Source organism: Podarcis liolepis (assembly GCF_965112155.1).
Source record: "Podarcis liolepis genome assembly, chromosome: 3".
Lineage (NCBI taxonomy): Eukaryota > Metazoa > Chordata > Lepidosauria > Squamata > Lacertidae > Podarcis > Podarcis liolepis.
This window is the reverse complement of record NC_139557.1, coordinates 85,136,521-85,280,699: the sequence shown is the minus strand read 5'-3', so window position 1 is coordinate 85,280,699 and position 144,179 is coordinate 85,136,521. Positions and strand designations below refer to the sequence as shown.

General features: G+C 43.1%; 1 protein-coding gene across 5 annotated transcripts; it reads right to left on the bottom strand.

Moving 5' to 3' along the window:
• Window positions 1-92,761: 92,761 nt before the first annotated feature.
• On the bottom strand, window positions 92,762-123,406 carry VEGFA (vascular endothelial growth factor A). Of its 5 annotated transcripts, none has more exons than XM_083495989.1 (8): window positions 122,284-123,406; window positions 115,101-115,152; window positions 107,297-107,493; window positions 104,492-104,568; window positions 103,192-103,230; window positions 100,046-100,117; window positions 98,725-98,856; window positions 92,762-96,624 (listed from the first exon to the last, which is right to left on the bottom strand). In XM_083495989.1, exons 1-8 carry the CDS (start codon window positions 122,347-122,349, stop codon window positions 96,603-96,605), a joined length of 657 nt encoding a protein of 218 aa, XP_083352115.1. In that variant the 5' UTR covers window positions 122,350-123,406; the 3' UTR covers window positions 92,762-96,602. The 5 variants fall into 5 exon arrangements, with proteins under 5 accessions (XP_083352115.1, XP_083352116.1, XP_083352117.1 ...); XM_083495990.1 differs by having other exon boundaries at window positions 100,064-100,117; XM_083495991.1 differs by having other exon boundaries at window positions 100,068-100,117.
• Between the last annotated feature and the right edge of the window lie 20,773 nt (window positions 123,407-144,179).

Here is a 144,179-nt window from a genome sequence, read left to right as displayed (position 1 = left end):
CATGCAGAAGGTCCCAAATTCAACCCCTGGTATCTCCATGTACTAAGCTAGATGAACCAATGTCCCAACGGTATAAGGCAGATTCCTATGTTCCTATGTTCCTAACAGGTCTGGACTCCAAATGGAGCCACTAAAAACAAGTTCACTTTCCGTTTTCTCCCTCTGTGCATCCACCATAGTCTATGTAAGCAAAGATCAGTGAGATTGCTAATCATAGAGCAATGCAAGTTCAAATACTACCTACAATAAACACAGAAATTATTTGGCCATCTGAGAATGATTGCTGCTTATGGTCCAAGTCTAGTGCATTGTCGCCATTTACTCCAAAAATCACAGTACTCGTATATGAAGCAGCAGATTCACAAGCCATCAAAATAAATGCTGTATTTATTTAGAGCTGAAATTAATCCACCTTTCATTTTTCCTAAGTGCATTTTGATAGCAGTCATTCTCTAGATGTAAGAAGGTTTTTTTGCAAATGTCATATTTATTTAAACTAAATAAACTCACAGTTAACAACAACAAACTCAGAACAATATAACGGTCTTCCCACTCATTAGTAGACGTTGGAATGCCATTACACGCCGCGCAAAGCCTTAACCCTTAGCATGCTGCAGGAACACCCCATGTATTATTTTAACAAATTATTCCCCCAATTTTTCTTGAGACCCTGGGAACTTGGGGTTGGCAGTTCCTTTTGCTTACAAAGGTGGAAAATGGATATGAGGTTTCTGTGACCCTATCAGATTTGGTCACATCCTAGATAAGCCTGCTCTGGTTTCAAAAGGAAGATTTATGGAGAAAAAGGCTACTAACCATTATAGATATGTTCTACCTCCACAGCTGGAGGAAGTATGCTTCTGAAAACCAGCTGCTGGAAACTACAGGAGGCAAGAGTGCTGTTGCACTCAGATTCTGCTAGCCAGCTTGGCCACTGTGAGAACAAGATACTGGGCTAGGCAGATCACTGTTGGGGTCTTCTTATCTGAGTTACCCTTTCTGATAGCACTGGGTTGGGAAGGCTAATATTTGACATTGGCATATAATAGTTTTGCAGCAGCAACCAATGTCTGCGCAGTATCTGATATGCAGCTGTCAACATTTGACAGTATCTGCTTGCTGGCATGCGGCAACCATCAACATTCGCTAATATCTTCCAGGTAGCAGACAACATTTGACAGACCTTGGCATGCTTGCCTTTGCTGCCCAGGAATATCAGAGAGCAAAGGAAGAGCCAAGGTCAAATAGGCAGGCAAAGAACCAATGGACAGAGGGTGCCAGTGACAGCCCAAGGATAGTTGTGAAGCCTGGAACAGCCATCAAATCTCACTGAGAGACATGGAGAGGGAAGAGATAAGTCAGAGATAGCAGGACCATTAAAACTTTATTGCTAAAGTTCAAAAAAATAATTTTTTTAAAAGTTATGTCCTAGTCTCACCCTGCTCATACTGACTGTGTTCTAGAGAAGGCAGTTAGCATATTTTATGAACATAAGCTAGTCTCTCATTCACTTGGCTCAACATGGCAACAACCCATGGATTAAAATAGAACTCCGATTCAGCAATTTAGGACTGGACTGGGAAGCAGTTTCTTAGGTGCACAAGTCTGCAGCAACAAACAAGTAAAAATAATAATACCCAGTGTTGTATTTATTTTGAGAAACTATTATATTTTCTTTGTGACAGGCTCAAATAAGGTCAAGCAGTGCCTGCTTTAAGGAGAGGAGTGCTTAAGAACTATACCTGGCAGAACATGTTTCCAAATGTTTTCATCTGACTTTCTGAAATAGGAACTACTGCCATAATGGAAACAGCTCCTTATTTTATAACTAGGAGCCTTATATAGCAGCAGCTAGTAACTATGATGAATCATTATTGAGGATCTTGTTGGGAATCTGAGGTGAAATACCCACGTAGCCGAAGTTGTCCCCAGCTCTCAGTCACCACACAGAGGCAACTTAAGATCCAAAATAGTTCACTGCTGTCGAAGATCAGGCTCCAGTAATGCTGTTCTGGATGTTGATCTATACATACAGTTTGTAGGCTTTGCAGATACAGATACAGATATATACAAGTGGGAAGTATTTCTGTTACTCCAGCAATTCAAAATGTAACACACACTCCAACTCACAGACAGACTCACCTTCCTCCATGCCCAGTTCCTCCTATAGATCTGTCAATTGGTGTCATGCTAAGAGTTGGAGAGAAGCTTGTTGCAAGTGAAAATACACACACATGCACAAGGCTACCCATTTGTAATGGTCCTGTTTGTGTGTGCTACAGGACGGGGGTGTTGGAGAGAGCAGATAACCTTAAACATGTACAAGAATCTCTGCACACACTGCCATTAGATCAAATTTTAAACTAATACATAGAATGCTAAAAACTTCCCTGTGGACACCCTTTTATATAATTTCTCTTGAAGATAGCTAAGAAGTAAGCAAATTTATTCACTTTCAGATTTTAACAGTTTCTCATTTATACAAACTTTATTTCATTTCTCTCATTTTCACATCAGTGTTCAATTTTTGTAAGTCCTCATGAAAATTCACCATTTTGTGTGAATTTTTCTTAATTTCTCCATGTTTCTGTGTATATTTGCCTTATAAACAATTTTTTGCAAAGCAATGTCCTCCAGTATAATGCATTTTTATATATTACGTTCACTAGTATATGCACTTTTATTCACACTACAGCCTAGTATATGCATTTTTGTGCACAATACTTGTCTGGAGAAATGAACTGGAGGGAAGGGGGGTTATTGGCTTGTGGTTTTTTGCTCTTGTTTTTATTATGCATTTTGTGTTTTTACATTGCATTTTTATGTTGTGAATCACCCTGAGATATGGCTATGTTTTGCTTCTCATATTCTTTCAGAAAATAGGAATTAGGCAGGTTCACCTTGAAATGTGAACAGAACCAAATTTCTCCCCCATCGCTATGTGGGAAGATAGACTCACTGGCTGCCTTATGGGGGCATAAGTTTTATTACTGCCTCTGCTTCTGTGCCTTTAAAAACAGTCTGGAATACAGAAATTAACTAGAAAAGCGTTTCTGTCCCCCCACGCCATAAAGTTATCTTAATGTCAGGAAAACGTCACTGTTAAAAAGCTGGCAACTCCTTTGTAGTGCAGAGCATTATATGACAAAACGGTGAGAAGAATGGAACAAATGGCGATGTTTTCTTCTTAGAAGGTACATGTCTGAGCATATGCACAAATGTAGGCGCCACTAAGGACTTGTTAAGAGTTGACTGTCGTTTCCTAGCTCTGTTTTAATCAATCCACCTCCTGATTAGTCTACAAAAGGGATGAAAAATCCATGTGTCTACATGGGCACTACAAAAAAAGAAGACTGCAACTGGGGAAATGTGTGGACCTTCAGATATGGAAACTCAAGACCTTGTGGTACTGTCAGGTTTACCTTGGTGCTCTGGAGCAGGAAGTGCCTGAATCACCATGGCTTGATGCTCCACCAGCATGGTTTGATCATTCCACTTGTTCACATTTCATCTCCTTGCACTTTGGAGAGAGGAAACACAGGTTCCCCCTTTGCCCTTTCCTGAATAAATGTGTCATGTTACTATGGATACCTCCCACCAGGGGCATGCTCTTTTGCATCCTGCTAATGTCTGCATTGATTGACAAAGAGGCCCTAAATAAACCTTGTTGAATGGGTTTTGAAAGGCAAAGGTCAGGGTTGAAAACCTGTCAATGGGCAGCGCTTAATGTACATTGATCTGGTCTCCCATGTTTTTTGGTGCGGTACCGGAAACTCCCAACCACTTGCCTGTCTCTGGTTTTACTTTTAACCACTTAATGATGCAGTATTAACCATGGCCACTCAGAAGATGCAAGTCCTATTGAATTCAGTGAACTTCACTCCAGGGAATTTCTCCCCGTGATTCTGTACAGTGGTACTTAATTTGTTCCAGAGGTCCATTCTTAACCTGAAACGTCTGCACACAGCTGTGACCATGAGGTTTACAATTAGGGTTCACCTATTAAATGTGTGGGACATAAATGTCACATGTTGAGTTAGGGATATGAGCAAAATGTTGGGGAGATAGGTAGGGTAAGTGGAGGAGACATTTGGCTGCCAACTTCATTCCAGTCTCGAATCTTCAGCAGCAGCCTAATATTGGGTGGGGGGATTAGCAGGTAATTTCTGCATATAATTATTAATTATATGTTAATTATATGTTAAATTAATTTCTGCATATAATCCTACCTTTAAAGGCACAGGAGCAAAGCTAACATAGACTAGTTGGCATCCCTGGAACCATAGAGGCACAGCATTGTGATTGCACTATAAATGCACATGTATTTCTCATATGTTGCATGATGATATGTCAAAAACTGAGCATCCTCAGTTAAAGACGAGTTTGCTCCATTGTTTTGAAAAGACTAAATATTAGTCTGACATGCAGGGGTCCTGAAGCAGAACCCCCATGAAATATCTGCCACAACCAGCTCCAGGTTGTTGTGGGCCCTTCTGCAAGAAGACAGTCCTCTTTCATCTCTGGGTGAATGAAAAATAGACCATCCCTTCAAATGTGCAAACTGATCTCCCTTATGGTACACAACCATAAGCATCTGAAAATAGGGGAAATATCTGTTACTTTCTCCAGGGGACCACATTTTAACTAGTGCTGCCACCTATACATTGCCTCAAAAGAGAAAATGCATCAACCAGAATGAGGGCACAGATTTGCATAAAACCTGCATGTGTCAGTTTGCATGTATAGATGCCAACTTAGAAATAATTACTATAAATTAAATAGAAATACAACAAATCTCACAGTTCTTTATACAGTGGTACCTCGGGTTAAGTACTTAATTCGTTCCATAGGTCCGTTCGTAACCTGAAACTGTTCTTAACCTGAAGCACCACTTTAGCTAATGGGGCCTCCCGCTGCCGCCGCGCCACCAGAGCACAATTTCTGTTCTCATCCTGAAGCAAAGTTCTTAACCTGAAGCACTATTTCTGTGTTAGTGGAGTCTGTAACCTGAAGCGTATGTAACCCGAGGTACCACTGTATTGAAATGAAACTTGGACTGGGAAGCCTTTCAAACAGAGGGCTCCTTCAACTACAGGACTGTCCTTTTCAAAGTAGTACATGTTGCCATCCAAATATTCCTGTTTCTGGTATGAATTAGTACATTACAGCAGATGTGCCCCTCTGGCCCTGCCAAATGCCTGATCCTGCCTCCAGCCATAAAGCCTGTGGTGGCAGAATCCACAGAACCCAGAAGCTCAGAAACAACTTCAATAGTTGACCCATTTGTTTTGCAGCAGATAGTGGCATTTAAGAATCTGATACATTTACATCAAAGGGAACTGTTGGCACCTGTAGGTACCTGCATTGTGCTTTTTGAGAGTTTTAGTTGTTGTTGTTTTTAAAATCGCTTTGGCATAAGCATGACCTCCAACTTCTTGAATCTTTTTGCATATAGTTTTTTTCCTCTCCCAAGTTTCCTTAGACTGTGGTTTTCCTGCTTTCAGGAGCTTGTAGAAAAGTTTCTCAGGCCTCTGCTCCCGCCACTGGCTTTGTGAAAAGATTTTCTTTTCAGTGGCTGGATCTGTAGATCCTGCAATAATCCTCCTGGACCTGAGAGAACTTGCTTGTTTTCTATTACAAACTGTATTATTTGTCAAGCCCCTTTGCTTTTGTTACACTCAGAATTGCTTGACTTCTGCTGCTTGTTTTATAGCTGAGTACCAACATTACAGTCTATGGGGCACTGCCTTCTCTCTCCCTGCACTGCAGATAACCCAATGCACTTTGCTACCTACCATAACCATCTCTTGTACAACTGGATTTCGTTCTGTTTATTCTCTGCAAAGTCCATTAATGTCAGGCTGTTCACTTGAACTCCTGCATCTATTCTTAAATGCCACACCTTGCCAAACTCTGACGTCCTGAATTTTGCAAATGAAAAAGGGAGGACATAAATGTTGTGCTTGTAGGGATGTGAAAGGGGTGTGCCAGGTGTGTCCAGGTCCCCCTCTCCCCAATGTTGTACAGAGCGGCAACCTGCCTCCCACAACTTTCCGCATCATCTCATTGAACTTGGGTACTAGTTGTGTGGTCAACTCAATACAAGACATGGGAGTAGTATCACAGCTGCTGCCCCGTCTTGTAAGTGTATTTGGCAGACCTGCATACAAATGATACCCAACCTGTAGGTTCTTCATGTGATGGGGAACAATTGCATTGGTAAGGTCCCTGATTGCATAGGTGCAAGCTATGCACAGCTTGTATGTGTGTAGGCTCCTTTTCACACGCCAAATGCACATATGGGACCAGGGTAGAGGCAAAGACTGACAGCAGGCATGATCCCACTTAATCCCACCTCTCCAAATAGCATCCTATGACCTGACCCAAAATATTCTGGAGGACCCCCTGAGCCTCTAAATATGGGGTTGGGAGGAGGGAATACAGGTGATCGGAGAGGGGAACAGACAGGAAGCTCTTGTGAACTTCCCTAAATTCACTTATCTTAATCCAAGCAAAGGTGTGGTGTGTTGCCCTTTGCAACTTTCATTTTCATTGCATCATTAACAGAATTTTCCTTTGCAGCCAGTTTCTATTGGGCTGGTGAAGTGGTCTTTTCATGGAGAGAGGCACTGTTCTCTCCTGTACTCTGGAGCAGTACAAAGAGACTACTTGTACTGTGCTGGCACGTGTCAAGTTTGAAGACGATCCTTCCTTGCAGAGGAAATTATCCACACTTTTTCAAGGCCAGTGTATGTGACCGTCTTGATCATGGCTGCTGCTCTATCTGTGAGCTCATGTTGATAGCTTCTTGCTGACAGTAGCAAGGTCATCTCACTTACTCACCATGAATAGAACTGGCAATTTTGCTCACTTCTGTGGACAAAACTAGACATGGCATGTTATCAGCAATTGTGTGTATGTTTTTTGAGAGTAAGAAGTTGATGGCCTGATGCAGATCAGGACCCTGGCAGAGATAGGGGTCTTTAATGCATCCCCACCCCCTGGCTGCAATCCCAATCCAGATCAGGAGGCTAGTGCCTGCTATTTGCATTGGGAGGAAGACTTCCATAGGCAAAACTTTCCTCCTGATGGGAGAACTTTCCTCCTGATGCAAATAGCCAGCACAGGCAGACTGCTAATTGCATGGATAGTGTCACATCCCATTTGGCCCCAGGCAAATGGCATGAAGAAGTTTTACAGCAATGTGCAAAACGACAGGGTCTGTTTGTAGTGGTAGAGGACGACAGTCCACTTGCCAGAAGCAGAGAGAAGCTGTCATTCACAAAAAGGAAGCAGCTGAGTCAGACAAAGGGAGGAGAAGAGACTGCCTTTCCTACTTACCTGCTGGTGCTGCTACTGGAGCAGTTATGGAGGCGGATAGGTGGTAGGGTTGAGAAAGTAGTGGGTGAGAAAGTAGGAGCGGGTTGGGGACTGAGTACGAGGAGGAGGAAGCAGTTGAATTCTTCTCCAGCAAAGATTGAAATATGAGCTGCAGAAGAATTCAAAGGCTCTAATGTTCACCTTGTATTTTAGAAGGGGACTGTGAGCCTGGTACAGTGGTGCCTCACAAGACGAAATTAATTCGTTCCGCGAGTTTTTTCGCCTAGCGAATTTTTCGTCTTGCGAAGCACGGTTTCCCATAGGAATGCATTGAAAGTCAATTAATGTGTTCCTATGGTCAAAAAAAGTCCAAACAAAGCCAAATTTGGTACAACAAGAGTTTATTGAGTGCTCTTTAAAGTCACACATACTGTAAAGAGCATTTCAAAAATTGAAGGAACGATAAATTTAGTTTCTAAACATGACAGAAAAACATTTAAAAATCAACAAAGTGTACAGTACATTTTCTAAGACACTGGGGGACAACTCGAAGAAGGTTCCTCTTCCACTCTTTGCTTCTTGCTGAAGAACCCCCTCCTCAACTGTTCCCCCAGCCACCCGCCACACAGAAATTCAAATCAAAAAAACACACAAGCTTCCAGATTCTTGCAAACCCCTCCCCAACACCAAGTCCTTGAATTCCAAACACCCCAACCCAAAATCCAAAAAACCCCCAAAAAGTTTTAAAAGTTTAACTTACCAAATGGCTGCAAAAGAAGTTTTGGAAAAGCTTCAAAAATCACCAAAGTCTTCAAAAACCTCAAAAAAGGCTACCACACCGCATTCTATGAGTTGCTCCTCGAAGTCAAGTCGCAACTGTATTAACGGTGTTAAGAAAAAGGAAACAAACTTGCAAGACGTTTTCGTTTTTCGTCTTGCGAAGCAAGCCCACATGGAAATTCGTCTTGCGAAGCAGCTCAAAAAACGCAAAACCCTTCCGTCTAGTGAGTTTTTCGTCTTGCGAGGCATTCGTCTTGCGGGGCACCACTGTATTCATATTAAGTATTAGCAGCATCACTGCTGACTCCCAAAGCTTTGATTTGCATTCATGATGTGTAATTGTGCCAGCTGGGCAGGTAAAAAGTAAACACCAAACAATATGCAAAGTGTGAAAGCATAGAATGCCAGCCATGTTTTCCCAATGTCCCAAATTATTTCAGGCTTCTCTGGAACACTGTAAAAATGTATAACAGGGTTGAGGAACCTGTAGCCTCTGGATGTTGTTGGACTGCAGCTCCCATAATCTCTGATCATTGGCCATACTGGCTGAGGTACTGATGGAGCCCAGTAACATCTGGTGGGTCATAGGTTCTCCATCTCCATTTAGAAAAGATGCTTAGTTGCAACTTAGCAGTACAAGGTTTTGAATATTGTTCTGCAAGAAGGTTCTGATTCACACATATATGTAGTTCTGCCTACAAGAAGCATTTATTTCCCCACAAAGACTTTTTTAAAAAACAGAAACAAAGTCTTTCCTTTAAAATATCTATAAATATTTGCAAATGCCTATTGGCAGAGATTTGATTAAAATTTGATTAAGAAACATATAGCCCACTTTTAAAGGGAAACTCTACCCCAAGCTGTTTACAAATAAATATATGCCACCACCACCCACCCCCCAAACCCCCACTCCCAAGGTACTATAATATACGAAACAGTTAAAAGGAACATTTCATTTTCTGGCACGAAACTCACAATAGCCCAGTATAATCAAAACAGAGCACTACTTCAACACAGATTGCCCACTAAAAGCCAATGTAGAAAGATAGGTCTTTAAGGTCTTTCAGGTCTTTAAGGTCATCTTAAAAGTACCAAGGGATGGTAAAACTCTATGAAAGAATTGTTATGTTTTTTTTGTTTTGCTTATTCTTCAGTTGCTTAGTTTTGAGTTCTCTTGACTTCCCACTGTAGTATACATTCGCCCCCAGTTTATGTCGGGGTGTGTGGGTGGAAGTAAGATGAGGGCATTTGACAAAGAGGGAAATATGTAAATTTCAAATTATTATGCAAATCAGGCGCAGCTGCCCCTGCATCCTTATTAAAGGCATGTGGTAATTGCACCAAGACTGCCAATTTCAGCAAAGCAACTAGCCAGCAATTCCGGAGAAGAACAGAGCACAGGCCGTTTTCTCATTCCTCCACACAAACACAGTTGTAAGAAAAGGAGCAAATCACGTTTAGGGCAGACCACTAGCAGCATTTGCTATGGATCTACAGCCAAAAGGCTTTCTGCATGCCAAACAATGGAGAGATTCAAGAGATATTGTTTTGAGGCAGACCTATCTTTTGCCTCGGAAAGGCCCCTATGAACACCCCAGACTCCCTTTAGTTGGATTCTTTCCTAATTCCTAGGCCCACAGATTAAGACCTGGCGTGGCAACCGAAGCCTAGAGGAAATGCGCTGCATATTAAGCATCATGTGGGCATGTGAGCCCCGAGACCCTGGCATTGCCCCAGCAGAATCATATTCTCATTGCATTCCTTGGATTTCTCCCAGCCTCTGGTCTGAGAAAGTTGTGAGCCTTTGCACACTTCATTGTTCTGGTTTGGGTGTCGTCCCATGATCTGAGTGACCAGTGCATGTGCTTGTTGTATGTGCTCTCCCGAAAGGACAGCTGGGGAGGCTGAGGCGATCCTTATGGAATGTCCTTGTCCTCAGTGAACTGCCTTGAGAGCGGGCTAGCAACCTGGGTAAGGACTTGGGAGAAGGAAGCTCTCCAGGTGTGGTGTATAATCCTCCAGCCAACGTCTTTCATAGAGAAAGAACTGGGCTGTTGCAGCTGAAAAGGATCCAAAAGCTGGAGGAATGAGAGTGTGCCAGATCCTCAAAGACCAACGAAGCATGCTTGGAGGCAAGTGGCACCCCCTAGAGGCCCCTGTCATTACCGAACATGTTGCATTTACGGGACGTTTGAACACAAGCATCTATTACTATTTATCTTTGCTTCTGTTCAGTTGGCTGAACTTTCATCATGCACATGAATGGCATATATCCAATATCAAATTTAAAAGGCAGGGGAGTGAATTATGAGTGGACTACCCTCATATAGAATCCCAAGAACTGATGCTGCACTTGAAAATACCCCTTTACAAAACAGGTAATTCGCACATGGGCAGTGGGCATAGAACAAATAATCTGCTTAATTTTCTCCTAGCAAAATGCCAACCCAATGGTGGAAAGGTATGTGGTTGTATATATGGATACCTGAAATACTATCTCTCCCCTTATATAGCAATCAAACCCTACTCTCTGCTGGTGATAGCATCCCGCAGATACCATCTCAAAAGGAGGTCCATTCTGCAGAAGATAGGAATTAGACCTTAAGTTTTAAGGAACCCACCCTCTGGAATTTCCTGCTGTTAAATACTAGACAGGCACTGTCTGGATTGTATTTTCAGTTCCTACTGAATGCCTTCTTCTTCCAACAAGTGTTTTAAGTAGATATCATTCCCTGTATGCACCTGCATTGGATCTTTAAAAATATGTTTTAATTGTTCTATCATTTGTTCATTTGCTGCCCTAGACTCCTTTGGGAAGAAGGGTGGGGTATAAATTTATGTGTTTTATCCACATAGCCCCCTAATACAGACTTTTTTTGTTAAAGAACTTCATTACCAAATTCCAGAGATGTGCAGATTTCAAAACTTTGAAGCTGCGTTTTGGTTCATGTATTGTTTTAGGAACTCAGAATTAGCCAGATGTAAATGCAAATACAAATTCTTCCCCACCATGGTGACAACAGAGCTCTCTGTCCTGTTTCAGTCCATTATGAAAACAATTTGGTCTTCAAACTGTCATCACATTCTGGCCCTGAATTTTCTAATTACACTTAAAAAACAACCCAGATGTAGTCAAATAATTTGTGGTCATTGTTTTGGCATAGGACTGTAGAAAATGTACATTGCCTACCCACTCATACACATGCCTTTCATTAGAAGCATTGTTAGCAAAACTGATGGCATTCATGCCCCGATAACTTGTTCTTGTGAGTGAACCATAGCAGACAAAAGTGGGTATGTTACAAGATTGTTTTGAATATGGTAGTCAACAAAAAAGCAACAGCAAATAAAGTTTTATAAGGCAACAGTAAAAAAAACACCTCTTATGTAACATTTATGATGTTTCCTAATAGAGAATTGCAAACTTAAACAAGGGACATTTTACTGTGCACGTTTCTCCCTTGGTAAACCAAAGGGTGGCAAACGTACATTTTGCTAGTGATCTGGAGATATTGATCATTGACAGGTGGAGCAAGACACTCATTCAATGACTGGATCACTTTGCTGCTTCACTAACATTAATAGATGGGCCTTTCGAGCATGCTGACAGAAACCCAGGTGGCTGAAAGCCTCTGCACCCTTGCAAATGGATGCAGTGTTAGAAATAATGTCACCAGAACAGTGATTGACACCATCATTAGCATTTGTGACCCTCTATATGCATGCATGCCAATTTTTAGATATTGCTGCTTTTATTTCAAGATGATCATTTGCTCTTCCATGGGCTTTTCAGTGACTCCATCAGATTGTACCACTAAAAGCTGATTTTTTTTCTCCCGGAGTACAAACGATGAATACTCTGCAATCACTCCTGCACAATATAGCCTGTACCGGCTATGCTTATCCATCCCTACTCCTTTATCTGTATTGCAGCAGCAAACTGCAAGCTGCAACCAGGCTCAGGCACAGTATAAAGAGTGAGGACTGGATACACACACTGGATACACACTGAAAAGCAGGCTGCCTTTATACTTCAAGGCACCACTGTACCTCAACATCAGTGAACAAAACCCTTCTCTCTCCTTCAAATCACATTCTCCCATTAGCTTGGTGAGGAATGTGTTTGGCATGAACACGGACCTGTAAGGTCCTTGAAGATGTACATTGTGATCTGAGGGTTCTCAGCAGTCAGGAGCCATTGCCTTACTTGCTGCTTCAACAGAGCGAGCATGCCAACTCGGCTGCAGTACCAGCCTGCCTCAGGAATAGTCAACTGACCTCACTAGCCAATCCTGGGTCACCACAGTCTATAAAGCCCTGGCCTCAGAATTTGTTCCTCATTCTCACCAATGAAAAAGCAGCAATACAGACTCAGTGTGCCTGGGCCAGACTGGCCCTGATTTGAGTAGAAGCAGCCATTTGTGGGGGTTCTGTTCATCCTTAGTATAAACTGCCCATCCTTAGTCAATAATAATGTGGTCAAATGTTCAACAAATCAACAAGCCTAGGACTTGAGCGTTAAGTGAATAAATCACACAACTTCTCCATTGCATACTAAAACTCAGTGAACATTTTCTTAGTCCATTTACCCTTCTGTTGCAGTTGAGAGTATCTGGACACCACGTTGGGCTTTAGTTCTCCCTTCTCCTCGCCAGCACACTTAGAAGCCCTTTATACAGCTAATGCTACATCCTCCTTTCTGAGGGGTAACTACTCAACACACTAACTGCAACAAATAAAATTAAACAAGAATATACTATTATGATGAATACTGCAAAATCCTCTGAAGGCCAGGGTAGACTATATATCAGGGAATACTCTACTCTGATGACTTGCAACCACTTTTGTTGTTTAGTTGTTTAGTCATATCCAACTCTTTGTGACCCCATGGACCAGAGCATGCCAGGCACTCCTGTCTTCCACTGTCTCCCGCAGTTTGGTCAAATCCATGCTGGTAGCTTTGATTGCAACCACTATTTCTAACCATTCTGTGGGCTTCCAAAAGGGAACAGAGGAAGCTGACTTGGGTCAAACCTCTGGTCCCTGTACCCTAGTATTATCTACACTGACTGGGAGTAGCTCTCCAGATTTCAGGCAGGGGTTTCTTTCCCAACCCTACCTGGAGATGCTGGGGATTGGGACATTCTCTGTGCAAAGCATCATCTCTCAGGAATGCGAGTGGTTGTTGCTTCCTGCCTGGGCATATTCTCTGAGAGGGAGGAGCTGGAACATCTCTAGGGGTGTAACTTGGATAGTGTTTTCTGCAGCCTGCATTGTGGTGGTTCCTTAGGAGAGCACTGGAGCATCTCCCACAAGAACAAGTTGTGTCCGATTGTGACAGATAATTCCTGTTAGAACTGCAATCAAATAGGAGCAAGGAGTCTCTGCATTCTCCTGTACTGGCACATTTTCATAGGACTCCTTTGTGCAGAGCAGGTCTTCTGGTTTCATGAGTTTAGCATTATGCTATTTGCCACAGACGTTCTTCCGGCAAGCTTTATAATAGGCATCCTGTTCTGCAAAGCTGTGGAAATAAGACCAAGATGGAGTTAGTTAGGTGGCAAATGCTGGAATCTTGGAATGGAACTTCCATCCTAGGAACAACTGGGCTGAAGCCTTTTGCCAAAGGTGTTGGCTGCTATGTCAATAGGACAAGGTAGAGGATGGATGATTTCAACCACAGGTGTTTTTTAGTCAGGACAACATGTTCTATTTCACTGTCGCTCTGGAGAAACAACAGACTTGGAGGTAAGAAGGGTTGAAATCTATAAGCCTCTGCAAATTTCCATATTAGGGATGGGGAGAAATTTGATTCAATTTGCACTTACAAGTCAAGCTTTCGAAATTCTCAGTTTCCTAAACAATATGAGAATCCAAACACACCCATCTTTTGAAAATCAGTTTTCTGAATTTTACGACACAGTTCTCCAACCAAACAATATTCATGAAAGTGTTTATATTAGGAAGCAGTTTGCATAAAAAGGAATATATGTGTAAAATATATTAGGGGAAATAACTTTTGCAAAAATGTGTTCATTAGTCAAAACTGTATATAAGAATGTTTTTATGAGGAGAAATTTGCCTTAAACACTGAGCAATTTTCATGAGGAATTCTTGTTTTAATTGAAATTGCTGCAGAAATGTGGAGAACTGAATTTAAGACTGGAAACATGAGGAAACAGAGAGAACCAAACTGACAGATTCTTTCATTGCTAAATCAGATGAAAACTGCAGCCTATTATTAGAGATTATTTTCTCAGGAATCCCAAAGTGGGGGGAGATGGGCTTCATTTTATTGACAATTGATCCTGATACAGTATTGGTTACCTGAGCAACTTGGACACGGGTGGCGCTGTGGTCTAAACCACTGAGCCTCTTGGGCTTGCCAATCAGAAGGCTGATGGTTCAAATCCCGGCAATGGAGTGAGCTCCCGTTGCTAGGTCCAAGCTCCTGCCAACCTACCAGTTCGAAAGCACCCCAAAAAGTGCAAGTAGATAAATAGGTACCGCTCCAGTGGAAAGATAAACGGCCTTTCCATGCACTGCTCTGGTTTCGGTGTTCCGTTGCGCCAGAAGTGGCTTAGTCATGCTGGCCACATGACCCGGAAAAACTGTCTGTGGAGCGGACAAATGCCGGCTCCCTCGGCCAGTAAAGCGAGATGAGCGGTGCAACCCCACAGTCATCTGCGACTGGACTTAACTGTCAGGGGTCCTTTACCTTTACCTCAGCAACTTGGAGGTGCTTCCCATATAAAAGAGATCAGTCCCAAGTTTTTGCTAATGATGACTTGGGAGCCTTAAGTGCTTCTGGTGGGCTGGTTTGCATGCTGGCATATATATCACACCTGAACAGGGAGCTGTGCACCTGTGTGTGTGTCCTCTATGTGTATGCATGTGACATTACATGTGAGTGGGACTGCTCTCAGTCTTTCTCTTTACAGAGGGCTTTCTCAGTCTCTTTCCCCATCACGCCACCTGAAAAAACTGCCCAGTTTAGCACCCATCAGGCACAGAGGTTGCTGCCAGAAAGAGATATTGTTCCTCCCTCTGTATGGGGAAGGGCAGTAGTTCAGTGGTACAGCATCTGCTTTGCATGCAGAAGGTCCCTGGTTCAATCCCTGACATCTCGGGGGGGGGGGAGTTTATGCTTTATTGAGATTAAAAAGAAATAACAAACATAAGGATTATCCAGAAGAAAGAAAAGAAAATGGCAATATTTGTTATTGCACATCACAATAAGTTCTTCTTGAGTTTCTAAAGGCTTTCCACCACCCCATCATGCATATACCACTTAGTCTATCTAGTCTTTTGTTAATTTTCATCAATATTATATTCTCTTATAATTATCCATCATACCACAGAAGTCATTCAAGGCCTGCCACTGACATCATATTGTTACAGTAGTCCTTAAGATATTTTTTGTACATGTCCCATTTCCTAATAAAAGTTTGATCAGTATGACCTCTCAGTTTTTCTGTCATTTTTGCCAACTTGGCGTATTCCAACAGATTACTTTGCCACTCCACCTTTGTCGGAATTCTCTCCCCTTTCCGGTTCATAGCGATTAATATTCATGCAGCTACCGTGGCATACAATAATATTTCACTCGCACTTTTTGGTATGTCTGGACCTAATACTGTATCCCCATGAGGAAAGCCTCCGGTTTTTTTATGAAGGATACTTTGATCATTCTTTTGAGCTCATTATAAATTACATCCCAAAATTCCTTTATTTTCTTACAGATCCACCACATAATGTAAAATTGAGCCTTCCGCTTCCTTGACATCTCTGGATAGGGCTGGGAATATCCTTTGTCTGAAGCCCTGGAGAGTCCTTGCCAGTCAGTGTATACCGACTGGAAATGGAGTAATGGTATGATTTAGGATGTGTCAGCTTCATGTGTTCCTATGGAAGGAGAAACAGCTCTCCTCCTACTGGGAAAATGTCTGAAGCTTTTCTATTTTATATGCACACAGGAAGCCATAGAATCATAGAATCATAGAATCATAGAATCATAGAGTTGGAAGAGACCACAAGGGCCATCGAGTCCAACCCCCTGCCAAGCAGGAAACACCATCAGAGCACTCCTGACATATGGTTGTCAAGCCTCTGCTTAAAGACCTCCAAAGTAGGAGACTCCACCACACTCCTTGGCAGCAAATTCCACTGTCGAACAGCTCTTACTGTTGTCATGTTTTAATCATGTTACCATGATTAAAGTGTTTATAAAGTTTGCACTTTCTGTTCTCTCATTGCTGCCAGTAGTTCAGCAAAGATGCCACACAAACCCCTTAATTAATATCTGGGTATCTTTTTCCTGATGGTGTCAGTGCAAGTAATTCCCACGGTCCCACGCTGACACTTGAACGACAAATGGTCCAAACTCACAGCAATGTTAACATACAACAATTCCAGCTTCTGGGAAGGAAAAGTTTCCCATTTCAAGTGTGGCAAAATCCATTTGTCTCTAATTAGAAAAAGCAGAACCCACATGGCAGTAACCAATGTGCCAAGACAACTCATGAAAAATGGAGAAACATCAAAAAGGCAACAGAGTTGCATTTAAACTGATTTTTCTGGGGGAAAGCTGAGAAGAACTGGGGCGAAGCCAGTCTGGAGCAGCCAAAACAGTCTTGGGAACAGTCGCATATGAAAATGACATTTGGAGAGGTGTGTCTATGCTTATGCAAGAAGCCTCCAAGCCAAGATAAGCTCTGAAAGCAAAGCAAAGGCAACAAGGCACAGTCTTCAGATCCCTGGAGGAAAGGTAAATTCAATGAGCACAAATTCATGCACATCGGGGCAGAGGGAAACCTTTACACAGATGCAGTCTGAATTGGCAAAGACTAACCAGGAAAGAGATCTTGGTGTTTATGGTGGATAGCCTCTTTTTATTTATTTTTTATTTTGTAGAAGTGCATTATAAGATTGAACTGAATACCACAGAACAAATGTACATAGTAACCAAAAGAATCAAGTAGGAAAAGATAGCTGGTGGATAGCTGAATGAAAGCATCAACTCAGTATGCAACACTGAGGGTTGGGGGCAGGAATTTCTGTGCTATAGATTATTTCAGAAAAGGACTAAATACAGAATAGGCATTATCATAATGCCTGTATGTCTGAAATTGAAACTGAGTTTCCCATAGGCGTCCAGTTGGCTGCTGTGAGAACAGGATGCTGGACCAGCGGCGTAGCGTGAGTTGTCAGCACCCGGGGCAACGCAAGTAATTTGTGCCCCCTAACCCGGGGCAAGGCAAGTAATTTGCGCCCCCCCAACCCCTAACCTGCGAGTTGCCGCGCAAACAACGCTGCTTGCCCGGAGGAGGATGGAGGCAGAAGCAGCCGCCGCCTGTGGCTGGGCCGAGGGGATGGCGGCGGCGGCAGGGTGCAGAGGCTGCCCGTGCCCGGCCAGGCGTCGGTGGCGGCGTCGGCGCTGCTGCAGCGGCTGCTCCTCCTGCGAGCAGTGAGCGGAGCGCAGCCACAGCGACGGTGGGGGGCGCGCGCGCTAGGGCGCAAGGCTGGCGGTGGCGGCGGGGAGCCCGGCGGAGGAAGGAACTTGTCCCTTCCCTCTGGACTCGCGCCCCCCCCCCCCAGATGTTGCGCCCGGTGCGGTCGGCACCCCTGGCACCCCCCACGCTACGCCACTGTGCTGGACTAGATCGGCCATTGGCCTGATCCAGCAGTCTCTTCTTCTTAAGAAATGCCGTGTACTGTTCCACTTATCCCACTTTGAAAAGGATGTCAGAGCTGTAAATTGTGAAGAGAAGGGGAACCACAATGGTGCAGCAGTTTGGACACTTTCCCCAGGTCATAAGGCTGAAATGTTTAGTGTTAGGTGACTCAGGAAAAAGAAAGACAATGCATGGAGAGAATTCTCTCTTTCTTTGATAATACTTGAGGCCCTCTAATAAACCTTACTGGCAATAGTTTGAGGACAGATCCGCCTTCTCAAGTATTCTATCACGAAACTCATAATTAACCTGTGGAATGCTTGGTCTTTAGATGTGGTGGCGGCCTCTGATTAAAATGGCTTTTGATAGGGATTAAATCAGGGATGGTGAACTTTATGGACTATAATTCCCATCACCTCTGACTGTCGGCCATGTTTGCTGGGATGGAGAGGAGTTGGGAGTCAAATCGCACGTGGAAGGCCATGGTTTCCCCTCCCCTGTGTTAGGCAAACCCATGGAGGTTAGATTTATTAGTGGCTATTAGCCACAATACCTAACTGGAACCTCTGTGTTCAGATGCAACGTATCACCAAATAGTTGTTGATGGGGGAGGGGTTTTTGCCGTGCTATTGTTCTTGTGAGCTTTCAGGAAGCCACTGAGGGAAAGAGTGATCCATAAAGGCATTCATCCTAGTATTCCTAAATGAACTTCATAAGAGACTTTGCAGGGCTTTTTTTCAGCTAGAAATCACATCAGAACTCAGTTCCAGCACCTCTCAGGTGGGCACCATTGCCATTATAAGAGAAGAAGGGAAGCGTTCGTGGTGAGTTCCAGCACCTCTTTTTCTGGAAACATAACACTGGTCAAAAGTAATAAAATAACCACACGACGAGCTACAAATTAATGTGTGAGGCATCCCTTATAAACCTCCTTTTTCATACACCTTGGCTTGAGGTGACAAAAAAGGAAGTGCTGCTTTTAAAGAGAAACAGACAGAAAAGAGAGAGAGAAATGAAACAAAAGAAAAAGGAGGAAGGTTTAAGCTTTTGTTTTTTGAAAAATGGAGGTAGCTCATAATGCATCACCATGTTTACAGACTGGAACATTACTGCAAGCAGAGGGGCTGTGGCTGCCAGATTTGATGCCAACAAGACTTCTGGAGATAATGAATCTAGTTCCACTGCAGTACAGGCTCTTTTGTGAAGACCCTTCGGGGGGCATGAAATTTGTGTCTAGAATAGAGGAGGTCATAAAGCAGATTTAGTATATATAGCAGGCTGCCTATGGGAGGTCTGAATAAAATAGGTTAAACCGTATTCATTTTCTTTGATTAATGCTCACATTCAAATTTGCACCTCTTTGAAAACTTGGACAAGTTTTTGACATAGATTAATTTCTTCGGTTTGCATTTTAATTAAAGTTAAACATCCGTTTCTTTTTTTTTTTTTATAATAATTTTTATTGCGTCTTTTTCCAGATTACAAATATAACAGTAGCAAAAAATAAAAAAAAGCATGAAAAAGAAAATAGAGAAAAAAAGAAATAAAAAGAAACAAGCACAACAAAACCAGACCATTTCATCAACTTATTTCAGATTTCTATCGGACTTCCCCACATCTCCCCGTAATGCATTCTTGGCAATAAAATTATCAGCAAGTTATAACCTTGTTTCACGTGTTTTTTGTACTTTCAATTGCTATTTAAGTTTAAGTTTAAATCTCTTATATTCCAATTAATTTAAAAATCTTACAATATTTCTTTTTACCCATTTAAACTTTGACTCTTTCATAGATAATTCAACTTTCATAAATGATCCACTTATATTGCTGAGGCTGACATTTCAAATCATGCGACATCTTAAGATTCATATAGTTTATAATACTTTTGCAAATAGTCCTTAAACTTTTTCCAGTCCTCCTCCATCGCTTCTTCTCCCAGATCTCGGATCCTTGCAGTCATCTCGGCTAGTTCCATGTAGTTCATCAATTGCGTCTGCCACTCCTCCAGTGTGGGCAAATCTTGAGTCTTCCAATGCTTAGCGATAAGAATTCTTGCTGCTGTTGTAGCATACATAAAAAAAGTTCTATCCTTCTTTGACACCTTCTGGCCGACAATGCCCAGAAGGAATGCCTCTGGTTTCTTAGGAAAGGTGTATCTAAACACCTTTTTTAACTCATTATAGATCATTTCCCAGTAGGCCTTCAATCTTGGGCAGGTCCACCAGAGGTGAAAGAATGTCCCCTCAGCTTCCTTACACTTCCAACATTTGTTATCGGACAAATGGTATATCTTAGCCAGCTTGACCGGGGTCATGTACCACCTGTATACCATTTTCATAATGTTTTCTTTCAAAGCATTACATGCAGTGAACTTCATACCGGTGGTCCATAACCTCTCCCAGTCTTCTGACATGATATTGTAACCGATGTCCTGAGCCCATTTTATCATAGCTGATTTAACTGTCTCATCCTGAGTGTTCCATTTAAGCAGCAAGTTATACATTCTCGATAGTAATTTGGTCTTTGGTTCTAGCAACTCTGTCTCAAGTTTCGATTTTTCCACCTGGAATCCTATTTTTTTATCTAACTTAAAAACCTCATTGATTTGGGCATAATGTAACCAACCTTGCACCATACTTTGTAATTTTTCAAGGCTCTGCAGCCTCCATTTACCTCCAACATTTTCTATTATTTCCCAATATTTCGGCCAGTAGGCCTCCATATTGGGTTTTTTCCGAGCCTTGGCCTCTATTGGTGATAACCACCTCGGAGTTTTACTCTCCAATAAGTCTTTGTATTTTTCCCAGACCATAAATATTGCTTTTCTGACAATATGGTTTTTGAACATTCCAAATGTTTTTGCCTTGTCGTACCACAGGTACGCATGCCACCCTAACGAATTGTTGAAGCCTTCCAGATCTAAGACATCAGTGTTTTCTAACAAAAACCAGTCTTTCATCCAACAGAAAGCCGCAGCTTCGTAATATAACCTTAAGTCCGGCAGGGCAAACCCCCCTCTCTCCTTTGCATCAGTTAGTATTTTAAACTTTATTCGGGGCTTTTTGCCCTGCCAGACAAACTTAGAAATATCCTTCTGCCACTTTCCAAAACAATCCACTCTGTCCACAACCTGCAAGGCCTGAAACAAAAACAACATCTTTGGCAATACGTTCATTTTTATAGCTGCAATTCGACCTAACAAGGATAATTTCAATCGTGACCAAATTTCTAAGTCTTTTTTCACTTCTGTCCAACATTTCTCATAATTATCTTTAAATAAATTCAAGTTCTTGGAAGAAAGATTGACCCCCAGGTATTTTACTTTTTTAACAATGTTTAGTTCTGTTTCCTTCTGAAACCCTTCTGTTTCGTCAACTGTCAAGTTTTTCCCTAACACCTTGGTTTTTTGTTTATTCAACTTGAAGCCCGCCACCCGACCAAATTTCTGAATCAATTCCAAAACTCTTTTTGTGCTAGATTCTGGCTCCTGTAATGTTAGAACCAAGTCATCTGCAAATGCTTTCAGTTTATATTGTTTCACTCCGACCCGAATTCCTTGTACCTGCTGATCCCTCCTTATCATGTTCAGCAGCACCTCCAGGACCGAAATAAACAACAAAGGGGAAAGGGGGCACCCTTGACGTGTCCCTTTTTCAATATGAAGTTCTTCTGTCACCACATTGTTCACTATCAACTTAGCTTTTTGTTCTGAATAGATTGCCTCTATTCCATTCTCAAACCCCTTTCCCACTCCCATCCCTTCCAAATTTTTCTTCATAAATTTCCAAGAAATATTGTCAAAGGCCTTTTCCGCGTCGATAAAAATTAACACAGCTTTAGTGTTAATATTTGTTTGTAAAAGTTCCAGAATGTCAATAATATTCCTAGTATTATCAAACAAATGTCTACCTGGGAGAAAGCCCGCTTGGTCCTTATGAATTACTTCGTTTAATACTTTTTTAAATCTATTGGCCAAAATGTCTGCAAATATTTTGTAATCCACGTTTAGGAGTGAGATGGGACGATAGTTCTTAAGTTGAGTCTTTTCAGTTTCCACTTTGGGTATCAGTGTGATGAATGCTTCTTTCCACGTATCAGGTGCTCTCCCTCCCTCCATAACCTGGTTACAAACCTCCAGTAATGGTTGTAACAAGCAGTCTTTTAATGTCCTGTAATATTTGGAGGTAAGTCCATCCGGGCCTGGAGATTTGCCTAACTGCATATTTTGAATGGCATCCTCGATTTCCTGTTGTGTTATTTTACAATTCAAGATTGACCTCTTCTCTTGAGACAATTCTGGTAGGCCATTGTCTTTCAAGAATTGTTCAATCTCGTTTGCTTCCTCTGGTTCTTGTGTATACAGTTTTTTAAAATATTTCTGGAAGCACTTCCTAATTTCCCCCGGTTTCTGGATGCTTTTCCCTTCAACTTCTAGATTGGTAACATAATTTAATTTTTGTCTCTTTTTCAACTGCCAAGCTAGCAGTTTCCCACATTTGTTCGCAGATTCAAAGGATCTTTGTTTCATTTGTTTGATTTTCCATTCCACTTCTTGGTTTATCAATTTCGTATATTGCGATTGGTGGAATTTGATTTCTCTTAAAATCTCTTTTGATTTTGGATTCGATCTTAATTTTTTCTCTCCTTCTCTTATCTTCTCTAATATCTTATCCTTTTTCCCGTTCCAGAGTTTTTTCTTAATCGTGTTCTGTTGTATCAGAAACCCTCTCATAACCGCTTTGCTTGCATCCCAGATTATTCTTTTTTCCACCGAGGTATTCAAATTAATTTCAAAGTAGTCCTTTATAGCTTTTTGGGCCTTCTTTACAATCTCTTGATCTCTTAGCAGGTTGTCATTCATTTTCCATCTGAAGGAATCCGCAGTAGTAAATCTCATTTCCATTTTCAAAGCATTATGGTCGGAGCAAGTCTTTGGGCAGATTTCTACTCTTGTAGTCTTAGGTGCCAGCCCTCTAGATGTCCAGATTTGGTCGATTCTTGTCCATGACAGGTGGGCCTCAGAAAAGAAAGTTCCTTCTTTACCTAAGGGGTTTCTTGTCCTCCATAGATCAATCAAATCCATATTGTCAGTCAGTTCAAAAAAGGTTTTTGGTAGTCTTCCATCTTTAGTCAAGTTCTGGTTCTGTGACTTATCCATAAGAGTAGAGACAACCCCATTCATATCTCCCATCATAATGATATTAGAGTAGTCCAGATAGTCCAGTAATGTCTCATGTAGCTTCTTGTAAAATTCTGATTTCCCCTCATTCGGTGCATAAATTCCTAAAATCAAAACTTTTTCTCCTTGGGTTTGTATTTCAATTGCCAGGATTCTTCCTTGTTCATCTTTAAACAAAAATTTTGGTGATAAATTCTCCTTTACATAGATCACCACGCCTCTCTTTTTGACTCTGTCTGATGAAACAAATTCTTGGCCTAGTCTTTTATTTATTAACACCTTCCTGTGAAGCCTGGTCACATGTGTTTCTTGCAAGCATATTATGTCCAAATTTTCTTTCTTTAAAATATGAAATATCCTTTTGCGTTTTTCCGGGGAATTTGCGCCATTAATGTTCCAACTATACAGCTGCAGAGACATCCTGTATCAATCTGTTGTTGCTCTTATGGGGCGTCTTCTTTTTTATCCAAATCCGAGGGTGCTGGTTCTTTTCCAGACTCTGGTGGAGGCCAAAGAGTTGCTGTTCCTTTCTGCAGGTCTTCTCCGTGATCGTGTAGAAACTTCTGGCTGTCCTCTTTCGTTTTGATTTTAATCTTCTTTCCTTTGTAGTTGAATGATATTCCTTGTGGAAACTCCCACCTGTACGGTATTCCGTTGCCTCTCAAAGATCCAGCTAGATCAGAATAGTTAGATCTGAGATCCAATAATTGTTTAGGAATATCTTTGTAAATTTGTGCTCTTCTGTCCTGGATCTCAAGTGCTTTGTTAAAATGTAAGTCCAATAGCTTGTCTCTCTCCTGCTTGGCCCTTAAAATGATCAAACAGTCTCTGGGCCTGTCTTTCCTGGTAACTCTTCCCAATCTAAATGCGGTTGTTATCTTGAAGTCTGTATCTTCCTTTATACCCCAGAATTTAGAAAATTCTGCTGTCAAGAAGCCAATCAGGTCCTCTTTCTCAATCTCTGGGATAGAACGTAATCTTAAATTATTTTCCCTGTTTCTCAGTTCCGCTAAAGCCAGGTAGGCCTGCTGGTCACTAATCTGTTTGTGCAACGGCCTTACCTCTCCTTTCAATTCCTCCACTTTCTGAATTGCTTCACCTGCTTTTTCATTCGCAGCCTCGGCCAATTTCCGATTTTCAGATGTAGCGTCCTTTAAATTTCCAATATCTTGTGAATGCTTGGCCACCTGTTCAGAAAGTTTAGTAATTGAGGATATGGCTAAGTCAACTTTTGCCGATTGGTCATCAACCTTTTTATTCAAAATTGCAAATTGTTGTAGCATTTCCTCTAGAAGGGTATTAGAACTCCCTGCTGCCATATCCTCCGCTGTTGGCTGTTCAGCTTCCTTGGAAGGGGCTGCTGTTGTTAGTGCAGTTCCCTGTAAAACAGCAGGGACTGAAGATCTGCGAGCCTGAGAAATCAAAGTTGTTTGTACCAGTTGTCCTTTCCCTGCTTTCGATGCAGCTCTTGTTTTTGGTGGGCCACTCATTCCACACCTGTCTTTAGATTCAAGGTCAAGCTGTCAAAAGTTCCATGGGAAAGACAAGCTTCAAAGTAAACAGCCAAGCCACAGAGAGTCAAAACAAAGTTGGTTCCCAGCAAATTGTAAATCCCAAAGCCCACTAGAGGGAGTATTGTTGTAATTCAGGAAAGAAGGAACAAAGTTTCAGTCGCCATTAAAGTTCCTGCAGTTAAATAAGTAAACAATATTCCTTAGAGAAGACTTTCTCCCCTCTGGCAGAGCCCTCTCAATATTGCCACAAAGTTTATCTTGAGGTGCAAGATACAGTTATTAATTTGTATCCACCAGTGCTGCCTCTATGTATCCAAATTCAATTTTGTATTTGTATCCGCAAAGAAGCCTTTTTCCCCCTGCAAGTCCGAGACTGGGGTTCTCGACGTTTAAGAAGTCCAATAAAGAGGATAGTCCCCACATAGAATAAACACAATGACAGAAAGAGTAAAAGTCACTTGCCTTTCCCTTCAATTGCTAACTTCAGCAGACGCATGTATATCCCAATTTAAAGCCTTTTTCTATTGCTTCCAGCTTGACAGTTCCTTTGCCTTTGATCACTAAGCACCACCGGGAGACGGACTTCCTTTTTCTCGTCTCCCGCTTTCAGCCAAATTCATAAATTTGTAATCCAATTTCGAGTAAATCTTACTCACGAGTAGTCGATTTGTAATCCAATGTTAAGGAAGAAAGGTCGGCGCTCATCAGTAACAGCCGCGCGGCTTCACTCCCGCAGAAAGAGCGATGAATCCACAGCACCGCTTCCCCTCCGCGCTTCCGGAGCCCCTTACGGGGTCCCTTCTTCGGTTTGGGGGTCGCTCTTGGTGCCCGCCGGATCCCACGGCCACGAGCTCGCTCTGCTCGTGGTTTTTCTTAGTGGGTCGTCGCTTTGCCGCAGCGAACGACCCTTTCCTGCGGAGCCCCTCTTCGCAGCGCAAAGAGGACCGCCATTACTTGTTTCGCGCCGCCTCCGGAAGTCTAAACATCCGTTTCAATGGGCTTAATTAGTTTGACTAATTTGCTTAGAACAGAGTCAAGCCAAGCTGAAGCTCGGCTTGGATCAGAAAGCAATGTGACACCTCTGCCTTATTTGGTAGTCCATTCCATTGCTTTCGGTGAGACTTCCACTGTTTTCAGTGAGATTTACTTGCAAGGAAGTAAATGTATTTGGATTGCGGTGCCACTCTGTGCAGTCAAAGAATCACTCCCATTGGCTTCACTAAACTCACGGTCAATTCACAGAGCTGTCAGGCCACTTAAAAATAGATTTATGTGTGCCGGTGCATGCTGGCTGACTGCAAGCACCACCCCTCACAACATTACAATTTTTAGGTGCCCTGGCCTGGCAGTTGCATTAAAATGATGTCTGCCAGCACATGTAAGCATTGCTGTCAACCACAAATTGAAATATCTTCTTGGGCAAGCCCTCTTCATTTCTTTTATAAGCTTTTGTGGTAGCCCCACTGAGGCCACTGTCCCTTAGGGAAAGAAACACAAAAACTCCAGCCACATGTTGAATTTCTGTCTCACAGGCAGCTATTAAAGGTGCAGGTACCTTTCAACAAATGAGTTTTTAAATGGAGTCAGGGGAAATCTAAGAGAGAGAGAAATCTAGGAGAATGACTGCAGAACAAGCAGGATAATTGTCAGCCCTGGGCATAGTACCTCTGAGCATGTGCAGAGTGTGTTGTTTTCCATGAATAACAGCAGGAAACAGAAACTCTGGGACTGCGGGCAATGGCTAACTTGTGTATGAGCTGTTGTTTCCTGAATATTCCTAATAGGATGCATGTTAACAGCTCGTATCTGTATATCCACTGTTTGCAGTTTATTTGTGGGGGGGATTACCTTATGGCCAGTCACAATCATTTGACCTGCGGGTATGACTGTTTGAAAGCCTTTCACTAGCCAGGCCAAAAGGCGCTGTAGTTTAAAGAAGAATTATTTGGAACAAGACTGGATTTCCTCATATCACAGACAGAGGCATCATCACATGGCCTTTGAATGTCTATCTTTCACACAGATTTTGTTGGGTGGAGAAATAGTCAAAGGCTTCAAAATAACCAACATTCGGCATAAATTTGGTGAATGGTTGGAGGAAAGTACACCATGTGAATGGGCCGTGCCAAAGTGATAGGGCCTGCTCCTCTACTCTGCACCCTTCCCTCCACTTTTGGAGACATTACCTCACTAAGCTTCATCAGAAGCCCAGACGTACACCTGACAGAAACATAAATTGTTCTTTTTGAGGAAAAAGGGCCCTTTATTTCACCGAAAACGACTTGACTGTTAAATGGTGACGTCTGCTGATTTTCCACACATCACTCTGGTTTCTCAACACTGCCTCTTTACTCTAAGGTCTGTCCCGAAGTATCCCATTCCCCCACCCACATTTTATTTTCTCTACCCTACTGCTTCTTGAAGCATTCTCATGTTTTTCCCAACACAGTTATTTTTCTCTGTGTTACTGTCTGTCTAAGCATTCCCATGATTTCTCCAAATGGTCACTTTTCTGCAGGCATTCTGTCTCACACTTTCCCAAATTTCGCAATGCAGTTCTCCAGCCCCTTAATGTGTACAAAAACGAAGTAAAGTGTGCATAAGTTTTCATGTATCAGTTAAGACAACATACAAAAATGCAACGTATTAGGGGAAATCACTTTGCCAAAATACGTATCTTGGGCAAACCTGCATATAAATGTATGTATATTAGGAGGAATTTAAGTAAAGAAAGAGGTAATTAAAGCTACAGTCCAACACACTAGGAATAGACAATGTGGTGCGAGCCACATATTTTTGGCCTACAAGTCTCATCATCCTTGACCATTGCTTATGCTAGCGAGGGCTGATGGGAGTTGTAGCACAACATCTGGCAGGCAATACATTGGCTATCCTGGCTAAACACCTTTATCTTAGAGGAAACCCCATTGAACTCAATGGAGCTTACATTTGAGTGAACAGAAGTCGGGCAGTTAAGGTCCCCAGTCCTATGCTTTGGAATAGTCTTCCAGGAGAGATTGGGCAGAGCATCCTTGCTTTTGACTTTCAGGCATCTCTGAGAAAACATCCCCCCCCCCCATTAACAGGCCTTTGCAGCTGTTTAATCTTTTATTTTTAATTAGACTTCTTAACAATTATTTGTACTTTTATTTTGAAAATGGTGGGGTTTTTTGTATTCATTTTGTATGCTGCCATGATATTATATATGGCGACATAGAAAAACTTGTACAAATAAAAAATTTATATGGCTCTTTCCTAGGCAGTTTTGAATTTTCACAGGCATTCTGCTCTCATTTACAGTATAGACTAACAGTTGGTACATTCATACATTACATTCATACATTCGAAAGCTTCACATGAAGAAGGAACTGGGTGATCCAGAACCTTAGGGAATACTGCCACAGTTACCCGGAAGTAACTTCCATGATCATAGCGGCCATCAAAATGGAAATAGCTGCTAGGAAGTTGTGGTTGTGTCCATGGATAGCTCAGGACACAATATTACCTTCTTCAAAGAAAATGCAGGGTAAATTGTGTCAGTAAGGCTGCAATCCTGTTCCCACTGACCTGGGAGTAATCTCCACTCAACTCAGTAGGACTTCTGTCTGAAATGCCATGCATAAGAATGTTCTCTAAACCTTTTATGGGTCTGAGCCAACCTACCAGATATGCTCAGATCTTACCTGGGCAGTTTTCCATTTGAAAATTGCCCATGCACACATTCTTGAAGCTTTGTGATAGCTTGGGGTACAGAAGAAAAAACTAAATTTAACTGGGCTGGATATTCCAGTTACTTTTTTCTAAATGTAGAAGTTATTTAAACCATGAAGGCGTGCTGGCTGGAATGCAGTTTACAATGGTACTGAGGCTTTGATAGATTGTAAATACCTATCATATTGTGCTGCTTTGTTTAAGTGTTTGGGATAGCAAATAAACCAGGCGGCTTTATGTATAGAATAGCCTCGTGAATTTCCTCAGGGAAATTAACTAGGCTGCTTTTTTATGGGAAGATTCTCAGTTATCTATTTGGGCATACCTGAAAGAAGGCTTGAAGATATATGGACCTGTGTTACATCTGTACTTCAAAGAAGAGCATCAGGATGGGATTCTCTTTGTAGCCTAAGCATATATTTACTCTCGCTTCAGTTGGTCCAATGCATGCTATAGTTGTGATTCAGAAGAAGAGAATGAGCAAAAAGAAAAATGGCCACGATAGCAAGCGACAAGGGCCTTGCTCTTATTTAGCCTCCCGCCACCAACAACACTGTCATTTTAGTGAGACAATATATAACATACATGTTTTATATATGCTGTAAGCTGCCCAGAGTGGCTGGGGAAACCCAGCCAGATGGGTGGGGTATAAATAAAAAAGTTGTTGGTTGTGGATCCTGAGAGCTCCATCAAATTCCTCGTGAAATCAGGTGGGGAAAAGTGAAGACCAATTCTTGTTAGATGTACTGATGTTCTTATTAACCCGAGTAGAAAGACATTCTCTTCCAGACACAAAGTATGAGATTAGAAGAAAGGAATGTGAAGAGAACAAGTAAGCCCAGGGACTTAACATGTCTAGGTCACCTTTTGTGGATGTAGGGACCCACTGGCCTGACGTATTATTCTGACTGACTATCTCTTCATGAAACAAGGATTTCCTGTCATTGCTATGCAATGTAACTGTGGAGAGTTTTGGATTTGTCTCCACAGCAAGCATATATAATATATATATATATAAATTTCAGTAGCAGTTGGTAGGGTGGCACAGGTAGGGTGGCATTGCTCACTTGCCTTCTAAACACCAAGCATCGCTGCCAGTTCCTGAGAGGGGCAGGAAGCTCAGCATGGTGTGGTGGTAGTGCCAATCTGACACTGCTGCCATCTCACTCACACAACGGCCACACTCCAGAGTGTGCCTCACCCCTCCCTCTCAAGAAGCAGCAGGACCATTTGTGAGCAACACCACCCTACCTGTGCCACCCCACCAACTGCTATTAGACAGCCTACAAAGTACTTCTTCACACATAACATGGAAAACTATGGAATTCTCTACCACAAGAGGTAGTTGAGGCTTTAAAATGGGTTTAGGAAATTTTATGGAAGATATCAATGGCTACTGGGCACAAAGGTTACTTTTGAATCTACTGTTATGGGGGGGACCTGTTATGGGGGGGGAGTCCTTTCAACTTCCAAGAGCCCATATAGAATCCTTAAGTGGGTTCCCTATTGGTAGGAGAAAATAACAGAGGCCAACCAGAGTATACTGAGAAGCAAAGCAGCTAATAAGCCTGAACTTTATTAACTGTTGCAACAAGGTCCCCACTCACCACACGCAGGAGGGAAGAGAGAAACCAGAACAACGGTGCGCAAGCCCTTATATATACTTTTGAAACTGCCCACCCTGTAGCTCAAGACCACCCCCCAAAACATCATACATACATCACAGAAGGAGAAATCCTGTCTGCCAGGATATGCTGATAATGGTCACTGATTGCTTTACCTGGGCAGCCTAGCCATTCTTTTGTGATGGTAAATAGTTTGGTTCCTGAATCCAGGTCAGACATGTGGTTTATATAGTTATGTATGTGTTTGCCTTGTACATTTATGAACATTTAATTCTTATAACACCACTATTGGAGGAAGTATGCTTCTGAATACCAGTTGCTGGAAATCACAACTGAGAAGTGCACTGTTATATTCAGGTTCTGCTGGCTGGATTCCAGAAGAGGACACAGGACCAGATGGGCTTTTCTTGCATTCTTATAGTCATGCCCCATCAGGTAGTTCAGGGAAACATCTTCAGAATAAACTTCCTTTGAAGGCAACACTGAAGTTTTGATGGTGCTTTTTTTTTAAATCGCGGGAAGCAAAAGACTTTGCATCAAATCTAGAATCTATGTTTTGGATATACAACTAGATCTAGTGGCAGTACATTCCCTTAAATATCCATTGTGGCTTTAATACATAAAGCCCACAATCCTACAAAAGTTAGGCAAGATTAAGCTAGCTGAAAGCAGTAGGCTTAAGAGCACCTTACTCTGTTGGACTGTGGCCCAAAACTGTGCCATCTGGAAGATTGTTCACCAGAGTGCAGAGCTTGGAATCATCAGACGGCATCTCACCTCTCTTTGATTTTTGAAGTTGTGTTGTGCTTGAAGACTAGTTTTTGTGGTGCTCCTAAATGCTACAGGCCAGTCAGGGACAAGTTGCCATTGGGAAACAATTTCTGGCAACATCGCTGTGATGTGTGAGTTGACCCTGAGTCTTGGGCCAGGCCACAAAACTCTTGTGCCCCTTCTCTTTCAAGCAGCACCATATATTTTTATTTGTCTAGCTCACAAACCTTTGAATCCTGGGCAAACTTGATGTGAGGAAGTGGGGATGTTATACTTAGAAATGACGCCAATTAACCATTGCTATTTATTACTTTCTTCCAGAGTTCAGCCAGGTTAGGCAAAGAACAAGGAATAGGTCACCTAGTGTTTACCTTGGTATTTTGAAGAGCAGGCCAGACACTTATTTTTCACCACTATTTCTTTAATGGATCCAAGTATAAACAACTCTTAAAACTTTGCTTCTTTAAGTCGGGGGTTATTTGAAGACAGGAATGGTCAATGTTGACCCAAGGGAAAGCAAAGAGGTGGTGTCAGGATGCAATGCAAATTCTTCTGTATGGTGGTAGAATCATTATTAGATAATATACTAGCTCATGGAAAAGTTCTGGAATTTTGGGGATACTTTCAAAATGCATGATGTGATTAGAGCCGGACCAAATGACTGCATATGTCCAACTAAGTTGGCAAATTTTCAGCCTGGGGATTTTCAGATCTCCAAGAATGGATTAAGTGTTGTTTTATTTATTTACTGACATCCTTCATCCTCCCTTGAAGGATTTGTCTGCACAACAACGCAGCAGACACACAGCCTTGGCGATGATTATGGTCACCTGAGATGGCACCACAGCTAAATACCAAGAATTTGCAGTGTGTTGCTTCCAGTACAAGAGGTAACAGGATTTCAGCTAAACAAGATCAAAAACCTGAAATTGCCTAGGAGATACCAGACATAAAAGGTGATTAATCTAAAGGTCAGACAATGCGGAACATGCCAAAACTGTAAGCTTAAGAAGTAAAAAGACTGCCAGACATGTTCACATCTGCTGTTAGATTCATAAGCAATTAGCAGTTCAAGCAACATGTTCCTTAAATAGTCAGAATGGGCATGCATACGAATGTGGTGCAGAGAGTTCAAAGATTTGCATCCATGCATTAGACATCAGCTCTAGCAGAGCAGCTCTTTGACCCATCAAAACAATTCACTCTAAAAGCATCACTTCACTGAACAGGTGGTTCTGTCAGGCACAGTAGCAGAAGAGGAAGAAATAAAAGGGAAAGCACAACCATGCTCTTATGTCACTGGAATGCATTGGAATCCCAGCGGATTCTTCCCCGACCATATTCATCAGTTAAATATGTTAGGTTCTGCAGGAAATATAGTGGATTCAGTTATTACTACCTGGGATGCAGTTAGGGATGTCAGAGGAATCAGTTGAGAATGGACCATCATGAGGACTTCCTTCCATCCATATGTTTGACACACACGTCCCGCCCCCATCATGACACAGACCTTCTTTCAGTGAATGACTTTCGCCTTACGTTATTATGTTTAGATACAATCCATGTCTCTGACTGAACTCATATGTGCCCTACAAAGTGCTGTTTTTAATCACTTAGGAATCTCCTCCCACTTCTTACTATACCATTGTCCATACGTTAATGTTTTAAGAAGGCTGATTGCCGAAGAATTGATGCTTTTGAATTATGGTGCTGGAGGAGTCCCATGGACTGCAAGAAGATCAAACCTATGCATTCTGAAGGAAATCAGCCCTAAGTGCTCACTGGAAGGACAGATCGTGAAGCTGAGGCTCCAATACTTTGACCACCTCATGAGAAGAGAAGACTCTCTGGAAAAGACCCTGATGTTGGGAATAATTGAGGGCACAAGGAGAAGGGGACGACAGAGGACGAGATGGTTGGACAGTGTTCTCGAAGCTACCAACATGAGTTTGACCAAACTGCAGGAGGCAGTGGAAGACAGGAGTGCCTAGCGTGCACTGGTCCATGGGGTCACGAAGAGTCAGATACGACTAAACGACTAAACAACTAAACAACAACAGACATAGAGACAGTCCAGTGTGACATGTCAGTGACAATCTGCCAGTGTGGGTGGCTGGGTGGGTACAACCACTTCTCTGTCCTCCCTGGACACTGACAAGGACATAGGAAAGCCATGACAATTTCACTAAAACCTCGTGATTATTGCTTAATTACAGATATTTTGTGCACCAGCATTGGTGGACGCACATGAAGAAGAAAAAATAACATCCTATTGAAATTGATAAGCACACACCCCATCTTATTAATTTCACCAAAGATGTCCCTACCCTCAGAGGGATGTGTATATGAATGTACCAGCCATACCATAGATACTCACAGTCAAGGGTATGAAGGAGGAATCAAGTAAGCAAAAGTGAGTGAGCAAAAAGATACTTGCAGAATCTGAAATATGAGCAACAGCATTAAATAGGTTAAAATGGATATATTGAATAGTATATGAGAAATATGCAGCATTCAAGTGTAAACATGGAAGGGGTGGATGGATGGATAAGTCAGTCAGTCATTTTTATTGCACATAGCCAAAGGCTGCCGCAATGTACACAGAATTATTTGACAATTTAAAGGATGGATGGATGCAGTAATTTACAATTTATGTTAAAATCTGTAAAGTTTTTTGTGTGAAAAATCAATAAATAAGGTTTAAAGATACTGAAAGTGATATGTGGGGGGAAATTGTAACTAGAGAAGTAAAAATGTGATTCAGATAAAACCCCTCTGTTTACAGATGACACACAAGACTCTGGAAGCTGCGACTGTACATCCAGCTCCCTGCACAGGCACCAGCCATTTAAAAAATATAAAGGATACAAGCACATTTCAAGCTGCCTTTCACACATGCATGCCACTCTAAGTGGCATGTGCGGATTCTGTCTCTGACTCGAGAAAAGTATTTTGTGAAAGACAATTGCATGCCAGCCAGGGCATGGTTTTGTAATGGCAGACCTGCTGTCAGGGGCACATGCTCCACTTGTCAGCATTCAGCACAGTCATGTGGAACAAGCAGCAACAGTTCATGCGGACATGATGGAAGCCTTGTGTGCTTCATCTCCCAAGACAGACAGAAACAGTCAAACACAAAAAGGTACACGCTCAGAGACAAGATATGAATTAGTGCCATGCCTGCTCACAGTGCCTCTCTGTTGCAGTTTGTTTCTTTGTGGTTTATTTTGATCTGTCCCCTGGTTGTCTTTCATGTCTTGGGTTCATCTTTGTGCATTTGCGCTGCATATATAGTGATACCTCGGGTTAAGAAGTTAATTCATTCCGGAGGTCCGTTCTTAACCTGAAACTGTTCTTAACCTGAAGCACCACTTTAGCTAATGGGGCCTCCCGCTGCCGCCATGCCGCAATTTCTGTTCTCATCCTGAAGGAAAGTTCTTAACCCAAGGTACTATTTCTGGGTTAGCAGAGTCTGTAACCGGAAGCATCTGTAACCTGAAGCATCTGTAACCCGAGGTACCACTGTTTACAAGAACCCAAAAAGCCTGTTCACTAAGAACAGTGGGTGGCATTATGATCCCCAAACTAGAACCGTATTTGGGAATATGACCAGGGTGAGGTGCAGACCCATGAGCTCATCCTATTTATTCTAGGACCTAACCCAGGAAAGACAGTTGAGTCCTAAAGAAAATTACTAAAATTCACAGCTAGTCTGCACAAATGGAAAGTTGTGTGATAAAACTGATCATAGACTGAACCACTTCAATCTGCGGGTGAGGGATTATCAATAGACAAATATTGATCTATGATCTGTCTGTCTAAGTCCCTGCACATAAAAATAAGGAAGAAGGGCTCTAGCCTAAATTTTCTCCTGGCATATTCATTTTCGACATGTACAGGTGGAAAATTTCCTCCACAGAAGAGCATTAAGGCAAATTATTTCACACCTGCAGTCTGAAGCGGTACCATCCAGAAACAGTTGTACTGCGTGATATGGGTTGCTCCAGCCACTCTGGACAGCTTCCAACAAAAATAAAAGCATAATAAAACACCAAATATTTAAAAAGGCAACAGGGTTTAGTGAGCAGGAGGAGGCTGTGGCAGAGGGCAGTCCAGATTCAGAGGCAGAAGAGGAAGGGAGCCAGGAGACAGAGATGAGGCAGGTTGCTGAAGAATCCAGGGAGTCTCCCCCTCCTGCTGTGACCCTCCCCACTGGTCTCCCAGAACATGCAGAGAAATGAAGATGGAGAAATAAGAGACAAGAGAACAGAGCCTTTGGCTGCTGTGGAAGGAACCAGGGGAGGCACCTTAGAGAGCGGTCCTCACAACTGCTTCATTGTGGCAAGACTTACTGAGAAAGGTTGCTGTGACAACTAGGGCTGAGCTGATTTGCTGCTTTGAATAAAGAGTTAACTTCACTGACATCAGGTGCTTTATTGCTTTATTGTCTGACTTCAGCTCCTGACGGTTGGACAGAGTCACAGCAACAGCTTCTCGGCAGTGGAAGCTCTACCACTTATCAGGAATGGCGAGGGGCAAGGTGGCATTTAGGCTGGGATTTCGTGGGTGCATCAGTGGGAACACCAAGATTAACTTTGCCTGTGCATCCACACGGTCCTGAATTCGGTGTCGCCTCATCCCTCTGCCACCGAAAGCCTGTTGCTGTGAGCCCTGCTGCTCTGGTTACCAGTTGCTGTTCTCATTACTTGCTTAGGGGCTTCCCATAGACAGCTGCTCAGTAGCTCTGGGAACAGAAAGCTGGACTAGAAGGGCCTCTGGTTTTATCTAGCAGAGTTCTTATGTTTTCAAAAAGTTTGTGGAAGGGGCGATGTCCCTACCAGTAATACAACACAATACCAATCAGTCATGAGAAATTGAATAGCGGCTCATGAGCCCCTCCCTTCAAAGGCCGTTGTTGTCACTCTTTTTCTTCCTTTTCTTCTGACCTCATTCCTCCATGCTAATCTTTTTCTGAACTTAGCACAATATCTTGCTTTGTATCCCAGAATGCAAAAGATTATTTATTGCTTCCTTGCTTCATTGTTCGGGTGGGAAGTACCCAGCATTATGGGTGGAAACCCTTGATAAAAAATACAGATATTCCCCCTGTTTTGTTTTGCTGTGTTATTTGATGGAGATAATCATCAAATCAACAGCTTATAATTGTTTCTTCTTCTTCAACACTCCTTTGATAAGTATAGTTCTGTCTTTACTTTTCTCTCTGCCTTAATGATTCACCAGGCGTGTTTAGTGAATTAGTTGTTCCTTAGAGCTATGGATATTGCCTAACAAAAGTAAGTAAATTCTCCTAGGTTGGAAATAGACCTGCACCTTCAATAGATAATCTGGGCATCAAGGAGGTTTCACCCGTCTGTCCTGAGTTATTATTTCCTTTGCCAGTGATCATGGATTTGAGCTGTAGCCAGTTTTCTTTCATTCAGATCTTTATTTCAATCATCTTCGTTGCTGGCTGTTATTCTAAAAAGGATGGGAAAATTATATGTTTATTCTTGCTCAATCTTGCCCTCCTGCTGGGAAGAAGAGGACACAAACTGATCTTTCCCCCTTTTTTGTGCTTCCCTTCCCTTCTCACTGGTGGCAGGGAGTGCTAAAGTCATAAATCAGGTACCTTTATCTATGAACAATTCAAATTGCCCCATTGTATTAAGGTGAGTAGTTTGCATAGATAGTTGCTTCCAGAAGAGCGGGCGAAGAAAAGCAAGCATAGAACACCATGCCCTTTATTTCAGGGAAATACCCTGTTGAAGAAATCAACCCCAGAACAGTGGGTCTCATATTATGGAAGTGGGCGCAGAATTCTTGTTCAGTAGCTCACTGCCAGTGACACAACGCTGAAGGCAAGACTGCACCCCATGATCCGTGATCAGAGGAGACATCTGGATTCAAGGACCCAGCTGGCAGATGCATTTGAAACAAAGGATGGAGACCAACATACATTTGAACTGTGGTAGAAGTGGCTTGGATAGACACTCTCTGCCCTGAAAGCAAATACATTGGGATGCAGTAGGTGGGTGTCCAAACCACTTCTAGCATCCTTTTAACATGTGTATATGTGCCTGTCATCATCCCAAAAGAAAATTCAATTATGGGTTTTCAGTTCTTACTTTATCTATGTAATTGGCTATCTAGGCATACAAAAATACAGTATAAAACGCACACAAGCTGCATCAAATGTGAAGTGCTCATTCATGTTTTGTTGAGAGCATAAGAGCCCTGCTGGATCTTCAGTCAGCAAGAGCCTTCTCCTGCTGCTGTTCCCCAGATGGTCCTTGTCCTTCTCAAATGTAACTGAGCAGCATCTGATCCTTTCCCAATTGTTGTGCATATTTTAAAGTGACAATTGCTGAAAACAGCGCTTGCGTCCATTTCATTTCTCAAATACAGTGCATGTATTTTATACTTGAATGTGTGTTGCTGAATATATATATATTTTTTAAAAATGAAGTGAGAACTGACCCCTTGTGAATCAGATAATTCAGAAGACTTCTTTACTAATAGGCATCAGGTGTAGCTGTAAAGAACTACATTCCATGCTTGTGCCAAAACATCCATTATTTATTCTTAGCAAGCTAAGCTAGAAGGTGCTCAGTCTTTGGTAGCCCCAGTGAAAGTGGCCATGTTTCTCAGGTAGTAATGCGATCCACTAGCTTATAACTCTTCGGTGTTTCATTTTCACTAAAAAAAACCACCCCAGGTAGGTCACCTCTGTCTGATAAAATCCTATCCTATATGCATTGCTTCAAATTAAGGAAGAAAGAAAGAAAACGAAACCTTGGCAAAGTAAATTCTGTACTCGACAAAAGAAATCAAGTTATCCCCTGCACATTGCTGAACTGAAATGACTAAGCCAAGAGCCTTCCAGGTGCCAGCTTAAGTTATATTTCATCATGTTCATATATAATGCGATTAGGGAGATGAGGTTAGTGGATTAGATGCCATGAAAGCCCTCGTTGAGGCTCAGAGTGCCCACACAAGCCTTGAACTGAAGTACGGTTTGCTGAAGTCAGGCGAGGTGTTAGGGCTTCAGTTTCACATGCCCAGAAGAATTGATTACATTTGGGCACCAGCTCTGAGGTATTTTTGGCAGAACACAAACAGTTAGAGCTTGCCCAAAGTGAAATCCACTATTTCTTGTTAGGATGATAAAAAATAATAATCATTCACTGAGGTAAAATCAAAGTCTGTGTTACAGTACTCATATATTAAAGGACTAAAACAATACAATTTTTCCCCAGCTGAAATCCTCCACAACAGTCTTAGTATAAAAATGTAACACACAATATTCCCAACTCTTCACAAGACTCAGAGAGCAGGACCATTACGTAACTGCTCTGGTGTAAGACTGTGACTCCAGACTATCTATCTATCTATCTATCTATCTATCTATCTATCTATCTATCATCTCCTGTCTATTTATCTCAACAGACCTTCAGAAAATTATCTAAGACCAATACTGAGGATGGGGGCTTGCACTTACTTTCATGTAGTCTTGCATTCTTCCTCAAACAGTAAGAAAAACCTATCTGCTTTAGCGTATGTGGCATGCTCTAAGATTTGCTAGTTTACAGTGTTGAGGTTTTATATTACCATTGGACTTTTATTCAAGAAAGATACCACTGCCAGGGTTTTCTTACACACAGCCGTCCTTGAAGACCTCTTGTTGCTACTTTAAGATTTATCCACAAATGCACATCAAAGCTTTCCCTATACTATGAAACTTGCTTTTAGGGTCAATCAACTCCTTACTACTTGTTTAAACATTGGCCTCTAGGGGGGGGTTGTAACAGGTTCTGCCTGTTTGAAGTTTCTGCCAATAGAGCCCTAGAGCCAATGAGGTCCTTAAGTACTACTTCAGTCCAAATCCCAATAATGATCTGATGTTGAAAAGCTTGCATAGGAACATAGGAAGCTGCCTTATACCGAATCCATTGGTCCATGTAGCTCAGTAGGCTGACTGGCAGCAACTGTCCAGGTTTTCAGGTGGAGGACATGCCTAGTCCTACCTGGAAATGCTGAGGACTGAAACTGGGGCTTTCTGTATGCAGGGCAGATGTCCTATTGCTGAGCCATGACCCTTCCACTAAACTTGAGTTGACAGATGGCTTTGCCAGATGGCGGCATCTTAAGATTTCAATTCCATAGGCAGGATTTCCTGTCATTATCATCATCATCATCATCAACATCATCATCGTATCCTGCCTTTCCCCCAGAACTGGGACTCAAGACAGCATACAAAAATTAAAACAAGCATGGATATGACAGAAAAAGCTAAAAACATATAAAATATATTATATGAGAACTATGTTTGCACCGAAGTGTGAGTCTTGTTTAAAACAAAATAATTAGAGGGAGACACTTAAGGTCTTCTTGTGATCATGAGGATAGTGATACAATGGTACCTCAGTTTTTGAACAGCTTAGAACAGCTTCGGAACTCGAACGCTGCAAACCCGGAAGTAGGTGTTCCAGTTTTCAAACTTTGCCTCGGAAGCCGTACGTGCTCCTGTTTTCACTGTTGTGCAGCTAATCTGAGTCCCCTGCAAAGTAATTAAGGCTTCCTTCCTTCCATTTTTACTGTTGCGCAGCTCATCTGAGTCCTCCCAATCATAATTAAGGTTTTTTTCCTCCTGCTTTTACCCGTGCACAACTCATTTGAATCCCCTCCTCATCGTAATTAAAGCCTTCTGTTTCTGATTGCAGTGTTCTGAGGTGATACTTGGTGCTTTTGTTTTTGCTAATTTTTTTGCGGGTTTTTTGTGTGTGGCTTTTTCATTTTTGTGACTGTGGCATGTTTTTCGTTTTATGATTGATTGATTGATTGATTGATTGATTGATTGTGTGACTGTGGAAATGGATAAAAGCCCCCTATCCAAACAGTCTATCATCAGTGCAGGTAAGGTAAAAAAAATATTTTTATTTTTATCGTCTACAATACTGTTTTATTTATTTTATAGAACAGAACATTGATTATTGCTTTCATTTTATGGATCAATTGTATCGTTAGTAAAATTCATGTTAAATTGCTGTTTTAGGGGTTATTTTTAATTGTCTGGAATGGATTAATCCGTTTTGCATTACTTTCTATGGGAAAGTGCACCTTGGTTTTAGAACACTTTGGTTTTGGAACAGACTTCCAGAAAGGATTAAGTATGAGAACCAAGGTACCACTGTATGTATGTATGTACCGTATATATGTAATATATTATCCTCTAGGCAGTCCATTTATTGAGCATTCGTCCTGATTTGCTTGTACAAAGCTTACACAGAGGTTCAACTATTTCCTGTCTTTATTGAGCACTTATTCTGATTTGTTTTGCCAAGCTATATGACAATGTGTAATCATCCTATATCCATCCTGATCTACATACAGGGTGATTATATGTCTTCACTTTACTCATTTGTTCACCCCACAGTCCTCAATGTATTTCCCATTCACTTCCCAACTGCAAAGAGTCTTGTTACTTTTTTAAAAGTGGGGTTTGTTGTAATAGGGCAACAAAGCACTTTAATCCACATTAATTGTGACAAACCTAAATTTACAGTCTGCATTTGACTCACTCCTCCACAATAGTAACAGTATGAATGCAACCACATTGTCCGTTTCTTATTATGATGGTTTGGCGAACTTTTACCCAGAGCCCTGGTTTGGGTATATTTTTCGGTTTGTATTGTTTATTATTAGAAAAGCTGTTATTTCGCAAAACTTTATGGTTGAAAAAATGTGACCTTGGTCAAAGCTATGTCAAATTTGCAAAACTAGGGGAAATGTTGCACAGCACCCATTGCATAGTGACAACCTACCACCTTGTTTTGCTTGGGAGCCTATCAAGAAAAGCAACAAAGAATGTCCATACATTCTTTAAGAGACTGCATCTTCAAAATTTTAGGAAGCCTATTCACAATAGGTGAAATGTCTCTTAGCTACCATTCCTCAGATCATTGAACAGATCCCGAAAGGGCAATCAGGAATAGCTGTGTGTGTGTGTGTGTGTGTGTGTGTGTGTGAGAGAGAGAGAGAGAGAGAGAGAGAGAGAGAGAGAGGTGGAGAGTGAAGGAGGGATTTAATACTGAATGTTTTCGGAAAGTGTGTCTGTGGCTCTTCTGGAACATTTCCCATCATGCATTGCCAGTGACAAACAATGGCTCCAGTCTGTCCCGTACAAGGCCACCCAGAATATCTCCATGGCTCCCCATGCATTGTGCACTTCCCCAAAAATAGTACGACTGGCTATAATCATAGTCAAAATTTGGTGATCAAGGAGCCGCAAAAAGTATGTGAAAGCCACAGAACCACTTGGCCATAGTATCTATTGCTTCCATGCCAGAATTATTTGTGAGATGCCAAAATTGCTCTCTCTGGAGTTCTCATTTCAGTTTTGTTATTTTAAGACAACAAAGTACCTTGGCTAATCAAGCTCAAGCTACTCACAGCCCATTTGCATATCCTATATCTAAACCAATCAAATCAAAGAGCAACATCTAAGCACATTCAACTCTCTCAGTCAACCATACCATTCACTCTAACTGCAAACTTGATGGACCTATGCCAGCAGTAGGGCAATAAAATGTGGCCACCCATAGAGAAGGTAGGGAGTTTTTGCATTGTTGGAGGCCTTCCTGGGTGTGCAGGAAAGTGTCGCTTTTGCAAAAACAGGCTGTGCAGTCCCAAAACCTTCCCATAGGGCGTGGGGGAAAGTTAGAAAGGAGGTGTCAAGAGGCGACATAAGAACATAAGAAAAGCCTTCTGGATCAGGCCAATGGCCCATCTAGTCCAGCATCCTGGTCTCACAGTGGCCAGCCAGATGCCTGTGGACAACCCACAAGCAGGACCCAAGCACAGGAGAACGCTCCCCTTCTGTGGTTTCCACCAACTGTTATTCAAAAGCATTACTGCCTCCAATGATGATAAAGATAATGAGGGGGTCTATAGACCAAGTCCAGTGAGGAAAGATTGAAAGACTTGGATATATTTAGCTTGGAGAAGAGACAAGTGAGAGGGTACTCTGAGAGACTCTGAAAGACTCAGGTGATGGAGCAAATTTGTTTTCTCTTGCTCCAAACTCAGCAGGTTCAAATGATGAGGAAGGGGGTTTCAAGTTCCCTGATGGTATGAGTTGTTCAACAGGAGAACAGTCTGCCCTTGGAAGGTGGTAAACTTTCCTAGATGGTCTAGATGGTCACCTAGCAGGAATGCTGCAGTCAGTGCTAAAAAGAGGTGCTGTATCTCACCAGGAACGCCTCCCTTGTTCTCTTATAATGGCAATGGCACCCACCTGAGAGGTGCCGGAACTGAGTTCCGATGAGTTCCAGCTGAAAAATAGCACTGGCTGCAGTTGTGAGAGAGGACTGGATTAGATTAGGTTCCTTCCAGCCCTGCGGTTGGTTCCATGATTCTCCAGCCAGTGTGGATGGAAGGATTCAGCAGTCTTCCAATCAGCTCTAAACTCTACCCTATCCCATAGTACTGTAACATTATAGTGGTCAGTTTGGGGACTGGCAACACAGCGTGGAGAGGTGGATTTGACCCCCACTGACTCCCTGTGATGTACAATCCAGGTTGGATGTCATCCTCCCTAGCCTCCCTGCCACCACTTCGCTCCCTCAGTAATTGCTTCAGGGGGTGAAAGGAAGGATGAGTTCTCATCATACAGCCTCAGGGGCCTCAGGCTGAATCAGGCTGCACTAGAGATAAGTCCTCTCACCTATTTAGTACACACCTTGTCATTTTTAAAACTTTAGAAGCAAGGCAACCAGAATGAGACCCAATGCATGAGTGAAGGCCCTTTTTTGAACTCTTTGCCCTGTGGCGTGGTCTGATTTAAAAAACAAACAAACAAAAAACCCTCCTCAAAGCTGCTATCTGACACCAAGTCAATAATATAAATACCCACTTGAAATGTCAGCGCCATTTTTCTCCCACCATATGTATATTTTGAATCCTTATGCCCATCAGGATAGTATAAGGGCGTTTATGTACCAGTGGGGTGCAGTTGATAGAGCGTCAGCTTCACCCCATGGAGATATGGGTTCAGTTCCCAACACAACTGTTCAATTCATTGGATGGCCTTGGGGTTAATGATCCCTATCTCTCAGCCTAACCTAAGTCTCAGGCTGGGTCTAACCCTATAACCGAAATGGGGTGGGGGGATGAGTAAGAGAGTAAGAACTTTGGCGTGTAACCTCAGATTACAGTACAAGAGAGAGAAAGCATGTTATAGCAGGCCTTGAAACTTGACACTGCTGGTGTTCTTGTGCAACCAGGAGCCACAGGCAGTGAATATGTAGCACATGACCTCAGGAAGTCAGTAGTAGCAACGTGTGCTTGGAATGGATGAGTCGTATACAACTGCCTGTTCAAGGGTCACTCGTATGACTAAGCTTGCAACTGATCGTTTGTCAGCTTCTGAGAAAAGGAGAGAGAGAGAGAGAGAGAGAGAGAGAGAGAGAGAGCGCAATATATATCTCATATGACACACAGACATACAGATGCACAAGCAGCTTCTCTGGTGAAACATCGTTCAGCAACACCACTTTACTGCTCAGATAATAATAATAATAATAATAATAATAATAATAATAATAATAAACAATTTATTATCTATATCCTGCCCATCTGGCTGGGTTTCTCCAGCTACTCTGGGTGGCTCCCAACAGAATATTAAAAACACGATAAAACATCAAACATTAAAAACTTCCCTAAACAGGACTGCCTTCAGTTGTCTTCTAAAAGTCAGATAGTTGTTTATTTCCTTGACATCTGATGGGAGGGCATTCCACAGGGTGGGCACCACTACCAAGAAGGCCCTCTGTGCCTGGTTCCCTGTAGCTTCACTTCTCACAGTGAGGGAACCGCCAGAAGGTCCTCAGCGCTGGACCTCAGTGTCCAGGATGAACAATGGAGGTGGAGATGCTCCGTCAGGTATGCTCTGGTGATCAGATGCTCTGGTGATTAGTCCAGAGCTCTTCACCTGCCACAGGTAACGTGCTGAGAACTGCTGGTTGTTCAGTCAGACGAGCTGAATAAGCCTTTCAGTTAAAAACCATGGTTAATATAGCATGAGATAGTCACAAGTTATACTTGAAGGTGCTGGTCTACGACCGTAATAAAATGTAGTTGTTGTACTTGAAGGTGCTTTTAATTTGCAGCGACTGCTTTTTTCTTTAAAGGCTTGTCACCCATCCTATATCCTTCGAACAATGTAGGCTAAAATTTAAATCAGTATATATGGTAAACAAAATGAAAGTAAAACAATTTCAAGAGGTTTAAATGAAGAAATCTAAAATGAATTAATGCAGTAGGGAAAGGTGCCATCTCTTCCAGGTTTCTTAATAAATGTGACGGACAGCACCACCTGCTCCAGCACCAACCCTGTAGGATAGCCCGGATAGGTGACTCGTCCTATTTCTTTCTCTCTGCGTGGCACCATTTGTATATGCATCACCTAGGAGAAGGGGCATGGAATCCCCACTACCTTGCGGTGGTCTCCTCAGGAGCAGGGAGACAGTCGGCTGGCATCCAAGTCTCCTACCTGGCAACTTCAGGCCATCTCACTCCTGCCTTTCCAGGCACTTTAATAACCAGTAGTGTAGCACAAACCGTCTAGGCAATGTATTATTAGGACAACCAGCCCTTAAGTATCTCCAATTCAGAAGTTTGTTCAGAGGAATTTATAGCATAGGGAAATGGGAATGAACAGTGTACAGGCAGTTTATGCAGATATAATGAACCTCGGATGGTTGCCACAGAAGTGCAGAAAAAGTCAAACTATGGCATTATATACAGATTTCAGCTTCCCGAAAATGTTAACTCTCATTTAAAAATAAAATTTAAAAGCCCACAAGTTTCTAATCTTTGTGAATGCAAAGAGAATGCTTGAGAAGTTTGTGTATGAAATCTCTGAAGCCAGAAGGGAGGCTAAATTCAATTCTAAGCAGACAAAACATTGAGGTTTCACTGTCAGGCATAGGACCTTGTCTCCCTGCTCCCAGCAGAGCAATGATAAATTATGCAAAATAGGAAAAAAGTAGAATAAATTATGCAGAACAAAAGAAATTATGGAAAGCTACTTAAAGTGTGTAACTCATACAGGCCAACAAATCCGGCTTTTCTTGGTATAGAATTCAGGTTGCCTTAACAGAGAGATTTAATTTATTAATTTTTAGTGCAGCAGAGTACACACAGCCCTGGCAAAAAGTCAACATCTAACTGTTATTTCATTATTAGGTTGGTTTCACGCTATGATTCTTTACAGCTCAACAATGAACCCATTGAGGACAGGTGATGACACTGATGGCAAGTTATATAATCAGATTTGACGTAAGGATTTTGATGATTCACTCATCTGAAAATAAAGGAAGCGAATGGACCTCAGTAGGCAGCCATGCTGGCAAGAAGAGGCAGCTCCTGTGCCAAGCCCAGAGGAACTTCTTACACTAGCAATTCTTCTTGCATTGATCCTTCAAAGCTAGTTAAAGATCTGTGAAATTCAGCACTAGGTGTTCTTAATCATGCAAATAGGGATGGGCTTGTGCTGGCCTCGTGCCTGCTGCTGTGTCACAATAGCACTCAAGCCTGCATACACAGGTGGCCTTGGTAAGGGGCAGGGGATGGGGGCAGAACACTTGTTATCTTATCTTTCCTCTCTCTGCTTTTTCACAGCACCTGTCCTGTTCAGTCAAACAAGGTGGGTTAGCAGCCAGCGTGGTGTAGCGGTTAAGAGTGGTGGACTCGTAATCTGGTGAACTGGTTTCGCTTCCCCGCTCCTCCACATGCAGTTGCTGGGTGACCTTGGGCAATCACACTTCTCTGAAGTCTTTCAGCCTCATTCACCTCACAGAGCGTTTGTTGTGGGGGAGGAAGGGAAAGGAGATTGTTAGCCGCTTTAAGACTCCTTAAGGGGAGTGAAAGGTGGGATATCAAGTCCAAACTCTCCTCCTCCTCCTCCTCTTCCTCCTCCTTCTAGCAAGCTATAGCAGCCCAACAAACTCACATTTGTTCACACATTATCTGCCCAAAACATATGCATGAGTGTTAATGGGGACATAAGTATTAAAGTATAAAAGTCACAAACTCTAATGAATTTCCAAAGAAAGGGGATCAAAAAATGTGAACCAGCCATTAAGAATGTCTCTCTGTATATGGCATCACTTTGGAATGCATCATGAGAAAAAGTTAGTCACACCTAGGCTGAGACCTAATTGAACATATACCCAAAAGATTTCTTTTCAAGATAATAAAAAATGATTTTAAAAGTATTAATTGCAAGTTTTGGATTTTTAAATTTAACTTAGGACACAGCCTTATGGTCCCTGGCAGGCTGTCCCAGGAACCACAGGGCAGAGCAGATCTACCTCTCCATCCATGGTCCTCTCCATTTCTCATTTTTCCCAATTCATTATTTCCAATTCTGTTTTCCCCCTAAATTCAGTTCTCCACTTTTCAACAGTAATTTGCAATTGTTTTAAGATAAAATAAAAACCTCATGAAAATTCACCAGCATTTTAGTGCTAATTTCTCCTAATATACACATTTTTGCAACTATCCTCTGATTTAATACACTTTGCATGTTAGTTCCATTAATATATGCACTCCTATGCACACTTTCTCCTAATACATGATTTTTTTGTACACATTAGTTGGCTGGAAAAGCATAGTGCAAAATTCAACGAAGTGCAAATTTCAAAAGATGGCTTCCAATGATGCTTTTCAGTTTAGTTTGGTACCAAGTATTTGTACAACTGCAGTACTTAATTGTCCACAGTATCTTTTCAAAGGTGGCGGATGAGAAAAAAACCAGGACAACCTGGCCACACCTCCATGACCTCATTGGCCACTCCTCCATGACCTTCTAGCAGCCGCCCCCCCAGGTCCATTGACTCTTCTGCTGCTACTATTTGTAAGTAGTCGCTTTACTCTTAGAACTGTCTCACTTTACTCTTGGAACTGTGTTACAGAAACTACTAACCACCAGTGGGGGGGGGGCACAAGGAGAAAGGAGGGATGGGAGAGGCATTTTACAATTTATCAGGATATGAGTACTGGCCCCCTCATTTTTTTTTACCAAAGAAATAACGACTTCAATGGCTGCCTGGCAATGGGGAAATAACAACAAGTATGAAAGGATGAAGGATATATAACACTGAAGCAGGAGTCAAAACAGCAGGAGAAAGAAGGTAAAAGGAGACAAAGGAAGCTGTCAGAAGATGAGCCAACTTTAAGAGCACAGTATTATGCCGTGGCAGAAGACAGATGTCTCCTCTGAAACACTCAGAGACAATGAGAAGCCTTTTACAGAACAGATTCTAGTCCAAGTGCAATGTTTATTTTTATTTTCTTTTAAGAAACAAAAGACGCCTAGATGGCATTAACTGCAAGATGGGAATGTAACCTCTGATCAGAGGTATCTTTAGATCCTGGCAGGAGAATGGAGACATGCATGGCAAGTAACAAGCCAGGAGAGAGATACATTTGCATCACACACACACAAATACACACACCCCAAACTGCAAAAGGCCAGATTGGTTAAAAACTGACCAAGTGGAAATCCTACATCTACTTACCACTCAGGGGTGCTTCACACATTCCAACACGTTTCCGTCATGGAAAATCTCTTGGGGGTGGTATGAAGGCACGAAAAAGTTGCACACTGTAATTTGGAGTAGTGACTGGAGGTCTTGGGAACTGGTAGTTTCCACAAAGCCATTGTATCCTGTGTATTGATGGTGATGGCCTAAGCCCACCCACATTTTCCATTGCTAGGCATGTGTAACGTTCCAAAAATATTATATTTTATTCTTCTCATTCATTTTTGCTGGCTTTTGTGATGGAGAGTTACAGTTGTTTTATTAGTGCCTTCACCCTGGGTTGGGCTTATTGTCTTTGACAATCCAAGCACCACATCTTCCAATTAATACAGACGACATTCAACAATAACACTATAGACTAGGATCAAGGATGCCAGAAATAATTTACATGTTTTAGCTGTGTGTGTGTCCCACCTGGTTTAACAGGGCATCTACCATGCATTTTTAAGATACCAAGGGGCCTTTGAATGGGATCATTATTGCATGCTCTCCAACATTCAGCAGAGAAAAATAGATGCAATTGTTCTGCATTCAGTTAACAAAGGGTTCGCATTAACTGCATTAATTGGTTTCTGTGTTGCCAAGTTCTTAGGTAATCATTTGTATGCTGCTGCGTCCTTTATGCACTTCAAAATTGTAAACTTACAAGATTTAGGAGACTTAAATGGTTCATTTATTTCTTCTTCAGAGAACAAGGGGTTCAAATGAAACAGGGAACAATCCAAATGAATGAACCACATCCACTGGATCCGGTAGCAAGCACAAAAGAGGTCTGATCCACCAGGAAGTTCTCTTAAGTGATCCCATCTACAAAAGAACAGGAGCAGCTCCTGTTCATTTCAGAGAGGCCCAGGAGATTGCTCTGGTGGACTGTGGCCAAGGTTCTAAACAGTAACTTCAACAAGTATAACCTACTACAAAATATGGGTTTGCATCCACACTGTCTAGCAGGAATGCTCTTATTTAGGGTCATGGCCAGCCAGTCATATCTTCCTCCAGGATATTCCATTCTGTTTCCCCACATTTTTCTTCTTTCTCTCCCCTCTGGTCAGTAACAGTTTGCAGAGTTGCAGCATTCACCTGACTTCCTGTTCCCCAAGTCACTGCTGCTTTCAAGGTAGAGGAGACAACAGTGAGGTTGGTGTGGTGCAAACACATTGGCCAGAGGACAGATTGACTCCACCACTGCATTTGCACTGCACCAACCCTGACACTGCCTCAGTACTCTGCTGCTACCGCTAGGATGTGGGTGATGGGAGATCAGGTGAGTGGCAGCACCCAGCCAACCAACACTGCATCTGCCACTCAAAAATTTGCAACTAGTGTGTTCAGTCCCCATTTGAAAATTGGGTGTGTGCACCCTTAGGGTGTTTAAAAGGGGGTTTTCTATACTTATGCAATCCCTAGGGAAACCCCAGTATACAGGTGCCTCCCTCTTGTTTCCCAGTAGCTGCATTTTGGCTCTTATCCTGTTGACATTTGCCATGTGGTCTGCTTTTATAATGAAGGATGTGTATTTTCTCCTACACTGAAATAAACAATTGTTTCACCTACCAAACTGCCAAAACGCTCTTTTTTAAAAACCAGATCTTTGACATTTTAGAACACTAGCAAAGCTGAGAGATCACAAAAGACCAATAGTATTGAGACAATCCAATTGGTGGACTCCTGGAAATGGAGACAGGCTGTAAATGGAAAGAGAGTTCTGGTTAGGAAGCTGATTGCCATTTGAAGGAGAAGACACTGATTGCAGTGTGTACACTCATCCCACTATTGTGTTTGGTGAAGAGGCTCTGTGGCTTTGCAGTGCTCAGAAAGCATTCAAAATCTTTTTAGCCATAGGCAACAAAAGAAATGTGTGTGCACATCACGGTTAGCGACAGCTCTCTCAAAACCATTTCAACTTCTCCAGTCTAAGCACCAATATAAGGCATAGTTGTTACTGAGGGGCTAACCTCAGGGGGTGGAGAGCTCATGTGCTTGAAAACTAGAATGTCAGTGAGAAGTATTCTAGCCTAATACCTAATACTAACCTGATCCAGACATATTTGTTTCTGGAGTTCAGATTTTTAAAAAAATGTTTAAGACTCATCATTCAGTTCTAAGACTTTCCACATTCCATCTGAAGTGGTCTAATGCACATGCACATTTACCACCTCCAGGAAAACTAGCAGCTTGTCACATTTGAGCCTTATTCAGCTGTTAATCCACTTCCCCTCCTGTTGAATTAGACTGGAGTAATCCACACCAAAGTATACTTGAATTTGTATGAGGAACAACTTTGGTCTCTCCCATTCATATCAGTAGGCGTTCCCTTTTCTGTTTGTCCCTACCTTTTAAGTTGTTAATTCTACTATGCTGATTAAGTGCCAACAGGTACTTTCTTGTTTTTAAAAGAATTCCCCACCCAGAAGGTGCACAGAAGCACACATTCAGGCAACTGTAAATTCTCAGCACGTCTGCATTTTCTGATTTTGAGCAACAACAACAACAATAATAATTTATTATTTATACCCCACCCATTTGGCCGGGCCTCCCCAGCCACTCTGGGCGGCTTCCAACAAAATATTAAAATACAGTAATGCATCAAACATTAAAAGCTTCCCTAAACAGGGCTGCCTTCAGATGTCTTCTAAAAGTCTAATAGTTGTTGTTCTCTTAGACATCTGGTGGGAGGGCGTTCCACAGAGCAAATCTGAGGGATCTATAAATCTATTGCTCCCCCATTCAGAACCACGCCAGAAATAGTGACGAGCATTGCCAGAAAATAAATGAAAACATGAAGGAAGTAGTGGACATGGGAAAGGGAGTCGCCAAAAGTGACAACCAACCCACACAACCCAAAATATCAAACCAAATTATCTGTGGCCTTGAGAAGAGTGGTGTGGAGCCTAATCTTCCCCAGCTTACTGGTTTTTCCCTATATTGGATAAACCTGAATTTACAGAGGGAAAGTATTGAGGCTGGTATTGTTTAAGGGCAATGCCACGTGGACTACCCAAAATAAATGGGAACACAAACAGCTGCAAGCATACAATAAACTCCAGTGTGGAAAAGCCTCCAATCTAAGTAGGCCTTAGGTACCCACCAATATGCTGCAAGCATTCAATATCTATTGATCTATCTTTAAATAAATACAATTTGGAAGTGTCTTTAATTTACTTCTTCCAGAGGCTGACTTTATACAATAGTAGTAAATTGTGCCTCTCATAGATGAGAAACCTCCCTCTAATTCTAAGGATTATATTGTTCGGCCCCTTACTAGGTGTAGGGTACTGGGTGATTTATGACGCCCTAATCAGTTAGTTGCTTGGCCCCACAGTGTGAGTCAAGGTATAAAATTGGATATAATTCTAGCAAGTTCCTTAGAATTCAAAATCAACCCTAGGCAATCAAAGGATTTGCCAACTGACACTGTGAGACCTACTAAGACTGGAGATGCCTTTGCTCAAACCTGCCTCAAAGCCACACCCTCCATTCTAGAAGCCTTTCCCCTCCTGGCCTCCTCACAGGAGATGACATTTCCTTCCATTTTGAGGATTGCATGATAACCTGCACGTAGCTCCTTGGCTGACAAACATTAAGCAGCATGGCCTTAGCAGGACGTCAACTTCAGCCGTCATTTCCTAGGCGTGCATGTGGTCATGGATAAAGAGACATGTGCTTATTGATCAGAGCTGAGGGACAAAGATCCAAGGTTCAATCCTTGACATCTCCAGTCAAAGGGCTATCAGACAACTAGGGCAGGGATTGGGCACCATTTTCAGCCTGAGGGCTGAATGCCAGTAGATTGTGGGGCCAGAGGCAAATAATGGGTGGAGGAAGAGATGTTACCTTTACCTCTGTACAGTAGGTTACATGCCAGCCACGTATAATAATAATAATAATAATAATAATAATAATAATAATAATAATTATACCCCGCCCTCTCCAACCAAGACCGGGCTCAGGGCGGGTAACACCAGATATAAAAACAATTAATTGAAATACAACTTAAAAAACAAGATTAAAATACAACATTAAAACATTAAAATGCAGCCTCATTTCAGTGGAAACTCAAGTAGAAGTCAAAGGGTTCTAAACACACCTCTCTCCAGCCAGACAAGCAAGCAGCAGCAGCACATTTCAAAGATCATAGAATCATAGAATCATAGAGTTGGAAGAGACCACAAGGGCCATCGAGTCCAACCCCCTGCCAAGCAGGAAACACCATCAGAGCACTCCTGACATATGGTTGTCAAGCCTCTGCTTAAAGACCTCCAAAAGAGGAGACTCCACCACACTCCTTGGCAGCAAATTCCACTGTCAAACAGCTCTTACTGTCAGGAAGTTCTTCCTAATGTTTAGGTGGAATCTTCTTTCTTGTAGTTTGGATCCATTGCTCCGTGTCCGCTTCTCTGGAGCAGCAGAAAACAACCTTTCTCCCTCCTCTATGTGACATCCTTTTATATATTTGAACATGGCTATCATATCACCCCTTAACCTCCTCTTCTCCAGGCTAAACATGCCCAGCTCCCTTAGCCGTTCCTCATAAGGCATCGTTTCCAGGCCTTTGACCATTTTGGTTGCCCTCCTCTGGACACGTTCCAGTTTGTCAGTGTCCTTCTTGAACTGTGGTGCCCAGAACTGGACACAGTACTCCAGGTGAGGTCTGACCAGAGCAGAATACAGTGGCACTATTACTTCCCTTGATCTAGATGCTATACTCCTATTCATGCAGCCCAGAATTGCATTGGCTTTTTTAGCTGCCACGTCACACTGTTGGCTCATGTCAAGTTTGTGGTCAACCAAGACTCCTAGATCCTTTTCACATGTATTGCTCTCAAGCCAGGTGTCCCCCATCTTGTATTTGTGCCTTTCATTTTTTTTGCCCAAGTGCAATACTTTACATTTCTCCCTGTTAAAGTTCATCTTGTTTGTTTTGGCTCAGTTCTCTAATCTGTCAAGGTCATTTTGAAGTGTGATCCTGTCCTCTGGGGTGTTAGCCACCCCTCCCAGTTTGGTGTCATCTGCAAATTTGATCAGGATGCCCTTGAGTCCATCATCCAAGTCGTTGATAAAGATGTTGAATAAGACCGGGCCCAAGACAGAACCCTGTGGCACCCCACTAGTCACTCTTCTACCCCACTAGTCACTCTGATGTAGTCCCGTCAGGCAAAATGTTCCACAGGCTGATTTAAAACTACAGATATACTTCAGTCAAAGAACAAAAAAAGTTACCAGCAACTCTCAGGTTTCCCAATGCTTGCCTTCACTTTGCCTTTTCCCGTTAAGGTGGATAAACTGTTGTTTTCCAAGCCCATCCTACTGTTCTCTCGTGACTGGGGCCAAACGCTCAATTAAATGTCAAATCGGTACATGTCGTAAATTCTGAAAAAGACTCTCACGCACCCAAGTGCATGCCCTCCATGACCTGCCAAACCATTTCATGCACCTGTATAGTCATTTCTTAAATATCTTGCTCTGTGTGGAAAAATCATCTAAGTTGCTAGGAAACAAAGAGGTGCTGTTGCAAAACTTGCCGACAAATTGCAGCTGACTTTGCTCAGAACTCCCACCAAGCACCTCTCTACAGTGTTGATTTTTGCTCATCACTATCTCCTTAGCTTTGTTTGTGACATTTGTATGCCCCACCCCATAACAGAGTTGTTTGGGTTGTGTATAATAAATAAGTATATTAAAAAAAACAAAAACAAAGTAAAGCATGAAATAGTGAAAAAGCAGCTGGAGGGGGCTGGGGAAACAGAAGTCAGCATCAGACTAAGGGAGGAATCCTAACTCCCAGCTGGGAGCAACTGGGCTAAGATCAGAAGAGCCATACACACCAGCCATGGGGGACGATAGGAGTGGGTCTCTCCTATTTTTGCAGAAAATCCCAAATCAAATCGGTCACTAGTAGCTGGACTGACTTAAGTTCCAGAAGATCTTTGGCAAGCCCAGCTCTGCCCTTCCCCACCCAGAAATAGCCTGTCTCTTATTGCTGGCAGGAGTATGCTGGCTGTAGCTTCTGCCCACACTTTTGGCAGGCATGGTGTGGACCTCCATGGTGGCAGCAGGCAACCCCAGCAGGGCCAGGTGGAGGAATGCCTCTGCCACATCCAAACACACTCCAGCACAGCAGATTGGGGGGTGGAAGATGGGTTAGATTGGATTCCTCTGTTGCTTTCGTGTTTTCAGGCCACAGTTCACAATACCACTAAAGAAAAGGAGACGGTACTTGGAGTGCCTTCACCACCCACCTCCCTGATCATCTAGGCCAGAGGATTTGTATCCAAAAATAAGGCAAATATTCATTCCATTAATTCCATTAGTGAACTACTGCCTTATATCCCTGTGTTGTTTTCATGTGGCCACTGCCCTAGCCAGTGATAATTTGCAGGCAACTGGTACACCATTTCAAGGATCAAGTCCATTGATTTCAGGCTGGATCCAGACTCATTTACATTAGGAATCCCTCTAGAGCAGGGATGGAGAACTTGTCATACTGCAACTCATCCCCGACCATTGCCTGTACTGGGCTGGGACTGATGGAAGGTGGAGTCTGGTTCTACCTTCAGCTCTAGAATCAAAGCAGACACACATGGCTTATTTTTATTCTCACGGTTACTCCAGATATATAACTCTAGCAGGTCAGGGGTCCATGATGCCACTGCAGTACTGTCAGCAGTCTCACCACTAAACACAAACACACCAAACCCAATGAGCAGAGGAAGCCAAAGGAAAACAATAGTCACAATTTATTTTAAGGAGTGTGAGGGAACGTGGTGTAAAGGAATTGCTCTAGGTTCCGCGGGAATTTGTTTTACTTTGAATGATTGCTTCTTGTGGCTGCGGTTTCTACAAGGACACTGTATCCTATATATGTCAGAATGAACCAGCCCCTGAAATAGACCAAGTGAGGCTGGCAAGAGCTATTTTAATAACAGGAGCTTGTTCCCTTTAAACGTCGCCAAATGATGGGAGAAAGCAGTAGAGCAGAAAGAACAAAGTCATATTATGTTAACCCACAGTGTTTGCTCCAAGCTGCGCTAACACACATTCCTGCCACTAGTACATGCGAAGATGCGCATAAATGTCAGGAGCCCTGTTGACCAGGCAGTCACTCCCCAAAGGAGAAAATAGAGGCTATTTCCACAGTAGTCCATGGTCCTCCTGGCTTGGAAAAGTCACGTGATTCTGAAGGTCCAATTTGATGCTACTGAGCAATAGGCAGACATCTTTCCCTCACTATGGTAATGAAGGAGATGACAGAGGAAAAGATGGTTGGACAGTGTTCTCGAAGCTACCAGCATGAGTTTGACCAAGCTGCGGGAGGCAGTGGAAGACAGGAGTGCCTGGTGTGCTCTGGTCCATGGGGTCACGAAGAGTCGGACACGACTAAACAACTAAACGACAACAACACTGTTGAGAGAATGATATCCACCCTATATTTCAGGACTGGGGAACCTATGATCCTCCATAAGCTCCAGACAGCGTAGCTAATGGTGAACGATGGTGGAAGATGTAGTTCAGCAACATCTGAAGAGCCTCGGTTTATTCAGCCCTGCTCTATTTCTAATTTCTAACTTGGTCCCACACTGTCTAGCCTATAAGTCTGCAAGCTGCCTGTCTGCCTCTATCCATGTTAGATACCCTACCTTAAAGAAGAATGGATGTTCTCTTGTGATGTGTGTGCATGCACCCAGTGCTAAGGTACAGTAGCCCCAGATGTTTGGACATCTTTCAGGGACTGGGCAAAGGAGGAATGGTGGAGACTGCCTCTCCAGTTTGACCCTTCCAGAGAGGAGGAAGAGGAAGACTGTTTAGATTTACAACAGGGGTTTGAGGGAGGTCACAGCTCAGAGGCAGATAAGGGGGAAATTTGGGAAATAATGGGAGATGAGGATGAGAAAGCATCAGGGGAGTGACAGCTGATGGACACAGTGTCTTTAGAAAGCATTCCAGACCCACCCACGCCCAGAACCCAGCAAGCCTTGAAAGTAGGAGAGCAAAGAGCTCAAAGACAGAGGGCATGTAGCAGCATCCATAGGAGAGACGATGAGATTGACGAATGAGGAAGTGGGAGAGACCAGGGGGTGGAGATTCACTTGGGACAATGCCATTATCCAAGAGGCTGGGTTCTAGAGCCTCTCTCTGTAAATACTGAATAAAAAGTGAACGGTAAGAAGCTTTTCCTTGTCTTCGTACATTCCTGGGCAGCCGGCCGGGAGTCTCTGGCAGCAGCCTGACAACATCAGAGGAACCAAAGAAGTGGACCCATCCCAGCTGATAGGTTCTGCAGATGTAGCTTGAATGTGCTAACATTTGCAAACGATGAAACATGCATGTGTGCTCATCCAGCATGACATGGTAACAGAGACTACTCAGAAGGGCAGAGCAAACCTACATGGTTGGAGGAAGCTGGATCCAAGATAGAGGAACAGTCTTGTTCTGGCAGAGTGGAAGGTGGTTGGTGGGGCAGCGTTTTCTTCTACACTTTGGGGCATAAATAAATTAAAAAAATCCCTCTCCCAGTGGGAGGTACTATAAGTACACCAGCTCCAGGGGTGTGTAAAAGGAATGGACAGGCATTAAATCTAGTAGATCCAAACCCCTCTGTTGTCCTTACCACCATTGGAGCAGCCATGTTGTTGTTGTTTAGTCGTTTAGTCGTGTCCGACTCTTTGTGACCCCATGGACCAGAGCACGCCAGGCACTCCTGTCTTCCACTGCCTCCTGCAGTTTGGTCAAACTCATGCTCGTAGCTTTGAGAACTACAGACAGCCATAGTGGTGGATATTTCCGTGCTTGCAACAGGGATGCTTGCAAAGTCAGACCACCACCTCCCTGCACAGATCTCCTTCTCCCACAGGCAGCCCCCAGGACATATCTCCAGGAACCAAGGGATTTCACCCTTAATCACAAAGTTCCTTGTTTTCACTCCATGCTCAAAAGGACAAACGTATCAAATAACTAAAGAAATGCACTAGAAAATACAGAGCCCTTTCCAGATTAGTCACTAGAATTTAGCCATTATCTCTGGTCAAAGGTATAATCTCTTGTAACTAATGACTTCGACATGTGATATGACTCAAATTTCAATCATCAGCCTCTTCCAGTTCATTTTACCAATATCCCTTTTGGTAAGGATGCATCCTATCAACATGTCCTTTGCCGTCATCAGAACACTTACCATTGTAAGTAGGTCTAATTGTGGTGCTGGAAGAGGCGAAACCTCTGAACACAGGATGTGCTGCCCCCGGGATTTGACAGTATCATCCCACTCCTCTTCTTTTTATTTTTGCGCCACCTGTAAAAATATGGGAATTGTGGACAGGAAAGAAGGGAGGGCGTTCTTAAAATATTTCTGCCCCTCCCCCAGGAATGATTTAAATTGTTCAAATTTATCTCCCTCCAGACCAAAAGTCACTGTGAATAAAAAATAAACAAAAATGAGCAATCTAGTTTACGTATTTATTAAGAAAAAATATACGCTGCTACTCTATAAAAAAGTTATCAATCTGGCATACATCAAGAAATAGAATATATAACTCAGGGACAATAAAAGCAATACAAGTTTAAAAAGACAGTTCATAGAATTGTCGAGTTGGAAGGGACCATGAGGGTCATCTCTTTCATAAGTCTTATTAAACAGATGAAATGTACCGGTATATAACATTTAACAGAGGTCTTAAAATCCTTACATAGCTTTCTTTTAAAGCATCCCATTCCCCTAATACTGGGATAAATCCTCAAATTCTCCCATTTTGCATATCCAGTGTTATGAATTATAACCAGCCGTGTTGAAATGACCCAAACAGCTGTTTGCACGGTTGGAAACTTCAGATGGGTAAAATCTAATTTTACCTATGGTTAGATCCCATATATTTCTTGTGGATGAACCTGTTTGAAGTAACACAAGCAAATAGTTCAGTGCTCCATGTGCCAACAAATCAGCTTGTTCAGGTCAGTTGATCGACATTCAATTTCTGCTCTAAATTGCTTTTGGCTGTCATAGCATATACATATCCCCTCATGAGGCAGAAAATAGTTAAGAGTTCACCATGGTCAAACTGTCTCTGACTCACATCTTCCTACAAAGGCAATGGGAAATTGAGAGTGGGATTGTGGTGGTTTGAATATCTGCCTACAAGCACAGCATGCCGTGAGAGACAATTAGGCTTGGACTGTCGGTTAAAGAAAGAAACCTTAGTCATTTTTAACTGAATATTTAATCAATTAAATCTGTATAAATTTGCACATGGGGGAAGAAATGGTTCTAAAGGAAAAAAAACATCCAAACTACCGTATTTTTTGCTCTATAAGACTCACTTTTTCCCTCCTAAAAAGTAAGGGGAAATGTGTGTGCGTCTTATGGAGCAAATGCAGGCTGCACAGCTATCCCAGAAGCCAGAACAGCAATAGGGATTGCTGCTTTCACTGCACAGTGATCCCTCTTGCTGTTCTGGGTTCTGAGATTCAGAATATTTTTTTTTCTTTTTTCCCTCCTCCAAAAACTAAGTGTGTCTTGTGGTCTGGTGCGTCTTATAGAACGAAAAATACGGTAAGTTTGTTGACCTTGGAGTCCATTGAAAGGAATGTGAAAAGTTAGTAGTGACTGCACTGCGATGGAAGGAGAACTAAGTGCAAGTAGCTTAGTCTTGCTCCAACCCTATCTTTGAAAAGTGCCAGCAGAAGGTGACCCACCTTCTGCCCCTGAAATACTGTAATTTGTCTTGGACACTGAAGATCCTCCAGAAGGGGGCCAGCTGAAGTGAAAACAGCTGGAAGAGGGGCACCAAATATCAAGGAAGGGACACCTTCCATGGCTAGAACTCCCACTCATGGTTGTGCCTGCACCTGATTTTCAGCAGTGTTCAGCCTGCTCCATTCAGGTGGGTTTCCTGATCCTCTGGAGTAGCTTTTAGAAAGGATTTGGGGTGTAAGGGAGAAGATGAGTGCTGGAATCAGCTCCCACCAACCATCTTCTGCTGGTACTTCTAAGGAGCCAAATGATTGTGATTAGAGGATGGACACAACATGCATTGTTTTTAGAAGTGGCATCCTTTGTTCTCTTATAAACAGGAGTGAATGCTTGGGTTAAGCTGGCATCATCCATCTGCAATTGAAAATAATTGAAAAATCTGACTATGGGGGGGATAGTAAAACACCACCTATTTGATGTCAATTATTGACTAAACATGGCCGTTCCAGTCAAAACTAATTAAATAGGTTTCACAGAGTGCCCGTATTAGACGAAAATCCTAGTGCCACACTTATGTAACAAGAGCATTTTGATTCCTTTCCCTGTTTTCCCTTTGGACAGAACTGAAGCAAGTTTTAATTCCTGTGGAATACATTCAGACATTTAATGCGGATAAATTTATGTCAGTCAATCAAATGTCTCTTATGGTTGACCGACCAGTAAGGATACAATTGTGTAACAGGATCCAGAACCAAATTACTCGAGGCATCTCTTGTTCACTATTGTTAGGAGAGGCAATTATGTGTTAGCAGGTGCCTTTGAACAACATAGAAGAAAGGGGCAGAGGCACTCAGAAAACAATGTCACAGCCCCTAGAGCTTTATTTATGACAACATCCAATGAGTGATCTATGCTTGCTTGGGGTGGAAGTATGGTGTTAATTCGACTCTTGACATGAAGATCAAGCATTGTTGTCAACACATATCCCTGCCTTTCAAACATTCCTCTGAATCTGGAGTCTGCCATCAGGCCAACAAATTGGATTCCTGCCAGTGGGATTCCATGGAGCTGGGTTGCCTTTGGTTTCAAATTAGTTTTTCGCATATTCCAACAACAGGTGCAAAGAGTAGATGAGTAATAAGCCTGGGGCTCAGATCTGCATGGACACCATGCACAGTATATGCAGTACAATGGATAAAAAAATATTTGTTGTTCACTGGAGTGAAGTGATGACTATTCTGATGTTGTGGCTGTTGCTAGATCTTTGCACATCTTTGTTACTTCTTTGTGTCTTCAGTCTCAAGAGGGAATTTCTTCCCAGTGCAAATAGCTGCTTCAGATGAGTGATATTGGTCAGGGCCACAGCAGTTGGGAAGGGTTAAGCTCCCCACCCCTGTATGCTGTTCTCCTAATAATTATCCCACACACCTCAGCAGCAGCTATTTGAATTTTAAAACCCACGCACATTCAGTGCAAAGCAATTTTGTCCAATATAGTTCATTTTAGTGTACTATCACGTATCTATGTATTTCTACACACACTTTACCCAAGTATACATTATTTAGCTGGAGAATTTGGAGCATTGCAGAATTTAGAGAAGTATGAATCTTCAAAGGATGGCTGTGTTTGGCTTCGCACATTCTTTCACAAATTGGAGGGTTTGTCTCTAAAAGGGAACTGAATCGAATTTCCCCTCCATCCCTAGACGAGAACGGGACACAGGTGTGTCCCCAGTTTCCTATGTGGCAGATTGAGAGGCTCTGTGAGAAAGATCTCCAACTACAGATCACTTTGGGCCAAAGAGGAGACCTGTGTATTTGATCTGCTCCATTCACAGATGAAGTGGGGAATGGAGGTTGGATTGTTTTTCACATAAAAAGGATGGCACATGAGAGGGGAATTAAACCCTGCTCTTCTCTCCCCACCCCCACAATATGGGGTGGAGCCAGCCTTCCAACACTGTTGTCACTGCAGCTCACCTGGACAGGGGCTGGGCAGTTGTGAGGTGGGGTCCTGCAGCTACACCAGTGGAACGGCCACCAGCCAATCCAGCATGCCTGCCATTGAAGCCTCACAGCCACAACCTCACCATTGGCCCAGCTCAGCTCTGTCCAAGTAAGCAGCAGCAATGCCAATATCAGGAAAGCAGCACCGTGGCTCCATCACACCACGCCTTGCCGTGGCTACTGCCCTCTCCCCCCTTACCCCACCGCATGCTGTTGTGACAAGCTATTTCTTCTCCAGCTCCATCCACTTCCACTATTAGTTCCCCTCACCTGTATGGTCCAATTCATTTAAAAAATAAAAGGCTCTAACCTGCCAGAAAGGAAACAATGCAGATAAATACTCGTGGCTGCCTCGATCGCATCTCGCTGAGCTTGGGCCACCTTTTCAATAAACAAGGTCCTGCGTGGCTTCCTGTGCCATTCATATATTTGTAAGTGTTTTACACAATACTTTGATTTCAAATAATCTGTGCTTATCCAAGTCCCTTTGAATGCCTGGTGATATCTCTGCTGATTAATGGGAGCAGCCTGCGAAGAATTACAATACAAGTCAAATATTTGATATCTTTGTTCCCTTTTGTTATAGGTCACGGCTGTGCTGCTTAACCTTGTGAAAAGCCCAGCTACCGGGCTGAACTGCTTTCTTATGCCAAGCCATCTCAGTGGTGCTGAAATACGAAAAACAGAGACTGCCAGGAATTTGGGTTCCTTAGATGTAAAGCACAGAAATGAGGAAAGAATGAACTTTAATAAAAGGAGGGAGTAGGTTCAGCTGTAGCAGCTTCTTTAGTTAGCCATGGTTAATGCTGGGGCCCATCACACATATCCAGCCTTTCTAGAGTAAGGCGGCTGTCATCGTAGATTCCCCACATATCATTCTGCAGTGACCACAAGATCGAAGACAACAATGTGCATAGCCAGTGCTATTTTGCTAGAAAAAGAGGTGCCAGAACTCACCATGTACACTTCCCTTGTTCTTTTATAATGACAGTGGTGCCCACTGAGTTCAGGTGAGTTCCAGCTGAAAAGAAGCACTGCTTAACATATGTGCATAACATTGACACATGCTAATTTCATAATTTCATTGAAATAATCAATTGTTATAATTTAAACAGAAACTGATGTTCCCATGGTGGCAGCCCAGCCGAGTTGCCATCCTGCCACCCCCATATCACCCCCAGTGTGTCATCAGGCGTATAGGGATGGTGGCTTCCACAAAAATTATTATTATTATTTTCTTCTTAATATATTCTTTTAAGATTTGGACTATTATCTGAAATTGTGTAGCTGCACAAAAACGTCAATAACTTAAATAGCTATTCTTCCTAGATTTTCACTATGCCCAAGTAAAATTCCTGAACTTGTTTCGCTTGAGGGGATGCAGTAGAAATTAGCCTCAGGTTCGACTAAAATGTGAACCTACTGAATGCTCACACCCTAATATGCAAATTAAAATACAGCTGTACTTTGAAATCTGCACTTTCTTGAATTTTGGGGTACAGTTCTCCAAATAATAAGTGAGATATGCCTGTCGAAAAATGCATATGTTAGGGGAGAGTGGGCATGAAAACAGATTATAGAGAACAGCATACAAAATGTATTATATTAGTGGAAATCATCTGCAAAAAAAATATGCATATCAGGCAAAATCGCAAATAAAAATGTGTATATCAGGAACAATGTGCACTTAACAGTTTTGTGAGGACCTTTCGGGGTGGGGTGAAATTTGCAACTGATGAGAAACTACAATGAACCGAACTTCAGACTGGAAAAAAGGAAGGAAACACAAAGCAAAACAAAAAACACACATCATGGACATGGTAGATATACAAAGAAAAAAATACTATAAGAATAGATTTTACAATACTGAATGTATAGTGGAACCTCGGTTTTTGAACGTAATCCATTCTGGAAGACCGTTCAAGTTCCAAAATGTTCAAAAACCAAATACTCAATACAGAAGCCTCAAAACAGAAAACTCAAAATGTAAGTTGTGTGGCATGTTCGACTTCCGAGGCGTGTTCGAAAACTGAAGCATTTACTTCCGAGTTTACAGTGTTCGAAAACCAAAATGTTAATCAACGGAGACATTCGAAAACCGAGATACCACGGTATATACCAGTGAAAGAGAATTAACATCTAACTGTAAGGAGGACAGTGGAGTGGGGAGGGAAGAGGCAAACTAGAGATTTGCCTTTTCCTATTCATTTGATAACTGCAGACCATTTACACAGATGCTGTATCCGTTGGGCAGAAGTCCCACACATTTAATGCACTCAGTGAGGAAACAGCTTCCTTCTTCTGTGCTCTCTTACTGTTGGCAGACACTTCCATCCGAGGGACACACCTTTCCCCAAACACACTGTGGTGAGCGACGGCTGCCAAATGCAATCACACCAGCTTTAAAACCTACCCATCCTGCACAAGCTTCCTTATCGCTCCAGCCTGTCGAATTTGATGGCTCAATAAATCTCTCTCGGATATCCAAGAACAGCATTTCCTTTACACGTCAAGTACAGGAACACTAATGACACTTTCACTTCCAGAAATGCTACGGGGCACCTTTCAAAATCGGAAATGAATACCTTGTCAATCCCAGGCAAGGCAGAGGTGGTTGGGAGAACAATGATTCAGATGTTGCTTGTTGGGTAATATACACTAGGCAGCACAAGCCCAAAGGCGGGGAGGCGGGGGTGACAGTCAAGAGGCTGTAAATGACTCTGGCAGCAAGAGAATGCCTTCCGCAGTGGAGTCGGAGGGGAGAGGTCATCACCTTATTTGCAGAAGGCAAAGGCTGTGCCACAAACATCACTGACGTTCCATTTTAGCAAAGGATTATTTCACTCCTTTGTGAAAGGATGCATTTGCGTGTTCAGACCCAGAAACTTCCCCCCTAAATAAATTCACACTTGACTCAAATTTTAGTTTGGTTTTTGGCAGAATTTAGGCCACAACTTTATTGATTACAGAAAATGAGTGGTTGCATAGGCTCTGGTTCGACTAGCTCCCTGCACTTGCAGGTAGCGCTACCCAGGGTCCCAGCATAGGCCAGCCAAGGGTGAACACCCGGATAAGCAGAAAGCCGGGAACGGGCTAACTCCAGCACCCAAATGTCCCCCTGGACTCAGGCACGGGCTCAACCCCCTCTCAGGGGTTGACCAAACCATCGAGTCCCTGGGTGCCTTTAATGGAATACCCTTCACATAGGGATGGCGAGAGCGTTCTCCCATCCCTATCACCTGAACCAGAGCCTATCTACAACCTTACAAGTTGTGACGATTTGCTACGTGGCAGGTGAAACCCAAATGGCAACAGCCAATCAGCCAAGTGGGGAAAATTCCTGCCGTGCCACTGTCCCAATGATAGACAACACATGACGGCATAGCAAGGTCAAGCACAAGCCCTAAAAGTAGGGAGAGGTGGGCGGGTGTTCCGAATGCATGCGCCGAAAGAGGAAGCTCTGAGTCACATGCATGGGCATAAATAGGTCCCTCGAACCATTTGGACTGTGTCCCATTGGCCAGACTGCACCCAGCTCCCAGCTTTGAGGGACCTACCAATCGGGTGTTGTGGCTGACCAATTGTACCCACCCATAACACAGGGTGTCGGTTGTCCAGGTCTCACCGCAATATGTGCTCTCTTTAAGGGAGGACCTGATTTCACACCTATGTTCATGGACCCAAAGAATGCAAGAAATCCACCTGAATCCTCCATAAGTAGTCCTAAAAGATAAAAGCCTTTTAGCACAACACTTACCCAAGAGAGCCATTAAGCAAATAATTAATAAATAAGCCTACCCTTCACCTGCAGGTCCCAGTGTGGGTTATAACCATTTAAAATTCAGAATTTAATACAGTTTGCTGTTAAACAGATCATAGTCACAGGAATAGATTGTGCCCTGAGAAAACACATCTTGGGTGTCCAAAGGCCAGGGTAAAGAGGCAAGTATTCAGCATTTCCCAAAAGCCAAATAGCGAAAAAGCCAGATCCAGTTCTGTGGGGAGGTAATTCTACAACTTAGGGGCTGCCATAGAGAATGCCCTCCTATGGGCCACACACACAAACTTCTGAGGGAGATGAAACTACCAAGAGAGTCCCCACTGCTGATTTTAACACCCAGAAGTGTCCACAGGGAAGGAGGAGGTACTTCAGATATTTGAGGCCTAAGTAATGGAGGGCTTTAAACATCAGCACCTTGAATTGGAACTGGAAACAACCTGGCAGTCAATGCAGCTGAACGGGGCTTTTATGAGTTCTAAAGGCAACCCCACCATCTCTGAGAATGATGGTCTCTGAGAAACAAGAGGAAGATATCGGGCAGTTCAAGGAAAACTTGAGCGGCGCAGAAATATTTAATAAAAATATTTTTGAAAGCCTAAGGGAGCAATCTACCCACAAAGTAGTTCAGTGCAGTTTGAGGTGGAATCTACAAACATATATAAAAACCGTTCTGAAAATGCTTTTTAAAAAACATTTAAAAATACATTGAATTTCCCATAAGGCTCATCATCGCTGTCTAGTGTCACATTGTATATTGCACTTAAAACACACTTAAAACGTTTTATTTGCAGCTGTACAGCTGAGTCCTTAGTATGCTCAATAGTTACAGAAAGTTCAATGCCAAATGAGAAAGGAAAGTAGTAAACCAGGACTTACTTGCAGAGAGCATAGCTGACCTTCTGGAATTCTGAACAGAAGCACTCCTTTTAAAGGTAAAGGGTAAAGGGACCCGTGACCATTAGGTCCAGTCGTGACCGACTCTGGGTTGCGGTGCTCATCTCGCTTTATTGGCCGAGGGAGCCGGCGTTTGTCCCCAGACAGCTTCCGGGTCATGTGGCGAACCAGAGCAGCACATGGAAACGCCGTTTACCTTCCCGCTGGAGCAGTACCTATTTATCTACTTGCACTTTGTGCTTTCGAACTGCTAGGGTGGCAGGAGCAGGGACCGAGCAACGGGAGCTCACCCCGTCGCAGGGATTCGAACTGCCGACCTTCTGATCGGCAAGTCCTAGGCTCTGTGGTTAACACCCACAGCGCCACCTGCGTCCCTTTGCACTCCTTTTAGGAGGTACAAATAAACTACAACCTTTTGTTGCACGTTCCACTTAAAGACATGTAATATTGCTCAGGTACAAAAACTGGTTCTAAGCCATTTTAAGCTGATGAGGGGAAAAAACATGGCAATCATTAGCTGGTAGGTTTCAAAGCTGTTCACTGAGGTACAATCAACACAAGACCTGCCTTTCCATTGCAGCAGACCTTCCATTTGAAATGTAGAACACTCAAGTAGTTTAGAATTCTATTTCTGACTCAGGGAATTTCCTTCATGTTCTGGCAGTTTGTCAGAACAGTTAGGCATTAATTGGTGTGGTTTTATAATTGCTATACATTCACTGAGAGATTAGAAAACACAGGCGTTTATGACATAGCTGTAGAATGAAAAATACTCAAAGGTTCTCTCAGCCAATGCCAGGAGAGAGACATTTGAATCCACACACACACACCCCAGACAACAGAAGCTTCTGGGTAAGATGTTGGCATTATTTGGAGATGTTTCAGTAGCTCACTTGACACTGGGCAGCCACCTTAATGCCAAGGGGCAACATGGCCTGTTCCACTGCTTGAGACAGACTCTCCCTGCACTTCCAAATGCTCTCCCAGGGTGAGTGCAATGGCAGGTGGGATTGCCCACATTTCCACACCTCTCCTGCCCCCTTTTAAAATGAGTTTTATTTGGCCAAGCACATCAAGCTGGGTTCATGCAAATTAAATGTGCATAAGTTGAGAGTCGACTGTACAATAATGTTAGCAGCCTCTGAGCCAAGGTGGATATCAGAAAAAAAAACTGGTGGGACAGAGAGAACCAATGGACATGGTTATCTCTGTATATAAACTCTATAGGAAGGACAGGGAAGGATGAACTGGACGTGGTGTTGCTTTGTATGTCAACGACAGCACTGAGTCTAGCAAAGTAAAAATCCCAGAAGGGGCAGACCACCTCCATAGAATCATGGTGGGTCATGAAAACAGGTCCTAAGAGTCATTTGGCTCTGGGGACATGCTATCACCCCCCCGATAAAATTGCTCAAGGAGATCTTGTGATAAATAAAGACCAAATCCAATAGGAGGCAGAGCTAAACTCAACAGGGCCACTCTTTTCTCTCAGTCTCTCTTCTGACACCCCTTTTTTCTGTGAGCTGGTAGAAGAAAGACAGATCCATCTGAACTGATTCATTGCAGACAGCTTTTAAAATTAAGCAAAGGGCTGCACCCACTCTGCCGCTGGTGCTGGTGAGGAGAATGGCCTGGAGTGCCTGCACTATGCTGGGTGATGTGCAGTGCATGTTCATGCGCATGAGATTTACACATATGCATTTTGTACTTGAACAAAATGAAGTACCAAGCAAAAATGAAGAAGCAAAGTGCTAGGGTGGTTGTTGTTTTTTTAAAAAAAACACCTGTTTAATACGTAATTTAACTATTACAAAAATATAACCTATTTATAATTACTAATAACCACCCCCACCCTGAATCGCCTTGTCAGCATTAGTCAGCAAAATTCCTGACAGGGAATCTAGAAAACAAACAATGTTCTATGTTCCTCGGGGCGAGCAAACACGAGCGTTTGGGTTGGCTCTTGGACTTCAGCTCAGTCTCCAGCTCGCAGTTAATTTGAGAGCTGCTTGGTTATGCTACTTGATTTTCATAACCTCCTGTTTGTCTCACCTTTGATCACAGCCTCTGTTTACAGTTCAACTGTTAAGGCAGGAGCTGTGTGTGTATATATAGCTCGTAAGGATTTGCTGAAGGGGTAAAGGTGAACTCCTGCTGGAGAGACCAGCGCAGGTTAAAAAGAGGGTGTCATTTTGGGGCGGTAGGCTTGCCTACTGCTTGTTCCAGCAGATGATCTAGCCAGGTAGTCAGTGATGCCAACAAGCTTACTATGAAATGTCCCGGCCAAACAGAAATTCTTGCTGTGGTGAAATTCCTCGGTAGCTCCAGCTGGAGAAGCCGTATGTCCTGTTTTCAGTAGTAAACTCAAGTGGTAAACTCTTTCCCTGTCCCCCTCAGGGAAAGATCTGTGAAAGTGTTCCCAGCTGTGGAGCCATTTCGCAGGGCAGTCCTAGGCATGGCTACTCAAGTCTCATGGGGTTCAATGGGACGTGCTCCCAAGTGAATAGGAATGCAGCTCAAAGGTCTGTCACCTCTCGATTCTGAAGAGGAAAACACCTGTGCTTCCCTCCACACTGCGGCTGGTGTGGCATTGGTGCAAGAGGAATGAGGCCTCCCTCTCTCTGTGGCTATGTGCATGTGGACATTGGCAGAGAGAAGCCAGCTAATGGAGGTCTGCCAAGGCCTTCAACCTTGCCCAGCTTGCAATGTGTATGCAGTTCACCTGTTTATTAAGTACAACAAGGCTTTTATGTGTATTTCTTCTTGCAATATTTGTGCCAGTGAAGTGCACTGCTGCAACTTAAATTTGGGCTCAGCACCTATTCCCATCCCATTTCAATCTCACCACCAGCACTGAGTCATGGGCCCACCCCACTTGTGGGATATGCATTTTGCATGCATCTATTACATAAATACATAAAACACATAAATGCCATTAGTATACCCCCCCCCCCATATTTTGGACATGAGGGAAAAAATAGAGAGAGCTACTATTTTTGTGAGGAAAAAGAATGATTGAGGGGGGAAAGGTGGTTATCCCAAGAATTCACCTCTTATGTTCTGCTCTCACAATCAAAACTTGACCCATGTGAGGGAAAAATCCTTTTATTTACCTCAGCATTCCTCTTCCCCAAACTACTCTGATTGAAGTGACCTTGGAAAACAATCCATGCTGATTAAAGCTAGTCCTGTCCACCAAAATAAGAGCTTCCCCAGAAACCCATGCCTGCTCCCAACATGCCCAGTCTCCCCCACTACCAGAACACTGCTGGTAAGGAATCTACACCAGGGAAGCTTTTGTCAATGTACTGGGAACCTTCAGTGGGCTGAAATTGCAAAAGCTTAATGCACACTATAATAATAGTTTTATATTGGGGGGTGGGGCTGTTCTGCCAATCTGATATATTAAATAAATGGATCCCAGGTAAGAAGTTTATAGAAAGAGTTAATAGCAGTCCTGCCTATTTTCATATCATTCTTCACTAGGAGAGTCCAGAGGGTGTTTTTTTGTTTGTTTGTTTTTTAAATCACATTCTCTGTATAGTGAGCATGTCGAAAGCTGAACTTTACTCTCTTCTCTGCTAGTATTTATGAACACTAGCATGCCTCCTCCCCAACTACTTAAAGAGCCCTGACACAAACTCTGTTTATTGCAGTAAAAGTTATATAGGCGTTTTCTTGCCAGAATGGTCCCACTAGCCTTAAGAGTTACTGAAAAGTGCCTCATTTCCTTTTATTGCCCCCTTAGAGTGATTTGCTTCTGTGTATAGAAGAAAGAAACGAGCTGTGATCCTACCGCAGCTTCATAAGATAACACCAAGGGGCTATGGAAATGAATTATGGTATGGAATTATACAGTGTGTCTTGACCTTTTAAGACTTATAAAATGTTAATGGTAGGTATTGTTGTCCCCCTCCCCCTCTTTAATACTTACTGGGGTGGATAACCTACCTTCAGTCAAGTGATACAGTCCTGGAAAGATTGCATGCACTGTGTTCCTTTCTGGTATATCTGAATCAGCGCCAAGACTGTCAAAGAACTCTAGCCACTTGAAATAGAATCAGGACCAAACTGAACATGATGTTACTTATGTGATCACAATTAAGCTTTTTTGGAGGGGAAGTAGAAGTCAATACTTGTTGAAACATCTCAGGCATGAAAACACATAGGATGATCTCCAACATTAGCCAGGCTCAACAGTAGATCTATTTGGGACATGGGTGGCGCTGTGGTCTAAACCACTGATCATCTTGGACTTGCTAATCAGAAGGTTGGCGGTTTGAATCCCCGCAACATAGTGAGCTCCCATTGCACTGTCCCTGCTCCTGCCAACCTAGCAGTTCGAAAGCACACCAGTGCAATTACCATGCGCTCTGGTTTCCACCATCGTGTTCCGTTGCGCCAGAAGCGGTTTAGTCATGCTGGCCACATGACCCAGAAAGCTGTCTGTGGACAAACGCCAGCTCCCTCAGCCTGAAAGCGAGATGAGCTCCGCAACCCTATAGTCACCTTTGACTGGACTTAACCATCCAGGGGTCCTTTACCTTTACCTTTTACCTATTTGAAATAAATGGACTTGAGTCCATTGATTTCAAGGTCTACTCTGAGTATGACCTAGTTGCTTGTTACCCATATTGTTATTTTTTTCCAAAACAGAGAAACATTACCAGTTCCATCAACTCCATCCACTCTTAATGAAGGGGCCATAATCTGAGGGAGTCCTAATCCTAAAGAATCCATGGTATTTGCTAAAAAATGCAAATAGTTGGGGATTTTAGTGCTTTTCCTAATGCTTCAGCTGTTCTTTTAACTCCTGTGACCTTCTAGCTACTTAACTGCCATTTTTAATTTTAATGGGCAATTAACACTTCGATCAGTGAGAGATAGAACATGGCATATTATTGGGTGTTATTTCAGATTCACCATCTTCCAAATCAGCCCTTATTTTGTAACTGCTGCAGTGGTAAACTGATACCTAATTATATTAAGGACCGAAGAAAATCTAGAAGAGACACTGGATATGCACCCAATTTTAAAAGGCAGTGGCCCTTTGATCTGCAGGGCTGCCTTCCTCGCCATGACTTCCCCTCCAAAATGTTTGTGCCGTATTTGGATAGTTTCAATTTCAGGCATGTCTAGATTGCAAATCTAACCCTGTTGCAAATGTGTTTAATTGTCATGGCTCCTAGCCAAGGAGAATCTTGTGAATAGTAGTACGTGAAGGAAGGAAGTATATTCAAGAAATAATTCTCAGCACTATAGTGTCCAGGTTTCTTGGAGGAAAGACTGTGTGAACCTAAGCCGGTTTCAAACCATTTCAAAGCAATTTTGCATGAAGAGAAAAATAATTGGTGGCAAAACCATGACTTAACCAATGTTAGTAGCAAGCAACTTTTTGAAAAAGATGAAATCTCCCAAACACTACAGGCTCCTTCATTCCCATTTTACTGTGAAGCAAAGTGAAGTCTGAAGTTCTATACTTATGGAGAGAAACTGCTTCCAATTGTGTCTCACTTACTTAGAGAAACAGCTCATTGGCATATTTTTAAGAATTTATTCCAAGTATTCTGTGCTGCTTTTTCTATTGAAAACAGTCTTTGAAGTGACAGTCAGGCAGTAAAATGGCAATAACAGACCAGAAATTAAAATGATTTAAAAAGCAACAAAACATGTGTGCAGTTTTTAGGTGGGAAAAGGAACCAAAAACAGTTGAAGTGCCTTTTCTTGAGTCCTGTTGGGATCATGCTGGCCTGGTGGAGGTGCACACTTGCCCTCCTCCTTTCATCTAGCCAGGTTTCCCCCAAAATTAGATCAATTCCTGAGCTAGTCTAAATCTCTTCCCAGTTTGAAGGTGTGTCAAGTGGCTGAGATGGCTTTGGATCCCGCCATTTCCTAACCCTCTGACATACTCCCTTTTCAGTCCTTGACATAAGGTAAAGGTAAAGGACCCCGGATGGTTAAGTCCAGTCAAAGGTGACTATGGGATGCAGCACTCATCTCACTTTTCAGGCCATGGCAGCCGGCATATGTCCACAGACAGCTTTCCAGGTCATGTGGCCAGCATGACTAAACCACTTCTGGCGCAACAGAACGCCATGACAGAAACCAGAGTGCACGGAAACGCCATTTACCTTCCCGCCACAGCAGTGCCTATTTATCTACTTGACCTGGCCTGCTTTCAAACTGCTAGGTTGGCAAGAGCCGGGACAGAGCAATGGGAGCTCACCCCATTGAGCATATTCGAACCGCCGACCTTCCAATCGGCAAGCCCAAGAGGCTCAGTGCTTTAGACCACAGCGCCACCCACGTCCCTTTTAGTCCTTGACATAGACTGGAGCCAGGGCATCAGATGTTTCTGCTGTGGCAGAGAGAAGGATTCCACATCAGGTCTTCATTTCTAACAATGGAGCTTTGTCTCTGGAGTCAGAGAGGGAGACCCATTCGAGTTTTTTTTTCCTTTCAATTTTATAGTTTTATTGAATTCCAACTCATTATACATTTTATCCATTATACAATAAATCATATCCGTTTTAGACTTCCTTCAACGTCACTGACATTCTTTCGTAGTTATCCCTTTGGTACACATTCCATTCTTACATATTGCCATTTACCCCTCCCTTCCCTCATTATTTCTACTAAACAATATTTATAAATTCTTTACAGAGCCTCTTTAAACCCCACTAGCGTTGTATTTACACCATAGTTGTTTTCCAGATAACACACAAATTTCTCCCAATCCTTTATAAATTTTTGATCTTTATTATATCTAATTTTCCCTGTTAATTTATCCAATTCTGCATATTCTATCAATTTTGCTCTCCCATTCGAGTTGCATATGATAAAGAGTTGCAGCCCAACACAGAAAAATGGTTAAAAACAGCAACAGTTGGAAAAACCAACAAGCCAAGTAAATGGCAGAAGCACAATTAAATCAAAAGCCTTGATGAATAAGACAGTCTTAACCTCATACCTAAACAGAAATAATGGAGGAGGCTCGGGAATCTGTCTGAGGAAAGCATTCCAAAGAAAAGGCGCCACCACTGAAAAGGCCCTTTCTATACTGAAACTAGAACATTCTTCGTGTTTCTCAAGCCAGAGGACTGACTGTTATGTCCCCTGATCTTGCCCTGCTTTACCTCTAGTAACCTTCCACCCAACCCCCTTTATTTTGAATCTGGCTCCTATTTTAAACATACATAAGGTGACATGTAGAAACTTTCTTAGAAAACGGTCATAAAAAATGAAGAAAATGCAAAGAAAGGCCCAATGGAAAGCAGAAAATTACAGTGTCTGGGTCAGTATTTACAATAATTATAATTATTATAAAGTACAATAGGATATAGAAACCCATAATTCTCATGGTACTCTCTGACTTTTAGACCTATCTTTAGAAAGCACACACTCATACAAGAGGCATAAAAAGAATGCTATCGAGTCATCTGACTCTGTGTTGCAAAGTGTTGGTGGAAAGGAGGGAGGAGAAACATGCTTGAAGTGACAATGTGAGATACTGTGTGGTCTTCTGGACCCAATGTGGATAGACAATGCTTAGATCTAGGTTACTTGAGTTCAAGTAACACCCTTTCTCACAGTGCTATAATGTTCATTTTCATTCAACCACATTTTAGAAAGGGAAGGTGCATCAGGTGCTATTTCTTCAAGCAGAAAAATCATTTCTATGTTGCAAAAGGCAATCAAATCCATTAAAAAATATATTATTCCAATTACTGAACTTTGGCAATCAGTAGTTCATCTTCAGGCAGATTTGCACAGAAATTTTTTGAAGCCATTGGCTAAGTACACACTACACTACCCACCACACACAAACACAAACACATTACCATAACATCTCACTCACTCTGAATCCACGCAATGCAACAGTCAATTCTGTTGCACTCTCTAAATTCTTTATTCCATTATTTTTCTGAGTTGGGATGGTTCATCTATCTCTTATGCTGTCTCTTGTTGTGCATGTGTGGCCTAGTGATGCACTATTATCACAACTGAACAGTGAGCTTTGACTGCAGAAGTCATTTGACATTGGCAATTTCTACCACGAACAAATGGACCAGAGCTCACAAAATGATTTTGAAACGAGATGAAAACAAAATTTCCAGACCCTCCAAGTATCCCTATTTTCCAGGGATATCCCTGATTTACAGGAGCCATCCCGGTTTCTGATTTGATCCCGGAATGTCCCACTTTTCCTTACGATGCCCCTATTTTCATTGGAGAAATGTTGGGGGGTATGTAGTTATATGTTGGAAGCTACCCAGAGGGGCTGGGGCAACCCAGTAAAACATGTGGGGTATAAACAGTAAAATTATCATTATGTAATGAATGTCTCTATTTTCATCAGAGAAATGTTGGAGGGTATGAATTTCTACATTTTAGGTAGGAAGAATCAGATACACAAATGCAGGATGGGCGTCACCTGACTTGACAGCAGTGCATGTGAAAAGGATCTAGGATTTTTAGTAGACCACAAACTAAACATGAGTCAACAGTGTGGCATGGCAGTTTAAAATGGCTAAGGTAATTCTAGGTTGCGTCAGCAGAAGTATTGCATCTGGATTGTAAGAAGAAATGTTTTAGTTGTTGGGTTTCTTTATTTATTAAATTTGTATACTGCCTGAAATTTTTGAGCTTTTTTTATAGAAGAAACCCCAAATTGAACGAATCCAGATGTATAGATATATGGCAGCCCTAGGTTCATGACATAATCATTGCAGGTTAAGAAGGACACCAGCACAGGGTAACACAGTCAATGTGAGGCCTGGAGGCCAAGTTTGTATCCAAAGTAGATGCACACATTAACACCATACATTTAAAGCACTATGTCTTCCTCCAGAGAATTATGAGACCTGTAATTTGTTAAGAGTGCTGAGACTTGTTAGGAGACCCCTATTTCCCTCTCAGAGCTACAATTCCCAGAGTACCCTAGGAAGAGAGATTGGTTGTGAAACCAGTATAGGAATGTCTATTAATTTCAACGAGTCTATTCTGTGTATGATGTTGGATACATCCACAAGTTCACTGAGGGGAAAAATAAAAGAGCTGGATATTTATTATTTGTTTCAAAGGGAGCCCAGGATAGCAAACACCTAAGTGGTAAAACAATATGATGAAAACTAAAATATATTTAAAACACTGAAAAACATCTAAAAACATTTACAAGTGTTAAGAACATCTAAAAACATTTGTTTACCCAGGCCTTTTCAATCTGGCATGGTAATATTTTCCCTGTGTGTGGATTTTTGTTTTACATGACTGTTATTTGATTGATATTTGAGTTTGTTTTGGCCATTGGTTTAATTCTGTTATTTATCCTTTGCTGTGCATGGCCCTGGACTCTTGTTAGAAGAGGGGCAATCACAAATAAAACAAACAAACAAATAAATAAATGGGGAGGGGAAATAGAGGGGTCGTTGACCATAAAAAACTCTCATATGACATCGTCACTGATACCACTCACAAGGTTCCAAAAAATGCACAGCAGAAGTGTGCATTTGACAACCTATGAGAGAGAGAAAGGATCAGAATGTGTCTGAGGACAGTCAACATGACATTGCTGATAGCATCCAACTTGTGCGGCCCATTTCAACATTGCCACATGGAAAAGAACTATGCCACATCTAAGGGGTATAGCATATTACTGAAACGTATGTGGGGAATAGTAGGGATTCCACCTTTAAGAAACAGTAGGAGTGCAAAAGGAGCTCGTGTGCAGCTCTCCTCTCAGGTGCCTGTACTGTTTCCCCACCTGTCTGATCAGCAGGTCTGAGGCACAGTTGTGCAAGTACAGAGAAGGGTGCAGTCTGCATGGCAAAGACAAGACACAGTCTGCATAGGAAAAGGAGTGAGCCCAGTCTATTTCTAGAACATGCACCACTATTTATAGAATATGATGATGACATCACAGTGCTATACGAAGAGACAGATGGATGGATTTGGAAAGTCGAAACTAGCTTTGAATAATCTGTTAGGGCCCTTTCTATTGACATAGGCAGACAAACGAAGCACCTTCAAATTAAAACAGACTGAATAAAAATAATAGGGTTGTACCAATCCCCCCCACACAACATAAGCAACAGCAACAAGCTGAAGTAAGCAAAAGCTGCAGTCTAACCTCTCTTGCTATGCTGTGTGAGAAAGCTCTGGTTTCATTTTATCAAAATAGCCGTTCTCAGGTCATTGGTTCGGCTGGCAAGGTGCTATGGAATGTTTATGAACATCCCAAATATTCAGAAGCTTAAAAGCTGTCAGCACGCATTCTAGCAGATGTATGGGGCTGCGTGCTACTGGTGGGAAGAGTTCTGCACAGAATAGAATTGGCAGCATTATTAACCACCAGAAGTAACCAGCTGTTAAACTGTACGTGAGTGCTGTGAATGTATGAAAGTGGTATTTGAGTACTGCATGAGAATAGTTTGTGGTTTATATGAGAATAGTTTGTGGTATACACCAAGCCAACAAATGAAAGATAATATAAGAAATGTAATTAATTTAATTGAGTACCTGGAAGTAAGGAATGAAAAACAGGTTGCTTTGATCTTTCTAGATGTGGAGAAAGCCTTTGATAATATTTCTTGGTCATTTATGATCAAGGTTTTAGAAAAGATGGAGACAGGTAATTCATTTCTAGCAGGTATCAATGACACACTGGGCAATAGATATAGGACACAATATAGACTTAAACCTCTGGGAGAAACTTTGGAAAAGGGATTTGAATTTTACTGCGTGTTATTCTCTGAAAGAGAACTATTTGAAAATGATTCATAGATGGTATCTAACTCCAAGTAGGTTGGCTAAGATGTATAAAGCAGAATCAAATACGTGTTGGAAATAGAAATAAATGGGAGGAACTTTTCTTTCATACGTGGTGCACATGCAGAAAGGTGAAAGAATATTGGGAAATGATTTATAATGAGTTGGAAAAAAAATGTTTACATTTATCTTCCCAAAAAAGCCAGAGTCCTTTTTGTTGCGAATAACTCAGACAGAAATTCCCAGGTGCCGTAAAAGTTTATTTATGTGTGCAAAAACAGTGGCTCATGTTCTGTTAGCCCCAAAATGGAAAGTGAGTGAAGTCCCTTGAAAAGAGGAATGACCATTTAAGATGTTATAATATGCAGAACTTGCAGGTTTAACACACAGAAAAAGAGAGCAAGAAGAACATATATTTAAAGAAAAGTGGGAAATAGTTATTGAATATATGAAAAATAATTGTACACAGCTGAAAACACTGGCAGCATTAAGATAAATTCAACAGAGTAAGCAATATTTGACTGATGTAAAAGTGGAAAATTGATTTGAATGGTTATAGTAAAATATGCAGTAGAGTATGATATATAATATGAACCATGGAAGGAGAAGGGAAGTCATTGGATATTTTTAAAGTTTGTAAAATGTTTAATTTGAAATGTAGAAAATGAAAATTCAAAAAAATTACATATATATATTAGTTTGTGGTATATATGAGCTCTGTGTATAAGTGGGTGCATATGTGGAAGGATACTAATGGGGAGTGTGAGACAATGCAAGGGAAATTGGCACAAAGAGGTTATTACCTACTAAGAAACCACATCTGCAAATTTGTGGAGATTTCCACTTCCAAGGCAATATGGAGTCTGACATACTGAAATCAGTCCAATGTTCCAGCTAGCCCAATATTGTCTTATTTGACTGGCAATGAATCTTTGGATGAGGTCCTGTAAATCAGAGATGCCAGAATGAATCAGAAATAATGACCTCTGATTTCCTCCTATAACAGGATTGGCCCTCATTTCATGCAGGTAATAATATATTTAGTAAAAGGAAATATTAGTGAACAGACCTTATACTTATATGGAGAAATTGCTTGCCAAAATGCATACATAGGGAGAAATGCAAGTGTAAATGCAGACTTATTTTAAAGAAAGAAAATGTGAACGGATGCGAAAATAGGGCAAACTGAACTAAAATGAAAAATGAGAAATAGAAAAACCAAAATCGAAAGATCCCCCCCCCCCCCATTCCTACAAGTATGGGACTTTGGGCCCTCCAGTTCCCAGCATGGCCAAAAGTCGGGTCACACATTTCCCATCCTTACCATACACTTAAAATTTCCAATTTGACACAGCCATGTAAGCCATGGTGGGGTTTGGTTGTTACGTTACTCTTCATTAGAAATATGGCTTATTTCTTGAGTGCATCTTTATTCTGCTCAAAATGTGATCTGTTTTTCCTCTGAAGTGTGAGGGGACCACAAAGCTTTTGTTAACCCCATTCCTCAGAGAAAATAAAGGTACATTTGCTTAAGTGGGTGAAATTATGACTCCAAGGTAATTCATCTCTTCCTTCTGTCTCAAAGAGCAATGTTTGTTCCTGTTGCTCTCCCGTCACACACACACTTCCTTGTTCCTTCCAAGACCTTGGCTCCTTGTTTAAAGAACTTCAAATCACAACAACATGTGTATTGTTTTGTTCATGTGTGTATAAGAGATGAGGGAACGCAATGTATCCAAACAGTGGGGCAAAGGAGAGCATGTAAAATAATCATGGAATGCTGCTTGCATTAACACACACACACCCTCCAGTCTGCTTCCAGGCCTTACAAACATACATGATTCAGCTGACTTAAGTATTTCTTAGTATTTCGAAGAAGCGGTAAGCATATCTTTAACCTCTCCCATTGGAATCAGTGTGGTATAAAAGGGTTTAACTTTAAAATGGATTGTGGCTCCCTGATTCACAGATTTCATAAATCGCAAAGGCTCTTTATGATACTAAAGGTACAATCCTAAGGAGGTGGCTTAACTGCCTTATCCTATGCCCTGGATCAAACCAGCAGGTGAAGTCACACACAAAAAGTCAAGACCTTTCATCTTTTCGGCGGGGGGCACTTTCTTCCCTGGCAGTTTCTCTTTCATTGGGAACAACAGACCCTCCAAATGTCCTTATTTTTCAGGGACAGTCCCAGATTTACAGAAGCCATCCGGGTTTCTGATTTGATCCTGGAATGTCCTATTCTTCCTTAAAAAGGTAAAGGTACCCCTGCCAGTCATGTCCGACTCTAGGGTTGTGTGCTCATCTCGCTCTATAGGCCGTGAGCCGGCGCTGTCCGAAGACACTTCTGGGTCACGTGGCCAGCGTGACGAAGCTGCAGCTGGCAAGCCAGCACCAGCGCAGCACACGGAAACGCCGTTTACCTTCCCGCTATAAAGCGGTACCTATTTATCTACTTGCACTTAAGAGTGCTTTCAAACTGCTACGTGGGCAGGAGTGGGACCGAACGACGGGAGCTCACCCCACCGCGGGGATTCGAACCGCCGACCATACGATCAGCAAGTCCTAGGCACTGAGGTTTTACCCACAGCACCACCCGCGTCTCCTATTCTTCCTTAGGACATCCCTATTTTCCTTGGAGAAATATTGGCGGGTATGGAGTTATGTGGCCGGCAATCCAATGAGATAAGTAACTATACAACCTTTAGAAGACATCAGAAGGCAGCCCTGAATAGGGATATTGTTCAATGTTTAATGTTTTTTATACATGTTGGAAGCCACCCAGAGTGGCTGGGACGACCCAGGCAGATGGGTGGGGTGTAAAGAATAAAGTGATGATGGAATAGTATGTCCCTGTTTTCATTGGAGAAACGCTGGATGGTATGGAACAATAGGTGGGAAATTTGCAGGAGAGATAAAGGCAAATCTCCCAAATTCCTTCATATTTCTTCCCATTTTTGAGTGCACATCAGGGGATTGGGCCAGATCTGGATCTTTCAGATCCAAGGCAATTTCCAGTTTTCCTGTAACACGCCGTGATACACACCCATTTGGCTCTCCAACTTTGGCTGGACCAGGGTGTTAGAGGATCCCTCAGCAGCAAGGAGGGAGGATTCAACAGGAGATCTCCCCCCAGAAAAAAATATGAGAGCAGTACTGGAGAGGGATATCCCTAGATACACCCACCCAACATGAAAATGGCTGGAAATGACTGACATCACTGTGCTTAGCAGACGAGGGCTGTGCAGGCCTAACACAGGACACAGTGATGAGCATCAACTTGGATGGCTTAAAAAAAAGAGGATTGGAGAAATTCATGAAGAAGAAGCTGTAAATGGCTACTAGCCACAATGGCTATGTTCCATCTCCAGTTGCTGGGAATGACAGGGGGGGCAGAGTGCCCTTGCCCTTGTGTCCAGCTTGTGTGCTTCCCTCGGGGCATCTGGTTGGCCACTGTGAGAACAGAATTCTGGACTAGATGGGCCATTGGCCTGAACCAGCAAGCTCTTCTTATGTCCAGTCTTCAAAACCCCTGACATACTTCTCCACGTTTCTGAGGAAATTACTTGAAAAAACGAATGGCATTCTTTAGCACAGAGATGATTCATTCCTGATATGTGACCAGAGGCAGGAAAAATAGTCTTGTGATGTTGATGTATTTTGCATGAGAGTCCAAAGCTTTCTCGCTCCAGTATAAAATCCAGATCCCTTCTTTGAATTGTTTAAGAGGAGGCCCAGGGGGCCAGAACATTGGGTCTTTTACACCAGACTCCAGATATCAATCCTTTAAAACTTTTTTTTTAAAAAAAAAACTTTGCTTACAGGATAGCTGCAGTGACCACACAGGTCAGAATAGAAAGTGATGCCTTGCTACATCCCTACTGCCACCACCTCTGCTGTTCATGAAAGCATCAGCCCTGGGGTAGTCTACAAGGATTGCCTTGAGAAACTGTCATGAAGGAATATGGCATCATAATATTAATTGCTAAAATTAATTGTTCCCAACATCAGATCGTTGAAGATATACTGACCTGGAGCTTAGTAGTTAGACTTTGATTTTTCATGGGTACAACTTTCTTCCGTGGGTTGAATCTTGAGCTCCATGAAATGAGCTCAGCAACAGCACAGGCAGAGTGGCCACAGGAAGAGGGTGAAAATCCACAACAAAAATCCCTTTTCCCAGTTCCATTTGCAGAAGCTGTGTTGGATCTAGCCCTATGCATTTATCTAATGCAGGGGTTGAGAACCTGTGTCTCTCTCCAGATATTGTTGGACTCCGACTGCCATAAAGCTCAGGCAACATTGCCAATTGTCTTAGAGACTGTGGGAGTTGCAGTGCAGTGACATCTAGGCACTCTGATTTGAGTCTAATAGGTTAATCCACATTTTGTGAAGATATCCTTCCTCCACGCCCCCATCTCCTTCTTAAACATGCCATCTATCCATTTCCTGAATGATTCTGCTTGAAAGAAAATCTATTAATTATTTCCTTGTTTCTTCACTCATGATTTTATTCCCCGCCAGTCAGTCATCTTTTTCCTAAAACTAAAACAGCCTTTGAGAAGCCTTTAAGAAGATGTTTTGGACTACAACTCCCATCAACTCCAGCAGCATGGCCAACAATACCTGAAAGGCATCCTTATTGGGCTAAAAGTATCCTTAGGTTTAATATTTATAGATGAATGCAACACATGGAGCTAAAAGTCGTGGCATTGAATAAGCTGTTGTTCAGGTCTCTTTTGTCTCATCTGAACCACCAAGGACCAAACAGATTCCTTCTCGTAAACACTTAACAGATTTACAAGCCTCAGAAATTCCCTCAAGAAATGTGGAAAGTTTCTGGAACAAAGCCTATCATTCAGGTAATAACAAGAGAGCATCAGACAGACTGTGACCCTGGCATTATTGTAACAGGAGGTTACTGTCAATTCCCTGCGTCACTGAGAAGATATCAGTGTATCAACAGCGGCCTTACAGTAGGAACAAGCAGGGCCCTTTAAAATATCCCCATTTATAGGCATGATGGTTTATTTTAGATGAAACACTGGCATTTTATTCCAGTATGATGATGTCCACTGAAGTTTATGGTCAATAACATCAGTGAGCTTCCTAAAAGTGACAACTAGATATTACACCATAAGGCTGGGTAGATCTCTGTTTTTGATGCCTTTGTGAAATGAACATGGGTTTTCTAAGGTGGCAAGTACAGAAATCACACTGCATTTTTCATCTGTTGCTTGGTTTATATTTATCTTATTTACAAAAACAAGATAAAATGCAACCATAAATACAGCATGCTAAAAACAACATTAAAATGTGTTCAAGAGCCTAGGAGAATGAAGATGGACAATTATTATTTATTAAATTTGCTAGTTGCTGTATCTTGCCCAAGGCAACACAACATGACTTACAACCTCAGGTATCTGGGTGTTAAATCATTTAGGGATTTAAAAGTAAGCACCAACACTTTGAATTATGCTCAGAAATAGCATGTATATAAATGCAGTAAATTAAATAATGATTTTAAAGCAGCCAATCCAAGTTACCAGAGCATGGGTAACTGTGACCTGGTGCCAAAGAATTTAGGGCTCATCCAGACTATGCTGCATTTCTCAGTACAGTCCACGCTCTAAATCAGGGGTCGGCAAAGTTTTTGTGGCTTGCGCCGGTTCACGGTCCTGCAGACGGCATGGTGGGCCGGAGTGTATGTGTGTGCACGCATGCGCAAACACTATTTCCAGTGCTCCTTCCGGCATGGAGGAGGAGTGTGCAGCTTCCCATTGGCTGCAGGAGCTTCCAGCATCGCGGAAGGCTGTTCCCGCCCTGCTCTACACCGGTTTAGTGCGGGAGCCGACTGAGCGGGCGGCAGGGGTCCATGGGCCTTAGGTTGCCGACCCCTGCTCTAAATCACCAATTCCAAGAACGTTTTCTTCCCCCTGGTGCTTTCCCAGCAAAAACCCGCTGTTTAGAGAAAATGGCTCTCCGTGGAAAACCCGAATTTAGGGCTGCCATATCTCTGCAATTTCCCAAATATATCTGGTATTAGTGCATTGGAAATAGCGTCCGGGTGGAATTTCCAAAAATCACTGAAAATGTCCAGGAGAACCCAGGCGTATGGCAACCCTTGTTGGAAGTGTTGATTTTGGGGGCGAATTTCCTTAAAAATAGCTCAAAAACTTCAACAACTTTTATGTCTGAATTTTCACATTTTGTAATATGGCAACCCTACCCTTTATAGAGTGATTTTTCCTGAGGAAAGTGATTGTGTCTCTCTCTCTCTCTCTGTGTGTGTGTGTGTGTGTGTGTGTGTGAGAGAGAGAGAGAGAGAGAGAGAGAGAGAGAGAGAGAGAGAGAGAGAGAGAGAGGCCAGCAACTCTCACTACTTGGAGAGCAGCAGGCTAGCTTAGGGGACACACAAAGATCTGCCTACCAGTCCTTCAGTGCCACTCCCTGCCCCCAGGACCTGCTGCCTGGTCTGCCTAATGGTAGAGCTGGCCCCATGAGGGTATCATTCCAGGGTATCTTAGTCTTACTGTACATAGTGTCTCAAAGTACAATCAGGTGAAGATGCCCCTCCCGGAGGTTTTCTTTGTGTGGGATACATGAGTAATGGAGGGAGGTACCTAATCAACAAAATAAACAAAAGTAAGCTATCAGTTTCACATCATGCCTGAGGAGACAAAGAGAAAGCAGTGAGAGGTGTGTAGAAAAAGCTCCTCTAAACAACCTGATTTGCATAAGAAGCAGAACCAGGAGAGGAGACACAGACAAGCCAAAGGGTAAATACTTAAACAGGTAACTGCTGATTCACTTCAATGGTAGAGAAGCTGCAGGAGTAGAATTCTTGTCCCTCTTCCTGTTAAATTATTATGTTTTAGGCCATAGGGAATCCAATGTGTGTGTGTCAGCTCAGTCACTCTGACTGTGTTTCCAGTTAATGTTCTTTTTCACATAAAGGATTGCTATCTGGTATTTATTATACTGACCTAACCGTTTTTTTCTTTTCTTCCCAGGCTTTGGGCAGGGAGGAATATGCAGTCATCAGCAATGCTGGCCATGAATTGTTTTTTAAAATGTGCATTTGAATCAATTAACATAGGAGTGGGATAGGGGGCGGGGTTTCAGTAGGTTGCCATTTCATAGGCTCCCAATGCTTTAATTGTGGGCGCCATCTTTCTTTACCCAAAATGCAATGCCCTGGATGTTCTTTCAGTCTCTGACACTGTAAGAAAACATGGTGGCAGCCATGTTTTTGTGGTGGGCACCTTTTTTTACCCACAAGACCATGGAAGAATTCATCTTGGAGGACCTTACATGGCAGAGGGGGGAGCTTTAGATGGTGGGCACAACCACAGCTGCCCAGAGTGGAGGCCCCAGCAGGCGTTACCAATGGCAATGAGCTAGCAGGTGTCACAACTGTCAGTGGTTTCTTGGAAGCTGCTGGGAAACCCAGCCAGATGGCAGGGTATAAATAAATGTTGTTGTTGTTGTTGTTATTATTATTATTATTATTATTATTATTATTATTATTATTATTATTTCTTCTTTGAGTCGCATGGCTTTTATAGCCACATCCAAGAAAGTGGCAAACAGATGAAGGAAGTCAGAAAGGTTTTTATTTTTATGTATTATTTATTTAATTTCTATACCATCACTCTTCAACAGATGATCAGGTGGCAGTTTTGTAAAAACGTGGATGGTGGGCATGATTGGGTGCGTAGAAGATTTCATAGTAGCAGCTCATTTCTTAATCAGGAAGCTATGGAGCTTCCTGTACCAGGAAGCTATACAGCTCACCATGGGAAGATATGCAAAAGTTCTACCTCAAGCCATGGTAGTGAAGCACCACCACAGGAAGTATGGGCACCTGGTGCTTCCTGTTATTCCACATCTTCTTCATGTCCAAAGCTCTGCTCATGGGGCAATCCTAATCATGTCTACCAAAGTGCCAAAAGTGTTGTTGGACTATGATCCCTTTCATTCCTGGTCATTGGCAGGGTGGCCAGTCAGGCTTTGCCAAAATGAGGATTTGTATCAACAAAACAGAGATCAAAAGCGACAAGCAATTTGCTGGTGGCAATTTATATGTATAGCTACAAATTTACAAATAATTACTGTCATTTAAATGGAAATACTATACATCTCACCACAGTGGGGAAGACACCAGGTGACATCTGTGCCTGCTCAGGCTGCTGACCCCTTCAAGGCACCTGCTGTTCTTATTTATAGTTCATTCTCTTTAAGCCAGACATGAGCTGGACACCTTCCAATGGACAAATGTCCCCTGGCAGCCCTTCAAAACAGAGGACCGTTCTTGGTAAAGCAGGGCATACGGTCACCCTAACCATTGACCATGCCGGCTGGGGCCATTGGAGTCCAACAAGATCTGAATAGCCTTCAGTTCTCCAACCCTGCCCTATACATGTCAGTGGGGCTTAGCCAAACCTGGTAAGTGGGTTGTAGCCTTAGCCAGATTTTAGCATAGTTCTTCTCTAACACAAGGCAAGGTTACACACTTCCTAGGCCTAGAACAGACTTAACACACAACTGCATAGGAAAATGAAAGTAACCACAAGAACAAGCAGAAGGGTGGAGTCTTAGTTCCAACCCACAATAACTAGAGACAATATTTAACTCTACAGTTACCAATTACTGCATAGAGCCTAACAAAACTTGTAGGCATGGCGAGTAGCCATGGACCTTTGATCACAAACCGCACACCCAAATAGCTTAATCTTTATTACCACAACTTGCAGGCATTTGTGTCTGTAAACACCTGCAACATGATGTGTTGTATCGCCTTTCACAAGGCGGCAATGTGTGGGACATAAGGCTTTTCACACAGTCACCCCTGTAACAGGTGGCAGAGGGTGCTTGGAAGATGCTGAGGTGCTTCTGCTGACTCATGCTAGCCAATAGCATTTCATAGCATCCCTCTGATAGGCTGAAGGGTTTGCACGTTCATGCCTCTTCAAGGCAAAGACCACTAAGAGGAGAGTTTCCTGCCAAGGGATACCCTAGGAATAGCCAAGTATAGCTGAATTGATGGACAATTATCAGGAAGGACTGCGGTGCAATGACATCCAGTGTGTACATGCCGTATTTATAGCAGAGTGAGACAAACACATGATTGCATATACACAGAGGAAGCACTGGAGCAAGGCGTAGGTTACACCAGCTTCAAAACTCGCATCTGAATTTAGCCCTCGCTCTGCACACTAGGGCACTGTGTCCTAATATTACAAATACCAAGGTTGACATATAGGGTTTATTAATAGTGTGAGAGGTGTTTATTGCTCAGCAACAGTCAGTGGCACGGAGGATATTACATGCCAAGGTCTGAGATCTTTGTTGTTATGGAGTCGGCTCACTCCTGTTAATGCTTACTTCAGCTCACAGGAGGATAAAGGCCTGAGGAAGCTGGGTTGGCGTAAAATGAGGCAGGGAACTTTTTTTAGATAATTTTTTTCCACATACAGGAATCCCAGAGTATTCAAGCATCCCTGACAGAAGACCATCTTGCCATTGCTTATAAAAACCTCTAATAAAGGTTCTGAGGTAGTCACTCAAGCAGCTTGCACCATTAGGGTCTTTTTGCTGAATGTTTAGTTCAAATCCATTTTCTTGTCATTCGAAATCATTGCTTTAACCGTCAGGAGCAACAGAAAATAAATTTGCTCAGCCATCTATGTGACAGCCCTTCAAATATTTGAAGGTGGCTATCATAGTGCGCCTTAATTGTCCCTCCTCCAGGCTATACATACCCAGTTCCTTCATAGGACTTTGGCTCCAGGCACCAGATTATCAGGTTATTACAGTGGTACCTCGGGTTAAGTACTTAATTCTTTCCGGAGGTCCGTTCTTAACCTGAAACTGTTCTTAACCTGAAGCACCACTTTAGCTAATGGGGCCTCCTGCTGCTGCCGCGCCACCGGAGCACGATTTCTGTTCTCATCCTGAAGCAAAGTTCTTAACCCGAGGTACTATTTTTGGGTTAGTGGAGTCTGTAACCTCACGCGTATGTAACCTGAAGTGTATATAACCCAAGGTACCACTGTATAAGTAGTGTGTTTAATATTATTAGTGTTATTTATTGGACTTCTTACCTGCCTTTCACCATGTGATTCCTGGTCGGATTACAACAATGTTAAAAGACAACATTAAAAGCCAGTTAAAACAATTCAGCAAGGCCATATCCAGTACTATTATACCACTTTAACAGTCATGGCTTCCCCCAAGGAATCCTGGGAATTGTAGTTTATTAAGGATGCTGAGAGTTGATAGGAGATCCATATTCCCCTCACAGAGCTACAATTGTGCTTTAACAATCACTTCCTCTTCCCATATAACACTCTGGACATATGTCCTACTTTACAGGATACAAAAGAGGCATCTTCTCCAGGGAAAGGATATCTGGTCCAAGTTTAGTATAAAGATAAAGAGCCATAAGTAGGGAGAGCCTTGAATTTCATAGAACTGATTCTTTCATCCAAGTCATTTATAAAGATGTTGACCAACAACGGACCCAGGACAGAACCCTGCAGCACCCCACTTGTCACTTTTTTCCAGGATGATGAGCAATAATTAGTGAGCACTCTTTGGGTTCAGTCGGTCAACCAGCTACAAATCCACCTAACAATTACCTCATCCAGTCCACACTTTACAAGTTTCTCCACAAGAATATCATGGGGGACTTTATCCAGTACGTTTCCGAGCACAATTCAAAGTGTTGGTGCTGACCTTTAAAGCCCTAAATGGCCTCGGTCCAGTATACCTGAAGGAGCGTCTCCATCCCCATCGTTCAGCCCGGACACTGAGATCCAGCACCGAGGGACTTCTGGCGGTTCCCTCATTGCGAGAAGCGAAGTTACAGGGAACCAGGCAGAGGGCCTTCTCGGTAGTGGCGCCTGCCCTGTGGAATGCCCTCCCAGCAGATGTCAAAGCAATAAACAACTATTTTACTTTTAAAAGTCATCTGAAGGCAGCCCTCTTTAGGGAAGTTTTTAATGTTTGATGCTGTACTGTTTCTAATATTCAGTTGGAAGCCGCCCAGAGTAGCTGGGGAAACCCAGCCAGATGGGCAGGGTATAAATAATAATATATTATTATTATTATTATTATTATTATTATTATTATTATTATTATTATAAAAGTCTTACTGAAATCAAGATACACTATGTACACAGCATTCCCCTGATCCAGCAAGCTTGTATGGCACGACTTGTTTTTGAGAAACCCATATTGGGTCTTTGTAATCACAGCATCTTCTTCAAACTGCTGACACACAGACTATTTAATGATCTTTCCTGATATCAGTGTCAAGCTCACCAGTCAGTAGTTATGTGGGTCTTCTCTCCCACCCCGCTGCCACCTTTTTGAAGATAGGGACAACATTTGCCCACCTCCAGTCTGCGGGGACCTCACCTGTTCTCCAATAATTCTCAAAGATTTTAAACAGAGGCTCTGAGATTACTTTCACAAGCTCCTTTAGCACCATCACCATTCCTTAGAGATTGAAATTCATTTAAAGTAGTTAGATGTTCCCTTACCACCTCTTTCCCCATCTTGGGCTGCAGCTCCCTCCTTGCATCAATTATTTTGTTACCACCAGGTTGAGTTTGTATAGGGATGAAGAAGACATTTTCTTTTCTTTTCCTGACACTGTTTGTTTTTGCCCTTGGTGGCCTTTATATACCTGCCCTATCTTTCCTGTAGGATGCTTTGCAGGGATGGAGATCAAATTTTTCAATTTCAATGAATGAGTTAAGCTCATAACTTTCTATCTCTTGATTAAATCAACCCACTAACCTGTGAATAATGGACAACGAGGGACTCAATGGGTCTTACATCTGAGAAGACATATATAGGGTTACACCATGAGGCTGCAGTCTCAGGCATGTTTACTTGGGGGTGAACCCCACTGAAATCAGTGGGACTTGTTTCTCAGTGAACATGCTTAGGATCACACTGTAAAAAGGCCTTAATTTGAGCTGGGTTCTTTGTACCCCACACTTAAAATATCCAGTGTGCTTTCTGTTCTTGATTCAGTGCAGTCCACTTGTCTTTCAATGTTCCACATGACTTTCCCTTAATATGCGAGTTCAGGGCACAAAAACTAAAACAAGAAACAAGCACTCTCCTAGAAGTTGCATCCGTTGGTCTTCTTCTCTCTTTAGTGCATATTATCGTTCTTCAGAAGCTAATTCAACCTTTTTAAAGCAACTTTTCTATGTATTAGTGAAAGTGGTATTTGACAGTTGCATTGTGGTTTGCCGTTGTGTTGCAATGCATATTGTGTAACGTTATGTAACAAATTAACAGAAAGTTCTTGGCCTAGGAGGCAGTATTACTAAATACATATCCAGTAAAAGTGTGTAATAAATCAATTGGTCTTGAAACTGACAAAAAGGCAAGGATTTTTTTTCTTTTCTTGTATTGACCATGCTTCAGCTGTTGGAGGATCATGAAGGGTTTTCAAGTTCCTAGACCACTTGACTTTTAATAGAAAATGTCAAATTTACAAGTTTAACAGTGTCGTCTTCATAGATGTCTTCTTAGTAGGGTCCCACAGATTGAAAGGGACTCTCCATCTGTATTCTCAAGTACGGATAATTCTTTGGTGACCAATGTAGCATTTGTAAGCTTCTTTAAATAATATTTTATGTTTTAGCTATTATTATTTAACTCCAATTAACATTAAACTGTTTGTTAACTGGTTTAATCTTCCCTACAAAAATAATAATGAAATATGCCCTATTGTTGGCTAACTCTTGTTTTGCTTTGTATTTATGTACTTAGACATTGATTTGGCAGGGGTTTTTTCTTTGTTTTGGTAATGCTGACTTATTCTGCATTTGTTGAATTGTTGATTTTTGTCATTTGAATTTACTAACATGTTCTGTATTTTTGTATGTTTGTATTTTCAGTGTTTTGATGTTTTTAAATGTTTGGTGTGAGCTGCTTTGGGCAAAGCTCATTGTGGAAAAGCAGCATATAAATAAATTCAACCAATCAATATGCTACAAGTAGTTTAAATGGTTTTTTTTTCATTGTGGGGTTTTTAAAAAAAATGTGACCAAAGTAAAAGTTTTGCAACCTCAATAATTCATCTGTAACTTTGATTCCCCCCCCCAAAAAAAATATGGATCAATAATTTGTTTTCCATCTGAGCTAATGTTTCATGGACGAGTCTCAAAATTATGGTAATGTTTATTGGAAACTGTGGGAAATAGGCTCTCTGGTAAATGACCTGGAACCAATGTATCATGACCAATATAACATGTGACAATTCACTGATAGACATCCACAAATAAATAGCTTCAAAGCTAAACCATCTTGCATTCACAAGTTGCCAGTCAGCATCAAGTCCATGAGGGAAGTTGCAACTTCCAAAGGAACTTACAGCGGTACCTCGGGTTAAGTATTTAATTTGTTGCGGAGGTCCATTCTTAACCTGAAACTGTTCTTTTTTTTTTTTATAAGATTTTTATTGGTTTTACATAAGTTTTTATAACAAACAAACAAACATACACAAAACAGACAAACAAACAAATATAATTTCTTAATGTTCTTTCGTAAACTTCTTTTCCTCAGACTCCCCCATACCTCCCCTTTCTGCATCCTCATGTCCAAATCTTATAGCAACTTATACATGTTTTTTCCTGTCCTAATTCATCATAGTCATTTCATAATCTAATCTTGTATTACTGCAACCCTTTCTCTCCATAAGATCTCGACATTCTAAGCTTCATCAAGTTTATAATAGTCCTTAAGATAAGTCTTAAATTTCTTCCAGTCTTCTTCCGCAGTCTCCTTTCCCTGGTCACGAATTCTGCTCGTCATTTCCGCCAATGTCATGTAGTCAATCACTTTCATCTGCCATTCTTCCAAGGTGGGTAAATCTTGTGTCTTCCAATACTTTGCGATCAATATTCTTGCTGCTGTTATTGCATACATGAAAAAAGTTCTATCCTTTTTTGGCACCAATTGGCCGACGATGCCCAAGAGGAAGGCCTCTGGTTTCTTTAAGAAGGTATATTTAAATACCTTTTTCATTTCATTATATATCATCTCCCAGAAAGCCTTAATCTTCGGGCATGTCCACCAAAGATGATAAAAGGTACCTTCAGTTTCCTTACATTTCCAACATTTGTTATCAGGCAAATGGTAAATTTTTGCTAGCTTAACTGGGGTCATGTACCACCTATAGACCATTTTCATCAGATTTTCCTTTAGAGCACTACATGCCGTAAATTTAATACCGGTATTCCACAACCTTTCCCAGTCAGCAGACATAATATTATGACCAATGTCCTGCGCCCACTTAATCATGGTTGATTTAACTATTTCGTCTTGTGTATTCCATTTCAGCAGCAAGTTATACATTCTTGACAGATTCTTAATATTGGGTTCTAACAATTCTGTCTCAAGTTTTGATTTTTCCACCTGGAAGCCAATTTTCCTGTCTTGTTTAAAAACCTCCATTATTTGATAATAGTGGAGCCAGTCTTGTACTTTGGGTTTTAGTTTTTCATGGCTCCTCAATTTCAATTTCTCTCCATCTTGTTCTAAAATCTCACAATACTTTGGCCATCCGACCTCCATATTGAGTTTCTTGTGGGCCTTGGCCTCTAAGGGTGATAACCATCTAGGGGTTTTGTTTTCCAGCAGATCTTTATATCTCATCCAAACGTTAAACAGCGCTTTCCTTACAATGTGATTTTTAAAGGCACTATGCACTTTAATTTTGTCATACCATAGATATGCATGCCAACCAAATGCATTATTAAAACCTTCTAAATCCAAGATATCTGTATTCTTGAGGAGCATCCACTCTTTCAGCCAGCAGAATGCTGCTGCTTCATAGTACAATTTTAAGTCCGGCAGGGCAAATCCCCCTCTTTCTTTTGCATCTGTTAATATTTTATATTTTATTCTGGGCTTTTTGCCCTGCCAGACAAATTTCGCAATATCTTTCTGCCACCTCTTGAAACAGTCCATCTTGTCAATAATCTGTAAAGTTTGAAATAAAAATAACATTCTAGGCAGTACATTCATCTTAATCACTGCAATTCGGCCTAACATTGACAATCTCAAATTTGACCATATTTCTAGATCTTTTTTGATTTCTGACCAGCATTTTTCATAATTATCCTTATACAAATTCAGATTTTTAGATGTTAAGTTAACCCCTAGATATTTCACCTTCTTAACCACCATCAGACCTGTCTCTTCTTGAAACTTATTCTTCTCCATATCTGTTAAGTTTTTCCCTAAGACTTTAGTTTTTTGTTTATTCAATTTAAATCCAGCTACCTGTCCAAATTGTTGGATTATTTCCAACACTCTTTTTGTACTAGTGTTTGGCTCTTGCAAAGTCAATACAAGGTCATCTGCGAACGCTTAACCTGAAACTGTTCTTAACCTGAAGCACCACTTTAGCTAATGGGGCCTCCTGCTGCCGCCACACCGCTGGAGCACGACTTCTGTTCTCATCCTGAAGCAAAGTTCTTAACCTGAAGCACTATTTCTGGGTTAACGGAGTCTGTAACCTGAAGCGTATGTACGGTAACCTGAGGTACCACTGTATACTTAGCTGCAGGCAACACTCAAATGACTTGCTTCTTTCCAACGAAACAGTTGTCATTTTCGGGAAGGCAAATGCCAAAAAAGTTCCTCTTTTTGAAGATGACTTCATGTTAATGAATATAATCTTGCATCACCCAGTCCACTTTTTTTTTTTAATTTCCCAGTCTTAAACCCAAAAATAATGAAGTTGCCAACTGACACTAGTAGTTCACTGGTTGTTTCTGCTTCTGCACTTTCATTCAACATAGTCACATTTCTCCTAGGGACATTATTCCCCATGGTTGTAGCATTTATCTTAAATTATGTTGAAATTCATTTATGCTTTGTGTTGCCTTCAACATTTCACAGGCAAGAGACCTTCAGTTCCTGAGGTGAAATTTCGAGATCAGGGGTCAGGAAACTCCAGAAGATGACCCAGTCTTGACCTGACAGACTTCCACAATCGGGCCATGAGGCCATTTTGAGCAAACCATAGCCACCCAACCTGCAACTGATGTCATACAGGTGTGTGACCAAAAGAGTGGGGCTTGTCCAGCTTCCAAAGTGCCAAGTGCCTGACAACCAGCTGGTTGTTGGAGACTTTGAAGCACTGCCCAAAGTGGGAAAACCAGTTTAAAATCCAACATGAAGTCCTCTGGCCACAATTTTACCTCACTTTTTTCTCTAGACACCCAAAACATCATAACCTTTCCTCATAGGGGAACCACTCCAACTTCATGTTAATTTCAGTTGCAGCTGTGACATTTTTATTTTCCCATTATGTGTTGTAAGCCATTTTTAAAGATCTCTGAAAGAAAGGCATGGTGTCCATGTTTTAATAAAATGGAACCCTGAACCAGCTGGAACACCCATCAGATGGCCCCACAGAATCATCTCACCTGCAGTTAACCCAAGCATGGGTTGAAACTGTATTTTCTGAAAGCCCAGACTCATTCTTGCTGAGGACATGTACTTCAGGAAATCACTAGGGTATTGATAAACTTAGTTGCAAATGCCATCAAAAGACTGGCATCTGTGGCATAGGTTCATATGAAAGAGCCTTCAATAATGTCCACCACAACTAGCTTGCACAGATAAACAGCAGTCGTATGAAAATGCTAGGTTGTTAGATCTTCCAGCAACCTCTGTGTTCATTAGAGCCTTCTGAGTGGACATCTTACTTTCTGACTGAACTGTTTGCTAGTACAGTGGTACCTCGGTTTTCGAATGCAATCACTTCCAGTAGACCGTTAAGATTTCTGAAACATTCGAAAACGAGGCGCAAAGGACCGCCTGCAAATTCAACAGAGAAAATTGGGGGGGGGGGGAGAGACTCAACGAAAGCCATTTGACTTCCAAGGTGCGCTCGAAAACGGAAGCATTTAATTCCAGGTTTTCGGCATTTGAAAACCAAAACGTTCAACTTCCGAGACGTTCGAAAACCAAGGTACCACTGTATATAGGAATATTTGGATATCGTAACAACACAAGTAGGGAGCATTGAACGCATACTGGTATTCTGCCCATAGATCAAAGAGGGCGGTTTTGTGGCCTTAGGTCGCTACATAAGACAATTATTTCTCCCCTATGACAGTTGAGATCCTGGCCATTCACGTGCATTTTTCATTTAACCATTAATTGGTTACTTGTTACCTCCCAACCTCACATATACTCTCGATTTTCCTTTGACTGGGCTACAGTGTATGGATTGTCCTGGCATGCCCAGAGTGTTGATTCTGTACACTGCTTTTTCTCACAATGCACTTTCACAGCTATACAAGCCCTTCCCCCCGTGACCCCCTCCCCACAGCCGATTAGCAAAATCAGTTCAAAAACACCAGCAGAAAAAAAAGATGCAAAAGAAGTTTGGGAAAATAAACCAAGTGAGAATTAAATTCTTTATTACAAAAAAAGCCATAGATGGTGGTTTTTTTAAAGATATATTTGTTATTTTTTTGTCTAAAAATAAATATTTCATATGGAATCTTGAGATTAGCCAGTGTGGCAAATGTATTCTTTTCTTGCCACATTACAGATAAACAGTAGCACCAATAAATAAAATGATAGTAAATTTTTCTATATTTCTGGGCGCAGGAGCGGGTTACATATATAAAAATCGTAGTGTCTATTTATTCCGAATCACACATATACATAAACATATATATATATATATACACACACACATACATATAACCAAATATATATATAATATGTAGATGTATAACCCTTGCCTCAAAAGGAATGTGTAGGGGGAGGGTGTTAAGAGATATTAATTAAATAACTGATCATGCTACTGACTCTGTCAACAACTGGGGAGAGATTGGATGGAGCAGAAGAGTTAAAAATTTATACATAACAGTACAAAAAAAGAGGTACGGCTTATAAATAGTAAAATTAAATATTAACAAAGAATACTGAAAAATACCTAGTTTAAATTATTATTTTTAATTTCTAATTTTTAAAAAGGGATATTAAACAAGTATATAGAACAATGTTTGTCACCTTGCACAGCATGAATATATACATTTCAGCTGTGTGCGTGTGTGTGCACGCACAAGCACACACACACCCCTGCACGCACGCACACGCACCCACACTCACACATACACCACACTTGCTATTGGGTAGAAGGGAATTTCATAGTGGTTAATCATCAAACTTGCAACAAGTTGATTTTTTGCTTGCCTGGAAACAGACAGGCATTTGGCAGCATTCTCACACAGACCAAATGTAACTTGATTTTGTAAAAACCCAAACTTCTGAAACTGAGCACCAGGCGTACACCCCACTCCAGTGAAGGCAATTGGAAGCAAGCTTCCACACACACACACACACAATGGGCACATGGTTCTAGACCTCTGCATTCACAGCCATCCACCACTGAATTAGGAAACAGGTCTGCAATGCGAAATGGATGGCCAGCGCTAAGTGCTGAATCTCTTGGGGGGGGGGGAGAATCCAGAACCTACAGCAAGGGAAGAAGTTTGGATTCATTCCGCCCACTCACCGAGCCAATCAGAGCTGGCCTTACTACCCTTTGAGCAGCCAGGCAGCCACAGGTCCATGCATGCAGCATCCCTCAGGTGCGCGCGCACACACATACACACACTGAACGCCGACGTATTTTACATAAATTAAATAGGAATAGGTTTTCAAAGGCAACAATGCTGCTTCAAATCTCAAAGAGTCTGCACCACATGCACCTGCTTAGAAAGCAGCAGAAGCTGCCCACAACATCACAGGTGCTGGGTCCAATCCAACTGGGGGGGGGAGGGGGGAACGGAAGCACTGCCCTTCCAGGATCAATCCAAGTGCAGGAGCACCAGTTCCACTCACCCACCAAGTAAATTTCACCTAGAACTAATGAGTGAGGGGAGGAAAGGCTACCAGTGGATTGTATCCATGTTGCGCTTGCCAAGTCATCAATATGGCCCTATTATCATCAGCACTCATTTGCTGGCTAAGGCCAGGGTGCATTTGGGCAAGTCAACAAACTTCAGATATTTAAAGTACATTGCTGCCACCTCCTTTCCAGATCAGAATGTTTACTTAATACCTAGTGGTTTGGTGTGCTTTGGTGTTTATAGTGTTTTAGCTTGCAAAGGCACTGAGCATTATAGCCTGATCTCACAAGAGCACTTAGGCATCCGTTACTCAAAATTTGTGCATTATATCTAGGTGACTAGCCCAAGCTTCTGTGTTGTAATGCAGTCCCCATACCAGTGTTACAATGGAACTCTTGCCAGTTTTAAGAGTTGCAAAGTTTTTTTCTACTTTCCCAAGGGTTGTGCACACATGGACCCGCACATCGCAGGCAATGCATGTTTATAGTGGCTGTTGACTGGGCCTGATTTTACAAACACACACACACACACACACACACACACACACACCTTTAATTCAACAGCCTTCCCCAACCTAGCTGAGTTAGTCGTAATCCCAAAAAACTTAGTTGTAGTAAAAACAACAGTAGCCACTGGAAAGCACCAAGTTGGGAAAGCTGTGCTAAAGGGGGTTAAACGATACTGCCAACATCTAGAGAGCTTAAATATATTAGCCACTCTAGGGTGCTACCAACTTTAATCAGGTTCCACATAAGAATGTTCCGAACCTTGTAGTGCAGAAGCATGATGAATGGGGTCAATTTGAGGCTTTCTTTGTCACATCAAGCCAAGTTAGACAAGAGTTTTCTGAACAATTCAACACTGAAAATTCAAGATTCTACATGGCACATTGCTCAAGGTTATTGGGGGAGGGGGAAGGAAAATTTAAGATGGGCACCCCCAAAGTCCAGATGAGAGTTTACTTCAGGCAAATAAACTCATTATGAATTATCCAACGTTTGGTGGCGAATGCTTCATAAGTCTCTTGTTAAATAAGTTTCTGTTGCAACGGAGCACGTTTTCAAATAAACAAGACCGTGTATTGGTAGGATAGGCAACATTACGCCACCAGCATGATGGTGGAAAGAAATAAAGTTACAAAACTCCAGCATAGCACAAGATGTCTTGGCACATTCATGTTACAACAGATTGAGAATATTAATGAATTCACAAAACGAGAAGTAATCTCTCATCGGATACTGCCCAGCAGGCTATAAATGCCACTTTCCAATTTTGAACCTGTATATTTGTGTGCATATACTCCCCACACAGACACACACTCACCCCCCGCCCCAATCTATTGTACATATATACTTCAGATTAATATCCCTTTCCAGAGATGTTCCATAAGCATCTTCAATGGCAGCTCTGTGCATAAGGATGGCAGACAGCACTGCTCAACTGCCTGGCTATATATTCTTGCTTCCGTGTACTGCCAAGCCCCCATATCCTTGATTTAAGTAGCAAAGAGAGGTTGCAAGATTGTAGATCCCAGCAACGCCTGCTCAAGTTGACAAGCACCAGCCACTGACAATCACTGTTAAGGCCAGAACATAGATCCAGGGCAAAGTTCCTGCAGCAAAGTCATTCGACAACATACACCAGTGTCCCATCAAAACAGGCAGGTTGCAAGACAAGTTGGGGCAGATCGTTTTGGAGAGGAGGGAGAGGGAAGTTGACCGAATCCTCAGACCTAGTGGCTAGAGTCACTTCCTTGACCTTTTGACCCATAATATTCCAAGGCCCCATCTTTGGAATCCCCTGCCACCTCCTCTCTGGTGCCAATGTCTCTCCATACAAGACAGGGCCTGGGGAACTGAGCTTGGTGGAGCAGCATGCTTAACAGAGTCAGCAAGAGTATGAAGATTACACTGAGCGCTTTTGGCTGAAGTCCAGTCATCGTTTCTTTCTTACGCCCCAAGTAGCCCACTTGTGTCCACAGCAGTTGAATATATCCAGTGAAGACACCAATAATGTTAGCAATGTTTTTCTTTCTTTCTTAAAACTCAGAATATATATGTATATCTATATTTACAAACATATATATTTTTATTCATGTGAAACGGGAGTCCTAAAACATACCACTCCAGTCTCCCTGGCTCTATTATTTAGCAGCATGAGAAGGAAAGTCTCTATAGAAAACCAGTTCAAAACCAAAAGGTGAATCTTGTGAGGGTCCTCGGGGAATGTTCCTTCCGGAGTCCATCGTCCGTACTCAAAAGTGCTGTGCTCTACTGATCCTTCATTTTAGTGTTCATTTGGATTAGTGTTTTTTGACCAGGCGAGATATCAGGCTCCAGAAACCAAGGCTCTCTTCCCCCACTCCTTTTCTTCTCTGCTGCTCACCGTCTCGGTTTTTCACATCTGTTGAAGAGAATGGGTGGGGAGAAGAGGTTATGGTTAACTGAAGTAACTTAGGTGTGGGATTTTCTGAGGTGATGAAGGCAGTGGTAGGGGAAGAGGAGAACTACAGAGCTACTAAAAGAACAGCCAGTCCCATTGTTCCGCCACATAAATCCATACAAAGCAGGTGAGGTGGCTGACTTGAGATTTGTCTTAAAGAGCAATTTTTTTGGAAAAAAAAACCACAACACCACTGCATTTCCATGTGATCCCCGCTCCCAAATAATGACAGAAAACTACTTTCCTCTCCAAACTGTCATACCTCCTTGCACGTCGCAACTCACACATACACAAATTATCCCCTCCCAATCTATATTGTTTTTTGTTTTGTTTTTTTATGTGGAGGTGCAGCCAAACAAAGCCGTGAGTGTCTCACGCAGGCAAAAGGGAAACAAAAAATATATATTGTTTGTCATTCCACTCTTTGCCAAGAGACAGTGGTTAGTGCCTGAACACAGCAGCAACAGTTTGTGGCAGAAGCAGGAAGAAGATGAATTTGCTGTGCCCTTTTAAGGTCCAGATTTCATAACTCAGTAGGAATGAAAGTTCATCTGAAGCAGCTTTCCACACTCACACAGATATGAGGTTGCCAGCCCCAATGAGTACAGCCTCTCCTCCCACCCGATGCACTGACAAGACACTCTGAAAATCATCATTTCACCCTGGCACAGGGGAGAACCTAACCATGGGGTGAATAATTTCCAAATCCTAGAGCATTTTTCCTCCTCCTTTGAGAAACCTTCTGAGCCTTAAGCTTCTAGCAAGGATGGTTTTCCAAAGCTGCTCTTTGGAAAGTTTGAGGAAAAACTATAAAGGTCAAGGGCAAGAAGATGCCTGGTTTCTCTCCAGGGACTACTTCTGCAGGGTGAACTGTAACCCAAGAAGAGCTGGCTCCCTTCTTTCTGCAGCAAAAGGCATCCACACTCAGGTTACAACCCCTCGCAAGATTCCCCTGCATAGAGAGCAGTGTGTCTCAAACTCCTCCACTAACAGAGAATGGAGCTTGCTGGCCAATCATATCAAAAAGCCCAACGGTCTCCAGCTCAACATCTGCAGGCACACATGGTTGACTGCGGATACTGTAGGTCAGTCTTCACCAATCTAGTGTCTTCCAGATGTTTCTGACTACAGCTGCAACTCTACAGAGTCCCAGCAAGTCCAAAACATCTGCAGGGCACCAAATGGACAAAGCTACTGTAGAACCACATGTGCTATTCTCAGAGAACTAAATGGACTCCTGCCCTTCTAGCCTTGGCTGCAGGGGACCCTTTCTCTCGAGGCAGAAATGCTCATTTCCCAAACGTGAAAACAGGATGTATGAAACCTCTTGGTGGCAGGAAGCTCTGGGATCTTTGTGAAGGGTTGGGTGGTATTTGTGGTTACAAAGTGGATACAGAGATGATGACATCTTGTATGCACTCAGTCAGACTTTGAGGTGGTGCATATCATTGGCTTGTGGCATTGCTTCTCTGCCTATTCTAGTCCATGCAAGTCACTCTTCCAATTACACCACAGATGGAAGGACTCAGTCCTAAGGTGGACTACCGCTGCAAGCCTTAATAAAGATTTTAAAGAGCTTGTCTAGTTACACTCCAGTTCTCCTTACAGCCCTGTGTCTGAAGCAAAGGGGACTTCTATTATGATCCAATAGCCTATATCCTATTATACAAGCACTTGCATCAAAGGTACTGAGCCCTTTCCCCTGGTTTCCAGCAGCATGAAATGAGCCATCTTGCTAGCCAAGGAGCACATTCTATCTTAACACCGCCCTGTCTTGTCGTCATTCCAGCCCAGCCCTACCATAACACAGGAAGCTTGTGGCATGAGACTCATAATAGCCCTGTCCTTTTCCCTATCCATGTCAAGCAGGGGAAAGGAGGGATCATAGAGCATTGGCAACAGAAGCCAGCATGAAGCAAACTTTCTCTCTCTTGCTCTTTCTCAACTTGAGAGTGTTTGTGTGTTTGTGTGAGCTGCACGCACGTGTGTGTGTGTGTGTGTGTGTGTGTGCCCATATGTTTGTGGGTATTTTCTCTCTCTTTCATTCTTCAGGACACAAACCTGCAAGTGCGCTCGTTTAACTCAAGCTGCCTCGACTTGCAACGTGAGTCTGTGAATTTGCAGGAACATTTACAGGTCTGGGGATCTTGTTTGAACAAGTGCTTTCTCCTTTCTGAGCAAGGTTCACAGTGACTGCAAAAAGGCAAAAGGAAAGAGGTCTAAGCTACAGCGCTTTAGCGGGAAGAAATTTACACATGCAACACCCTAAACATTGAAGCAACCCCTGCCCCCAACCCCCACTCGCTCAGCACTGCTCATTCAGAACACTGCTGGCTGGCAGACAGTCCCAAAGGTGTTCCAACACTTACTTGCAACAGCTTAAAGAGAAAGAAACCGGCTCTCTGCAGCTGCACAATTCACAAATCCTGCATTAGTCCAATTGGCCAAGGTAAAAATGGCGAGAGCCTCCTCATGTTAACAGAGGTCCCCAAAACAAGAGTGAAAACATGTTAAATACCCAGTGGCAGCTCCTCCTACAAAGAAAGTCTTGCTAATGTCAACTGGGGCAACAGCTATACCAAAAGGTGGAGAGGAGAGGAGACAGTCTCCTAGATTCAGCTGCTTTGTGCGTGGGGGCCTTAATAATAATAATAATAATAATAATAATAATAATAATAATAATAATTTTCCCCTTAGGGATTGAATCAAAATAGCTCCTTTTCAAATCCCTTTCCTGCTGCAGAACTGCCACCAGATTATTAGCAATGCAGGATTCTGTGAATTGAAGAGAGAGAGAGAGTAAAAGAGGAACCACCAATATCCAGAAGAGAGAGAGAGAGAGAGAGAGAGAGAGAGAGAGAGAGAGAGAGAGCTCCTCATACATTTCCCAGAGTCCTCTAGCTCCTCACTGGTTAGTGTTACCATCAGATCACACACACAGACATAAACATGCATGAATGGCAAGCACCAAGCCCTTGTTGCCAGCCTCATTAACAATGACAGCCTTAAAGGGAAAGCTGAAATTAAGGGAAGCGAGGAGATGGGAAATCACACAGGGGGAATTGCAGGGTGCAGCAACAGTGAAGCAAATAAGCCTGCCTGTCCCTTCATGTTGTTGTGCCTTCGGAAAAGAAAGAGTAATCCCAAGAAGAAGAAGAATCGCTCCTCCTTTTATGCCTCTGTGTCAGACGTGCCAAAGCTGCTACGCTACCACCACCAGTGAGGCCACCCCAGCTCTCCACGAAGGAGTGATTTGGAGAAGTGGGTGGGGAATTGTCTCTTTGTTGTAATTAGGTGTATTGCAAGCAGGTGTTTTGATTTGAGGGGTGATGGGAAGAAATGGGGAACGGGCAGAGTCTACAAGCACATGATGCAAACGTACAAGTTTTGTGGTTTATACCGGCCTCTCTTGCGCTTTCTCTTTTGACCCTTCCCCTTTCCTCGCTTTGATTTTCTGGAAGAAAAACAAAACAAAAAAAAGCAGAAAGAAAGAAAAGAGAAGGAAGGAGGAAGAGAAGAAGCGGGAAGGAAAACAGGGAGGGAGGACAGGAAATGGGGAAGGAACTGCCCTGTGGGCTTGGGTGAAGAGGAAGCCCAGGAAGAAGAGAAGGCTGGAAAGCCTTTGGCTCAAGGTTTCTTTTTTGCCACCTCTTACTCTAGCCCCCTTCACACCACCAGCACAACCTCTGTCAGGGCTGCGGAGCTGAACCATGGCAGGACCCAACAATGTCTCAGCATGCAACCCTGCCACTGGCCCAAGAGATGGCAGGAGCTACTTCTCCCCACATGGAGGTGGGGCTTGCTGAAAGAGGCCTGGAAGCCACCTGTGCCCAAATGAAATGCAGCTGGTAAGAGACAGTGCAGGCAGGCATCCTTGATAAAGCATTTGCGCCTTGCCCAGCATATGTCTGGATTCTTCTGACACACAGAACTTCTGACCTCAGAAATCCAGTTTGAAGAACTCCAGTGAAATTATAAGGGTGGAATTCAAAGTAGCACTAAGGAGACCACCCATCTTTGCCCCTATTCTGTGGGTTGATTTGGGGGGCACAGAAGGAAGGAAGCCCCATTGCACTAGCTGGACTTCTTGTGTTGGCTCCCACTAGCACAACCATTTAGTTGAACTCAGCCCTAAGTGGTGCTCAAAAGTAGGCAGGCAGCAAATGGAACTGCTGACTAAAATCTCAACCTCAGTCCCTTTGGCCTTACTCTGGAGACCATGAACTCTGGGTCCATTTGAACCCAGCATGCTGTTCCACAGCTATGACTGTCATGTTGCAACCGACAGCAGAGCAGCCAGTTCTGCTATCGCTTTGCTGCTGGGGTCATCCACAAAGACTGAAGCCATAACTGATGCTGGCAGGTGAACAACGATGCAAGAAGAGGAATCCTAACCCAAAGAACCAGCTGCTGAACTTCTCTTGCCTCTCAAGCCCTGCTGGGAATAAAGACCTGCCAAACAGCCTATTTCTAAATGAAGAGGTGGTGAAGTAAAGCCTCAACCTAGCTAGCACTCTTTGGGTTATGGCACAGTCCTGCCAGAGAATTTGGAGCCACCTTCCTATAGCTAAGATAAGACTGATAACCTGCTAATATAGGAACTCAAGTCTTATTCCAGTATGGGAAGCTGCCTTATAGCAAGCAAGACCACTCAGTATTTATTATGCTGAATAGCAATGGCTCTCCAGGGTTTCAGGCAGTCATGTTTCCCAACCCTACCTGGAGATGCCCAAGACTGAACTTCAAACCCTTTGGGTAGAAAGCTTATGCTTCACTGCTGAGCTACAGCCCTTCCAAATGTATGTTGATAATGTGAATTAATTGAGATCGGCAGGAATGCTCAGCTCCAACCCCATGACCCAGGTGGATGTCTGGGGAACCCTGATTCCCCGTGTTAGCAGCAGATCAAGGGAGAGGTGCACACAGAAAGAAGCAAGAGCATTTTGAGAGGGTTCCTACATCTCGCTCCCAAGATCTACCTCCTTCCCTCCCACAGGCAAGTCCACATCAATGGGATGGGAAGAAGAGGCGGGCTGTGGGGGTAACTGGCTGCATCTTTCCCGGGACTTGTTCAAGCCTGTTGGTTGGCACCAGTTTCTCTTTTCCTTACTACAGGCAGAGTAAGCACCCCCAAATTGCAGCTAGAGCTACAAACAAGACAGAGGGAGTGGTGCCTGCTTGAGGAAAACCTTTCCACAATGCTTGACTTCGTGAAGGACACATTCCCCCGGAGGAAAGCAAAACCAACAGCATCGAGCGCAAGAGGAATTTCAGCTTAACTCAGAGTGCCCCATGTTCTGCGAAATTTGCAAAGTGAAGCAAGCCACCTGAAGTTCAGCCAAAGGTGAGGAGTGGAAGTTTCAGCAGAAGGTGAGAGGACTTTGGCTACACGAGCATTTTCTCTCCATCGCAGCAGCACACCCTGATCTCTTTCAGCCACTCCATTGAACAAGATATTCCAGAAAGAACAAGCCAAGCTGAAAGTGCTTTGCTGGGCTCTCCCCTCTTGATGGTTCCGTGAAACGAATCCCAAGGAGAAGGTTAGAACATGGTAATGGCAACATAGCTGGCCATTAAGAGTCTCTTTCTTCCTTTCTCCTCTCTCTCTCTGTTTCTGCCTAGCTGCCATAACAAATCAGAGACTGTCCACTGTCCTACTCATGCCCTCATAATGCATGTGTAATTATTATTTTTAATCCAGGAGCGGGAAGAGAAAACATTACATTTGCCCTTGTTCGGTATGGTCTGGGAGATGGATAGAGAGGGATTTTTTTCCCCGATCAACACTGCCGCATTAGTCCACACAAAGCTGAAAGCAGATCGCCATTCACATTATAACATCAGCTAGTCCCTTTCCCATAAGGCAGCCCATCCAATGTCAAGAAGGTTCACATGTCAAGAAGGTTCACTTTATTTTATTCTACCCATTGTGATCAATATGCGAAGTTCATTCACATTTATGTCACCTCACTGCCCATACTCTGAACAGGCTTCTACTTTCAGCTTTTCCCCCTATAGCGGGCAGAACTCCCCTTCTCTGAGAGAGACAGCAAAGCTCACATGCATAGCCTTGGTGTTAAGAATCTATGCAAGCAGCTATGAATAAGTCAGCAAGTTTTCACCCAAGCAGCAAGAGAGAGGCAATGATTTCCAGTGTCCACAACAACAACTGCTCATGGAAGGAAACTTTAACCTAGAATCCATTCCCAAAGGGAAGGAGGGAGGGGAAGATTCTGTTGCTTCATTGTTGTTCTTTACCAATTTTGTCCTTGCTATTCTTTACAAATTTCTATGAGTAAGCCGTTTCAGTATGTTATCAGGCAGGAAAGAAGCAATAGTCATCAAAGCTAGGTGTGTGTATGTGTTATCTGCCTACAAAGAATGGATTCAGGGTGCAGCCCTTATGATGGCAATTTTGTTTGTTTGTTAAATCAGTTATTGTTTCCCATGATTGGAAGGAAAGGAGGGAGGGAGGGAGGGAAATTACCAACACCAAAAGAGAAAAAGAACTTAAGCCAAGTTACTTACTTTTCTTGTCTAGGTTTCACTTCTTTCTTTGGTCTCTCTCTGTGTGGAAAGACAAGAGAAGAGATATCAGGAGGGAACCAAGAATATATACACAGGTATCACACACCCGCTTTCGCCATGTTAAACCCCCTCTCCCCAAAAAATGATTACAAGGGTGTAATCCTTCAGCATTTTGCTTGTGTTATATGTTGTGTGTGAATTTGTTTTTATTCACACTTCTGTAAGCCATCCTGGAATCTTTCAATCAAGGGCCATTAACAAACATTTTAAATAAATTATCGCAGCCAGATGCAAAATAATTCCTGGCCATGATGCTAAGATGTTTCACAGCTAGCTATTGGCATCTAATGGAGTCTCATGCTGTGTGCAGGTATTTTGCCTGAACATGTGATGCTCAAAAGCAAGAGATGGAGGCAGGGGTGAGCATACAAGCTCCTCCCCCCCCCAGCTTCCCTAGGCACACAGGCTTCCCTTTAGATTGGGAGTGGGGGGGCCACTTTCTGCCCAAGGGCCTGATCCTAAGCTGGCTAGCCTTCTTCCGGGGGCTGCATTCCAACAGTGGGCAGGAGCAGAGGCAGAAGGGAGTAGGGCTGGTTTCAAAACATATCTTACATACTTTTATATACTGTTGTATATAAAATATTTCAAAAACATGTAAAAATGAATGCAAAATACGTAAAATGAAGCCCTAGGAAGACTGTGGAAAATGGTGAGGAAGGTCAACATAATTGTCAAATGCCATCACATGGCTGGGGTTTGCTAGAAATGACCATTCAGAGGGGCCTGGCATGCCTCCTTAGGCCCGTGCATCAGAGGTCACAGAGAGCTTAATGGAAGCTTCTGAAGAGGGTTTTGCAAGTGTGCTCCATTGAACACACTTAGAAACCTCCCCACAAGTGGGAGACACAGCTTAGTAGGGTTCCTGGTTGTTTCTAACCATGTTTGATTGAACGTACCTATAAACCCATTCCAGGTGTTTACAACCAGTTGAGTGAAGATCTAAAGGGAAGTCCACGTGGCAAGAGAAGTTGGAGGTGGGAGTTTAACTAGGTGTCCCTGCCCCAACTTCGCAAGCACTATGCATTCACAGCTTCACCATCCTGTGAACATACCTAATTGGTGGCGAGCAACCTACAACTATTATATTAAGAACATAATACCTCTATTGAAATATTCTCCTTCAAGCAATCATCAAACAGAGGCCCTTCCATACTAAGGCTGTGAACCTTTTTAGTCTTTTCTTTTTTTAAGATGCAACTGTAAAGCAGTCGGTTCAATTCCAGAAGGTATCCACTCTCACCTGCATTCACATTCTCTGTGCTGCTGGAAGCTCATCCGGCTTAAGTGCTGGCCTTGAAAGTGTTTAATTCTCAGGATCTGAAATGAAAGGAGGGGAAAGAAAGAAGGTAGAGGCTGAGTCTCGTTCACCAATCACAACCTCTCAAAACAAAGAGGCAAACAGCACTATGGCAAAACAAAATTAAGAGAGGCTCCAATCCTATACCCACCTAACCTGAGAGCAAGCCCCACTGAACTCAGTAGGACTTACTCATGAGTAGGCATATATAGACTTGCTTTCTAAAGCAGTAAGAAATATAAAACTGTGTAATTCCTGCTCCGGATGACCAGCACAAGAAGTTTGTTAAAAGGGCAAGTCTATACATATTTTTCGACTGTCTTCCTCTTACTTGAATTTTAGCTACCAAGCAACTTGCCCACAAAAATGACATGCTTCTCCACAGGTGGGGCAAAGGACCATTTCTGGAGGCATATTGGTGCCTGGATTCAGGAAGACACAATGAGACACGACTTGAGCAAGGCAGCGACAGACTCAGGAGACTTTTGGCAGCCACAATGATTTCAAATGTATGTAGAGCACACAGGATGATGAAACTTGAAGTGCAGGTTGCTACTGAGTGCGTGTGCATTTGCAATACTAAGGAAAGAGAGACGCGTGCAGGAGCAAACCACACATGCAGGGCTCATTCCATCAGTCAACTCTATCGGGCCTCTTCTCTCGCTTGTCCACTGGAAGCAGCCATTCCAGGAGGCTGCCTTAGCAGAAGAAACGGGAAGCAGGGCTCAATCCATCAGCTCTGGTCACTAAAATAACTATTCAACTTTTAAGAACTGGCATCTGAGTTTGCTTTTCCTCCTCTTCCCTCCCTTTTCCTTTTGTGTTAGATCTTTCAGATTTCACACCTGCAGGCAGGGACTGTCATGTCTGAACTGCTTGCATGCAAGATGGGTGGAGAGCAGGGTACTAATGCTATAAATAATGAGGCTCCCTAGTCCTGCAGACGCTAAACTCTGTCTCAAAGACAGGCTTGCTAGTGTAGTCTGTTTGGTGAACAGCAGGTTTAGGTGATAAACCCTTCAGCTTGGGGGCCTGTTCCTCTGCCTTGTGCAACAGCACGCAAGGGTGGCACTGCCAAAATGATAACTGGCAGGTATGCAAGCTTAACTCCATACTTCACTAAGGTCATTAGTAGAACTGGTTTCCTTGGAATCCACATTGCCACTTGTGGTCTTGGGTCTGGATACCAAAAAACCACCACGGCATTTACACCCTCTGTTTGGGTGTGGCCAGGTCTAGAATGGCAGGTTGATATCTGTAAATGGTAACTGGGGGGCATCAGCAGTCGTTTTCTTAGGCACGGATGCGGATGCGGATGAGGATTCAAGACATTTTTGCAAAGCTGAGAGGAATAGACAGGAAGCAAGTTCTGGCAGAGGCGTATTGGCTGTGCTCTGTGTGGAAAGCGTGCATCCTCACAGTATGCTTTGGCCTTAGCTATTCTTTCCAACCATTTCCCTTCAGGATGACTAAATTCAAAGTAAAAGAGAGAGGAAGCTCTTCCATTTGTCTCTGCATTGTTGTTCTTCCTACCCCTGCAGTGCCTTTGCAACTAACAAGTCAGAACTCTAGCTTGGCCAGTGGACCCTGACCTGGCCAACTTTTGAAGAAGAAAGTTCACAGCTCCCTTTGTATGCCACAGTCTGCTGCACTGGGAGATGGGGTTGGAAGATACAGAAGCCAAAACAAGAATTAAGCAGAAGCCAGAGTGAAGAGGGGCCAATGGACCTGAGGAGATCCCTGTCTACACATAGATCCTCAGATTTGTAGCTAGCTAACGGGTTCCCTCCGGATGTTGCTGGACTCCAGCTCCCTCCAGTCCCAGCCAGCAGGGTCGATGGTCAGAGATGGTGGGAGTTACAGGCCAAGAGCATCTCAAGGTGCAGAGGCTCCCCACCCCCAGCTTTTCTATGAGACTTAATGGGGACAAAAAACCTCAAGCTCATCTAGTGCAAGGGGTAGTGTGTAAGCTAGATTGGAGTGGGCAACATTCAGTCAGGGAGTAGATGGATTCTCCCCATTCAAGCTGCTCAAAAAATCACAGACACTCCAGCTGGGCACCCCAGCAGCTGAGTGAAGGGCAACAATTCACACTCTGCTTCTAGACCAGCTAGCTATTTCTCAAATACCTGATGTAAAAGCAGCACACAAAAAGCTGCTATTAATTATTAATTATTAATTATTATTATTATTATTATTATTATTATTTATTGAATTTATATACTGCCCTATACCCAGAGGTCTTAGGGCAGTTCACATAAAATGATCAGTATATAAAATTAAAATAAAAGCAATAACCCAGTAATACCTGCCCCCCCCAAAAAAGAGCCACATTTCTCACAGCTGCTTGGTACCCTTCCCTCAAGTGGAGAGGAGAGGTCTCTGTAATGCTATAGAAATCACTAGGTCAGTTCCCCATTTTCTGATGCAAGGAGTCTCTTGTGCTCCTTTTGACTTCACCAGCACTCCCTAGCAAGTAAAATCACTCGAGGAAGGAGTGCCACCCAGCAGGCAAAAAGCAGAGCAAAAATAAGAATAATGAAGAATCCTTCTACCCCAGTCCTTTGACAGCTGACAGCAGCAGTAGACGGAGGAGGCTGATAGATGTGGTTCAAGAGCTACCAGCTGACCATTCCTGATTTAGATAAACCACCCGTGGTCCTGTGTGAGTTACACTGAAGGAAACAAGCAATGTCACCTCCCCCTTTGCTCTGTCGCCCACCTCCTGTTCCTTAGCTAGAGCCTCACCTCCATGGTGACATTGTATGTCGATGTGGGTACGCACTCCAGCGCCTCGTCATTACAGCACCCTGCACACCTCATCAGGGGCACACAGGATGGCTTGAAAATGTATTCCACCTCGTCAGGGTATTCTTGGAAAATATCCACCATGGTCTCAATTGTCCTGCAGGCACTGCGCTCAAAGACCACCAGAAATGAGATAACTACAAAAAAACAAGAGGTGGGGGAGGGAGAGAAATTAGGAATTAAGAACATCTCTGTTTTGCACTGTGATCATTCGTAAGCTGTTTCAAGGCAACGTAGGAAACAGGGCTGTGGGTGTGTGGATAAATGGCTCTGCACTCGGTGCTCTTTCTGCCTAGATACCTTTCCCATTATCTCATGGGCTCACTGAAACATGCTGTCAATAAATGCATTAGTTCAGTTAAAAAGCACTTAAACCCAAGGAGATACAGAGTAGAACAGGGGTTGTAGAAAAGCAAGATAGGGCCAAATCACTGGCAGGTTCAGCATTTGCCCGTTTGAATTTTAATGAGCTAGATATTCTGAACGCATTTGCAAGGCAGAAACTAAAGCGAATCGCGAGCCTCAGAAATCAGAGCAGATCTCACAGAGGACCATGGCAGACCTTATTAGAGCAGCATTCCCCTGAAGCTAGTGGAAGTGGAATGAGGAGTTTGACACACTCTGCTCAGAAACCAGTTTACCAAACCCAGTTAACTCAGCCCAATAGCTCACCATATGAAAAACAAAAAATCCACTACAAGTCCTAGACATTGTGCATTTCAGGGCCTCTCTTAAAAATTGGCATTTTTCACAGAATAAAAGGCAGCTGTTGGGGAGAACCAGACATCAACTCCTAAGGAAGCACTTCTGCGGTGGGGATATTTTCCTGGCACTCATCACATAATGTTTCATCACAAGGAAAATGTGCTTTTTCCTTCAACTACAATATTAGGCTTATTACGATTGGCATGGAATCGGGAACAGCAGCTATGCAAGTTCTAGAGTCACCTACTGCATACCTGTCCATCACTCAGGTAAACCCTTAAGGTAAAGTAAAGGAAGGAATGACCTGCCATTTTTCAAGCCTTTCAGAAAATGTTCAGGTTGCTTTTTTCGGAGCTGTGCTCTCACTCCGTCCTCATTTCAGCACTGGAGTGCTTGTGTCCCAGGATGTTCCTCCACCCCACCCCACCTGGCAAAGAGCAAAGAAGCTACCAGCACCCTCCAACAAGGCTGCTTCCATACTTTACAATGAGACAGAGTGTATATTGGTATGGCATTAGCAAAATTAATGCACTTTTCCTCCCCCCCTTTCCTATTGCTTGTGTTTCATGCTCTATACAGTGGTACCTTGGGTTACATACACTTCAGGTTACATACGCTTCAGGCTACAGACTCTGCTAACCCAGAAATAGTACCTCAGGTTAAGAACTTTGCTTCAGGATGAGAACAGAAATTGTGCTCTGGAGGTGCGACAGCAGCGGGAGGCCCCATTAGCTAAAGTGGTGCTTCAGGTTAAGAACAGTTTCAGGTTAAGAACGGACCTCTGGAACGAATTAAGTACTTAACCCGAGGTACCACTGTACTTTGTGTGTTTGCAGGAAGGATCCTACCCGACTTCCAGTATTGGGGGAAAGCCTTAGCCTGGGTCCAACCCGTCATCACCATAAGCTTTAATAATGTATTTCATTATCCAGACCGGTTATTAGACTTGTGTCACCATTTTTTATGAATATAAAAGGAAGTGTTGTATTCCAACAGTATTGAAGACATGGACAGGGCCTCAAATATGCAGCTAGTAGAAAAGGTGCAATGGGCTGAGGTGCACCCATTTCAGCTGCAGATTTCCCATGCTATACAAACATAGGAAGCTGCCTCCTCGATTTCAAGAAATTATACACTGCTTTATGTTGGAAAAGATCACCAAAAAAAGTGAGCAAAGGTATGTGCAAGCAATTTAAATTATAATTTTTATACTATTAGCCCATTGGTCAATCTAGCTAAGTATTGTTTACACTGACCAGCAGTCCAGGGCTTCGGTTAAGGGGTTTTCCCAGCCCTACCCAGACACCCTGCAGACAGAACTGGTGACCTTCTGCATGCAAAGCAGATGTTCCACTACTGAGCTGCAGCCCTTCCCCAAAGACCTTGTGCATATGCCAAGAGAGAAAAACTTAACCAATTTCCACACACACCAGTTTCCCAATGTTCCCAAGTGCACAGCAGAGCTCGGACATGGGGAGGAAAGGCTGCAGAGCAACACAAAAGGAACACATGCAAGCGTGCAAAGTCCTCGTCCCAAGATTGTGCTGCATACTTCCAAATACACTCCCAGCAGCATGGGATCGTTCCTTCTTCCTCCAGCGTGCAACTGCTTTTTTAAAAAAGCTGTTAGCAGGGCTCAGTTCACAGACACAGCAGATAGCATCTGACCCCAGCTTTCTTGCCTTCAGATCATACGCCTGTGCCGTATGCAGAGTCCCTGCAGTAGTGAGGTTGATAACCCGGTGTGATAACAAGCACAAACTGCTTGCATCATGGAAAAAAAAGGGACTCCGGTAAGCGTTTCTGAAGAGCCCTGAACCTGTGACAAACCTGCATAAAGGTTGTTCCATCGAAGCAGTGGAGGTGCAGGGAGGGAGGGAGGGAAGAAAGGAATGTACAGAAGCTGCCAGGCTTTGAGCTCAGGGCTTCTCAATTAATTGTCAAAAGTTAATTCTCGGTCATGTGGAGCTGACAGTGCCACAGTGCTGCTGGCAGCAGGTATAACTAAGGAGGAGGCTCCGCCTGGGATTTCTATGGGCTGCCCTGCCTAAGTGCCTATTAAAGAGGCAGTTGCTCAGGAAGCAAAAATGCAGAGTACTGACTGGCAGTGCTCATGGAGGAAATGCAAGCCCCTTCATTGCTTTCGCCTCCCCCCTCCTCTGCCCAGTCCAAAGTCTGGAATCAGCCTCTCATATCCTTTCTTGCCTGCTATGGGGCCACCTCCTTCTCCTTCCCCTTCAGAGTGACCTTAACCTTAAAATACAGCTATCTATAAACTGGAGAATTAAACAATTCAGCGCCTGGGAAACTTGCAGGCATGCAGCCAGACACGTAACCACATTGCTGATTATTCACACCTTTCCTAGCACGAGGCAGCAAGGAACTTGTTAGGGTAAAAATAATTTTTCTGCTCAGTATGCGTCTGCGTACAGTGGACCCTCTGGATACGGACTTAATTCATTCTGGGGGTCTGTACGTACCGCAAAAGGTCCGTATCTAGAGGCGCCGCTTCTGCGCACATGCATGGTGTAATAGAGTGCTTCTGCACATGCACGCATGGCAAAACCTGGAAGTATATACTTCCGGGTTTGCAACGTTCGCAACCCCAAAGTTACATTACCCGAAGGTAATGTAACCTGAGAGTCCACTGTAATATATGTATATGTATATGTATATGTATATGTATATGTATATGTATATGTATATGTATATGTATATGTATGTACATACATACACACACACACACACACACCAGTGCCAAGCAGCTATGGGCACAGAGACAGAGCATCTCAAGATCCCTTCCATCCATGCTGCAAAAACACAAAAGCCAGCAGGTGTGGGGGTTTTTACAGAGTATGCAAAGTGGTAGCAATTAAGTGTGTTGATTTATCCACTGTTCGTACATGAGCAACCTCTTCACCCCCAGTCACATCAAAATTCATCAAAATCTGGAGGGCTGCACTTAATTACACAGAACAAAATGTGCAACTGAACATGTAATCTGCATATCACTCAAAGAAATACGCCAGGTGCCCAAATATAATCAATAGGCACCGTGCTCTCCTTTTTTTATTCTGACATTTTCACCTTTAAATGGAAGGGGGTGAAGAGAGGGGTTGCCTAGCCTCTAAGAATCTTGGAATCCCAATACACAGCCACATCTACAGCACAAGAAGCAGAAATGTAAACCAGCTAGGAGCTTCCAAAGAAAGTGGCCTGACAGTTTCCGTTGCCTACAATGAGTTACACATTAAGATGAGGAATAAGAAAGGGAAACTGTGTGAATATAAATAATTTTGAGAATTAGTGCTACTAAATTCTAAGATATCAATCCCAGATGGCAGAATCAGGCAGCTTTGTGGAGAAAGTGATGCACAACTGGAAGGAGAGAGCATGTGTTGTAGAGTCCCTCATCTGTGGCTACACATACAGTTGTGGTGCTTTATAGATCGTGCATTATGATAAATTTCATTATTAATGTAGCAGAGTGAATCTGCAGGTGAGCTTTAAATGCAGTTGCTTGAATCTAGTTCAGTGACTGTTCCACATCTGCCCACCACTTATATTCGTCTGTGACAATCATGACAATGCATGGTGATAAAACACACTGTCACAAGAGATTTCCTATAGAAGCTGCCACTTTAACTGGCTGCTTCTTGAGCATCTGCACACGAGAGGCATGTTCCAGTGTCTTTAAACAGCATTTGAAATGTAATTAGGATAAACCTACAAAACCAGGAGCCTGCTTTTGACAGCAATGCCAACTTGGCTGGACAGTTTCAGTACATAGCATTCTGTAGAACTGATATCAGGCCTAAAGCTAAAGGATGAAGGAACCCAAACAATTGCTTTGTGATAGAATAGCATCAACGATGAACCACAGCTTGAGCCTCTGCTGCCATTGATATACCTGCAGCTCAACATAAAGGGCTATACAATCTAATGAGCAATCACAGCAGCCAGAGGTTTCCCTTATATGCATACTACAGGGAGGAAGCATTCCCCCTGAAAGCAAACGTGGTTTTTTGGATTCTCTCTGCACTGGTCCACGTATTTCAAAGGTATGTAAATTCCAAATTCTACCTCCACTGTCAGAGGTAATACGTCTCCGAATACCAGTTGGTGGGAATCACAGGTGGTAAAGTGGGTCCTGGTTGCTGATTTCCCACGAGCATCTGGTTGGGAGTAGGAAGCCAGACAAGATGGGCCATGGGCCATGGGCCTGATCCAACAGGCTCTTCTTATGTCTGCATGTTCTTATGAGGTCTGATCTGGCCCTGTGTGTGGAGCTGCCCCTGTCTCTGTCACCCACAAAGGGACAACCCAGGGCCAGCACACATACAATCCTATGCAGCATAGGCCTACCGTATTTTTCGCTCTATGAGACGCACCAGACCATAAGACGCACCTAGTTTTTGGAGGAGGAAAACAAGAAAAAAAATATTCTGAATCCCAGAAGCCAGAACAGCAAGAGGGATCGCTTCGCAGTGAAAGCAGCAATCCCTCCTGCTGTTCTGGCTTCTGGGATAGCTGCGCAGCCTGCTTTCGCTCCATAAGACGCACACACATTTCCCCTTACTTTTTAGGAGGGGGAAAGTGAGTCTTATAGAGCAAAAAATACGGTAAATATGTCCATTTGATCCTCCACAGAAAATCAAGAGATCAACCCCACGGCTTTGGCCTAGCCACACAGAGTTGTATATATACAGGCTCCACAGGTGGCCGATCCCCTTGTGGATAGCAGAAATTAAACCTGGCGCGCTTACTTCTGAGTACGCATGCATAGGATTGCGCTACAATTTACTGTACTCCTAAATCATGTAGACCGACAGCTAAGTAGTCGTTGGCCAGGAACAGTAAAATACAAGTGGCTATCCCCAGAATAAATCATTTTAATCAATGAAGACCAGTGTATGCCTAAGCCCATATAAAACCCCAGGGGAACAAAGTGATCTTTCATCCCCAAACCAGTACATGCTCTGTGAATATTAAGGAATAGAGGTTAAGCATGAGTACGCAATAATTGGGAAGAGAAACTCAGAATTCCGGTCCTACTCCTTCCTCTAGAACTCAACAATTCTCCTCCCATTTAGTTAAAACAAACCCAGAGAGTAACAAATGTTCAACTGTCCCACCAGGAAAAGAAATCCAGCGACAATATAAAATGGGTCCGTTGTTACAAACTTGCTCTCCTATAAGCCTCTGGCAATGCTCCTCTAGTTTACCCAGCCAAAAGAAATTGTTGCGATTGTAACCTACTGTGGCAAGATGAGAGGCTGCCCCCTGGTGCCCTGCACTAAGAACAGCAGCCCAGTGCCACTCCCTGAGTGTCCCAAAGCAGGCAGGTGACATTGCCGTTGCAAAAGTGGTACATTGCAAAGCTGGAAAACAGCAACTTGGTGATCTCACTGTGGGTGGAGACTGCACAGCCTAAAGGTCCAAAGTTTGCATCATGTATTGTTAAACTGAGGTCCTCACAACTAGGAAGTAAGTCTTGCTGAGGTGATTCAGTCACCTATCAAAATAAGCTCTGCTCTCTTTACTCACTAAATCCTCCTCTTGGCTCCACCTCTCCACCCAATGCTATTCCTGCCTCCAGCATCTCTCAACCTTTTATGATGCACATTCATGCAAGATATAAGACTTTTGCAAGGAGCAGGGAGCTGGCTGCTCCCTCTCTCTCTCAAGAGGCTTGTTGTGAAAAGGCTGCACTCACTTCCAGAACAAGACCTAATTGCCCAGCACTTGCTGAAAGTCTAATGACCAGGACAGTCAACATGGTGTCCATCAGATGTTGTTGGACTGCAACTCCCATCACCCTCAACATTGGCCAAGCTGACCACAGCTGACGAGAGCTCTAGTCCAAAAACATCCGGAGGGCAGCATGTTGGGTCCCCCTGGTTCAGAAAGCAAATGCCTTCAGACCCACCACCACTACCCTCCAAATCGGTATAGTCACAACATCCTGGCCCCAGAAGTGGCTGAATTGCCTGTTCCAACATCTATAACGTCAGACGCACTAAGGAGCTTCTAGTCACCCTTTGCCCATATTCCCAGCTATACTGGACTCTGATCCCTAGCAATGTATTGACTGGAAAAGTTCAGCCCCAATGCCCTGCCTTGTGCAGAACAACTGATCTAAAAATTAAAACACGCCCACACACCACCACATGCGTTTTCCCTCCTCCCAATACACTGACAGTGCCATCGTGTGCATGTTTCCTCCAAAGTAAACCCCACTATGTTCAGTGACGTTTGTCCCAAGGTAAGTATGCCAAGGATGACAGCATTTGAAAAGATGGCCACCTTCTGATAAGTTTCACTGCTGCTAAGGATAGAGAGGGAATTGACTGGAAAATTATCCCCTCTTAATTCCCTAACTCAGGTTTGCCAGCGGCATGATCTTTGGAAGACTCTAACACTGGTTAATAGTTTGGTGTCTTGCTTCTGTGTCGGAACAATACAACCTGGGTCAAAGGCTTGCCAATGGGAAAGATGCATAGGTGCCCAGTGATAACAAATAAATGCCAAACCTTCCACAGAAACCATGGCAAATTCCTCCGTACTTCTTCAAAGGGTTGCTGAGAATGGGGGGACATTAATTTTATTTTTAATTAATTCAAATTAAAGGGCAAGCATCCTGGAAACTGAAAAATAAGCTTCAGAAAATATGTTTTATATGGTTTGGTAAAACTCAGGGTTTCACACTGTCTGTGCTCCAAAACAAAACTATATTTTTCTTAGTTGGGGCAATTTTAATGGGGGGGGGGACAAGCTGGGATATATTGAAGCTAAGGAAGGGTTAAATCTGGTCGTTAACTGTTCAAACTGTATTTCCCATTCCTTCCTTTTAATATGTGTGCTTGATCCCCCAAAGTTTATACCCATTTTCCAGAAGGTGGCAGAATTAATGAGGCTCCCCCCCCCAGCAGCCCAGCATATGGATCCAATCCACCTCCACAACCTGCCATCCTTCTCCCATAATGTATCTGCACCCACCATGCCAATTAGGGGAGCAGAAGGAAGACAAGCCACTTACCCTCACTCTGTTGCTTTTCCCCATCTCCCTGGGCAGGAGCAGCCTGCGAGAACTGTGAAAACAAGAGAAAATTCATCAAAACACAAAAATACTGTTAACCTGTCTCCAGAAAAAAATGCTTTTAAACAAGAGAACCAAGTTGCTTCCCAGGACTCTACAGCAAGGCAAAATCAAGACACCATTTTAAACGGTCATGGCTCCCCCTGCAAAGAATCCTGGGAAGTGTAGTTTTTTATGGGTGCTGAGCATTGTGAGGAAAGCCCTATTCCTCTCACAGAGCTACAGTTCCCAGTGATCTTTAGGAACTTGTTAAACTACTCTGGGAATGGTAACTCTGTAAGGGGGACAGGGGTCTTCTAACAACCCTCAGTGCCCTTGACAAACTACATTTCCCAGGATTCTTTGAGGGGGGCCATGATACTACAGTTATGATAAAGTGCAGGTGAGGCCTGCCATAATTTGTGGCATTACTACAAAAATGTTGATGGCAAACAGTTGCAAGTCCGCAACTGCCATATGAGGCCTGCCATAATTTGTGGCATTACTACAAAAATGTTGATGGCAAACAGTTGCAAGTCCGCAATTCTTCTCTTCATTGGGAAATGAGACATCCTCAAAGGAACGTGTCCGAATTATCAGCTGAAACACTTCTGGGGTATGGCAGGGCTGCGTGGAATTATTTCTTTCTTTTCATTTGTGGGGTGTATTTCTCCAGTTTGAAACACCCACGGAGACCCTTCTCTTTCCCTCAGACAAGAAGGAAAGTGGGCTTCAAATGCCACCCATCAGGGCAAGGAAAGGGCAGAGGGGAAAGAAGGCCCAAGAGAGCCAAGTTCCACAGGCCCCGTCCGTGAAAGGAGGGGAGCTCAGGAAGAGAGATCTCACAGAAAGCTCTTCTCCCAGTCACTTTAACAGGCAACAGAAGTGCAACTAGCTGCTCTCCAAGGCATTTCAGATTATTAAGGTCGAAACACAAGAGAGCAAAGCTGAACTGGGGAGCGGGGTGGCTGAGGAGAAAACAACATTGGTGACCTTCTAGCGCTGACATGACAAATATGCCACGAGATTTGTACACGTCCCTGTTCCATGGAAAGTCAGTAGAAGGTATTTCGAAAAGGGGCCTGCCTGCTACAAAGCACTCCAGGAGCAGAGCGCAAAAGGGAGCTGGCAGAGCCGTTAAAGGGTCCACAATCAAAAAAGTTTCCCCTTCCTAGTTTCGTAACAGGATGGGCATGGCGTGATGCGAGGCAGATTCGGAGAACACGTGTCCCTCAGGTTGGAGACTCTACCTGTGCTACATCTGCACAAGAGTGGTGGCTCCTCCTAGCTAGTCTCAGGGCCAGCGTGTGGTGTGGTGTGGTGCTTAGCCTTGGACCAGGACCTGGGAGACTAGAGCTATAATCACCATAAAGCTCACTGGGTGACCCGGGGCCAGTCACTTTCTCTCAGCCTAACCTACTTCACAAGTCTGTTGTGAATATGAAATGGAGGTAGAACATTCATGCTACCTAGAGCTGCCTGGAACAAAAGAGGAATACAAATATAATAAATAAATAGTCTTAAATGCAGTATCACAAAATGTTGGGTTGTTTCCCCACAAGTCTTTGAAATTAGATGTCCCATTAAAATCGGATAAGTGTTAGTCCTCACCATCCCTGAAAGTACTTCCATCTTTTTTTCTCAATCACTCCATCGCAAACAAGCACCTATCTCACATCTAACCTGCCCAAGATACGCTCTATAGTTCTTGTTATCAGAGAACTGTTTAAATGGCATTCTTCAAAACCAGCTCCTTTCTCAAGTGCTCAAATACTAAAACCCTTAGGAAGTCACTATCAACAGTCCTGGTTTTCCAGCTAAGCCATTCTCTTCACTGGTGTCTATGTGTTTTGGGGTGAACGTGCGGCGTATATATACAAGCAACACACAATTTGCAGGTTGCACGTTTAGTCAACAAATTAATTTCTATAGCTGCATGAATGGAAATTTAGCCAGAACAGTGAAGAAGGATGGCACAGGTAGACAGCAGGTGGCCATATCTATATGCAAGCAGTTTGCACATTTATTTTAGATAGAGTAATGGGGGTTTAAAATTGAGGAAGGGGGGAAGTATTCACATAAAATTTCCCCTTTGGTTTGCATTTGCTACTAATATGCCTCCAAGTCTCTCGGTTTCTGTCCCAAAACTTCAAGGAATTTGAGTGATGCTTAGTTTCAGATCTCTGAGTTACTCAGCCAAGGTCGATAATCCAGTTTCAGTGAGGAGAGAAGGCCATCAGGCCATTCCATTAGTGTCAACAGTCCTGATCTGCAGATAATGGATAAGAACCCACAAAGGTGGCTGCAGGAGAAGCAAGAGGAAAGCAGCAGAAGATGTGCTCTTGAACAGCTCGGCTGCTGAACTCACATTTACATCCATGAAATCTAAGCAGCCTAAACTGTGTGTTGGCCAAGTGGACAGAACCACCTGTTCTTAAACAGAAAGAAAACTCACAACTGGCTGGCTTTCTTAGCAAAGAGAGCTTGGTAGTCAACAGGCTACAATGTTAAGAACAGAGGAAGATTTCTATTCAAAAACAGGGAGCGGTTTCTATCCCAGTGTGAAGGTGATGACAACAGGTATAACCATGATTTGGGAGGAAGAAGCCACACCTGAACCCCAGTAACCAACCAAGGCCAGCAGGCAGCTGGAATATACTCAAGGAAAAGTTGCGTCCGAGGCCTCAGATGCACAGCCTGCAAGTGAGATGGCAAGCTGCCACAGCTGTCAGGCAGGTGTCCACCCACCTTGCCGGCACCGCGTATCGCACGTAGCCCTTATGAGCAAGCATCAAGTGGCAAGCTGTCCTGGGACTCCTCCAGTTTATGATGGAATACCACACCTGCAGCAAACGTGATCGCATGCACCTGTTCCCACATGAGTAGGCAAGAACACAATGCAGGCCAAACACATTCAGGGCTCTAGTGAAAGAGCAAAATGTCTCAGCTTGTCATCCTTTATTTCCTCTTATTCTTCTTTGGGAGATTCTGAATCAGCTTCAAGCTGCTCATTACTTTTTAGCTAAAGTTGCCTTTAAGGTACTTTGTGTTGTTTTTTCAAAGTCCTGCTAATTTCACTTGAAATAGCGCTCTCTCTCTCTTGCTCTCGCTCTCTACATTCAATGTTCAAAACAAAACAAAAATACATTTAGGAAAGGGACTGCCAACTAAGCCATTGATGTGGAACCTGTGGCCTGCAATGTCTTGTTGGACTCCAAATCCCATCAGCCCCAACCAGCAAGCCAATAGACAAAGATGATGGGAGCCATAATCCAGCAACATGTGGAGAGATACTGGCTCCCCATGCCTGGGCTACGCTATTGCTTACAACACTTTGCTCTGCTAAAACCTCTAGTTTCGGAGCTGGCTGAAGGGCCACTAGAAATCATTCCAGACACTAAATGGAGATTTACTCTGGGTTGTTGTTTTTTTTAAGTATGTGTTAAGACGAGACTGAATACTGCTGATTAACAGAGATCAGCTGTATTACATCGAGGTATTCTCCTGAAAGGGATTGCCATCTATCTCCATTGCTCCTGTAACGACACAGTTGTTAGCCATCACGTACAATATTTTCACAGCATTGCTCATGCCGTTTGCCTTGGGATCGAGACAGCCTCTTGGAGCTATTTATACAGCAGTGTCACCTTGAGTCTATATCAGAAACATGAAGGTGCTTTGCTTGCCTACAGTGCTGAATTATGTTCTCTGCTGTTGCGACTGGGCAATCCTCAGCTAACCAAAGCAGCAGTGCTTAGGCGGAGGGCAATTTGTCCCCATTTACACCGAACTTTTCTCCATCGCAGGGAAGACACTAAAGGGGGGTGGGATCCTTCCGAGGGACAAAAGGGCCTAGTGCCCTTCTGAAGGTCAGGCTGCTTCCACCCATCTCCTTTGCTGGCTTGGGCTTTTACTCATTGTTTCTATACGATGGCTATCTTTCCATCTCACTTCAGAGTTTCCCATAAGACAGATTCTGCCTTAGAGCAAAGATAGAGCAAACTGGGCGCTAGGGAAAATGCAGGTCACCAAGAAAGACTCTCTTCTTGAAACCACTACCTCCTGCTTTTACAACAAGGTGCCCGGTTCCAGTCTGAGCCAAGGAAAAGGTTAATCCAATAAATTTTACACACACACACACTCTTTACTCCTTCACACCACAACTACCCCTTTCCCTCCTCCCCCTCCCCCTAATCTCTGCAGCCTCATTAAAAGAGCTTTGTAACTGTTTAGGACTGGAACAAACAATCCAGCTACTTTGGAAGGCCCCCTGGGACAGGAGTTAAAACCCTTTCCATCTCAGGCGCTAAAAAAGTCTTCTCAGAGGTTTCTACTTAAGGAGGAGCTTTGGTCTGCAAAATCTCTCCCCTTCCACCCCCAACCCCCATTATGCACACAAGGGGAGACAGGCCAGTAATCCAGGCAAGCAGCAAGAGAGGGATCTCTGAAATGGCACATTAAGAGGAGAAAGAGAGGCTTGAACTGTTCAGAAATGACAGGAATATTACCAGAGGAGCACTGGAAGGGGGGGGTCTGCCTTTTGCTGAGAATACTTGTTGATCCTGGTGGGAGGTGACCCACTCTGTTCCTTTCGAGCTTAACACAAGGAGTTGGGAGGAAAGCCCTGTCCCCAGTGTGGCCTGATCAACAGCAAGCGGCTAGTGGCTGCAAGATCATTAGCAGTCTAGTCACACGCTCTTGTCCCCTCCCCCCTCTCCTCCTCCTCCCCCCTCCGCGTTTGATCTTTGCCTGATGCCACTGGAAACACATCCTGGGAAGGAGCTCCAAGGCATGTTCACTACACCTAACTTAACATCAAACCGCACTAAGTAAGGTGATGGTGGAAAGGGAACTGCAAGATGCCAGTTAAGTAAAAAACCAGGACAGAATAGAACTGTCCAAGGTCTTGGACGGAGCCTAGATCCAAATGGTCTCTGAACTAGGGCAAGAAAATCAACAGGAACACGAAGTACCCAAAGTCATAACTTGACAAGTTTGGAGCAAGTCATCTAACCCTCTTCCCACCATATCCTGACTGTTTCAGAACTGGCTAATTGTTGGGGTAGGCAAGGAGGTGGGGTATGGCCATTGACTACACCAATATATGTCTATATGTACCTCCTGTGGATGGAAACCAACACCTGTGGTACCTCTGCCAGGTCACTGACTTGCAGGTTTCCTAGACTCACTTCACAGCCTCCATCTGTGATTAGTAAATGTATCTTTCCCTTGACCAAAGGAACCTTATCACAGCCCGGCACCTCCCCTTTTGTGCTCACTTCAAAGCAATTGCACAGAACTCCGATTCTCCTCCCAAACACCACTTCTCCCTCAACACATCCAGCGGCAGGCAGGTGTGTGTAGTCAGAACTGCAGGAAGTTGATAAATATAAATTTATCAATTTCCCTTTCCCAGCAGAGATACAGCTTGCCAAGAACGTGAGCTTCGGCTAACACTCCTATTACTCTCCTTTACTATAGTTCCATACAATCTACCCAAGAGACTGTGCAGTCTTCACAGCTGAGCATCCGTCACCACACCTCCCTGGAAGAAAAAGTTTCCCCTAACTATCTCAATCTATCTACACTCAACTTTTCATTCACCTCGGAGTAACCCTCCCTCTTTCACTTCACCTGCAGGACCTCATATTTAAACAATGCCATTTTAAGAGCGCTTTCCAAAGCGAGCACGGAAATGGTATCACGCTGCCTTGCTGCAAGGCTCCCCAAAGAAATTGGAGCCACGTTTCCCCATCAGGCACAGCCTAATCTGCTGATGTCACTTGAAGACAAGTGGCAGGCTAACAGGTTAGCAGGAAAAGCATGTGACCCCCCTGGCAACAGGACATCTGAAATGGCTCCTAACTGAGGTCTTACATTTGCTGCTAAATTAAACAAATGCAGATTCATTTTCCTATGACACACTGATTCTCACATGTTGTTGCAGGGGTGGTCTGTGCCCACACTGACCTCCCCTAGAATTTCTCAAGACCAACAGCAGAATAAAACTTAACGTACTAATTATGACATAGAATCATAGAATCATAGAATCATAGAGTTGGAAGAGACCACAAGGGCCATCGAGTCCAACCCCCTGCCAATCTCTACGCAACAACACACATGAGCCACCTCAGCTGGAAAATCTGTCTAAACTCCGATACCCAACTCGAGACTCTCTCTTTTTTAAACAAGGAGAGTTCAAACAAAAGTCCGATAAAAGAGCAGGATAAAAGCCCTTTATGGTATATATTAGGAGTAATGGAGTGGACTTCTACAATCAGAAGTACCAATAAACTGATAGAGGAAAAGGAGCTATGAGGGCAGGAGAACAAACTTCCTACTTATGGTAGCTCAGCAGAGCCGTTTATTTTGAAAATCAATCTGGAAGAAATACAAGGATCCATTTTGTGGTCTTTGATCTCTATTTGCTTTTCCAGGCCAGGAATTTTGAACTCCGGTCAGCAAACCTGCCTCTACCTAAAGCAAACAGGCCGAAACAGCCACCCCCCCCGCCCCATTTTGCAATGTCAGGAAGGAGAGAGAGTGTGTGTGTGCTGATGCAAGAAGTCAGCGCGCTCCGCTGCCTCCCCGCTCGGCGATCGATGACGACGCAGAGCCTGTGTCGTCTTCACGCCTGGTTTTCCAACTCCTGCTCAACTCCGCAGACAGACAGAAGGGAGGGCAGCCCAGCAGGAACCGTCTGGGCAACGTGCGAGGAAGAGGAGGTCAGACCTGTCCTCCTGGGGGATCCGATCTCGCGCCTCCCTTCTTGCCACAGGCCCCGCGCGCCCCGTTCGCGCGAACGCCAGCAGGAAAAACCTCCACGCCTCGACCCTGCCTCGCTCCCGGCCTTTTGTTGGCAGCCGCAAGCGGCGCAGACACCGCATGTCCGCACCAGCGCGCCAGGGCAAGCCGAAGACGACTTGGCGCCGAGGAGCACCGAAGCACCTGGATCTGCCCTCCATTTGCGCCAAGGCAGCTTCCGACACGCGCGCGCGGATTTCTTTCTGGCCCGGCTGACGATCCCCTGAACCCCCGCGACGCGCCCTGGCCGCCAAGCGAGCGTGCAGCGAGCAAGGCCACGCGGGGGCAGGAGGAAGGCTTCCCCGCCGCCCCGGATCCGCCCGCCCGCCCCCTGCTTTACCTTGGCGTTCTGGAAATAGAGCAGCGCGGCCAACCCCCAGTGCATCCAAGCGAGCAGAAAGTTCATGATTCCTGGCGCGAGGCAAAGAGGAGCCGGAGTAGCTGGTCGGAGCCGCGCTGGCTCGCTCTCTTGAACTCCTCTTCTTCCTTTTCCTGGGGCCGCTCCGATCAAGGAAAGCGCAGGGGTGGGTTGTGGGGGGGAGGGGGGAGACTTCAGTCTCTGGTTTCACCCGTCCATAAGCCCGGCTCCCTAGGCGCCCGAGACGCAGATTCCCCTCCGCACACCTCTCGGCTCTCTTTTCGGCTTGCAGAAAGGCTCTCGGGGCTTCCTCGCTTCGGATTCGGAGCCTCTCCGCAGGAATCCCACCAGATTCGTCAGAAGGTTCTGAATTGTAACAGATTTCCAGCCGCCCACTCTCTCACTCTCCAACCCTCGGTGGCAAGACACCACACGCGAGCGAGCGTGCACTGCACAGGCAGACACACACACACACCAAAAAAAGAGAGAGAGGGGGAAGCGAGGAAAGTTTGCGCGAAGTTTCAATGCATTTTCTCTCCCCCGGGTCTCTCTCGAACGCACGCGTGGGCTCGGATCCTGCAGCCGCTGTCGCTGCTTCCAAGCAGAAGTGGTTGGGGGGGGGTGTTCTCTCTCTCGTCTTCGGGGCCCGGGATCGCTCAGCCCAGTTCGATTCGGGCTCTGCTAGGCGTGAAGAAGAGGAGCAGAAAATGTCCCCTCTCTTTCTTTCCACTTAACCAAAAATTTAAAAATTAAAAAAATCCAAGTTGCTTAGCGAGGAAAGCGAAACCTCTCAGCCGATCGTGGTGGTGGAATAAATTAATAGGAAAAAAAGGAATAGCAGATCCTAAATGCGTAGGATATAGGGAAGATCGCTCCTCCTCGCCTGAATCTTTTCTTTCCCGTTCTTCTGTCTTTCTTGCCTTCCTTCCTCTTTTATTTCTTCCCTTTCCTTTCCCGAGGGAGCCTGCACTTTTCGCTCTCTGTGCGTCCGCGGCTCCCTTTCTCTCTCGGTTGAATGTCAGGCAGCAGCAGCAGCAGCGACGCTCTGACTGGCTGGCGCGCTCGGTGAGCTTTGCCTCTCGCGACTCTGCTCGGAAAGAGACTCTTTTTCAGGCTCCGTAGTCCCTCCCTCGCCCTCCTCCTCCGCGCTCCTCCCTCCTCCCCCCACTCCCTCCCTACTTATGACACTCCGTACTTGTCACCTGGAATTAAAAAAGACCCTCCTCTTTACCACCGCCCGCCTCCCTCCGCTGCACACGCAGATCCTTCAGCGCATTGAAGGTTGAGCCGGGAATCCGGGATCGAGGCGCATGGAAAGGCTTCCGCGCGCGTCTGTTTCACTCAACGAGTGGAAAGAGCGCAATGTCCCATTCATTTACGCGAGGGTTTCTGATTGAATTGTGCCAGTGCGGTTATGACCTTCATTATAAAAATGCTTAAAAAAAACAACCCCACATTAAGAAATGAAGTACCAAGTCCATATAGTGACCATGGCGCCTGTTCATGAGTCGGTTGTTTCAAAAAAGACCCTAAGCTATTGGCGTGGGACAAGGCGAAGTCGCGGGTGGAATTCCTTCCTTGTCCCGGTGTTCCCTGAGGAAGAGATCTCGCTCAGTTGTAAAGCGTAGGAAAGGTTCGATCCTATCCATCTCCTGGGACAAAAAAAACCGAAGTGCGGTGGTTATCTGTTGTGAGCCGCCCTGTGATCTTCGGGTGAAAGGCGGTATACAAATTCAATAAATAAGAATGATCATATCTGAAACGCTAGAGAGCCTCTGCCAACCAGTGCAGACAGTGCTGAACTAAACAGAGTAACGATCTGGTATACGGCGGCTTCCTTCCCGCCCCGTTTTTCTTGAATATAAGGCTTGCGAGTTTTTAAAGTTCTAAGCAGCTTTTGTAAGCCTCTCTTCTCCCACCCGCTTTTGCCTGCAAAAGAGGCAAGCATGCCACTCCTGAGCGCGCATGTGGACATACTTTGTGCTTTCCAGGGAACTGGCCTTATTGTCTGCTCCATAGGTGAGCGTAGGCCAAAAGCTGCGCGCACCATTCTCTCTCCAAGTTCATCAAGCCCCCTCTTGGCTTTGGAAAGCCATTCCCAGTGTATTCCCCACTTGGGAAGCCCAGTTTCACCCCCCTCTTCCTGCTCAACGACTTCTGAATCAGAATCTCTCCCTGAACTCTGCAATGGTTTCCACACTTCAGAAGTTCAGCCCGGGCAAAATGCAAGCTCTTCGCCGCAGCTGAAGGAAGCAAAGCGCGGTGGGGGGTGGGGAGGGGGAGAGGAAATATCATTAGAAAGCAGTCGGCGCTAAACCGAGGGACCTTGAATGAAATGGGCAGAGCTGTGACTGTAGCGCTACCTGGTGGCAGAAATTTGAAGAAACTTGAGCAAATGTGGCTAACTCCTCACAGAAAGTGTGAGGAAAGGAGTTACTTGAATATTTGCTGCATTAAAGCTTTGCACATTGGCAGCATATTTTTTAGTCAGCGAGGTTAATCGGAGGCATGGTTATTGCAGATTGAAAATAACATGATTTTTTATGTTGCTGTTTTTTGCACCGGCCACATTAAATATGACACTTTTCCTCTTGGTGGCAGGGGGAATCCATTTAGGGGAAAGCGTGAAACAGACTTGCACTTTGTGATCGTGCGTGATGTTCACACCTGTATATAATATTTCACTAAGAACGTAAGAAGAGTGTGCTGGATTCGGCCATTGGGCCATCTAGTCCAGCATCCTGTTCTCACAGTGGCCAACCAGATCCCTGTGGGAAGCCTGTGAGCTGGACATGAATGCCATACTGCCTCTGACTATGGAGGCAGAGCATAGCCATCATAGCTAAAAGCCACTAGTTGCCCTCTCCTCCTCCATGAATTTGTCTGATCCTCTTTTAAGTCCATCCAGGTAGGTGGCAATTTCTACATCCTGTGGCAGTGAGTTCCATAGTTTAACTATGCACTGAGTGAATAAGTAGTTTCTTTCACCCATCCTGAATCTTCCAGTATTCAGCTTCATTGGATGTCCTCGAGTTCTAGTGTTATGAGAGGGAGAAAAACTTTCCTCGTTCTCCATTTTCTCCATGCCATGTCTATCAGGTCACCTCTTGCTCACCTTTTCTCTAAAGTCTCAAATGCCGCCAACTTTTCCTCATTGGGGAATTACTCCATCCTCCTTATCAGGTATACAGGTACTGGGCAGTTTCATGCAGTTGTATACATGCTGAGCAGCAAGTTATACACATCAGGATCATCTTATATGATAATGTACATGGAGGTCTTCTATTTTTCCTCACACATTCTCAACCTTCAACTCTATGCACAAATACCTGAGAACAAGGCGAAGCAAATTCCCCCAGTCAGGCTTTAGAATAAGGAAACCAAAGCGTTTTCTTTGAATTTTTGAATGTGGCTTATTTGTGTAGCTTATTCAAAGCCAGATTCCTAGCCAAATGGGAACCCATTGTGCCCACAATGATGGACGAGGGCTCAATCCTCCCTTCATCTACCTCCACTGAGCTTCCAAACTGCTTCCCTCACTTGCCCCTATACCTGCCTGCCTGCCTCCTGGCTTGCTGCTTTGGCACTTACCTGCTGAGTACCAAACCAATTGTGATGTTAACTGTATAGACACAATTAATGCACACATGTTTTGTGAAAGCCTCGTGTAAGTGGTGTGGAAAACTATTTCTCTCCCTGACTACGAAAACCTCCTCTCTGAAGCTACTGGGCACAGGATTGTAGGCAACAGAGGCAACCTCTTGGTCCATCTTGTTCAGTATTGTCCAACTCCCAAGACACAGTGATCTACTCCCACTATTAAAAGAAACAGTCAGTGATCTCCCCAAAGTTTTTGAGCTTTTTCTGGGGAGGCTTCAGCTAAGTTGTTGAGCAGGGATGCCCCACGATCGACTGGTAGATTGCGATCGACCGGTTGGGCATGCCTGGTCTATAGTAATAGTGGTTCTCCATGATTTCAGACAGAATATCTCCCAGACCTACCTGGATTGAACCTGGATGCAAATAAGATGCTCCGCCACTGAGCTATGACTCTCCAAGGCTTCCCTTGAAATGCAAAGGACAGTTTTGGAGAAGTTTTTGATCAGGACTATGGCAGGGAGAGAAGAGTTGTTATTATTTTCCTTCCCTTCTTCTCCCCACCCTTATGGCTCAAGGCTCCCCAGGCCAGCCCTCACTAGCTTTTTACACAGAGAATTGCATGATTGTTGGCTCCAACCCATTAACACCAAGCAAAAGCTTCAGCGATTCAGTGACATCAGATTCAGTTGAACTCAGATTCCTCCTCTTGACTCACAATTCTGCAAATTTCTTATGAACAGTAAATTCGTTATTAACTTGTCCTGTTTATTGTGAAATCGCTCATTAGTGGCTGCTGCAATATTATCAAAATGGAAAGAGTTTCAGTGAGGTAAGAAACTTACTCAGCGCAAGAAACTACTCACAGCTAGGGGAGGAAGACTTTGGGACAAATACAAAAGAAGAGGAAATGATATAAACCAACAAATGTCACCAGTCCCATTCCTATGAGTGCAGATCATATAGCACCGGATGAATGTGATCTCGCAGCGAAGACCCCGTAAGGAGTCTCGCCGCGGCATTCTGCACCCACTGGAGTTTCTGAGTCAGTCTCAGGGGCAGCCCCACGTAGAGCGAGTTACAATAATCCAGTCTGGAGGTGACCGTCGCGTGGATCACAGTGGCTAGGTCAGGGCGAGAGAGGTAAGGAGCCAACTGCTTAGCTTGGCGGAGATGAAAAAATACCGCCTTTGTTGTAGCTGCAATCTGCGCCTCCATGGAGAGGGAGGTATCGAAGATTACACCCAAACTCTTAACGGACGGTGCTGGCACTAATTGCACCCCCGCAAGAGATGGGAGTTGCCCCCTCAATCCCATATCGTCCTGTCCCAGCCAGAGCACCTCTGTCTTCGAAGGATTTAACTTCAACCGGCTCCTACATAACCATCCAGCCACAGCTTCCAAGCATCTGATCAGTGTGTCTGGGGCCGAGTCAGGATGGCCTCCATCAACAGATAGAGTTGGGTGTCATCAGCATACTGATGGCAGCCCAGCCCAAAACTCCGGACAAGCTGGGCGAGGGGGCGCATAAAGATGTTAAAAAGCATCGGGGAGAGTATCGCACCCTGGGGCACTCCACACACCAAGGGGTGGCGCGATGACAATTCCCCCCCAAGCGCCACCCTCTGTGCCCGACCAGAGAGAAACGAGCGCAGCCATTGAAGGACTGTACCCTGGATCCCCACGTCGGCAAGGCGGTGGTCCAGGAGTTCGTGATCGACCATGTCAAAGGCTGCTGACAGGTCTAGAAGAATCAGCAGCCCCGACCCACCTCAATCCAGCTGCCTGCGGAGATCATCTGTTAGGGCGACAAGAGCCGTCTCGGTCCCATGACCAGCGCGGAAGCCGGACTGGAATGGATCCAGAGCTGATGTTTCATCCAGAAACCTGCCAAGCTGTTCAGCAACCACTCTCTCAATCACCTTACCCAGGAATGGAACATTTTTGCATACATAAACAATACTTTGGGATCCTTTGGGATCTCGGTACCTGTAATTCCTAGTAAGAACGCTTTTGTTTTTTTAACAAATGTTATTTTGAACATATTTTTTCATTTCATTATATATCATTTCCCAAAAGTTTTTTACTACTTTACACATCCACCACATATGACAAAAAGGTACCTTCTTTTTCTTTGCATTTCCACAAAACCTTGGAGATTTCAGGACCCAAACTTGAGACCTAGGGGCAATCCCTGGTGATGTCATGGAGTGGCCCCTGGTGATTGTTCTCCAAGAGACTCTGCAATAATTTGCAGCCAGCTCGTGCCAGGCTGAAGCTTGCAAGCTGCACACATAGTTTTCTTAATGTTAAAAAAACTGCAGAGGCATTCTCCCTCACCTGGAGATTCAAGCCCTCCCCCTGCCATGGGGGTGGGAAGGTAAAGCTGGAGACTTTGGGTCAGCCCTAGAGGTCTGGCAACCCTAAGTCCTGCTGAACTCAATAGTGCTTGCTTCTGTAGACATCCATAGGCTTGCACTGTAAATGTCTTCTTTGGAGCTGAAAAATCTACAACAAATGCAAAGGAGCTGAAAAATCAGCCTTCTCAAGGCGCTTGGTCATCCAGTTAAAGAAAATAAATACTCCCTTGTAATGAGACTCGGGGTAAAAATAAAAGAGGCAGAAATCAGCAAAATGCAATGAGCCAATAAATGGACCTAGAGGTTACTGATCAAATGATTTCAAACAAATTCTCAGCAAACCACAAGTTGTCTATGAGTAAATCAGCATCTGAATCGTGGGCCAGGTTTCTCAAATAAATTCCATATGTGAAACTATACATGAAGGTGAATATAAAGGGGAGAGAAATCAACACAGTGGCACACGGTTCCTTGTTTGGACCATCACATGCTGGGGAGAATTTCAAGGTAAAGTAATCCATCAAAATGGTTTGCTGTCCACTAAAAGGGGATATCCCTGTAAAGCTTCAGTGCAGCCTCTCTTCTAAAATTACCACTATGGCTTTGCTTGGCTGGTTTTATATTTCATCTGGATCTCATGGGCCTGACACTTGCCACAACATCCTGTACCCAAAAAATCAGTCAACGTTAAATGAGTTCGTGCAAGTGCATGAATTCAGTAAAAAAAGCCATGAAAAGCCCAATTCTTTTATTTCGTTCCAATTCCAACAAAAACTCTGGTGTTGGAGGCAGCTATATGTTTTTCCAGGGATCTTAAAATGCTGGCATTCAGCATTACAAAGTAACAAAATAATGCCGTTTTTAAAAATATGATGTGCATTATTTCTGCTCTCTCTCTCTCTCACACACACCATTGTTTCTGTTAAATTATTATTATATAATGTATAGCATTGTAGCGTGCAGCCCTATCCTATTCATGTTAATTCAAACGTAAGGAGCCTACCTGTGCAATCCTAAACAAGTTTACTCAGTCTAGAATCCTATGCAGGTAAGTCCCACTGAACTCCTTCAGGCTTACATTTGAGTAGACATGTCCAGGGTTCCTCTACCAGCCTCACTTTGTTCAATGGGGCTTATTCCCAGGTTCTGTGTATAGATTTAAAGCATAGCAGTGAATGGTAGACCAAGGAATCCACAGTTCAAATTCCATCATAGCCATAGGTACCCATGCTTAAGTAAGGGCTTATCCATACTTCCTCTGGCGATGCTGCTTTCCACCCAAAGAAAACTGTTATTTAGCACTCAATCAGAGCAAACAGCAAGTTAGGGTTTCTCTGGATTGCCCTTTGCTCCAATTTAAAGCTAAAGGGTGAGTCAAACAGAAAGCCACTCAGACCCATGCTTTCCAGACAGGACAAACAGAAGTGTAGATGAGCCCTTACTCTTTTCAAACTCATTCACCAACTGCAATGAAGAGATAACAGTGACCTGCCTTACTGGGCTGCTATGAATATTAACACAACAGGGTAGATGAATGAACACTCTGTGGCAGGGCTGATGAACCTTTGGCCTTCCAAATGTTTGCTGGATTCCAATTCCCAGCATCTCCATCCAGCATGGCCAACGGTCAGGGATGATGTAGTCGGGCAACATCCAAAGGGCCACAAATTATCCACTCCTGCTCTACAGCATTCCCTCTACTAGGGAAGATGAAGAAGAAGAAGAAGAAGAAGAAGAAGAAGAAGAAGAAGAAGAAGAAGAAGAAGAAGAAGAAGTGTAAGAAAGATTTGCTCTTTTGTACATTTAAAGGTAAAGGGACCCCTGACCATTAGGTCCAATCGTGGCCGACTCTGGGGTTGCAGCGCTCATCTCGCTTTATTGGCTGAGGGAGCTGGCATACAGCTTCTGGGTCATGTGGCCAGCATGACTAAGCTTCTTCTGGCGAACCAGAGCAGTGCTTGGAAACGCCGTTTACCTGGAAAAAATTTAAGGACTATTTACAAAAATATTGTAAAATTAAGGAATGTTGAATGATGCTGGATTGAAATTAAGTGGTTTCAAGCTGTAACTATGATAAAACGACTTTCTTTTTGTAAGCAAGAATTTAAAGCTACAATAATTTAAGATGTTGAGATAAGGATTTGCTGTATAAACAACTCAAACTGGGTATACAAGAAGGGGAGGTATGAGGAGGTCAGGGAAATAAGTCCCAAGAAAATAAGTTGTGAAATTTAAGTGTTTTTAATATTTTTATGTTTGTTTGGTGTGTTTTTTTGTTTGTAAAAAATTGGAAACTTTAATAAATATCTTTTTTTAAAAAAAAAAGGAAACGCCGTTTACCTTCCCGCCGGAGCAGTACCTATTTATCTACTTGCCCTTTGACGTGCTTTCGAACTGCTAGGTTGGCAGGAGCAGAGACTGAGCAACGGGAGCTCACCCCGTCGTGGAGATTCAAACTGCCGACCTTCTGATCGGCAAGTCCTAGGCTCTGTGGTTTAACCCACAGCGGCAAAAGGCATCTGTGCAAGAGTACTACCTACTCAGAGATAGTCCAAGCCATGTAAATTGTCCTGCACACTGAAAAGTCTGAGGCACTTCACATTAGTAATAACTTCTGAATCTTATCCCATTAAACTATACAGTCGTATCCTGGAATCCATTCCAGAAGTCCATTCGACTTCCAAAACGTTCAGAAACCCAAGCCAATTGGAAGTTGCAGAAGCCCTAGCGGACGTTTGAGTTCCAAAGAACATTCGCAAACCAGAATACTCACTTCCGGGTTTGTGGCGTTCGGGAGCCAAAACGTCCAAGTACCAAGGCGTTCAGGATCCAAGGTACGACTGTATTCCCATTCTTTGGAAGCAGTTTGATCTGTGTCCTCCAAAACATTTTTAAGGGAGTGCTATGCAAAATTCAAATGTCAGTTTCTATTTGAGAAAATCTGGGCTTTAGAGAAACCAAACTAAACACTTATTTTCTTAGAGTTCCATCTTGTGAAGTTATTTGGATTTGGATAATTCGGAAGAGAAGTCAGGGAAACAAGAAGAAGAATCGTGTGGTGGTATTGGTGTGATGCCAGTTTTATTTCTTAACTCTCAAACCACACTCTGATTTTGTATAAAATCCCTGGACAGGAAACCCAAAGCCCAGCACCAGAAAAAGCAGCCGACTCCTTGGGTTTCTCAGCAGATCAAGGGAAAAGGCCAAAGAGCATTCACTTCCGAGGAAAAGCAGTCCAGAAATCCTCACATCTCAGAAATGCTTCAGGTCACTCATACTAACCAAAACTGCAAAATAAATTTAAAAAATGCAATCACATACAGTAGTTGTACAGTATTATTGCACAGTACTGGGACTCTTGCAAGAAAGCAAGATTCGTTTCAGCTGCACTTGCATGAGTAGCTTAAGATATCAGAGATACTTTTTTTACACAGCATGACTAACGCTCCCTCTGGTGTGTTCAAGGCAGAAATACACTTTGTATTTGCCCAGTATCATCCTTGGAAGCGTGATTTTCCTTCAGATCCATCCCTGTGTACACTGATGAGCAAGACTTTTTTGTGACTGCACCCACTTGCATGGAGTAGCAACTCCTCTTTTGTTGCTGCTGATGGCAGCTAGTTTGTGATGACATCCACGGCCCTTTTCTTATTCTACGAGTACCAGCACCTCAATTTTTTACCCACCAACAGCATTGCCTATGAGTAAGCCCCATTGAGCACAGTGGAATTTATTTCTGAGCCAGCATGCATAGAAGTGCATTTTTAAAAGTATATTATGCAAGCCTGTTGCTTTTGTCTGTTTTCACACACACCTTTTAGTCTATGCTATTCATCTGAATATAAAAATCAACTAGGATTGTTTTCAAATCAAAGGTTCAGTTGTAGTTAGTTTTATCAACCCATTTATACATGTGGATTTTTTTTAAAGCATTTAAGCATTACTGATGAATCATAGAATTGTAGAGTTGGAAGAGACCCTGAGGGTCATCTAGTCCAACCCCCTGCATTGAAGGAATCTCAACTAAAGCATCCAAGACAGATGGCCATCCTACCTCTGCTTAAAAACCTCCAAGGAAGGAAAGTCCACAACTTCCTGGGGGAGTCAAACAGCTCTTACTGTCAGAAAGTTCTTCCTGATATTTAGTCGGAATCTCCTTTCTTGTAACTTGAAGCCATTGGTTCGGGTCCTGTCCTACACTCCGGAGCAGGAGAAAACAATATTGCTCCAGTCTCCATGTGAAAATGACCTTTGGTTCTCTGTGCCTATTGTAGAACTTGATCGTTGGTGCTCCTCTTCATCCACTATTCCTTCCTAAACTTTAACTTATTCCTCTTTGAAGCTTTTAATTTCTACCTGCACAAGTAGAGGACATTGTTATGTGTGCAGCCTTAAAGCAGGCCTAGCCAATGTGGTGCCTTCTGGGTGCTGTTGGATTACAACTCCCAGGGATGATGGGAGTTGTAGTCCCAGAACATCTGGAATATATCACATTGGCTACCTAGATTTAAATTAACTCACAGAAGCCCAATAGCCAATGTGAAGTTCATTCTACTGAACTGAGTCAAACATGAAACAGGAAGTAAAACTGCCAATTGGGGTAAGATTTAAAGAAACTGTACAACATAGGTATGATCATAGCTGTCAACTTTTCCCTTTTCTTGCAAGGAATCCTATTCGGAATAAGGGAATTTCCCTTAAAAAAAGGAAAACATTGACAGCTATGGGTATGATAAAGGATTCAGGAGTAATGAAGGTTCCTTTCTGATGCCAATTATCTTGGGTAGGATTGGCTTAGTTTAAGATCAAACACTTTTTCTTATCTGCCTAGAAATAGAAGGTCACTTAAGGAATATTGGCAAAATTATCAACCGATGAAGATCATTCCGCCTTGGGGAAAGCATTCCAAAATGGCATTCCCAGCCCGTTCCCAGCTGCAGCCTGAGCAGAACTGCTTGTCTCAGGATTCATTCAACTGCAATGTATGGACTGGACTAAATGCATCACAAGCAGTGAGGAAGCTTTTGATTATCTAGGTATTCTTCAAGCTAAATATTGAACTAAAAATCTCAGACGGGGTGGGGAGACAAAGCTTTTTCAAGGGATGATGGAAAAGTCTCAAAGTCTGTCATTTGTAACAGTTTTAAATCAAGTAAAGAACTCAATCACTCCAAAGGCCATGCCTGCACACAGAATTTGTCTCCCATCTGAGAGGAGAAATTGAATTTACTCCTACACCAAATGCATGCTAAAAACTTACAAAACCTGTTTGAGCAGATCCTGCAACAGAACAACAACAGGAATATGTATAAACTGTGGGCAGTGATAGCACAATCACACCATCCAACCACTTTGAAAATGTTACTTTGGTATATAAGCTCAGTTGTAACCCCATTATCAGCGTATCCTGGTACCATTTTTATATGACTCTCCTCTGTACATTTTCCAGTTTATGGCATGAATTGAACAGGACAGTCCCTAACACTCAAGTTATACTTAGAAGATGGAACCAAAATTATCAGAAAATGCATTTTCTATTCAGCAGCTAAGTACTCTGCTGTTAGAGAGACTTTGTGTTCATTTTTATTTTAATAATTTGTATATTGTTTGATCACAGTCACCAGTGGTATACTATCCCTGTCCAAGAACGGCCATGGCTGGCATATCAGCCTTAGCTGATATTGAAGCTACCCAAGACTCCAGCTGCAAAGATGGTTCCAGAAACATCTCTTTTTTTAAAAAAAAAAAATTTTATTAATTTTCCAAACACATAATAGAAACAAACTATAGACAAGAAGAAGAAGAAGAAGAGTTTGGATTTGATATCCCGCCTTTCACTCCCCTTCAGGAGTCTCAAAGCGGCTAACATTCTCCTTTCCCTTCCTCCCCCACAACAAACACTCTGTGAGGTGAGTGAGGCTGAGAGACTTCATAGAAGTGTGACTGGCCCAAGGTCACCCAGCAGCTGCATGTGGAGGAGCGGAGACGCGAACCCAGTTACCCAGATTATGTGACTACCGCTCTTAACCACTACACCACACTGGCTCTATAACATACAATACATACAAACAAATAAACACGTATAATTTCTTAGTGTTATTTTCATACACCTTACTTCCCGGACTTCCCCATACCTTCCAGAAACATCTCCAAACTCTGAATGTATTATTACAGAGTGAGGGCAACCCATCCAGAACTGGCCGATCAGCTTATTAGCCCTCATCCACTCCACAACTTCATTTTTGTCATTTCCTATTTTACAGTTTAAACATCAGTTATCCGTGAGTAAGGAATGGCAATATCTTCAATTACAACATTTGTTAGTGTCTATGTATGGGTCATCTGTTATGAGTATTTCAAAGTCTCCTCAATTGTTGGAATGGATTATTGGATCTTTATGGATAAACTGCTGTTTATAAATGCTTAATGGAACTTTTGTGATATAAAAGTTCAGGCACTTAGAGAAGTGTGGATTAGGGAATTAGAAATTGTGTCTTCCCTAAAAGAGGTGTTGTGGTGAGACCTGGAGACCGATCCCGTTTTGTGGGTGAGTAAGATTGGTCAGCCACAAGACCTGATTGGTAGGTCCCTCGATGTTTGGTTCAATCTGGCCAATGGGGCGCAGTCCAAACAGCTCGAGGGACCTATATATATACCCATGCATGTGACCCAGAGCTTCCTTTTTTGGTGTGTGCATTTGGAACGCCCGCCCACCTCTCCCTACTTTTAGGGCTTTGCACTTGACCTTGATATGCCATTGTGTGTTGTCTGTTGTTGGGACAGGGGCATGGCAGGAATTTTCCCCACTTGGCTGATTGGCTGTTGCCTTTTGGGTTTCGCCTGCCACGTAGCAAATCGTCACAACTTGTAAGGTTGCGGATAGGCTCTGGTTCAGGTGATAGGGATGGGAGAACGCTCTCGCCATCCCTATGTGAAGGGTATTCCGTTAAAGGAATCCAGGGACTCAAATGGTTTGGTCAACCCCTGTGAGGGGGTTGTGCCTGTGCCTGAGTCCAGGGGGACATCTGGGTGGCGTACATAGTCTGTTCCCGACTTTTCGCCCATCCAGGTGCTCACCCTTGGCTGACCTATGCTGGAACGCTGGGTCAGCGCTATCTGCAAGTGCAGGGAGCTAATCAAACCAGAGCCTATGCAACTTTCTGTGATCAATAAAGTTGCGGCCTAAATTCTGCCAAAAACCCAACCAAAATTTGAGTCAAGTGTGAATTTATTTAGGGGGGAGGTCTCTGGGTCTGAACACACAATGTCTATTACAGTGTAAACAATGTAAAATTGCTTTAGAATCTATATGGAATGATTCTTTAGATTTGAAGCTGAGATCAGTCTGTCAAAACATAATATTTCAGGTATACTGGACTCCACAACATCTGTGTAGGCAGGCACTGTTCAATACAAATAGATGATGGAGGTGAAATTTTGAAAAGGCCTCATTGAGGCACATGATGTGGCCTTGTCCAGTGGGTTTTGGGGTGGGGAGGGGAGGTTGTCTGAAGGTTCACAGTTTTGTCCCTGCAGTATACCTTTTAAATTTTATTCCTGTAGTGTGGGAATTAATGGCAGGACAACAAAAATGGATATTTTAAAAACCCTTATGGCCATGAATAGATTATACTTGAAGCATAAATATCCACGGTCTATCACAAAATGGCCTGAGGACCTCACTGCTCTGACTGCACTCGAACATATTTCATATAGACATCAATTTTGTATTGATACCTATTTGGACATCTGGAGGGCTAATTATAATTTATGTTTACTTTAAGATTGATGCATTGATTGCATCCTTAACATGAGGTAATGGTATTACTACTACTACTACTACTACTACTACTACTACTACTACTCATATGATCTCTTTTCTTTATTTCTTTATTTCTTTATTTCTTTATTTCTTTATTTCTTTGTTTCTTTATTTTTAAAATAGCCATTTTACTTCTCTTTGTTAAATGTGGAAATAAAAAAATCAAACAAAGGAAGAACTGCGAGACTCCAATAACCATATTCATTTGATTTGCCTCAGGAGGTAGTTTCTAAATTTTAATTATTCTGCCTTACCACCTGCACTTTCCCTTGGGTACTGCTAATATATTTACACACCAAACTTCTTTCTTTGCTTCATGTCTTGGGTGCATGCAGCTATTTTGTTGGGAGGGGTGGCTGGGGTTGAGGGTGGATTTTTTTAATTTTTTAATTTTGATTTGGAATGTTCACTACTTTTAAAAGGGAGCTTTGTTTGTTAAGCACCTCTTTAGTGAAGTTCCTGTTTGTTCCACCTCTTTTTAAAGCAAGTTTCAGGCCAGTCTGTCTTTTGTTGGGTTGACATCTAGCATCCTGCATCAACTGACAGGTTTATATTGCACTTCCGCAGTTCATTTATTAATTAGCACATTGCCAAGCCATTTTCCCTAATAGCCCCTTTCAGGGTTGAAACTTGTGCTGGCTGTCAAAAATCTGCATCTTTCGAAGACAGTGATTACCTTGTAACCAGCAACAACTTGGCCAAACCATTTAGTTTTTTTCATCTGTGCCATATCATTCTATAATTATCTTGCATCCTCAAGAGAACCTTGTAAACGGTCTGCTGCTTGAATCAATTAATCTTCAACATTTTGCTAGAAATTTCCAAAGGCTGGGCCCAGGACCAGGTGGGGGGAAAACTCTGTAACTGGAACAAATAATGCAAATTAAATAAATTGTTTCAATTGACTCTTCTTGGTCACACAGTGTGTACTGTGGTCCTGTTAAAAACAGATCATTTTGTTTCGTATATTAAAATTACAAACTGTCACTGCGAGTGGTATTCAGTCACATACCTGCCAATTCAAGTTGCGCCATTTAAAGAGGATTTTGTGCTCTTGCACAACAAACCCGCTTCCAAAAATAAAATTAAAACTAGACTTTTGCAGTAAGGAACGTGATGGAGAAACGCACTGAAAAGGGTGGGATTCAGTTTGCTCCATGAGATGTCATAAAACCTCATCAGAAACAAATCAAAATGAATGCTCATTAAACTGTGGATATCGCATATTAAAGAAACCTGCAAGCCTTTCACAAACAAATGATGACGATGGCTGAATAAACAGACAGTGTGACTGCACAGAAGCTGTAGGTGTGGTGTGAGAGAAAGCTAGGCTTGAGGGGAATTAGGAAGATGAGGAGAAGAAGTGCTGACTGGTGCTCAGTAACTGCAAGGCCTTTCAACCCATCTGGGATTAGGAGTGACAGCTTTCAGACTGGGGTTGGGGGAATTTTATTTTTATTTAAGCAGATGTGTGCTCAGTGGTACTAGTCTTGAATACTATGGTCCACAAAAGCTTGTGCCATCATTAATTTGTTAGTCTTTAAAGTGCCACAAGATTTCTTATTTTTGCCGCAACAGGCTAGCAGGCCACCCCTCTGTAGGTTGATGCTATTAGCATGGCTATGTATGGAAGAGATGCATGTGTTTTATGTAGGTTTAAGATAGTTCAGTCAGAAGAGCATGATACTCTTAACAGAACGCCCCCCTTGGCCCTACGTTGAATACAACCCATAGTACATTTGGCCTGTGAAGCCACACTCAGTCACAACTTCCTACGCATAGATTTGATAATAATATCTGACCATCTACATGCACTTTGAAGCCTTTCCCCCTCTACAGAGGTCCTTTCCTTGGTGTAAATGATTGAAGCACCTCCTTCTTCTTTGGCGATCACTCATAGCCGAGTAAGATTGTCTTCCATAAACATGGTTTTAACACTGGAAAGCGTAATGCTGGTGGTCAACAAAAGAGGTTTAAAGACTGTCTCAAGGCAATTTTTTTTAAAAAAATGTAGTATAAACACCAACAATTGGGAAACACTTGCCTGCGAGCGCTCCAATTGGAGAACAGCCTTTACCAAAGGTGTCACGGGCTTTGAAGACACTTGAATTCAGGACACAAGGGAGAAACATGCTAAGAGGAAGGCACGTGGCTAATTGTGTCATGAGCCACTATGAACAATAATTCACTACAGATTCATCAAATGGGGGTGTTGCCTGTTGAATTATAGTTCTCTATTGTGTTGATCAATAAATCTTTTCTATTTATTTGGCTCTGAAATAGCCTTGAAGTTTTTACCCTCACCTTTGCATTGTGTGTGTGTTTTACTGTTGGCTGTGACTAAAGACAACTCCCTTTTTTGTGTTTGTGTAGATCCTAAAGGGCACCCCTGACAAGTACCAGCATATTGCACAGAACAGATAGTGATGCACAGGTGAATGTACCTTTGAGAGCATGGCTGATGCCCCCTGCGATACAGAGTAAATGAAGGGAAACAGCTGGTGCCAGAGCGGCAGGTCTTGATGTTTTGCTGCATTGGGTGGTCGACTGCTGGTGGTGAGCAGCTGTTTCAGGTTAGACACCAGTCAATTGTAGCCATTGTTAATTGAGCAGAACCCAACCAGGGACACAGGCAACCAATTAGAGTAAGGTGCCAGATTAGAATTTCCTCAAGCATTTTTAACCAATAGCTTCCCTAACGATCCATGACAGCTTGGGTTGCAAATACCCTGTACTGAATATCAGATTTGGACAATCAGCTACTGGCTATGAACCGTCATTCATCTTCTCCCAGGCCTTTGGCCAATTAAACAAGCTTTGGCCTTTTAAACTGTGGGTGGATGTATTCTTTATGTTTGTTACTAGATTGTGTATTTTTGTATTTTTATATTTTAAACAGGGCAGTATAGAAATTAAATAAATAAAATCCTTAAAATTACACATAGAATTGTTGTTGTTTTGAACTCACAAGGTTTCCCACCCACTCCTTAATGTGATCGCTATATTTACCACATCCCTTTCCTATATCTTTTCCTCACAGATCACAAGTTCCCTGTTTTTTAGAAACTGTATTGCTCTATTCTGAATACCATTGCTCTTTTCTCTACTAAAGAAGCAGAATACTGTATTATTAAAGCACAGAACTTAGAGAACAGAAATTTGGAGGTAAAAAAAAAAATGTTATTTCCAACTGGTTTTGAAACCAGCATAATTTGAGGATGTAATTCTGTGGTTAGGATAGATGTGGTCAACTCTTTCTCCTTCCTCCTTTTCTCCATCCTCTTATTGTTACTGAGCTAGACATCAAGACAATATAGTGCTGTCACAAGGGTTTTGCTGTGTCTACTATACTTTCAAAGCAGCCAAGGGGTAAGCTTCACTCTGCAGCTTTCCTGGGTGCCCACACTTCAATTAATGCCTAGGGGTTGACATCCTGAGGTAATTCCTCTCCTGGGACTTTTCAGGTCAGGAAGCATATGGGCAGACAGGGGGGCTGCAAAGTGCTGGGGAAATGTTTACAGGGAAGAAATAAAAGTGCATACCACCTTTAACGAATGCACAACAATAATCCACACTAGAGAATTTCTGTAGTGTCTTGAGCATGAGAAAGAGAGAAATGGAAGCCTCTTTCACAGGGGAAGAAAACTTCTAAGAAACTGGAGGACAGGTTTCAGCTAAGCACTCAGAGGAGAAGAAGTCAGAGCAATGTCACAGTTTCGCTTCAGCCAGCCCCCTCAGGATGCTACATTCGATGGAGTGGGCTCTGGTGCTGGTCTAACTCCATTGTGTCCCTGTTAATTCTGAAGCTCCGTAAGACCAGCCTTTGATATCTCTGCTAGATAGATTTTACCCTGCTCCTGGAACCACTGGAAGGCCACAGCATTAATCCCATTAACCTACAGGAGTAGCCAAAGATCCTTTGGCCTAGGCTCACCAAATACGCCCTTGCCCTGAAACCCTAGCAGTCTTTCTTTTCTCTTTTTAAGACGTTTCATTTAACAAAACAATGTAAATTGAAACAGAAAGTAATTATTACAATCCTGTTTGGTTATTGTTTTTAAATAATTTTACCAAACTATAAATAGCAAGTCCTCACATTCTTTTACAATTAAAGATGGCGATGGTACTCCAGCCAAGACATAATTGCTGTCTGACTTGAAGAATGCTTTCACATGAATGACAAATGGTATTTTTATTTTTCGCAAGTGATGCTTCTGCTTTTTGCATTTTCCGTGTCTGTAAATTGAATGAAAGCCCTGCATTGTCTAGGAGGCACATTCAATTTAAAAATGGCTCTCTTCTGCTTTCTATACCACATTAACAGCGTTCAAAAGTGACATTCCTGTCTTTAGGCTGCTTTCCTGTACTTTCTGTATACATTGCACAAACTTGATGGTAGGATTGTACCCTAAAAGTGTTCTTGGCATCCCTTGGTGAAAAACACTCACAGTCTTTTAAAATAAAGCAGCATGCATGTATTTGAAAAGAAAAAGGCAAACAATGTTTGTGAAGAATAATTGCAAGTTTCCCCCTCCCCCTCCTTTTGTGAACTCTTATATAATTAGTCCAAACAGCAATTGCCCGCAAGCACAAAAATGGCCTTAAAAACTTAAATCAGTCTCCAGACCCAGAGTCTATACAATTTCTGCAGACTGCTCCCTCTCCCTTTAGAAATCCAGGGGGAATGAGGAACAAAAACCAAAAGTAATTACAGAAACCAATATCCTGTGGTTACTGTCCAGCACTTAAAAAAAAAAGGCTTCACACAATGCTGACCATAACTGTATTTCCATTCTGTGTTTCCATTCTGGCCCACAAGTCCCACTTTCAAAATGACTCGAGCAGAACGAAGCACATCACACGGAAAGCTGAAGGAGAGGGAGTACAAATAAGATCAGGAAGAAGCAAATTCTCTGTTCAACAAGGAGCCACAATCACAACCAACTCCAGTTCCAAAAGATAAGGATCCTGAATAATGTCCTCCTCTGAGCGGTTGGCCCTGTAGCTTCTTGTTCCCATGAAAATAGTTGTTGCTAATTTCGAATTAGAAGGCAACACTTGGCATCATGCGATTGTCCCTCTCTCACACAGTCAAATAATTCAGGCCCAAGCCACAGCATTTGAAAATAAAGGGGTCCAGCTCACAACAGCAATATTTTGCTCTGACAGATCAGGGGAGACTCTGGTTGTACCAGGGCTTCTGCCATGGAGTCCTCTGGTTTCAAGGCAGCTCGCCTCACCCCCTGCTTCGAGGAAGCAGTTGGCACTCCCTGGACCAACCTAGTCAATCTCCTCTGGCTAGCTACCACAAGTCATGATGGGAAAGGGTCAAAGTTGCAGGTGGTAGGCCCAACAACTTTACGCCACATAATAAGGCTGCAACGACTGAAAATAATCTGAAATAACCAGACACAATACGCTCAGGATGCCTATGCCAGAGTTGTAACAACTGTGATGTGATGTTCAACTCCAATGCAGGCGATTTTTGCCTCAAAGTGCCCTGGAAACTTGCCACAGCAGGCCTCCAAGTTCTCAGGGCTCTCTCCCAGAGGAGAGGATGGTACCAGCCCCCTAACCACCTGGGAAAGCGCCACTGGATAACTCTTGGAGCAGTTGCAGCTGACAAGTCTGTTTCTTTGCCACCACACAGTAGGTGTGATTATGATCTCTGACCTGTGCTCACTCAGTTGCCTTTATATGGTACTTGTGCCACTGGTGCTCTAACCCTCAGTAAGCCCCCAAACCAAGGAATCATTCAAGTTCCACAATGGAGGAGGTGCTTAAGGATGACCTTGTCCATGGCTCTTTCCATCTTGCCATTCCACAGAGAGATGGGAGCCTCAACAGGAGTGCCTGCTATGCCAACTGGAAAATCCTAGTTGGTTTCAGTGGGAATGCCAAGGCCTGCAGGGGGCATAGACACAGGAGAAGTCAACTTGAAGAAGGTCCCAAAGAAGGTTCAAGTGGGGGAAGAGTGGAGTTACTAATATTTTCTATGGACTTGGTCACAAATATTAAATCAAAGCCAACCCTAGGTCTCCTCAGTGTTAGGAATTTTTTCAGCACATGCTGCTTAGTAAGTGCTCCCGCGGTCAAGTCTTCCAAATGCAAATAGAATCTCTTAAAAACAGGATTCTATGAATAGATTCTATGCTCCCTAGAGTTTCTTGCCAAACCAGTACTCAAAGGCATTCCCAGCCCTGGTGTGATTTTGCTAATATGTCACTTCCAGCAATGGTTGAGCAAGCAAGGAAGAAAATGTGTGTTGCTTTAGTAGCTTGAGATATTTTCTTCAGTAAACTGGTCTTCTGTCTCCAGCAGAAATACCATTGAACTTCCCTGTTGTCAATGGACAGATCATTTCTAGACATGTGCCAAATTTCTTGGGGAAACTGTCCATTTTAAACAACTCTTTATTACCCACTACTGGGAGCTGTGAGGTTAGAAAGAAATTACAGGGAGAATCTTGGTTTCCAAGGTAGATGCATCCAGTGAGTAAGGTAGTGGAAAGCTTTATTTACATCCATTGCCTTGGAAAAGATAACAATGGTCTGTTGCTGTTTTAAGAGTCATTGGCTTCAAACAGGCAGAAGTCATTAATGTGCAATATGCACCTGATGGAAAGTCCTTCAGCAGAAGAGAAGCATGAATGCCACTGTATCACATCTCCTCCAGGTCCAATGTCATGCACAATGGGGGGAAAGCATTGGGGTATTGAGTGCAGATAATGTTCCACTAGGCAACAAATTCAGCTTCCAGAGAATCTTTGTTTTCCACTAAATAAAAGTTTCTAGTCCCTGTGGTTGAAAAGGTGTGCTTGAAAGTGTGTGGTGGTGAAATCCCAGAAGTGAGGATATATATTGAATTTGGTTTCCATGGTAAGGGGAGAGAGCTGCCCTTCCCACGACCAGCAAAACCAGAACAAATTATGCAACACAGCAAAATTGCAGGACAAAAATTGCTCAAATTGCTGAACGTAAACAGGTTTTAGATTATATATATATATATAAAAAGCAGTGAATATACACAGCCTTAGAAATAAAAACAAAGTATCACTATATGGCATAAGGTATGCAACTCCATATTCACATGAGCAGAGCTCTGGCAGATCTATTCGTTTGGTGGGAGGGCACGCAAAGCTATTGAGAAGAAAGGAATGAGAAACTTTTCAAGTACTCAACAAGTATGTAAGAAAACCAAACCTCTTTTAGGATAACAGCACATGGCTCCTTTGGTCTGTGTGAACTGATAAAGGAAATGTGTGTGCCATCTGGCACTGTCTCCAGCCAGGAATGAAGTTTGTTTGCACACCCCAAGACTTCAGATTTTTAGACATGTTTGTTGGACCACTGGTTAGTCTGTGTCGCAAACCTCCTCTATGGCCTTGGGCAAATTACCTGTTTTAGCTCTGTCTTAGCTTTTCATTCGAGATGAGTAGCACCTCCTTGCCAGTCAGGGCTGCTGAGTTTATGAATATGTTTCAGATGCTGAATACCTTGGGTACTACTGTAAAAGGGACACATGGTGTAATCTGGGACTTCCAGGAGACTTTTGTTTCTCTTCTGGAAATGGAACAACATTCTTCACTGTGTGACCCAAGAAAGCACCAAGTTCCTCCTCTGAGAACATTCATATTATTTTGTTATAGCCCCAATCATATTTAACTGCAGGTTTAAGCAAATCATAATAGTTTTAACAGCATAGTTATATGTATTTCCCTTGCTAGCCATCTTGTGATTAGGCTGTTGTTGATCTAGTCACCAATCCCATGCATGTTTACAAAGAAGCAAATTCCATTGCAGTCTGCTCAATTTTTTTATCGATTTTCCAAATTTTAACCCAATTATATAAATTATTTCCAAATCAAGCAAATTCCATTGCCGCCAAAAGCAACAAAAAAGGTTGGATTTGTAAGCAGTCATGGTGTATATAGCTGGAAATTAGCCTTATCATTTTGTACGGCGTGATTTTCCATTGACCTATATCAGTAGTCATATTACGTTTCTTCTGGCTGGGCTTGCAAATTTAGCCATTGCTGTGACAATGTTTGTGGTCTGTCATTTAGTTAACCTTCCATACTCTCAAGTCCTTGGATGCCT

Excerpts from the sequence above, each read along its gene's own strand:
- VEGFA (XM_083495989.1), bottom strand. The coding sequence starts at position 122,349 with ATGAACTTTCTGCTCGCTTGGATGCACTGGGGGTTGGCCGCGCTGCTC. Across the intron at positions 104,569-107,296 it reads CATACAATGTCACCATGGAG|ATCCTGAGAATTAAACACTT; the intron begins GTGAGGCTCTAG and ends CTTTCATTTCAG. Across the intron at positions 103,231-104,491 it reads CACAGAGAATGTGAATGCAG|AGAGAGACCAAAGAAAGAAG; the intron begins GTGAGAGTGGAT and ends CTTTCCACACAG.